Source organism: Haematobia irritans, chromosome 2, assembly GCF_050003625.1.
Source record: "Haematobia irritans isolate KBUSLIRL chromosome 2, ASM5000362v1, whole genome shotgun sequence".
Taxonomy (NCBI): Eukaryota; Metazoa; Arthropoda; class Insecta; order Diptera; family Muscidae; genus Haematobia; species Haematobia irritans.
In genome coordinates, this window is record NC_134398.1 from 141,634,154 (window position 1) to 141,737,030 (window position 102,877).

Genomic DNA, 102,877 nt, shown 5'->3' on the forward strand with positions numbered 1-102,877 from the left:
AGGGTATTAAATTTTCTTGGTTGTAACCAGGGCTGTGGAGTCGGAGTCGGAGTCGGAGTCTTGGAGTCGGAGTCTGAAGATTTGGCTGGAGTCGGAGTCGGAGTCGGAGTCGTAAAAATTTTGCTCGACTCCGACTCCGGCTAAACCAAATTTTTTAAAACACTTCACATTTTTGTAACTAAAAAAGTTTTTACGCAAATTAGTTTCCAATGCGTTATGCATTCGATCAATGTACACCACGATTGGAAATAAAAATCAACTTCCAATTACGGCTATCATTTTATGTTTCCTAGAATGTTAGACTAGCAAATGGGCTGGATCGATCCATTTTAATCCCCATATCAATTTATTTGAAATAATTCGAACAATAATTCGAATTTATTGTTTTTAATTTTATTTTAAGGCTATATAACTACACACATATGACAGAAAAAATTGTCAAATCTGTTTTTTATAGAAAATTTTGTCACTATTGTATTTATATGGAATGTTTTGTCAAAATTTAATTTCTATAAAAATATTATTCGAAATATTATTACTATAGAAAATTTTTTTCCTATAGAAAATTAAGTCAACATTTATTTCTATAGAAAATAAAAAATAAAACAAGTATATACAGCAGTATGTTCGTCCGGGCCAAATCATAAATACCCACCACCATGAATCAAATATACTAATTTCCTTAGAAAATTTCATGGGGGTTTGATGACAGATCAGTTTAACCAGTTCGCATCCCGAACATAAATGCAAAGATTTTACCTATCAGATTCCGGATTTATAAGAACTATTTTTGTTTGAGTTTTAAAGGAATCATAAACATATCCTGTAATTGTGCAAGAAAATTAAGAAAAAATACCTTGATTTGAAATCTAAAATCTATAGTACACCAACTGTTTTATGATTACGAGAAGTAATATCTGGCAAATTTACATTTATGGTAAATGCACCTTCTGTACCCTCAATATCTGAAATCGGTCTATATGGAGGCCTTACCAGCGTTGCAACAACGAATTTTTATTTTGGACCAAATTTTTCCAAAATTCGTACCAGGGGACCAGTTTTCTAATTTAAATTAAAATAATTTAAAAGTTACAATTTTTCTAAAATTTTTCTTCGAAAGAAAATTTTTTCAAAATTTTATTTCTATATAAAATGTTGACCTCATTCTATTTCTATCGAAAATTTTGTCCATGTTTTATTTCTATAGAAAATTTGGTCCAAATTTTATTTCAATAGATTTCATTTTAGCCAAAATTTAATTTCTATAGAAAATGTAGCCAAAGTTTAATTCTATTGAAAATTTAGCCAAAATTTAATTTCTGTAAAAAATTTAGCAAAAATTTTATTTCTATTACATGTTTAGCAGAAATTTGTACAAAATTTTTGCATAATATTGTATCCCAAAATTTTTTAAGAAGCTTATTTCTATACAAAATTTTGTTAAAATTTTATTTCTATGAAAAATTTGTTAAACTTTTATTTCTATGAAAATTTTGTTAAAATTTTATTTCTATAGAAATTTTTGTCCAAATGTTATTTCTGCAGAAAAATTCCATTTGGTCTGACCATCGGACCAACTTCAATAATTTTTTGGGTCTATTTTGGTCAATCGGACTAATGGGGCTACGCCAAAAACATGGAAGGATACGTACAGTATTCAGCACATCTATTGTAGTTCTAGAATATAGACCCCAAAACGGAGGGCCGGTTTATAAGGGGACTATATAAAAAACTGGACCGATACACAATATATTCGGCACACCTCTTAATGGTCCTAGAATACCTCCAGATTTCAAATTTCAGGCAAATTGGATAAAAACTACGGATTGTAGAAGTCCAAGAAGTAAACTCGTAACATCGGTCTAAAAGGGGGCTATATCAAAACTTCCGATAAGTCCGATAGTGACCATCTTCGGCACGCCTTGTAATGGTCCTATAATACCTCTAGATTTCCAACTTCAGTCAAATTGGATAAAAACTACGGATTCTAGAAGCTCAAGAAATAAATTCGGGAGTTCTGTCTATATGGGAGCTATATTAAAACATGGTCCGATAATCACCATTTTCAGCACTCCTCCTTATAGCCCTAGAATACCTCTAGGTTTCCAATTTCTGGCAAATTGGATAAAAACTACGGTTTTTATAAGCCCAAGACCCCAAATCGGGCGATCGGTTGATATGGGAGCTATATCAAAACCTGGACCGATCTAGCTCATCTTCGACATGACAAACTTATTATACCCCTGTCACCATTCTATGGTGGTGGGTATAAAAATATTTTTATGTAGAAAATTTTGTCAAAAATTTATTTCTATAGAAAATTTAGCCAAAATTTTGCTTCTATAGAAAATTGTGCAAAATTTTATTTACACAAAAAATTTTCCAAAATTTCTATTAATAATTTTTTCAAATTTTTTTCCATAGAAAATTGTGCCAAAATTTTGTTACTATAGATTTTTTTATACAAAATTTATACAACATTTTATGTCGATAGAAAATTTAGTCAACATTTTATTTTTATAGAAAATGTAGTCTAAATTTTCTTTCTATAGAAAATTTTGCAGCATTTTATTTCTTTAGAAAATTTTGCAAAATTTTATTTACTACACAAAAAAATTTCCAAAAATTTCTATTGATATTTTTTTCAAAATTTTATTTCTATAGAAAATTTTGTCAAAATTTGTTTACTATAGTCTTTTTATAGAAAATTTGGTAAAAATTTATTTATATAGAAAATTTTCTCAAACATTTATTTATATAGAGAATTTAGTTCAAATTTTGTTTCTATAGAAAATTTTGCAAACTTTTATTTACTACAAAATTTTTCCAAAATTTCTATTTATATCTTTTTTCAAAATTTTATTTCTATAAAACAATTTGTCAAAATTTTATTTATGTAGCAAATTTTCTCAAATTTGTTTCTTACTGATACTCACTGCTAAGTCGAAAACTGGTAAAAGTGACTCAAATTTTGCTATATAAAAAATTATGAATGTTTCCCAAATATTGCACGAGATTTTGTAGAAGTCTAATTTCAGATTTTATCAAAATGTTGATCTAAATACAAAGTTGTGCAGAGTATGTTACAATCGGCCCGCCCGACTTTAGACTTTCTTTGCATTTTTATTTTTTGCTATAATTGTGTTACGTCCCATAACGTTAGATTTAAATTTTAGGTACAGAGATTTTCTAGAAGTATATACAATTTTGTCTAAATCGATTCAGATTCAAATTCATGCATATGGGAATATAACCCTTTATAATAATTTTCGTCCACAAATACATATACTGTCGGTATCTTCTCATATTATGATGGGTATTTATATCATTATTTTATTTATTAAACATTGCCCTAAATTTGAAATAAAGAGTTTAATTGGTATAAATGCGAAATTAAGACCTTTCGTGCACACATAAATAAATACGATACTTTATATCGATCCATATATATACCCCATATATATCCCCTCAATAGAACTACAAATTAGTGGTACTAAAATGAGATTTAGTTATATTACCCGGAGTCGACTCCGGAGTCGGAGTCGGAGTCGAGCTGATGAAAAATGCTGGAGTCGGAGTCGGAGTCGGAGTCGAGCAAAATTGGCTCGACTCCACAGCCCTGGTTGTAACAACGTTTTGCGGAAATCTCAAAATGTGGAGTACAATTTAATTCATTGTTCACACGAGGTAGTTCACCCTTCCTATAAAACAGTTTACTTTTTTTCGGTGTAGATATAGATATAGTCCATTGTCATTAAGGTTGTAAAAGTTGGTACAATTGTACTAAATTTGGAACATTCCACTTGTCAAAAGTACATTTGTACTTAAATGCTATATTTGGTACAATTTGAAATGTTCAGTTTGACTTCAAAAAATCTGGAGTTCGGTGTGTACGACACGCATCGACAAAAATTCTTTGATATCGGCCATCTTATAATAAAAAGTAGAATTTCAAAATATTCAATACATAAAATTTGGACTCTCCTCATAGACAATTTTTCTATATCGTGGATTATCCCACCTCAGTAATGCTAGTGACATTTCTGAGGGTTTCAAAGCTTCTCTAAGTGGTTTCACTGCAATGTGGAACGCCGTTCGGGCTCGGCTATAAAAAGGAGGTCCCTTGTCATTGAGCTTAACATGGAATCGGGCAACACTCAGTGATAAGAGAAAAGTTCACCAATGTGGTATCACAATGGACTGAATAGTCTAAGTGAGCCTAATAAAGGGTGATTTGTTAAGAGCTTGATAACTTTAAAAAAAAAAAAAAACGCATAAAATTTGCAAAATCTCATCGGTTCTTTATTTGAAACGTTAGATTGGTCCATGACATTTACTTTTTGAAGATAATTTCATTTAAATGTTGACCGCGGCTGCGTCTTAGGTGGTCCATTCGGAAAGTCCAATTTTGGGCAACTTTTTCGAGCATTTCGGCCGGAATAGCCCGAATTTCTTCGGAAATGTTGTCTTCCAAAGCTGGAATAGTTGCTGGCTTATTTCTGTAGACTTTAGACTTGACGTAGCCCCACAAAAAATAGTCTAAAGGCGTCAAATCGCATGATCTTGGTGGCCAACTTACCGGTCCATTTCTTGAGATGAATTGTTCTCCGAAGTTTTCCCTCAAAATGGCCATAGAATCGCGAGCTGTGTGGCATGTAGCGCCATCTTGTTGAAACCACATGTCAACCAAGTTCAGTTCTTCCATTTTTGGCAACAAAAAGTTTGTTAGCATCGAACGATAGCGATCGCCATTCACCGTAACGTTGCGTCCAACAGCATCTTTGAAAAAATACGGTCCAATGATTCCACCAGCGTACAAACCACACCAAACAGTGCATTTTTCGGGATGCATGGGCAGTTCTTGAACGGCTTCTGGTTGCTCTTCACTCCAAATGCGGCAATTTTGCTTATTTACGTAGCCATTCAACCAGAAATGAGCCTCATCGCTGAACAAAATTTGTCGATAAAAAAGCGGATTTTCTGCCACTGATTTTGGTAATAAAATTCAATGATTTGCAAGCGTTGCTCGTTAGTAAGTCTATTCATGATGAAATGTCAAAGCATACTGAGCATCTTTCTCTTTGACACCATGTCTGAAATCCCACGTGATCTGTCAAATACTAATGCATGAAAATCCTAACCTCAAAAGAATCACCCTTTACAACGGGCTGCCACCTAACCTAACCTAACTACCCCTCCAAGTCAAGGAATTGTTTTGACTCAATTTCAAATTGCATTTTCCACCAGGTACAAGGGTATGTTCCCTCTTATCAAGCCCATATAGTATAGCAAAGTACATGCGAGGCGACACCCAGTACGAGGTACTCTGATGTTGAAGTTAAAAATGAGCATACCATAAAATAAAAGTCACCTTCGCTACTTTATAAGAAGATTAATGATTATTTTTATTTTTTTGGGTATTCCATTATTTTTGAAATTTGATACATTTTGAAACCACAAAGTATTTTTTTTTTTTTAAATTTAGTCGTCACAATGGACTGATTAGTCTAAGTGAGCCTGAATCAAATCGGGCGGCCACCTAACCTAATGTCGTCATCCATGATTGTGATACCACAGTGGGCACTGAGTGCTGCTCGATTCCACGTTTTTTATAGCCGTGTTCGTACGGCGGTTCATATTCATATTAAAGAAGGTTACGGCACGGTCACACTGGTCAAATATTTAACAAAATCAAAAAAGAATTCCTTGTCCCATTCAAGCTGCAACCATTTTTAAAACATATTGGATATATAATACCACGATAAGAATATTTTCAAAAACGATACCCCGATATTTCGAAAATGGTCCTGCAAAAATGTTTGACAACATTCTTCTTGGTCAAATGTTTGCCTAGTGTGGCCGCACCCTTAGAAATGTCGCCAGCAGTACTGAGAGGGCATAATTCACCGTTGAAAAAGTGGAAGTGAAAATTGGGCATGCTAACCATGCCACCACGGTGGCTACCTTACAGTGTGGCTGATGTGTAATGCTATAATGTAAGGCATTATATATTTTCCTTTTTAATTTTATTGTTTAAAAGGCAAAAATATCGGAAATAGCATCAAATTTAAAAATCAGTTTAGATTTGCTAGCAATGACACGAATTATGACCGACAAAGCCATCACAAGCTAAACGAAATTGGCTTTGCGATATTTTGGCCAATTTCCAGCGAAACGCCGTCTTGAGATGACCGACACTTTCTCCAAAGGAGTCTTATTTGTTACTGAGTGTGATGGTGCTGAGTTCTGTTTTAATGACCATGGCCTGCTGCCGAAAAATTTGTCTGTCCAGGGCTTCAGAACTGGCTATAGGACATATTCAAGATAATATTCGGCATTTATTTTTACCCCACGGTCGATTAATACGAGCGGAGAGCGACCATCGGCCGTTACGGCTGTCCACACCAATACCATCGACGGAGCTTGAGTTCTGGTGACCAATCGAAGGTGTACATTTTCAGCTGATCTCTTTGGCAAGTGAACTCGATCATTTTGTTTGTCTCAATTTTGAAGGGCTTCCCACAGATTCGGTATCTGGTCATTTTTGTGCAAGCGAAGCAATTTCCAGTCTAACTTTTGTTGTGCATCGGTGAGCTTTTGCACCAAAAAAAGTGAACCCATCGTGGAAAATTTTAACTAAAATAGTTTTCTAATTGCAACATGTTACAAATAAGTTAATACTTTTTGTCAAATTGAAGACATTTTTTTAAAAATAATTAATTATTTTAGAAAATTTTAACTAAAATAGTTTTCTAATTGCAACATGTTACAAATAAGTTAATACTTTTTGTCAAATTGAAGAAATTTTTTTAAAAATAATTATTTTTTTCTGTTGTTTAAGAAAATTTCATATGTTGGAAGAAAAAATTGGATTTAAAAATTCTAAAAATATCTTTAGCGCTGTACGAAGTTCGAGACAGGTACAATTTTAGTAAAGTTTACTCATTTGAGAGACTTATGAACTCAATTTAAGCAAACTTCTGCCATTTTAGCCATTATTTTATTTTTTAGTAAAATTGTGCACTATATTTGTATACAACTTTTTTCTTATTTTTGTTCACGTCATTAAAGGTAGCAAAAAATTATTCAAACAAGGAACATTTACTCATATTGTGCAAAATTTAACTAAAATCAACTAATCTTCATGAACTAAAATAAAGTTCAGTTGGCCCTTTTTTCTGGGTGTGCACTTTTTGAAACTTCTGTGGCTTTAGTTGGACTCATTTTCTAAGTACAAAAACTTATCCATGACTTTCAGTATGTTAAGACAAAAATAGCTAGATCAAAAACATTATAGTAAATAATTATAGATCAATAAAAATGTATACCCTGTTCCACAGTGTGGCGCAGGGTATAAATAGCTAAATGAAATTTCTCTATTTATATAAAAAAAACAAGTAAGGAAAGTCTAAAGTCGGTCGGGGCCGACTATATTATACCCTGCACCACTTTGTAGATCTAAATTTTCGATACCATATCACATCCGTTAAATGTGTTGGGTTTAAATATCACCCAATTTGGACTGAATTTGATAGACTTTTACAAAATCTATAGACTCAAAATTTAAGTTGGCTAATGCACTAGGGTGGAACACAATTTTAGTAAAAAACCAGTAAGGAAAGTCTAAAGTCGGGCGGGGCCGACTATATTATACCCTGCACCACTTTGTAGATCTAAATTTTCGATACCATATCACATCCGTCAAATGTGTTGGGGGCTATATATAAAGGTTTGTCCCAAATACATAAATTTAAATATCACTCGATCTGGATGAATTTGATAGACTTCTACAAAATCTATAGACTCAAAATTTAAGTCGGCTAATGCACTAGGGTGGAACACAATGTTAGTAAAAAAACATATATATGGGAGCTATATCTAAATCTGAACCGATTTCAACCAAATTTGGCACGCATAGCTACAATGCTAATTCTACTCCCTGTGCAAAATTTCAACTAAATCGGAGTTAAAAATTGGCCTCTGTGGTCATATGAGTGTAAATCGGGCGAAAGCTTTATATGGGAGATATATCCAAATCTGAACCGATTTCAAGCAAATTTGGCACGCATAGTTACAACGCTAATTCTACTCCCTATGCAAAATTTCAACTAAATCGGAGCAAAAAATTGGCCTCTGTGGGCAAATGAGTGTAAATCGGGCGAAAGCTATATATGGGAGCTATATCTAAATCCGAACCGATTTTGCTGATATTTTGCAAGTTTTTCGAGACTCATAAAATATTCGGATGTACGGAATTTGAGGAAGATCGGTTGATATACACGCCAATTATGACCAGATCGGTGAAAAATATATATGGCAGCTATATCTAAATCTGAACCGATTTTTTCCAAAATCAATAGGGATCGTCTTTGAGCCGAAACAGGACCCTATACCAAATTTTAGGACAATCGGACTAAAACTGCGAGCTGTACTTTGCACACAAAAATACATCAACAGACAGACAGACAGACAGACAGACGGACATCGCTAAATCGACTCAGAATTTAATTCTAAGCCGATCCATATACTAAAAGGTTGGTCTATGATTACTCCTTCTTGGCGTTACATACAAATGCACAAACATATTATACCCTGTACCACAGTAGTGGTGAAGGGTATAAAAATATGGGAAACATTTAAATCTAAAGCAATTTTGAAGAAACTTCGCAAAAGTTTATTTATGATTTATCGCTCGATATATATGTATTAGAAGTTTAGGAAAATTAGAGTCATTTCTATAAATTTTCGACTAAGCAGTGGCGATTTAACAAGGAAAATGTTAGTATTTTGACCTTTTTTGTCGAAATCAGAAAAACATATATATGGGTGCTATATCTAAATCTGAACCGATTTCAATCAAATTTGGCACACATGACTATATTACTTATTGTACAACCAAATTGGGCCAAAACTCTTGCTTCTGGGGCCATATAAGTCCATATCAGGCGAAAGATATATATTGGAGCTATATCTAAATCTGAACCGATTTCAATCAAATTTTGCACATTTGACTATACGACTAATTGTTATGTTTGTACAAAATTTCAAGCAAATCGCTATAAAACTCTGGCTGCTGGGTCCATATTAGTGCATATCGGGCGAAAGATATATATGGAAGCTATATCTAAATCTGAACCGATTTCAATCAAATTTGGCACACATGACTATACTACCAATTGTACTCCTTGTGCAAAATTTCAAGCTAATGGGGATAAAACTCTTGCTTCTGGGGCCATATAAGTCCATATCAGGCGAAAGATATATATTGGAGCTATATCTAAATCTGAACCGATTTCAATCAAATTTTGCACATTTGACTTTACGACTAAGTGTTATGTTTGTACAAAATTTCAAGCAAATCGCTATAAAACTCTGGCTGCTGGGTCCATATTAGTGCATATCGGGCGAAAGATATATATGGAAGCTATATCTAAATCTGAACCGATTTCAATCAAATTTGGCACACATGACTATACTACCAATTGTACTCCTTGTGCAAAATTTCAAGCTAATCGGGATAAAACTCTGGCTTCTGGGTCCATATAAGTCCATATCGGGCGAAAGATATATATGGGAGCTATATCTAAATCTGAATCGATTTCAACCAAATTTGGCACGCATAGCTACAAAGCTAAATCTACTCCCTGTGCAAAATTTCAACCAAATTAGGCCAAAACTCTGGCTTTTAGAACCATATTAGCCCATATCGGGCGAAAGATGTATATGGGAACTATATCTAAATCTGAATCGATTTCAATCAAATTTTGCACACTTGACTATACTACTAATTGTACTCCTATTGCAAAATTTCAACCAAATTCGGCTAAAAATCTGGCTTCTGGGGCCATATAAGTCCATATCGAAAGATATATATGGGAGCTATATCTAAATCTGAACCGATTTCAATCAAATTTTGCACATTTGACTATACGACTAAGTGCTATGTTTGTACAAAATTTCAAGCAAATCGCTATAAAACTCTGGCTGCTGGGTCCATATTAGTGCATATCGGGCGAAAGATATATATGGGAGCTATATCTAAATATGAACCGATTTCTTCCAAAATCAATAGGGTTCTATCCTGACCCAAATTAGGAACATGTGCCAAATTTGAAGGCGATTGGACTTAAATTGTGACCTAGGCTTTGATCACAAAAATGTGTTCACAGACAGACGGACGGACAGACGGACATGGTTATATCGACTCAGGGACCCACCCTGAGCATTATTGCCAAAGACACCATGTGTCTATCTCGTCTCCTTTTGGGTGTTACATACATATGCACTAACTTATAATACCCTGTTCCACAGTGTGGCGCAGGGTATAAAAAATATTGCACACCCAGATCATATTCCTTGATCACCTCAACCATGTTTTAAGAGCAAAATGTTATTTTTGGGTAAGGGAAACTCAATATTATTGTCAATTTTAAAAATAGCAAAATTGAGTAAAATTTAAATTAAAAATTGCAAAATTTCTAGCTAATAGCAATTATACACGTTTTTTTAGCAACTCAACATAATAATAGCTAAATCTAGATATAAAATAGCTAAATTGGCATCACTGCTCGCCACTGTATAACAATAAATTGAACCCTTAAGCAATTCACAATCTTTCCAAAGGAAATCACAACCCATTGTGTGGCGTTTAATGCGCAACACTAAACGACAGTATTCAGTACAATCATCGTTATACTTATGGCGTATTTGTTATTATTGTTGGGGTCTGTATGACCGCATGTGAATGGGTAAGTGAGTGAGTGTGCCTGATGAGCATGTGTGCATGGGGCTTGCTTTCTTATACTTTACGGCAATGTTGCCTCTCATTATCATACATTTCCTCACAACAACAGAGTCCGTGAGAGGAACAATGTTTTCATAACAGTCAGTTAGATTTCGAGTGGCGTTGCAACAAGTTGCAGATGGGAATAACGCGGCGTTGTTTATTGGCATTGGATTAAAAAAATAAAAAAAACAAAACGGCTAAACTGCGGCATGCTTGTTATCTCGAAGTGAAAAGCTGTTCATGTTTGTTTGTGTGGTGAAAAGAAAAGAAAATACAAAATTTCCCCCTAAAGAAAATATTTAGTAAAAAGAAATTATCTTTCTTAAAGAAAAGCACATCGATATAAAAAAGAAAACTAAAAATAGTGGAAACATATAAAAGAAAATGGGGAAAACAAGTGTTTATGTTCAATGAATATAAGGTCACCATCATCAAAGTTTCTTCACAAGCAAAGCATAAGCAGGCCATTGAACTTGAGTGCACAAGGCTAAAGAAGAAATTATTGGATACAGGTTTTCCTCACACTTCCCCATTCACACTGGTGCGTGCAATCGTTGATTACCGCCATAGTCCATAACAAAGAGTTGCACTTTTATTTCTTTTTCGTATTGTTTTGAATGGCCCTTTGGCACAACACGAAAGCCTATTAAAAATAATAACAGACTTTAAATGTAAACAAATAACCGAGTGCTCCATTAAATATCCGAATGTATATCAAATAAAAAGGTAGAACAAAAACACCATCGAATCGTTGAACCAATTGGTGATAAACGTGAGTGCTTGCACTCAAGCAAAAAATTGTTTAAGTGATAAAAAAATTGACATTTTTTAATATACAACAAGTGGGGACCATATATGTAGCTGAAGAATCGGAAAGAGTAAGTACTAAGTGTTTATTATACATTATTCTCTATAGGTTCTTTGGTTTCGTGATATGCCTTAGAAGAGTTTTATTAAAGATTTGGGGGTATGGTTAGACACGAAATAGAATTTTAATTACCATATCGATTTTTGGGTTGAGTTTTATAAAACGATGTCCGAAATAATTGGATGACCCTTAAGATGGGTACTATGTTCGGTTTTCGAGCCGGATATCACCATCCATAATTTAAGAAGATTCGATAACAATTTAATCATCTTCGTATCTATATTTGCATTTCTAATTTAGTGTTTTGGTAAAAAAAGCGAACATAGTAATCACCTTTATTTAAGTAAACGTCCCAGCAAAAAAAAACGTCAACAAAAAAGCAGTGAAAATGTTCTTTTTGGATCCGGAAGAAAAAAGCGAACATAGTACTCACCTTTATTTAAGTAAACTTCCCAGCAAAAACAAGTATGTACGGCCGTAAGTTCGGCCACCATGGATTGCGTAGAAACTTCTTCTAAACACTGCCATCCACAATCGAATTACTTAAGTTGCGGTAACGCTTGCCGATGGCAAGATATCTTAAACCCCCTAACACCGCCTTCTAAACCGTATGTAAGTCCATACGTGGTTATATTTAATCAAAAAAGATCGATCAAATACGTATATAATTCAGTTTGACAAAATTTTCTATAGACATAAAATTTTGACAAAATTTTCTATAGAAATAAAATTTTAACAAAATTTTCTATAGAAATAAAAATTTCACAAAATTTTCTATAGAAAGAAAATTTTGACAAAAGTTTCTAAAGAAATAAAATTTTAACAAACTTTTCTATAGAAATAAAATTTTAACAAAATTTTCTATAGAAATAAAATTTTGACAAAATTTTCTATAGAAATAAAATTTTAACAAAAATTTTCAAATCTGGAGAACGTTTTATATGAGGGCTATATATAATTATGGACCGATGTGGACCAAATTGCATGCATAATTTGTACCATTTTATTTACTATACCCTCCACCATCTAAGCATGTCCGTCCGTCCGTCTGTTGAAATCACGCTAACTTCCGAACGAAACTTGGCATAAGTAGGTGTTATTGATGTAGGTCGAATGGTATTGCAAATGGGCCATATCGGACCACTTTTACGTATAACCCCCATATAAACCGACCCCAAGATTTGGCTTTCGGAGCCTCTTGAGGAGCAAAATTCATGCGATCCGGTTGAAATTTGGTACGTGGTGTTAGTATATGGTCTCTAACAACTATGCATAAATTGGTCCATATCGGTCTATAATTATATATAGCCCCCATATAAACCGATCCTCAGATTGAACCTCCGGAGCCTCTTGGAAGAGCAAAATTCATCCGATCCGGTTGAACTTTGGTACGTGGTGTTAGAATACGGTCTTTAACAACCATGCAAAAATTGGTTCATATCGGTCCATAATTTTATATAGCCCCCATATAAACCGATCCTCAGATTTGACCTCCGGAGCCTCTTGGAGGAGCAAAATTCATCCGATCCGGTTGAAATTTGGTACGTGGTGTTAGTACATGGCTCTAACAAGCATGCAAAAATTGGTCCATGTCTGTCTATAGTTATATATATCCAATCGCCAATCACACAAAAATTGGTACATATTGCCCAAAATAATCTACCAAAATTTTATTTCTATAGAAAGTTTTGTCAAAATTTTATTTCTATAGAAAATTTTGTCAAAATTTTATTTCTATAGAAAATTTTGTCAAAATTTTATATCTATAGAAAATTTTGTCAAAATTTTATTTCAATAGAAAATTTTGTAAAAATTTTATTTTTTATAGAAAATTTTGTCAAACTGAATTATATACGTCGACCTTTTTTTGTTTAATATATACCCCGTATGGACTAAGTTACAATTTAGAAGACGGTGTTAAGAAATTGTAAGATACCTTGCCATTGGCAAGTGTTACCGTAACCCAAGTAATTCGATTGTGAATGACAGTCTTTAGTAGAAGTTTATACGCAATCCATGGTGGAGGGTACATAAAATTCGGCCTGGCCGAACTTACAGCTCTATATACTTGTTTTTATTCTTTTTTTAACCCATTTGAAAAAAATAAGTTCAAATTACCCGTTAAAAATATGAAAACAGCGAGTTATAAAAAATATAATCAAAAGAACTCCCCGTGTAGTTAAACTAAAGAAAATCTTCGGGAGGACATGTTTGGAGGAGCTTTTGAAGCTGGGCCTTTAGAACAACTTCCAAATTTTTTACTGGGGTTTGCATAGATCTCTTGTCCGTCCCATTAATGAGTACGGTTTCCTTGTGTTGTCACCTTCTTTTTACAATGTTGCCATATTGAAAAGATCGATTTAGTACCAAAGAATTTTCTGTTATTCCCTTTACGAGAATTAGGATGGAGTAATGTAAACCTGACGTGCTAGATTAAAACTGATAAATTTGACGATCCTTGAGGAAAGACGCCGCATATTAAATATTTTATTTGTGATGAATATGATTAATGGTCCAATTGACTCAGATTTCAACACGTACGCCTATTAAAAATAATAACATACTTTAAGTGCTCCATTAAATATCCGAATGTATATTAAAAACATAGCCATTAAAGCGTTAATACAATTGGTGCAAAACGTGAGTGTTTTCAGTGAAGCAAAAAATTGGTTAAAACATTAAATTGACATTTTTTTAATATAAAACAAATAAGGAAAGTCTAAAGTCGGGCTGGGCTGAATATGTAATACCCTGCACCACATTGTAGATCTACATTTTCGATACCATCTCAAATTCTTCAAATTTGTTTGGGACCCTACGGGAAACTGGTGCAAATTGCCACTGACGGACCTATCACAGGACTGGTACCGGTGATCCACTTTGTCGCAGTTTTTAAATAGTCATAATTTAATGATTTCCATACTCGCTTGATATAAAAATCTTATTGGATCTACACATTTATTGAAGTAGAATTACCAGAATAACCTATTGATGAACATATTTCAAAAGTTTTTCATTTCTGGTGCGATTCGGATAACCAAACTTAAACAGATTACTAAGAGTTTGTCCGAGACGGGTTCATGAGGACCTGTCTATGGGTGTTACTACTAATGTTCCAGGACGTTTCCTTAGCAACGAGTCCATGACGTGTCCTAAAGTGTAAATTTATTGTTAAAGTGACCGGTTAGCATGCCCGCCTTGCATACACAAGGTCGTGGGTTCGATTCCTGCTACGACCGAACACAAAAAGTCTTTCAGCGGTGGATTATCCCACCTCAGTAATGCTGGTGACATTTCTGAGGGTTGCAAAGCTTCTCTAAATGGTTTCAGTGGAATGTGGAACGCCGTTCGGACTCGGCTATAAAAAGGAGGTCCCTTGTCATTGAGCTTAATATGGAATCGGGCAGCACTCAGTGTAGGGATGCCAGACGTGCTCTTTTAAAGAACACATGTGCTCTTTTTTACAAAATGTGCTCTTAAAACAAGACAGGCCAAAAGAGCACGTAAAAGTGCGCTTTTTATGCATCACAGCAATTATTAATCCAACGCGATTCAATAAATGGTAAAACTAAACTGAAAATACGTAAATGTCGCACAAAGAGATTTTCCTAGCCGTTATTTTCTAATTAAATAGTGTTTTACTTTATATATCAGAGTCGTAGAAGAGCACCCCGATGTTGCTTCGTCACTTTGTGTTCTCTTCTAAATGTAAACAATCTTCTTCAATAACGTTTTTCACAAAAACACCAAAAAATTACTTACAAAGTTTGCAAGAAAATTAGCTTGAGTTGAATTTTATGTTTATGGTATGAACCTTTTTGTTATGTTTAAATGAATTATATTTTTTTTTTTTTTATTTATTTTCATTATGTAATTTGAAGCCACATAGCGGCCAATTTATGTAAATTACAATGGACTACTAAATGGAATTAAAAGTTTTTCTTTTATTTGAAAAAGTGTGCTCTATTTTTTTCGTATGTGCTCTTTTTATAAGCTGGATGTACTCTTTTTGCCTCTTCAAAATCTGGCATCCCTAACTCAGTGATAAGAGAGAAGTTCACCACTGTGGTATCACAATGGACTGAATAGTCTAAGTGAGCCTGATACATCGGGCTGCCACATAACCTAAGCTAACCTAACCTAGTCCTGTACCGGTTCTGTGGTTGATCCATTTCTCGTAGGGGAGTTATATAACAGTTTTTGTGTCCATATTTTATTTAAATCTGAAACGATTTTTAGGCTTCTTAAAAAATCTCTAACTTCAAATTTAAATCGGCTAATGCCCTGGGGCGGAGCAGAATGTTAGTAAACAAATATTCAAATTTAAAGCAATTCTTATTCAATTTCGCAAAAGCATCTTCAAGATTTATCGGTGCATAGATAGTAAAGGTATAAGAAAGTTTTATTCATTTTTACAAGCTTTTGTTTTTTGCAATGGCGATATTATAAGGAAAATGTGGCTATTAAGCCACAGCCAAAAAAAAGCGTCGCCATAAAAGTAGTGAAAATGTTCTTGTTGGATCCGAAAGTAATGCAAAATTGGCGCAGAAGTGATGAATTTAACATAGGCTTGTCATAGGACGGATGTCCACAATTTCAACAGCCGTTGCACTGAATTTGATTCACTTCTTAAGGTGTGATTCGAATTCAGTGTTTTGGATGAACAATTGAATACAATGAACTTCCTATGTAGTTCAAATAAAGAACATCTTTGCGAGGACATTTGTGGAAGTGCTTTTAAGTTGTGCCTTTGGAACAACTTCCATTTTTTTTTGCTGGGTAGTTGCTCAAATTGGAGGAACATATATATGGGCATTTTTCTTAAACTTGAGCCGAATTTGACTAAATGGGTCCTGTACTCTCTGTGAAAAAAATTCTAGTTAATCGGAGTAAAATTATGGCTTCCGGAGCTCATACGAGTCTAAATGAGGTGCACGATATATGTGGGAGGTATATCTAAATTTTAACCGATTTCAATTCAAAATTTGGCATGCATAGTAAGATTATTAATCTACTCCTTGCACTCAAAAAAAAGTTCACCCTCTTTTAAGGATTTTGGTATTGCTTCCGAACCAAAGATGCGGCTTCTTTAAAATAAAGACATTTTTTAGAGACCTATCTGGCTTTAAATCTAGGATCAATAAAATTAAAATTAGGATACAAATCTCATTTATAGAATTGCCATTCTCTTTTTGCGATATATTAATAAAGCTATTCACGTACAAACAAGTGCCAATTAAAATATCCAAATAATAACGGATATGTCAAAGTAAAAACTGTTTTCTTAATTCCAATAATAACTTTAAACCAAAGACTCTAAATCCTCAAAATAAGTTTTAGCCTATATTTGAAGCATTTTTATCTTAAATCTAAAGATTCAATATTTCAGTTTTAGGACGATTTCTTTAAACCAAAAATGTGTTTCTTTACTTTAAGGAAAATTTGCCTTAGTTCAAAGACATACGACTTTAATGGAGGGATGCATATTTACAAAATTTGTGTCCTAAATTTAATGAAAAAATTTTTTGAAGTAAAGATTATAAACTTTATTTAAATTAAAATTTAATTATTTTAACGATAATTGTCCTTAATATTTTGTAAAATTCGCATCCTTAAATATAGGTTGCGTAATCTTTAATATCAAGTAAATATTTTTTTCAGTGTGTGCAAAATGTTACGTAAATCGAAGTGAAACTGCTGCCTCTGTGGTCATATGGATGTAAATCGGGCGAAAGTTATATATGGGAGCTATATCTCAATCTGAATCGATTTCAACCAAATTTGGCACACTTTACTACATTATCAATTGTACCAATTGTGCAATATTTGAAGTAAACTAGGGTAAAACTATGTATTCTGGGGCCATATAAGTGCATACACGCAAAAAAATAATTCTTTCCTCCCAAACGAAATTTTAGACAAACAAAGTTCGTTTCTCATTTGCTTTTCGCTGTAAGGAAGTGTATTTGGAAGAAAAGTATATACTTTTTGTGATAAACGTTTATTCTTTCCCAGGATGTAAAAACAATTTCATAAAGACTAACTCAAAAAAAAAACATTGTTTTCTTGCTAATTGCATTTTCCCCCACATCTTTCTCACATCCACGAGGTTTTTTAGTTCTTAACACCTTTTCCTGTAATACCAACAATGTAGAAGAAATTATACGAATTTATAAATTTTTACCGCGGACCATGCACTTTGTAAGCCAACACACTAACCACTGAGCTATGTAGCTGTTATGGTCATCAATAGATAATTATCCATATAAGTTATATTTATATAGCATAGCTTGCGGCGCCCACGAACCGAATAAACAAAGTTTATTTAACAGAAACAAACATTTAGTTTGGCACCGTGAAGCAGTGGTTGCTACGTCCGACTTACATGCCAAGGGTCGTGGGTTCGATCCCTGCTTCGACCAAAGTTTTTTTTTGTTTTTTTTTTTAGTTTTACATATATTTCAGATATGTTCGGAAGATTCCGAAAAAATGTTCAACATTACATTGTACTATATTAAATTTTGAACTGTAAAATGTGTCTTATTAAAGACCTAAAGACAGAAAAGGACAGTGTTTGATATAAACGAAATGGACTGTGTTGTTGTTTCAAAAATAACTTTTTTTATTGAAAAAATAAAAATTTTGTAACAAACGAATTTTTTTGGTGATAAAAGTTTAAACTTTTCGAAGCAATTCAAACAACTCTAACAAACGCAAAACGTTTTCGGTACACGTTTTCCAAACGTTTTTTTTCTTTGCGTGTATCTGAACCGATTTCTTCCAGAAATCAATAGGGTTCCATTCTGACCCAAAACACATATCCATGCCAAATTTGAAGTCGATTGGACTAAAATTGCGACCTAGGCTAAGATCACAAAAATTTGTTCGCAGACAGACGGGCGGACGGACAGACAGGCGGACATGTCTAGATCGGCTCGGGGGCAGACCTTGAGCATTATTGCCAAAAACACCATATGTTTACTTCTTTTCCTTCTGGGTTTTGCAAACATACACGCAGAGAAGAAACATGATTGCCACAATCATATTCGAAGAGCAAAATAATATGATAGCAGCTATTTTTGCGGCGACCATGTAACATTTTAACCTGCAACCATGTTGGCTCAGTGAACATGGTTCTAAGAAAAATACAATTGTCCTCATCTAAAATGTTATTATATTGATAAAAAGAATTTTGTTTCCATTAAAAGACAATGGTCACGATCTAAAATGTTATGTTATTCGTCAAAAATGTTTTTCTTCTAGTTAAAAGAACATGGTCACAACCTAAAATGTTTTGATTTTTATGAAAAAACTTTTTTCGTCGTCGAAAAAAGGACGCCACTTGAGAAAAGAAAACACAAAATCAACTTTATTTATTTGTTTTTATTTATTTATAAACTAATTCATTGTTTATTTGTATTTATAATGTTGTGCAAGCAAACTTCACATATTTTTACACACTCTAGTTTGGTTCAATTTCAACAATAAGAAATCATTCCATATTTACTTCGTGCCCATCAAATGTACAAACACAGACATCATATAACTGCAAATAAAAATAAATTATACCATATGTCAAAATGCAGAACAAAAACCAGGTACATTTGTTTCAATTACACTTTCCTTTTTTGTATTCACATAAAACCACGTGCCATTTCTGAATAAATAAATTAACACAAAACACAATAATTCCGTATTCTCCGTCCATTCCAAGAAACAATCAACACACGACTGACGCGCAAAATGAAAATCGTGTGTACCTGCTCAATGTTTTTATAAAATTCTTGTCGCTGCAAAAAAATTAAAAAATTAAATGGTCACGAAAACAATGTACATGATCTTTATGGCCATGTAATGCTTGTAGACATATCTATACGTAAACTATAAAAATACTTTTTTCTTTGCAAAAAAGTAAAAAAAAATTGAATGGTCAGGTACATGATTTTCCTGACCATATAATGGTCTCAAATTCTATCATTTAAATAATAGAACATGTTTGCGGCATTTGAGAACCATTTAAATGCTTATTGCCAACATATATTTTTCTCCACTCGAAAATTATTTTTACAAAGACAAAATACATGGTTTTCGCGACAATTAAATACTCTAAATAAGCATTAAATGGATGCGGCAACCATGTCCAAACATGTTTTTTCTGTGCGTGTATGCATTAACTTATAATACCCTGTTCCACAGTGTGACGCAGGCTATAAAAAGTGGGAATCATATATGTAGCTGAAGAATCGGAAAGAGCAAGTCGCTGTCTCTATTGATTCATTGTCTTAGAAGAGGTTTATTATTATTTTTTTGAGTGTGTGTGTGTGTTTTTTTTTTTTTTTTAATTTGCAATTAAGCTTGTGAAGAGAAGTTCTTTGATTCAATCCCCCAAATCATTCAGCAATGAACCACAAATCAAATTCGTTGGCATATATTTTTGCCTAGCGATATGAAAAATAATAATTTTGTGTAGCGATTTGAAATCTTATAAATTGTTTCTTAAGTTCAAGGCCTCATATATTTTGATAGCCACCACCATTGCAGGGATTTTCATCAATATAAGAATATTAGTTTGAACCCTGCAAACATTTTCTATTGAAAATGTATCTAAGTACACAAAAAAAGAAGTAATCTTTTTCATAGGAAGAATGAACTAACTCGTACGAAAAATGAACTAAATTGTACTACAAATTTGGAGATTTCCACAAAGCGTTGTTAAAACCAGGAAAATGTATTGCCCTGCTGTACTTTTTAACTGCACTTAACGAAATTACATCATTATACCCTGCGCCAAACTGTGGAACAGGGTACTTTAAGTTAGTGCATATACGAGACGACGAGATAGACATATGGTGTCTGTGGCAAAAATGCTCAGGGTGGGCTCCTGAGTCGATATAGCCATGTCCGTCTGTCTGTCAACACATTTTTGCAATCAAAGTCTAAGTCGCAGTTTTAGTCCTATCGACTCCAAATTTGGCAGAATTATGTGTTTTGGCTCAGAATAGAACCCTATTGATTTTGGAAGAAATCGGTTCAGATTTAGATATAGCTCCCATATATCTATTTCGCCCGATATGGACTTATATGGCCCCAAAAGCCAGAGTTTTACTCCAATTTGCTTAAAATTTTGCACAAGAAGAACAATTAGTACTATAATCAAGTGTGCCAAATTTTATTGAAATCGATTCAGATTTAGATATAGCTCCCATATATATCTTTCGCCCGATATGGACTAATGCGGTCCTAGAAGCCAGAGTTTTACACCAATTTGGTTAAAATTTTGCACTAGGAGTACAATTAGTAGTGTAGTCAATTTACACTCATATGACCACAGTGGCCTACCTTTTACTCCTATTTAATTGAAATTTTGCACAGGGAGTAGAATTAGCATTGTAGTTTTGCGTGCCAAATTTGGTTGAAATCGGTTCAGATTTAGATATAGCTCCCATATATAGCTTTCACCCGATTTACATTCATATGACCACAGAGGCCAATTTTTAATTCCGATTTAGTTGAAATTTTGCACAGGGAGTAGAATTAGCATTGCTGCTATGCGTCCCAAATTTGGTTAAAATCGGTTCAGATTTAGATATAGCTCCCATATATATGTTTTTTTGATTTCGACAAAATTGGTCAAAATACCAACATTTTCCTTGTAAAATCGCCACTGATTAGTCGAAAAGTTGTAAAAATGACTCTAATTTTCCTAAACTTCTAATACATATATATCGAGCGATAAATCATAAATAAACATTTGCGAAGTTTCCTTAAAATTTCTTCAGATTTAAATGTTTCCCACATTTTTTACTAACATTGTGTTCCACCCTAGTGCATTAGCCGACTTAAATTTTGAGTCTATAGATTTTGTAGAAGTCTATCAAATTCTGTCCAGATCGAGTGATATTTAAATGTATGTATTTGGGACAAACCTTTATATATAGCCCCCAACACATGTGATATGGTATCGAAAATTTAGATCTACAAAGTGGTGCAGGCCCCGCCCGACTTTAGACTTTCCTTACTTGTTTAACATATAACTACAAATCTACTTACCAAATATTTTGAAGCGAACTTTGTGGAAAGTATTTTTGCCGCTAAAATCACGATTTAGCCCATTGTGCATTGGCTTTGTTTCATTTACTTGTTGCGAACAATTCCTCCCTCACCAATTATGAAATATATGAGACACTCTTAGAAATGTTCCAGTTAGTTCTCATAGCAACATACTAACTAAATTTAAATCTTCTCAAACAATAATCACATTTACTATTATACATGTAAGTAACCTACTTAGAATGTGTAAACGAGTACATAAGTACCTAAGTACATCCAGCCGAAAAAAACATAAATTATTAAATTAAATCAATGACCCCAAATGAATGAGATGCATGGGTGTATCATATATATTGTTGTGTTAGTGTTCAGTGCAGCTCCAATTATAGCCCTCCAACAAAGCTATTAGATGTTTCCCCTTTAAATACATACCATAATCAACAACTCACTCTACTATCTGAACATATAACGGTGGGTACCCAAGAAAGAGAGAGATAACGAGAGAGAGAGAGAAACTTATCTCTATACATTCTACATACTATCAATGAGTCTATAAAGTCTCTCCTAATTACAGACATGTCTGCCTGTTGCTCTCCAAACAGTTGTTTATAATCAACTAATGTTGCATAGATATGACAATAAATGCCGGTACCGGTTGAACAATGTACCTTAGGCACACATGCATGCAATTAATAACCATGGCAATTCTTTCCCAGGAATTTATATACAAATTATTTCATTTAATGTTAGTCTAAAACACACTCAACAAAAAGTGAACTCTCTATTTCACTAAAGCCAATTTAACTTTATTTTAGTTCATAGAATTATTATGTTTGAAGAAAGTTTCCTCTACTCTAATAATTTTTTGTGTACGTTAGTTAAATTAACTAAAACCGAGGAAAAAAATGTACACAAATGACGGATAAAGATTAACTAAATTCGTGTCTTCCACAAAATGGTTCAATATTTCTTTAAATTTGTACATTTTACTACAAATGCGTTCATCATGAACTTCCTATGTCACTAAAGACATTCTTGCAATTTTGAACTCCAATTTTTTCCTGCAAACTACAAAATTTTCTATAACAAGTGAAAAAACCTAATTATGTCTAATAAATTTTCTTGAATTTTTCGAAAAATATTTACTTATTTTTATGACATCGGCGTGATGCCAGCGTTTGTTATACTGTTTAGTTAAAATTTTCCCTAAATATTCAAAATTTTCTAAAATTAACCGAAATTTTTCTTCCTGGTGGGTTCACGTTTTTTCAGTGCAGTAATTATTTTTATAGAAAGTTTGTCAGTCATGTTATTTAACCAATAGATATTTGAAAAAATAAAAATTAGCTAATTTAGAATATGGATTTAATAGAACACGTAATTTTAGTACATCCTACACACGCACAGAAAAACCATGTTTGCCGCGTCAATTTAATGCTTATCTAGAGCATGTAATTGCCACGAAAACCATGTATTTTGTCTTTGTTAATATAGTTTTCGAGCGGAGAAAAATGTATGGTGGCAATAAGCATTTGAATGGTTCTCAAATACCGCAAACATGTTCTATCATTTGAATGATAGAATTTGAGACCATTAAATGGTCGGGAAAATCATGTACCTGACCATTCAATTTTTTTACTTTTTTACAGGGAAAAAAGTATTTTTATAGGTTAAGTATAGAGATGTCTAGAACCATTACATGGCCATAAAGACCATTTACATTTTTTTCGTGACCATTTAATTTTTTAACTTTTTTGCAGCGAAAAGAATTTAATAAAAACATTGAGCAGGTATACACGATTTTCATTTTGTGCGTCAGTCGTGTGTTGATTGTATCTTGGAATGGACGGAGAATAGGGATTTACTGTGTTTTGTGTTAATTTATTTATTCAGAAGTGGCACGTGGTTTTATGTGAACACAAAAAAGAAAAGTGTAATTGAAAAAATGTACCTGTTTTTGTTCTGCATTTTGCTATATGGATCATTTATTTTTATTTGCAGTTACCTGATGTCAGCGTTTGTACATTTGATGGGCACGATGTAAATATGGAATAATGACTTATTGTTGAAATTGAAATAAAATAGAGCGTGTAAAAATATATGATGTTTGCTTGAACGGCATTATAAATACGAATAAACAATGAATTAGTTTATAAATAAATAAAAACAAATAAATAAAGTTAAACGTGGCCACTAACAACAATACCAAAATTGGTCCATATCGGTCTATAGTTATATATAGCCGATCTCCAATCATACAAAAATTGGTCCATATCGTTTCAAAATCATGGTTGCCACTCGAGCAAAAATAATCTACCAAAATTTTATTTCTATAGAAAATTTTGTCAAAATTTTATTTCTATAGAAAATTTTGTCAAAATTTTATTCCTATAGAAAATTGTGTCAAAATTTTATTTTTATTGAAAATTTTGTCAAAATTTTATTTCTATAGAAAATTTTCTCAAAATTTCATTTCAATAGAAAATTGTGTCAAAATTTTATTTCTATAGAAAATTTTTATTAAAAGTTTATTTCTATAGAAAATTTTGTTAAAATTTAATTTCTATAAAAAATTTTGTCAAAACTTTATTTCTATAGAAAATTTTGTCAAAATTTTATTTCTATAGAAAATTTTGTCAAAATTGTATTTCTATAGAAATTTTTTCAAACTGAATTATATACGTATTTAATCGATCTTTTTTGATTTAATATATACCATGTATGGACTTACATACAATTAAGAAGGCGGTGTTAGGAGGTTTTAAGATACCTTGCCATCGGCAAGCGTTACCGCAACTTAAGTAATTCGATTGTGGATGGCAGTGTTTAGAAGAAGTTTCTACGCAATCCATGGTGGAGGGTACATAAGCTTCGGCCTGGCCGAACTTACGGCCGTATATACTTGTTTTGTTTTCTTTTCTCAAGTGGCGCCCTTTTTCGACGATGAAAAAAGTTTTTTCATAAAGATCAAAGCATTTTAGGTTGTGACCATGTTCTTTTAACTAGAAGAAAAACATTTTGAATGAATACCAAACATTTTAAATCGTGACCATTGTCTTTTCATTCAAACAAAATTCTTTTTATCAATATAATAACATTTTAGATGAGGACAGTTATATTTTTCTTAGAACCATGTTCACTGAGGCAACATGGTTGTAGGTGAAAATGTTACATGGCCGCCGCAAAAATAGCTCCTATCATATTATTTTGCTCTTCAAATATGATTGTGACAATCATGTTTCTTCTCTGCATGCAAAATTATAGTAATTTTAAATAGGTAACAACTATTAAATGTGGATATCGAATAAGTTATTTGTCCTACTGCCTGATGCAAGAGTATACACAGAGAAGCAATATAATCATCACAAACATTTTTCAATTGTAAGCTGTTACTTTTTCACGGAGAATATATAAGATGTTTGTTGCAACTATGTTATTTTTCTGGAAAGTACTATAAATTTTATAAATCCTAAATAAGAAGTATTCTTTGAAATTATCTTGTAGAAAGACCGAACTGTAGTTGGGGTTTTATAGACCTTTTTGAATGACATAAAACGATGCTTTTTTATTTAATCATTTCAAAGAAGAGTGTAAACCAAAACCTTTTATTTCTACTACAAATAGACAAACCGGGATCGGCTGCAAAAGAGCATTTTAACTGGAACAACCCTTCTCTGATGAATCGAAATTCAATTTGAAAATTTCGGATGGATTCAGTCTTGTACGCAGACCTGATGTTCACGCAGAGAAGAAACATGATTGCCACAATCATATTCGAAGAGCAAAATAATATGATAGCAGCTATTTTTGCGGCGACCATGTAACATTTTAACCTGCAACCATGTTGGCTCAGTGAACATGGTTCTAAGAAAAATACAATTGTCCTCATCTAAAATGTTATTATATTGATAAAAAGAATTTTGTTTCCATTAAAAGACAATGGTCACGATCTAAAATGTTATGTTATTCGTCAAAAATGTTTTTCTTCTAGTTAAAAGAACATGGTCACAACCTAAAATGTTTTGATTTTTATGAAAAAACTTTTTTCGTCGTCGAAAAAAGGACGCCACTTGAGAAAAGAAAACACAAAATCAACTTTATTTATTTGTTTTTATTTATTTATAAACTAATTCATTGTTTATTTGTATTTATAATGTTGTGCAAGCAAACTTCACATATTTTTACACACTCTAGTTTGGTTCAATTTCAACAATAAGAAATCATTCCATATTTACTTCGTGCCCATCAAATGTACAAACACAGACATCATATAACTGCAAATAAAAATAAATTATACCATATGTCAAAATGCAGAACAAAAACCAGGTACATTTGTTTCAATTACACTTTCCTTTTTTGTATTCACATAAAACCACGTGCCATTTCTGAATAAATAAATTAACACAAAACACAATAATTCCGTATTCTCCGTCCATTCCAAGAAACAATCAACACACGACTGACGCGCAAAATGAAAATCGTGTGTACCTGCTCAATGTTTTTATAAAATTCTTGTCGCTGCAAAAAAATTAAAAAATTAAATGGTCACGAAAACAATGTACATGATCTTTATGGCCATGTAATGCTTGTAGACATATCTATACGTAAACTATAAAAATACTTTTTTCTTTGCAAAAAAGTAAAAAAAATTGAATGGTCAGGTACATGATTTTCCTGACCATATAATGGTCTCAAATTCTATCATTTAAATAATAGAACATGTTTGCGGCATTTGAGAACCATTTAAATGCTTATTGCCAACATATATTTTTCTCCACTCGAAAATTATTTTTACAAAGACAAAATACATGGTTTTCGCGACAATTAAATACTCTAAATAAGCATTAAATGGATGCGGCAACCATGTCCAAACATGTTTTTTCTGTGCGTGTTAACGTCTTAATCCTCGTTATGCCAAATGTACAGTAAAACATGGAGGAGAAACGCTTTCCAATACATCGTTAGAGATTCTATTGAATATTATAGATCGTTAATCATAGAATGCATAGAATGCCATAGCCGCAGATATAGTATCTAACCAAATCGAGTCTATGCTGCGCAGAAGTTTTAAAAATAAACGGGTACGCCACAAAATGCTACTACTAGTAATTTTTGTGTATAATTAATAAATTATATGTATTTGTTTTGTCTCATACAAAAATCTATAAATAAGTTAGAAGTTTTAAAGATGCGTATTATGGTATAATACGTATGTCGCAAAAGTCGTAAACCTAAAGTAAGTTTTTTTCGGTTAAAGTGGCAGCCCGATTTAGTTTCAGGCTCACTTAGACTATTCAGTCCATTGTGATACCACATTAACTAAAAGTACCTACTACATATAGGCCTTCTAGTTTTTACCGCTGAACTTTCTCGATTATTTTCTTCTGTTGAACCAACCAGATTGTTCCAAAAACATTAGCAGACTGCTTAAGCTAGCGTTTTCTAGGTCCGCCAGTAATCTAAATCTATATGCCCCTAAAATTCGCTTACGCCTTACACAAAATGCAGGACACTCACACAAGAGGTGTTAAATTGATTCCTTTTCCTCCGCATCATGACAGCTCAAACAGTAGCCATTATATTTCGCGCCTATAGTTTTTGCAAAATCGCCAGACAGACAGCGACCCGTTATAGCATATATCATGAGTGATATCTGACGTCTTGAGAACACTAGCATATCTTGTGGGTGGTTTAACTTTAAATGGGGCCATATTTGCTTGGTGTCGTTACAACCCTTGTAATTCTCCCATCGATCATTTGCCATCATTACAGCCTTCTCACGCAGTAAGAGATTGCAGGTAGCCAGAGGCATATCAACAGATTCTAGTTTCCCTGGAATATGTAAGGTAGTTCTTAGCCTTGCTAACTCTTCCGCTTCGCAGTTTCCCGGTAAGTTCCTATGGCCAGGCACTCATATTAGGTGAATATAGGAGCCACCGTGGTGCAATGGTTAGCATGCCCGCTTTGCATACACAAGGTCGTGGGTTCGATTCCTGCTACGACCGAACACCAAAAAGTTTTTCAGCGGTGGATTATCCCACCTCAGTAATGCTGGTGACATTTCTGAGGGTTTCAAAGCTTCTCTAAGTGGTTTCACTGGAATGTGGAACGCCGTTCGGACTCGGCTATAAAAAGGAGGTCCCTTGTCATTGAGCTTAACATGGAATCGGGCAGCACTCAGTGATAAGAGAGAAGTTCACCACTGTGGTATCACAATGGACTGAATAGTCTAAGTGAGCCTGATACATCAGGCTGCCACATAACCTAACCTAACCTAACCTAGGTGAATATTGTACTGCTCAGGCATCTCGTTGAGAGATTTGCGGCTGTAGATGGCCGTTTTCGAGTTAGGGAACACAGAGTCCAAGGATTTTATTGCAGGTTGACTGTCTGAGTATATATTAATACCAACATTTGTTGGAACATTACTTCTCAGCCAATACGTTACCTATCTTATTGCTAATATTTCACCCTGAAAAACACTACAGTGATTAGGTAATCTTTTCGCTATTCGAAGTTCCAGGTCTTTAGAATATACTATGAAACCCAATTGTCCATCCAATTTGGAGCCTGGGGCCTGTGTGCATCACGCCTCACTGATGGGAATTAGAGTTTCAAACCTCTTGTCGAAAAGTGGTAGAAAACCCAATTTTGAATAAAAGAAATTGTGAATATTTTTAAATTTAATTTACTTTGGCTTGCTGATGAATGTCCATCCAAGCTTTAGTTGCATCAGCGAATGACTAGCTACAATTTTAAAAATTTTAATTAGTATGAAAATCGGCTTTAATAAGCAAAAAGTTCACACATGCAAGACTTAAGTAGTTTTCCTTCCTTCCAGTCTCTGCAGAAATTTGTGAAAGGGTAACTATGAGCGACAGTTTACTACACCATCGAGTAATTCATACACTCAAAAAAAGTGAACCATCTATTATTATTATTATGACAGTTTCCTTTACTCTAATAATTTTTTGCGTACGTTAGTTAAATGAACTAAACGGGAAAAAATTATACACAAATTAAGCATAAAGATTTACTAAATTCGTACTTCTCACAAAATAGTTCATTATTGCTTTAAATTTGTAAATTTTACTACAAATGCGCCCATCTTGAACTGCGTGCCATACGCAATTTTTAACTCCAATCAAACTACAAAATTTCCTTTAACAAGTGAAAAAAAAGAATAATTATGTCTAATAAATACTCTTGAATTTGTCGAAAAATATTTACTTATTTTTTGGAATATTGGGGTGATGTCAGCGTTTGTAATACTGGTTAGTTAAAATTTTCTAAAAATATTCTAAAATTAACCAAAATTTTTCTTCCTGGTTTTTTCACTGTTTTTCGGTGTAGTACTATGCGCAAACTATTCTTCCAACCGAATCTGGGATTGTACTTCTCAGTAATTCTTACAATATTACCAACACGTCTGTTCTTTATCATAAAAATTAACTTGTAGATAAGTTTTCCTTTATTCTTCATATCAAGTTTGTGCGAAATATATTTGCAATAAAACCAAATGCCTGAAAGTTGTTCCTAATAAAATGTATTTGTTCATTTGTAAGTTTTTGTTTTACCATCTTTTTAATGTGCTCAAAAAAATCGAATATAAATCTTGTTCCCGTTTGCAAAAATATAATAGGTCTCAAATTTAATAAATTTTTATAATTATTAAATTAATGACCGCCCATCAAAGCAAGTTTAAACACATTAGACTTGCTTTGATGGCCGGTCATTCAATTGCTCAAATACCTGTTCATATAGGAAATATTGTCAAATGTTTTTGGTTTACAGTAAAACAAATTTTAACAATATTGGCTATTAAGTTAGATTGTATTGCAAATATTGCGGGGAAACTTGTCTGGTATCTTCCTACAATACATCAGAATTGATTTGCATTTGCAATACAGTCATTGACATTCTAAGAATGAGTGATGATGATTGCTTGAGTACACCAGGTATGGAAAATGCAGTACTATAGAACTTTTTCACCATGGTCAGTACCGTAGTACCCCCGCGAATGATTTAGTACCTTTTGTATAGACATTTTTGACCCGATATTGGATTTATGGTACAATAGTTTTGACAAAATATTTTAATATTTTGAGAAAGTCTTTAACCCTTATACTACGTTGGGGTCATTTGATGACCCATATCGTATTTTTCAACACCGCATATCTTACTGTTCGAATATAATTAACAATTTCTATCACTCAGTGCATTAATTGGTAACATTTGCTGAATTCATGCTGAGTAGTAAGAACTTTTAATTACAATCCAAAAGTAAGAAATTCGGTGATGAAAAATACGACCTATTACCCAACCCTTATACCAGGGTTAAGAAACTAATTTGCTAATAGTATTTTACAAATTTGGCAAAACAGACAAGTTCATGCGGAAAGAAAATCTTGATTTTGTAAAAGCCATAGTCAAAAACATAATTTTATTGAATTTCAAGAATGTTTTATTCGAAAAAAGCATGTGTTTCTATATTAAGCTTCCACACGAACACTTCCTAGATGAGAAGTTATCGATCGCGTACTAAAATAATGCGAACCATTAGTCAGTCACGGTCGAAACTTGAGACAAAAATAATCTAGCAACATTTGGAGAAAATCTTACCAAAAACTACCAAAAAACTTGTTTTTTTTTGCAAAAAATTATTTCTTCAGAAAGTTTTGTCAAAATTTTAATTCTACAGAAAATTTTTTCAAAATTTTTTTCTTTTGAAAAATTTTGTCAAAATTTTATTTTATTTTTTATTATTTCTATTGAAAATTTTATCAAAATTTTATTTCTGTAGAAAATTTTGTCAAAATTTTATTTCTTTAGAAAATGTTTTCAAAAATTTATTTTTTTTTATCTACAGAATATTTATGATGTACCATGTAGTACAACTGTTGCAACGGTGATTAAAATAGTCTTTGCAAGCGGATATAAAACTAAAAAAATATTTGAAATTGAGGAGTTAACAAACAAAATTTTATATTCTTTAAAATTCAGTCTAAAAGAGCTCTTGACAATAATCTTCCAATGGATTTTTTGTTGAAATGTAGTGAAAAGTACTTTTTGCTCAAAAAATACCTTTATTGTACTTTAAAAATTGTATTTTCCATCCCTGGAGCACACTAAGCCAAGATATTAAAAAAGGAAAGAGAAAGTGAAATTGGGAGAGAATGAGAGAGAGAGGAATGAAATAAAATAACTATTAGTCCTTGCTTATAAATCAAACAATAAGTCCCAGCAAAAAAATTTGGAAGTTCTTCCAAAGGCACAACTTTAAAAGCACTTCCAGAAGATGCACTCCCAATGATGTTCTTTATTTTAACTACCCAGGAAGTTCTTTTAATTCAATTTTTTATAACTTGGTGTTTTCATACTTTTAACGGGTATTTTTAACTTTTTATACCCACCACCATAGAATGGTGACGGGGGTATAATAAGTTTGTCATTCCGTTTGTAACACATAATATATATTCTTGATCAGGGTAACACGTATATATATTATTGATCAGGGAGAAATTCTAAGACGATATAACGATGTCCGTCTGTCTGTTGTAATCACGCTACAGTCTTCAATAATGAAGCAATCGCGCTGAAAATTTGCACAAACTCGTCTCTTGTCTGCAGGCAGGTCAAGTTCGAAGATGGGCTATATCGGTCCAGGTTTTGATATAGTCCCCATATAAACCGACCTCCCGATTTGGGGTCTTGGGCTTATAGAAATCGTAGTTTTTATCCAATTTGCCTGAAATTTGAAACCTAGATGTATTTTATGACCATAAAGAGGTGTGCCAAAAATGGTGATTACCGGTCCATGTTTTGGTATAGCGCCCATATAGACCGATCTCCCGATTTTACTTCTTGGGCTTCTAGAATCCGAAGTTTTTATCCTATTTGCCTGAAATTGGAAATCTAGAGGTATTTTCGGGTCATAAAGAGGTGTGCCGAAAACGGTGAGTATCGGTCCATAGTTTAGTATAGCCCCCATAAGAACGATCTTCCGATTTAACTCCTTGGGTTTCTAGAAACCGTAGTTTTTATCTGATTTGCCTGAAATTGTAAATATTCTGGTATTTTAGGCTCACAAAAACGTGTATCGGATTAAGTTTTTATCGATCCATTTGGTAATGCCTCCATATAGACCGACTTCACTTCTTGAGGGTGTAGAAGGCGCACTGATCATGAAAATTGCTTGAAACTCAATGTAAAATTTCCAGATTTTACTTCTACAGATTTAAGATTTCAAATCAAGACTTTATTTTATAATTTTCTTGCACACGTACACACAAAACATTTTTTTCTGATTCAATCACGAAATTAATTGATCCAATTAATTTTTTAATTGAAATGTCTTCAATCACGAAAATGATAGTATCAATCACAGTTTTAATTGGGCATAGAAAAAAAAAATCTTGATTAAAAAATTAATTGAATTCATTACCAAATTTCAATTAATTTTTTAATTAATTCAATTAAAAATTTAATTGATGTTGATTGCAAAACTCAATTTATTAATTAAAAAAAGGTAACTATTTTCAATTACCTTTTGAATTGGCTTAGAATTTTTATTTGGATTAACAATTGATTGTTTAAAAAAAAATTTAATTAAAAATGTAAAAAATGTTAATCACTTTTTTAACTGACTTAGTCTTCCGAATTTGATTAAAAGTTTATTGTATCAATTAACTTTTTAATTAAAAATTTTAAAATTTTCAATCATTGACTTAATTAACTTAATATTTCTATCTTGATTAAAAAGTTAATTGTACCAATTAATTTATTAATTGAAAAAATTTTCAACTTCAATTAACTTTTTAATTGGAAATATTTTGGTGATATTTTTTTCTGTGTACAAGAGATGTTAATGATTCCTTTAAAACTCAAACAAAAATGGTTCTTATAAATCCAGAATCTGATATAGTCCTCATAGGTGAAATCTTTAAATTTATCTTCGGGAATATCCTCAAGTCCTCAAGCCCTCCTGAAATTTCAAAGGAAACCCTAATATTTGGTTCTTGGTGGTGGGTATTTAAGATTCGGCCCGGCCGAACTTAGTGCTGTATATGCTTGTTTTATTTCAAATTGGTTAGAAACAGAGTAAGAATTAATAAAATGGTACAAATCATTAATTTTTTTGTCGAAAAAAATGCTAAATTCAATCTGAGAAAATTGTGAATTTTTGAAAATATTTGAGATCTAACGTTTCCGACAAGCATTAGAATCCATTAAAAAATATAAAAATTATTTATTTGACAAAATATCACAGAATTTTTTAATTTACATACAAAACATTGAATTCGGATAACACCTAAAGAAGTGATGCAAATTCAGTGCATCGGCTGTTGAAATGGAGGACTTCCGTCCTATGACAAGCCCATGTTAAATTCATCGCTTCTGCGTCAATTTTGCACCACTTCCGGATCCAAAAAGAACATTTTCATTACTTTTTTGGCGACGCTTTTTTTGCTGGGCTGGCTTAATACCATTTATGAGTACACGTAAGTATAATAAAGGGTAACACATCTTGTTATTAACCCTTAAATGCGCATTGTATCTTTTAAGATGCAACCAGAAAGAAATCTTACTTCTTAAAATTTTGACCGAATTCTATGAAATCAAATTTGTTGCATTTAAAGCATCATAACGCAGTTTCAAAAAATATATTTTTCCAGAAAATCTATAGGCTTCTGTGTAAACTGAAACCAAAATTATAAAGAAATTGAAATTAAATTTTGACCAAAAATTTAAAAGCCTACAAATTGGAGTATAATTAATTTTTACCAGAAATAAAAGGAATATTGGTATAAAATTTGTACTCTGAAAAAACAGGGAACCCACAAGGAAAGAAAAGTTTAGTTAATTTTGGGAAAAAATAGATTAATTTTTAGTGTAAAAATATCTCTATTCTCTAGACTCCACTACAATCAAATTGTTTATTTGTAAACAAACACTTAGTTTAATGTGCACTGTATCTTTTAAGATACACCCACTACTTTTGCAAAAAAAAAAAAAAATAGAAAAAAATTATGTTAGTTTTTGTTCATTATATATATTTTTAGAGGAATCGGTGTTCGTGTGCATTTAAGGGGTAAAGGAAACCAGAATTACTAGAATTGAAGTTAAACAAACATTTCACAAACAAAATATCTTCAAATTTCTCATTCGAAGGGCGAACATGTCAATTAGCATAAACTGATATTAGTGTGTCAACTTTGCGTCTTTTGAGGATTTGATACCCTTTTCCTTTACTCAAATAATTTTTGGTGTACGCTATTTAAATGAACTAAATAGCGGGAAAAAAATTATACACAAATGAATCACAAATATTTACTAAATACCCTACGGGAAATTGGTGCAAGTTGCCACTGACGGACCCATCACAGAACTGGTACCGATGCTCCAGTTAATTTATTGATTTCCGTACTCGATTGATATTAAAATATTTTTGGATCTACACATTTTGTGAAATAAAATTATCAGAATAACCAATGTTCGACATATTTCAAATGTTTTCAAATGTTCGAATGCGATTCGGATGCCCAAACTGAAACAGTGTGGGTCCTGAGGATCTGTCTATGGAGTGCTCCTGCTAAATTGTCCCAGGACGTGTCCTTTGGAATGAGTCCAAGACGTGTCCAAAAGTGTAAATTTACCCCGTCAATGACGAACCCATATTAAAGTGACCGGTCCCTTCCATACATTTTGACCAGAAGTGGGACTGGTCCATACACACCAGGGACTAGTCCTGTACCGGTTCTGCGGTTACTCCATTTCCCGTAGAGTACATTCTTCTCACAAAATAGTTCATTAATACTTTAAATTTGTAATGTGATGTCATCGTTTGTAATACTGTTTAGTTAAAATTTTCTAAAAATTATATTTTTTTCGTGGTGGGTTCAATGTTTTTTTCAGTGTGTCAGAATGGATTCCCTATTTAGATTACTATCGAACATTATACTTTGCACATTTTCAACTCAATTCTGAAAGACCAAAACGCAAACTCTTTGTGGTCATTAAATACTCAAAGTTTTTTCTTCCCTACGCGTATGCATACACCCAAAGAAAAAACTAGATATTATTACAATATTTTTTCGAGCTTATTGGACAGGAAGATTAAGGGAATTGATATTATTAAGTTACTAAAACGCAAATGCCAGATACCCATCTTGCAAGCCTGACTATACATAACTGGTCGGCTGATAAGTCCCCGGTCTAACAAAGAAAAACACATCTTTTGTCAAAATTCGTTTTTATTATTCAACATAGTTCCCTTCAAGAGCGATACAACGATTATAACGACCTTCCAATTTTTTGATACCATTTTGGTAGTACTCCTTCGGTTTTGCCTCAAAATAGGCCTCAGTTTCGGCAATCACCTCTTCATTGCAGCCAAATTTTTTCCCTGCGAGCATCCTTTTGAGGTCTGAAAACAAGAAAAAGTCGCTAGGGACAGATCTGGAGAATACGGTGGGTGGGGAAGCAATTCGAAGCCCAATTCATGAATTTTTGCCATCGCTCTCAATGACTTGTGGCACGGTGCGTTGTCTTGGTGGAACAACACTTTTTTCTTCTTCATATGGGCCCGTTTTGCCGCGATTTCGGCCTTCAAACGCTCCAATAACGCCATATAATAGTCACTGTTGATGGTTTTCCCTTCTCAAGATAATCCATAAAAATTATTCCATGCGCATCACAAAAAACAGAGGTCATTACTTTGCCAGCGGACTTTTGAGTCTTTCCACGCTTCAGAGACGGTTCACCGGTCGTTGTCCACTCAGCCGACTGTCGATTGGACTCAGGAGTGTAGTTATGGAGCCATGTTTCATCCATTGTCACACATCGATGGAAAAACTAATACACCCGAGTTTACAGCTGCAAACTCCGCTCAGAATCATCAACACGTTGTTGTTTTTGGTCAAATGTGAGCTCGCGCGGCACCCATTTTGCACAGAGCTTCCGCATATCCAAATATTGATGAATGATATAACCAACACGTCCTTTGATATCTTTAAGACCTCTGCTATCTCGATCAACTTCATTTTACGGTCATTCAAAATCATTTTGTGGATTTTTTGATGTTTTCGTCGGTAACCACCTCTTTCGGTCGTCCATTGCGTTCACCGTCCTCCGTGCTCATTTCACCACGCTTGAATTTTGCATACCAATCAATTATTGTTGATTTCCCTGGGGCAGAGTCCGGAAACTCATTTGTTTTTGCTTCCACTGTATTTTTTCCCTTCAGAAAACAGTATTTTATCAAAACACGAAATTCCGTTTTTCCCATTTTTTTCACAATAACAAAAGTTGCTTCACAAAAGACGCTCTATCTCACAAACTAATTGACTTACAGACGTCAACGAAGACAGACACGAATCATTTGAAGGTTGGTACTAAATAAAAATAATATGCATTTAATACTAGCGACGCCATCTATGTGTCAGACCGGGAACTTATCAGCCAACCTGTTATATGTTTCAGTGTTGGTCACTACACATTTTCATAGTCTTTAGCGAGATCTGGCCGGGTGAGATGATTTAATATGGGTCTTTTATGTTAATTCCTTGTGAAATTTACATACGAGAATTATTCTTCCCAAATTTAACCATTTTTTCCTTATTTACGACGGGCTTATGATATGCACAGTGGTGGTGAAAATGTCCCTTTGACATAAAGTATTTTCATTGTGAGCAAATAAACCCGAATTCATTACAAACGTTGTAACAATGGTCTCTAATCTCTTTTATTTGCCTCTAAAGAAAATTGTTTAGCGTCAAAAGAAATCTTCGTTTGTCTAAAATTTCGTTCCTCCCAAAAAAAAACTCTTCTTTCAGTGTAGGACTAATCTATGCATTGTTGATATTTGGAAAAACAGATGATGAGTTAGCATTATAAACTATATAATACAAAACTATATTATTATATAATATGCCCAACGTTTCCGCTTTGACCCATACTACTGATATGGGCCTTTTGTTTGTAAATAAGAATATGATTTGAATGTATTGAACTTCATACCAAACCATAGAAACGAAATAGTTTAATTCTACATTTTGATTTTAAGACAAACAAGTATATACGGCTGTAAGTTCGGCCAGGCCGAATCTTATGTACCCTCCACCATGGATTGTGTAGACACTTCTACTAAAGACTGTCATCCACAATCGAATTACTTGGGTTGCGGCCGATGGCAAGGCATCTTAGAACTTTTTAACATCATCTTCCAAATTGTAAGTTAGTCCATGCGGGATATATAGTAGACAAAAGAAAGGTCGATTAAATACGTATATATTCAGTTCTTGATCGATAAATATAGGGAAGAAATAATTACGAACCGATATGAACTTTTGTGCGGTAATTATAGAGCCAGAATTGAAATATGGGGGCCGCTTTATATGGGGGCCATATACAATTATGAACTCGAGTCTACCAAAAATGGCAGATTTTTTACTGTTTGGTAGATTGGTAGAATTCTTGATGTTTTGGAAGATTTTACAACAATGAAATGCTTCATAAATTTTCTATAGAAATAACATTTTGACAAAATTTTCTATGGCAATAAAATTTTGACAAAATTTTCTATAGAAATATAAAATTTTGCAAAAATAAAATTTTGGGAGATTATTTTTGGCTCGAGTGGCAATCGTGATTTTTCTATGATTGGGGATCGCTTTATTTGGCGGCTATATATAATATAGATCGATACACGCAAAAAAATAATTCTTTCCTCCCAAACGAAATTTTAGACAAACAAAGTTCGTTTCTCATTTGCTTTTCGCTGTAAGGAAGCGTATTTTGAAGAAAAGTATATATTTTTGTGATAAACGTTTATTCTTTTCCAGGATGTAAAAACAATTTCATAAAGACAAACTCAAAAAAAAAACATTGTTTTCTTGCTAATTGCATTTTCCCTCACATCTTCTCACATCCACGAGGTTTTTTAGTTCTTAACACCTTTTCATGTAATACCAACTATGTAGAAGAAATTATACGATTTTTAAATTTTTTTATCTTTCGCCTGGACGGAGAATCGAACCGCGGACCATACACTTTGTAAGCCAACACACTAACCACTGAGCTATGTACCTGTTATGGTCATCAATAGATAAATATCCATATAAGTTATATTTATATAGCATAGCTTGCGGCGCCCACAAACCGAATAAACAAAATTTATTTAACAGAAACAAACATTCAGTTTGGCACCGTGGAGCAGTGGTTGCTACGTCCGACTTGCATGCCAAGGGTCGTGGGTTCGATGCCTGCTTCGACCAAAGTTGTTTTTTTTTTTTAATATGTTCCAGATATGTTCGGAAGATTCCGAAATAATGTTCAACATTACATTGCAGTATATTAAATTTTGAACTGTAAAATGTGTCTTATTAAAGACCTAAAGTCAGAAAAGAACAGTGTTTGATATAAACGAAATGGACTGTGTTGTTGTTTCAAAAATAACTTTTTTTATTGAAAAAATAAAAATTTTGTAACAAACGAATTTTTTTGGTGATAAAAGTTTAAAATTTTCGAAGCAATTCAAAAAAAACTCTGACAAAAGAAAAACGTTTTCGGTACACGTTTTCCAAACGTTTTTTTTTCTTTGGGTGTACGGGCCAAAGTTGGCATACACCAGCCAAATGTACCAAATTTCAACCGGATCGGATTCAAGAGGCTATATATAATTATAGACCGATGTAGACCAATTTTTGCATGGTTGCTAGAGACCATATACCAACACCATGTTCCAAATTTCAGCCGGATCTGATGAAATTTGCTTCTCTTAGAGGCTCCGCAAGCCAAATCTGGGGAGTGGTTTATATGGGGGCTATATGTAATTATGGACCGATGTGGACCAATTTTTGCATGGTTGTTAGAGACCATATACCAACAACATGTACCATTATCAGCCGGATCTGATGAAATTTGCTTCTCTTTGAGGCTCCGCAATCCAAATCTGGGAATCGGTTTATATAGGGGCTATATATAATTATTGACCGATGTTCACCAATTTTTGCATGGTTGTTATAGACCATATACCAATACCATTTACTAAGTTTCAACCGGATCGGATGCATTTTGCTCCTCTAAGAAGCTCCGGAGGTCAAATCTGGGGATCGGTTTATATGAGGGCTATATATAATTATGAACCGATGTAGACCAATTTTTTCATGGTTGTTAGAGACCATATACCAACACCATGTACCAAATTTCAGCCGGATCGGATGAAATTTGCTTCTCTTTGGGGCTCCGCAAGACACATCTTGGGATCGGTTTATATGGGGGCTATATATAATTATGAACCGATGTAGACCAATTTTTTCATGGTTGTTAGAGACCATATACCAACACCATGTACCAAATTTCAGCCGGATCGGATGAAATTTGCTTCTCTCGAAATATTGGTTTATATGGGGGCTATATATAGTTATGGACCGATGAGAACCAATTTTTGCATGGTTGTTAGAGAACATATACCCACACCATGTACCAATAATCAGCCGGATCGAATGAAATTTGCTTCTCTTTGAGGCTCCGCAAGCCAAATCTGGGGATTGGTTTATATGGGGGCTATATATAATTATTGACCGATGTGGACCAATTTTTGCATGGTTGTTAGAGACCATATACCAACACCATGTACCAAATTTCAGCCGGATAGGATGAAATTTGCTTCTCTTTGGGGCTCCGCAAGACACATCTTGGGATCGGTTTATATGGGGGCTATATATAATTATGGACCGATGACAACCAATTTTTGCATGGTTGTTAGAGAACATATACCCACACCATGTACCAAATTTCAGCCAGATCGGCTGAAAAAACAACTACTTGTGCCAAGTTTCAAGTCGATAGCTTGTTTCGTTCGGAAGTTAGCGTGATTTCAACAGACGGACGGACATGCTTAGATCGACTCAGAATTTCACCACGACCTAGAATATATATACTTTATGGGGTCTTAGAGCAATATTTCGATGTGTTATAAACGAAATGAGTTAATAGTTAATATACCCCCCATCCTATGGTGGAGGATATAAAAATCGAAATATTGGCCTCAGACCCCATAAAATATGGGAATATATTCTGAACTGTCGTGAAATTTTGAATGGATCGTGCGAGTCTTCCGTCCGTCCGCAAGCATGTGTATGCCTTCTAATAATCATGCAAAATTTGATTTCAATTTAAAACACAAACGATAACCTCGTCAAATAATATAATATTGTTTATATAAAATAAAACTATAAACTATACAATTCAAAACTATATCATTTTGTAATATGCCAACAACACTTCCACTTTCACCTATACTGTTGATATGAGCGCTTTGTTTGGAAATAAAAAATTGATTAGAGTACATTCAACTTTACACCACACATGCAAAAAAATTATTTAGATTTCAATCACGAAAATCGCGGATTCAATTCCTGTTTGATATGTCTTCAATCATGAAAATTATAGTATCAATGATTGAATTGAAAATTGATTGAAAACCAACACGATTTTCAATTAAACATTTTATTGACTTTTGTCACGAAATCAATTAATTTTTTAATTGAATCAATTGAAAAAATTATTTAACTAAAGCAATTCAAAGTTTAATCCAAACAAAATTGATTGATTAAATTTTTTTCAGATGGTAAAAACGTATAATGGAAATCTCAATATATGAAAAGAGCGGAGACACTGCTTCTCTAGAGAAATATGACCATTTTGCTCGAGTGGAAAAATATGGACATGCAGATTTTTATATATGAAAGATAGATCTTTTTGTTCTCAAATCTGGATTCCCATCTTTTTCCATTCGGCCAAACAGGGGACACATTTCTCCCTGTTTCTTATATCCAACATTTCTGCAATTCGGTAGATATTTGGCAAAAGGTTTTTATACCAATCGATATTTATCGTTTCTGTGTACCTATTGTAAAAATTTGGATGTTCTATCTTTAACGATAACCGTGTACAATGTTTTTATCGTGATTTTACATGAACTGATTATTGTTCGCAAACATTTCTTAATCGGCCAATTAATTATTATTGCTGAATGAGTAATTTCATTTCAAATGCACGCAAAAAATTAAATTTTTTTCTAAGCCTACAGTCAATTTCGTTTATAGCAAGCGCTGTAAGTGAGTTTTAAGAACTATAGGGCAATTAAAACAAAACATAAAATTCCAAAAAATTAAAATCTTGAAATCTTTTTTTTTTTTTTTTGAATCGATCCATAGAATTGAGTGTTTGAAAAATATTTCATGCAAATGTTGACGGCGTCTCAAATGATCCTTCCGCTTAGTCCAAATGCTTCAATGTTGTCTTCCAATGAGTCAATTGGCTTCAAATTGTCTGTGCTTTAACAAAACCCCACCAAAAATAGTCTAAAGGCGTTAAATCACCCGATCTAGGTATCATATTGAGCGGTCCGTCTTCATATTGATCGGTAAAAAACCTATCTTTCATTTTGGTTTCTTGAGCGCTTAGATTGGGTTAGGCTAGTCTGGTCTACAATTTTTATCCAGCCTCAAAATTCTCATATGATTAGCAGAATTTACACGCTCACAAAAAATCGCTTCTGTAACATATACTCCCAAACATATTTTGCTTCAAGCATATATATTTTTGGGTATTGCCCAAACATTTATATGTTTGATCTCTTCCAATATGTAATATGTTTGAAAGCATATTGGTCTAAACAATATATGTTTGGGTAGTCTAAGTTCCAAACATTTTGTATTTTTGCATCCAAATTCAATAATGTTGTCTTCCAAAAGACAATATGTTATTATGTGACCATAAAATAAGTTTGGAAGCATTTTGCACCCAAAAATATTATATGCTTAAAAAAATTCTCCCAAACAATATTGTGCTCAAAATTTTATTTATTTATTTATATATTTACAATCATAATGAATTATGAAAATAAACAGGTAATATAGGTGCTAACAACATAGGTTTTCGACCTGAATGCTCAAAATTTTGTTTCTGCCCAATTGTATATTCCCCGAAATCTTACTCACTTCCACGAGATTTTTTAGTTCTTATCACCTTTTTCTCTAATACAAACATTGTAGAAGAAATTATTCAATTTTATGATTTTTTTTATTTTAATTTTACCTTTTGCCGGACGGGGATTCGAACAGCGGACCACACAGTTTGTAAGGATCAAAGAAGTAGCTGATCAATTGCCCAAGGAAAAATAAAATGTTAAATTTGTAATAACAAGCAACAACCACCAACTTAATTCAATATCGCTCCCTGTTAAATAGCGCTCCAAGCTACTAAATACATATATGTTTATAGGCTATTTCTAAATTAATATATGTTTGCATCCAAGCATATTATATTTACAAACATTTTATGTCCCAAACATAATATGTTCTAACATATTAACATATATGTCCCAAACATGTTATGCTAGTTTATGAACATTATATGCTTGCACTCAAAAATATTGTGTTTAAAAATTTGTGTTCCAAATATATAATGTTTATAGCCAAACATATGAAAAACAGTCTTTTTCATCCGTGTAGTTAGGGGTCATGGTTTGGAGAAAAAATTATCAAAAAACTACCAAACAATTCTCATTATTTTATTTTGAAAATTTTTATTTCTGTAGAAAATTTCATCTGATTCATTTCTATAGGGACTTTTGTCAAAATTTTATTTCTATAGAAATTTTTTTTCACATTTTAATTCTATAGAAAATTTTGTCAAAATTTTATTTCTATAGAAAATTTTGTCAAAATTTTATTTCTATAGAAAATTTTGTCAAAATTTTATTTCTATAGAAAAATTTGTCAAAATTTTATTTCTATAGAAAAATTTGTCAAATTTTTATTTCTATAGAAAATTTTGTTAAATTTTATTTCTGTAGAAAATGTTGCCAAAATTTTATTTCTGTGGAAAATTTGGTCAAAATTTTATTTCTATAGAAAATTTTGTCAAAACTATATACGAATTTATTTCGGCATAAGCCGGCTATCATGCAAATCTGAACTGCCTGAATTAATTCTGATAATTGGTTGATAGCTTTGCTGAAAGTAGAGGATGCTGATGAGGAATGTGGTAATTCCGAAACGTGCGTCCATCCAACCATCCTGCAGTCTATAGGGCTTTGCCCAAATAAATTTGACAAACATTCTTTTCCTCTGTTGGTTAAACTACACTTGTAGTTTAGTCAATGCATGGTTTTAAGCTGACATTAAAAAACAACAACAATGCTTAAAGAACAAAAACCAAAACAAAACGAATGAATTTCACCACGACCCAGAATATATGTACTTTATGGAGTCTTAGGGCAATATTTCGATGTGTTACAAACGGAATGACAAAGTTAATATACCCCCATCCTATGGTGGAGGGTATAAAAAAAAAACTTTATTTCTATAGAAAATTTTGTCAAAATTTTATTTCTATAGAAAATGTTGTCAACATATTTATTTATTTATATTTATTAATATATTTATTTGTATTTACTAATATATTTATTTCTATAGAAAATTTTGTCAAAATTTTATTTTTATAGAAAATTTTATTTTTGAAGAAAATTTTGTCAATATTTTATTTCTATAGAACATTTTGTTAAGTTTTATTTCTATAGAAAATTTTGTAAAATTTTATTTTTATAGAAAATGTTGTCAAAATTGTATTTCAATAGAAAATTTTGTTAAAGTTTTATTTCTATAGAAAATTTCATTTTTGAAGAAAATTCTGTCAACATTTTATTTCTATAGAAAATTTTGTTAAAATATTATTTCTATAGAACATTTTTTCAAAATTTTATTTATATAGAAAATTTTGTTAAAGTTTTATTTTTATAGAGAATTCTGTTAAAATTTGTATTTCTTTAGAAAATTTTGTCAAATTATTATTTTTATAGATAATTTTTTCAAAATTTTATTTCTACAGAAATTTTGTTAGAATTTTTTTTCGATAGAAAAATTGTGAATTAGCTTTTATTTGGAGAGGAATATTTTGCGAGAGCAACACCCTCAGAACACATATATGTTTATAGGCAATTTCTAAATTAATATATGTTTGCATCCGCACATATTATGTTATATAAAAAAATGTTACGTCCCAAACATAATATGTTCTACCATATTAACAGGTATGTCGCAAACGTCTTTATGAACATTATATCCTTGCAATTAAAAATAATGTGCTAAAAATTTGAGGTCCAAACATATAATTTTTACACCGAAACATATGAAAACAGTCTTTTTCGTCCGTGTTGGTGTGGTTACACCAACGATTTTAGTATTGGTTCCGAGCCAAAGAAGTGGAGCATTGGAGTAAGTTCTTTTTTAAGACACAATTCTTTTTTGAAATTGAGTTTGCTGTACTTGGACTGTAGGAAACGCATTTTAATTTATTCGTTTTTTCAGCTTATTTCTTCATGTGCTATCAAAGTCATTTAAAAACGAGTGTTAACGAGAACTTAAATTTCCAAATTCAATTGCAATTGGCGTTAAATGTCAAATTTACAGCTCCTTTTCACTAATAACACACTGTTCCACAGTGTGACGCAGGGTATAAAAATTAGGGAAGATCAAAATCTTTGGATCCCAGTAATCTTTTTTTTGAGTGTAGTATTGAATAAAACCCACAATCAAAACAAATCAGAATAATAAATAAAACAAAACAAAAAAAAAACAAATGAATGAATACATAGAACAATTGCAACGGTTCCAGGTCATATCACACATTCAGATATTCATACGTGATTGACTAATGTTTGGCATTTTATTCTATTTGAGTTCAGTTTCATTCCCAGCTATTTGTTTTTTTTTTATTCTTCATACTAAAACAGGACAGTTGCTGCTATCACTTGTCGACAATGAAAGCATTATTCCGCAATGTCATGACAGTCATGCCTGAATACTGAAACAAATCACTCGAAATCCGTGTACCACGGAATATTCCAATTTTGAAATTGAATATTCCATTTCTTTGTAGTAATCACAATTTCGGTGATAAGACAAATTAAAGTATGTTTTGGAAATTGTCAAAGTAAAAACAGTGCCGAAGAAATGTGTGTAAATAAAAATAATATATATTAAAAAATGAAAACTATTGAGGCACGACAGCAGCTCAGATACAATAAAACTAACAACCATATGTTTTTAAATGTTCTAAAGAATAAACTATAAAATGAATAATCTAAATTAAATGGGTAGATATAAATTAAATATAATACTATTAAAAAATATTCATGTAAGGACTGAAAACATTCCGCAAAAAAAGTGTCAACGAAAATTCCATTCTAACCTATACAATATCTCAGCAAACAAAGCGTAGCCAAAAAATAAATGAAAATGTACAATTTGGATCCGGAAGTGGTGCAAAATCTGCCTTATCACCAAGATTGCCACACAATCCAAAAAAAATTACCAAAATTTGAAGAAAATTTTACCAAAAAAACTACAAAAAAAGATCTTATTTTATATATATTTCTATAGAAAATTTTGTCACAATTTTATTTTTTAGCAAAATTTTATTCCTATAGAAAATTTTGTCAACATTTTTTCTATTTCAAATTTTGTCAACTTTTTTTCTATAGAAAATTTTGTCAATTTTGTCGAAATTTTAAAAAAATTTTGTTTTATTTCGATAGAAAATTTTGTCAAAATTTTAATACTAGAGAACATTTTGTCAACATTTTATTCCTAGGGGAAATTTTGTCATATTTTTTATAGAAAATAAAATTTTGCTAAAATTTTATTCCTAGAGAAGATTTTGTCAATTTTTTTTCCATATATTTTATAAATATTTCTAAAGAAAATTTTGTCAAAATTTTAGTTTTTTACCAAAATTGTATTCCTATAGAAAATGTTGCCAACATTTTTTTTATAAAATTTGTCAACTTTTTTTCTATAGACAATTTTGTCAATTTTGTCGAAATTTAAAAAAAAATTGTTTTTGTTTTATTTCGATAGAAAATTTTGTCAAAATTTTAATCCTAGAGAACATTTTGTCAACATTTTATTCACAAGGGAAATTTTGTCATATTTTTTATAGAAAATAAAATTTTGCCAAAATTTTAATCCTAGGGAAGATTTTGTCAATTTTTTTTTCCATAGAACATTTAGTCAATTTTTTATACCCTCTACCATAGGATGGGGGTATACTAATTTTGTCATTCCGTTTGTAACACATCGAAATATTGCTCTAAGACCCCACAAAGTATATATATTCTGGGTAGTGGTGAAATTCTGAGTCGATCTAAGCATGTCCGTCCGTCTGTTGAAATCACGCTAACTCCCGAACGAAACAAGCTATCGACTTGAAACTTGGCACAAGTAGTTGTTATTGATGTAGGTCCGAGGTATTGCAAATGGGCCATATCGGACCACTTTTACGTATAGCCCCCATATACACCGACCCCTATATTTGGCTTGCGGAGCCTCTTGTAGGAGCAAAATTCATTCGATCCGGTTGAAATTTGGTGCGTGGTGTTAATATATGGTCTCTAATAACCATTCAAAAATTGGTCCATATCGGTTCATAATTATATATAGCCCCCATATAAACCGATCCCCAGATTTGGCTTGCGGAGCCTCTTGGAGGAGCAAAATTCATCCGATCCGGTTGAAATTTGGTACGTGGTGTTAGTATATGGTCTCTAACAACCATACAATTTTATTTTTTAGCAAAATTTTATTCCTATAGAAAATTTTGTCAACATTTTTTCTATTTCAAATTTTGTCAACTTTTTTTCTATAGAAAATTTTGTCGAAATTTTAAAAAAAATTTGTTTTATTTCGATAGAAAATTTTGTCAAAATTTTAATACTAGAGAACATTTTGTCAACATTTTATTCCTAGGGGAAATTTTGTCATATTTTTTATAGAAAATAAAATTTTGCGAAAATTTTATTCCTAGAGAAGATTTTGTCAATTTTTTTTCCATATATTTTATATATATTTCTATAGAAAATTTTGTCAAAATTTTAGTTTTTTACCAAAATTGTATTCCTATAGAAAATGTTGCCAACATTTTTTTTATAAAATTTGTCAACTTTTTTTCTATAGACAATTTTGTCAATTTTGTCGAAATTTAAAAAAAAATTGTTTTTGTTTTATTTCGATAGAAAATTTTGTCAAAATTTTAATCCTAGAGAACATTTTGTCAACATTTTATTCACAAGGGAAATTTTGTCATATTTTTTATAGAAAATAAAATTTTGCCAAAATTTTAATCCTAGGGAAGATTTTGTCAATTTTTTTTTCCATAGAACATTTTGTCAATTTTTATACCCTCTACCATAGGATGGGGGTATACTAATTTTGTCATTCCGTTTGTAACACATCGAAATATTGCTCTAAGACCCCACAAAGTATATATATTCTGGGTAGTGGTGAAATTCTGAGTCGATCTAAGCATGTCCGTCCGTCTGTTGAAATCACGCTAACTCCCGAACGAAACAAGCTATCGACTTGAAACTTGGCACAAGTAGTTGTTATTGATGTAGGTCCGAGGTATTGCAAATGGGCCATATCGGACCACTTTTACGTATAGCCCCCATATACACCGACCCCTATATTTGGCTTGCGGAGCCTCTTGTAGGAGCAAAATTCATTCGATCCGGTTGAAATTTGGTGCGTGGTGTTAATATATGGTCTCTAATAACCATTCAAAAATTGGTCCATATCGGTTCATAATTATATATAGCCCCCATATAAACCGATCCCCAGATTTGGCTTGCGGAGCCTCTTGGAGGAGCAAAATTCATCCGATCCGGTTGAAATTTGGTACGTGGTGTTAGTATATGGTCTCTAACAACCATACAAAAATTGGTCCATATCGGTTCATAAGTTTATATAGCCCCCATATAAACCGATCCCTAGATTTGACCTCCGGAGCCTCTTGAAGGAGCAAAATGCATCCGCTCCGGTTGAAATTTGGTACATGGTGTTAGTATATGGTCTCTAACAACCATGCAAAAATTGGTCCATATCAGTACATAATTATATATAGCCCCCATATAAACCGATCCCCAGATTTGCCCTCCAGAGCTTCTTGGAGGAGCAAATTTCATCCGATCCGGTTGAAATTCGGTATGTGGTGTTAGTTATGGTCTCTAATAACCATTCAAAAATTTGTCCATATCGGTTCATAATTATATATAGCCCCCATATAAACCGATCCCCAGATTTGACCTCCGGAGCCTCTTGAAGGAGCAAAATACATCCGATCTGGTTGAAATTTGGTTCGTGGTGTTAGTATATGGTCTCTAACTACCATGCCAAAATTGGTCCATATCAGTCCATAATTATATATAGCCCCCATATAAACCGATCCCCAGATTTGACCTCCGAAGCTTCTTGGAGGAGCAAAATTCATCCGATCCGATTGAAATTTGGTACGTGGTGTTAGTATATGGTCTCTAATAACCATTCAAAAATTGGTCCATATCGGTCAATAGTTATATATAGCCCCCATACAAATCGATACCCAGATTTGACCTCCGGAACCTTTTGTAGGAGCAAAATTCATCCGATTCGGTTGAAATTTGGTACATTGCGCTAACAGCCATGGAAAAATTGGTCCATATCGATCTATAGTTATATATAGCCGATGGCCAATCATTCAAAAATTTGTCTAAATCGCCAAAAATAATCTACCAAAATGTTATTTCTATATGAAATTTTGTCAAAATTATTATTACTGTAGAAAGCTGTGTCAAAATTTTATTTCTACAGAAAATTTTGTCAAAATTTTATTTCTATGGAAAATTTTGTCAAAATTTTATTTCTATGGAAAATTTTGTCAAAATTTTATTTCTATAGGAAATTTTATCAAAATTTTGTTTCTATAGAAAAGTCTTTATTAGAAGTTTCTACGCAACCCAGGGTGGATGGTACATAAGATTCGCCCTGGCCGAACTTACGGCCGTATATACTTGTTTTCTATAAACATTTTTGTCAAAATTTCTTTCAATAGATAATTTTGTCAACATTGTTTTCTATAGAAAATGTTGTCAATATTTTTTATAGAAAATTTTGCCAAAAATTTTTATAGAAAATGTTGCCAAAATTTTATTCCTAGAGAACATTTTGTCAAAATTTTATTTCTAGAGAAAACGTCACAATTTTATTCCAAGAAAATTTTGTCAAAATTTTAATCCTAGAAAATTTTGTCATCATTTTATTTCATTAGAAACTTTTGTCAAAATTGTATTCCTAGAGAAAATTTTGTTAAAATTTGTACTATAGATAATTATGCCAAAATGTTATTTCTATAGAAAATGTGTGAAGTACTTCTTAGGTGGAGAGGAATATTTTGCAAAATCTACCAAAACATCCAGAATTCCACCAGTCTACCACAAACAGTAAAAAATCTACCATTTTCGGTAGAATTGTACCAACTGTTGAAATCGAGACTATCACAGGGTAGAAGTAATCTTTTTAAGCACCCACTATATTGATTTTGCGTTAGTTAATCAATATTTAGGAATTCATTTGAAAAAAATAAGAATATTTAAAAAAAAAAATAAGATTTTTTCTTAAATGTTCAGTTTCCCCATTTATTTAAAGACTCTCATATATTTTTCATTTATATACCCTGCGCCGTAGTGTGGAACAAATTTTTGTGATAAAAGTCGCAGGTTTAGTCCAATCCAATTCAAATTTAGTCCCAGCATGTATTTGTGTCAGAATAGAATCCTATTGATTTTGGAAGAAATCGGTTCAGATTTAGATAAATTAACACCCAAAAAAAAAAAAAATATATATATATATATATATATATATATATATATATATATATATATATATATATATATATATATATATATATATATATATATATATATATATATATAAGCTTCGAAATCTACTAAAAGTGGATTTTAAGTCTCTTTTTTTATAAGGCAAATGGTATATGAAATTTAGTTTAAGCGCATTTTGGAAGTGTAATGTGAATGAAGTATAAGAAAGCATTTATTTAAAACATAATATGATAATGTCATTAAACACAATTATTATGAAATATTTGTGATAAAAAATTCTTAACGGAAAAATCTTCAGAATTACCGTTACATTACATATTCTTTTTGATTTTTTATGTAAGTGCTCGATTATGTGAATAATTATATTAACTACAACTGCCTAAAAATTTGAGAATAACAATCCGAAAATTACCGAGAAGTATTTATTTTTGTCATTACAAGTTAGTCATTATAACTCGCCGCAATGTAATGCAACGTGTAATGACAGATTTACTCCTGGTAATGTCAATTGTAATGAGATGTGGTTACCTAGTTTTTGCTGGGATCTTAAAACTTCCTAACACCGTCTTCTATTCCATACGTGGTATATATTAAACTAAAAAAGGCCGATTAATTTAATTAATTAAAAAAGGCCGAGTAATATAATTAAGTTTGACAAAATTTTTTATAGAAATAAAATTTTGACAAAAGTTTCTATAGAAATAAAATTTTTGCAACATTTTCTATAGAAGTAAAATTTGGACAACATTTTCTATAGAAATAAAATTTTGACAAAATTTTCTATAGAAATAAAATTTTGGTAGATTATTTTTTGCTCGAGTGGCAACCATGATTATGAACCGATATGGACCAATTTTTGTGTGATTGTGGATCGGTTATATATAACTATAGACCGATATGGACCAATTTTGGCATGGTTATTAGCGGCCATATACTAAACCACCTTCCACATTTTAACCGGATCGGATGAATTTTGCTCCTCCAAAAGGCCCCGGAGGACAAATCTGGGGATGGGTATATATAGGGGCTATATATAATTATGGACCGATGTGGACCAATTTTTGCATGGTTGTGAGAGACCATGTACCAAATTTCAATCGGATCGGATGAATTTTGCTCCTCTAAGAGGCTCTGCAAGCCAAATCTGAGCGTCGGTTTTTATAGGGGGGCTATACGTAAAAGTGGACCGATATGGCCCATTTTCAATACCATCAGACCTACATCAATAACAACTACTTGTGCCAAGTTTCAAGTCGATAGCTTGTTTCGTTCGGAAGCTAGCGTGATTTCAACAGACGGACGGACGGACATGCTTAGATCGACTCAGAATTTCAACACGACCCCATCCTATGGTGGAGGGTATAAAAATACATCAACAAACAGACAGGGGACATCGCTAAATCGACTCAGAATTTAATTCTAAGCCGATCGGTATACTTAAAAATCGGTCTATGACCACTATTCTTGGCGTTACATACAAATGCACAAACTTATTATACCCTGTACCACAGTAGTGGTGAAGGGTATAAATATGGGAAACATTTAAATCTGAACCAATTTTGAGCCAACTTCGCAAAAGTGTATTTATGATTTATAGGTCGGTAGATATGTATTAGAAGTATAGGAAAAATGGACTCATTTTCACATGTTTTCGACTTAGCAGTGGCGATTTTAGGAAAATGTGGATATTTAGGCCATTTTTGCCCAAATCGGAAAGACATGTACACATGGAAGTTATATCTAAATCTGAATCGATTTCAACCAAATTTGACATGCATAGTAAAGGTGTGCGCGTGACTGAAATTTCACTCACACTCACGCACATTCACGAATGTTTATTCACGCACGATACGTGTGGTAGCCAATCTCACTTACGCACATTCACGAAATGAAAACCAGTACTCACGCACGCTCACGCACGAACTACTTTTTAAGACTCTCACGCACGATTCACGACAATTCACGTGATACACGACAAATTCTCGAGACTCACGATATTTTCCAAACGGAAATCAGCAATAGTAACAAAATTCAAAAATAGAATATAGTTCGAGAGCTAAATTAATTTCACTTAACGTACGAGTATGAATTAAATATTGATTTTTTTTTCATGAGCGTGATTTTGCAGAAATTTTATTCACGCACACTCACGAACCGATTTTATTTCTCACGCACGCTCACGCACGACATATTCATTTTAATCCCATTCACGAGAGTTCCTTCAAATTTTGTTCACGACTCACGTGATTCACGCGTGAATCATGCGTGTCACGAAAATTTCGTGTCTAGCTTCTGGGGCCATATACGTCCATATCGGGCGAAAGATATATATGGGACCTATATCTATCTAAATCTGAACCGATTTCAATCAATTTGAGCACACTTGAGGATACTAATAATTGTACTCCTTGTGGAAAATTTCAAGCGAATCAGGATAAAACTCTGGCTTCTGGGGCCATAAAAGCCCATATCGGGCGAAAGATATATATGGGAGCTATATCTAAATCCGAACCGATTTCAATCAAATTTAGCATACTTGGCTATAATACCAATTTAACCTTGTGCAAAGTTTCAAGCGAGTCAGGATAAAATTCTGACATATGGGGCCATATAAGTGCATATCGGGTGAAATAGCTATATCTAAATCTGAACCGATTTCAATCAAATTTAGCATACTTGGCTATAATACCAATTTAACTGCTTGTGCAAAATTTCAAGCAAATTAGGGGAAAAACTCTGGCTTTTGGGGCCATATTATTGCATATCGGGTGAAAGATATATATGGGAGCTATATCTAAATCTGAACCGATTTCTTCCAAAATCAATAGGGTTCTATTCTGACCCAAAGTAGAAACTTGCGCCAAATATGAAGTCGATTGGACTAAAACTGCGACCTAGGCTTTGATTACAAAAATGTGTTCACAGACAGACAGACACACGGACGGACATGGCTATATCGACTTAGGGACCGATCCTGAGCCATATTGGCAAAGACACCATGTGTCTATCTCGTCTCCTTCTGCTTGTTGCAAACATATGCACTAACTTATAATACCCTGTTCCACAGTGTGGCTAAGGGTATAAAAAGTAGCCTTAAAGAATAGCTTACATTTTTGATTTCAAAAATTTTTCCATATGGGATGGCGTACCCCTAAATAGGTTTGACACATTATAACAATAATATGCTAGCAACGTATTTATTAATGACATACCGATGGGGCTAAGTAAATCATTATTGTTTTTTTATTGCAAATCTTATAGACATGCTAATTATAGACCAAATACGAATCTGTTAAACTAACAAGAAACAATTACCACACTAATAGATTAATTTACATGCCATTCGTGTTATTTATTGCATTTTACTAATAACTTAATAGTTTTTTTGAGATGAGAGAGATGAGAATTAACAAATGCATTCTAAACAAATGTGTACTATGTTAGAATTTTTGATAAAAGAAAAGAAAATAAAAACTTGTATTTAAATGAAAAAAGTTCCAATTTTTGAATATTTATATTTCAATTTAATATATTTTAATTAAAATAAATATTTTAAATCAATTTAATTAATTATGTTAGAATTTGTGATAAAAGAAAAGCAAAACAAAATCTTGTACGAGGGCGGTTCTGAAACTTCTTAGAATAGTTAGTTTTTCAAAAATATTTTTATTATACCCTAAACCACATAGTGGTTTGGGTATAATAAGTTTGATCGGCCAAAAAATGTGCCTACCAGAAATATTGATTTTAGACCCCATAAAATATATACCGATCGACTCAGAATCACCTCCTGAGTCGATCTAGCGCTTGGTGTCCGTCCGTCCGTCTGTCCATGTATTTGTTGTTCACAGGATTCCGGTCGCAATTATTAACCGATTTTGATGATATTTGGTACAGGGAGTTTTTTGGGCACAAGGACGAACGCTATTGAATTTGGAAGAAATCGGATCAAATTTAGATATAGCTCCCATATATATGTATCGCCCGATTTCGACAAATGGGGTCAAGTTGCGCGTTTTTGCAAACGCATCGTCACCAAATTTGGCAAAAGGTAATCTTCCTTCCATCGCCCTTCAAGTCTGCAAAATTTCATCCAAATCGGTTCAGATTTAGATATAGCTCCCATATATATGTATCGCCCGATTTTCCCAAATTTGGCCATAGAACCCTTATTTATTAACCGATCTTACTAAAAGTTTGCTAGATTCAGTCCTCTATAGTACTAACTATATGTGCAAAATTTCATCGAAATCGGTTCAGATTTAGATATAGCTCCCATATATATGTATCGCCCGATTTTCCCAAATTTGGCCATAAAAACCTTATTTATTAAGCGATCTTACTCAAACTTGGCTTACTCTAATCTTTTATGTTACTGACAATATGTGCAAAAAATAATCGAAATCGGTTCAGATTTAGATATAGCTGCCATATACATGTATCGCCCGATTTTGCCAAATTTGGCTGTAAAACCCTTATTTATCAACCGATAGTGCTCAAAGTGGGCTAAATATAATCTTCTATACCTATAACTGTATGTGCGCAATTTCATTGAAATCGGTTCAGATTTAGATATAGTTCCCATATATATGTATCGCCCGATTTTGCCAAATTTGGCCGTAAAACCCTTATTTATCAACTGATCGTAAACAAGGTTGGCTAAATATAATCTTCTATAGCACTAACTGTATGTGCAAAATTTCATCGAAATCGATTCAAATTATATGTATATGTATATATGTATCGCCCGATTTTGAAAAATTTGCCCCTAATAACCTTATTTTTGACCATAGGGGCCTCATTTATTAACTGATCGTACTCAAATTTTACACAAAGTGACCTTCTGTAGTATCAATCATACCTGCAAAATATTATACAAATTGGTTCAGATTTAGATATAGGTCCCATATATATGCATCGCTCGATTTTGTCATATTTGGCCATAATATTCTTATTTATTAAGCTATGTTATTCAAATTTTGATGTACTAGCTGATCGTATTTATACTTACATGTAGCTCTTACATAAATCTATTGCCCTATTTGAAAAAATTTGGATTTATTACCCACAACTAATTGACCGATTTCCTCTTTTTTTAATAATGGACTCAATATTAGTGGCATACTAACTCTTTTGGTGCAAAATAAACTATAGCTCCTAATATTAGACATTTCTGCTCAGATTGTGACAAGACACCCATAAACATGTACCCCCGTTTATGTTCTCCAAAACCTATACCAATGATACCGCCCAAATGCTTATATTTACTAATTCAGTAGGGGTGGTTTAGGGTATAATATAGTCGGCCCCGCCCGACTTTCTACTTTACTCACTTGTTTTTCAATATAATCTCCTGAAACTTCAATACACTTAGTCCAACGCTTTTCTAGCACGTCTATCCCTTGATTAAAATAGTTTTCCTCAAGGTCTTCAAAATAGTGGTTTACAACTGTAATTGCATCTTCATTTGAGGTAAAACGCTTACCAGCTAGGATTTTTTTTTAGATTTTGGAACAAGTAAAAGTAACTGGGACCTACGTGGTTCATCTTCCATGCTTATACGACCACGTTTAAATTCAGCAACCCAATTTTCTACTGAAAGAGCACTTTCACCTAACACATTCACCATATCATTATGAATTTCTTGTCCCGATAAACTTTTTTATGTAAATATTTAATGACAGCACAAATTTCTAATTTTTCCATAGTAAAAAAATTGCAGATGTGTCTTTTTTGAACACCTGTTTCGATATGAAGGAGTTGCCAGATCGAAACAAAATTTAACATGTGTTCATAACAGAGATGGAAGTTTCCAAAACACTTAACTTTTTTCTGTTTATGCTGCGCTTTTGTGCTAGGCTAAAAAGTTTCCGAACTGCCCTCGTATACTAACACCACGTACCAAATTTCAACCGGATCGGATGAAATTTGCTCCTCCAAGAGGATCCGCAAGCAAAATCTGGGGATCGGTTCATATGGGGGCTATATATAATTATGGACCGATGTGGACCAATTTTTGCATGGGTATTAGAGGTCATATACTAACACCACATACCAAATTTCAACCGGATCGGATGAAATTTGCTCCTCCAAGAGGATCCGCAAGCAAAATCTGGGGGTCGGTTTATATGGGAGCTATACGTAAACGTAGTCCGATATGGCCCATTTGCAAAACCATCCGACCTACATCAATAACAAATACCTGTGCCAAGTTTCACTTCGATAGCTTGTTTCGTTCGGAAGTTAGAGTAATTCCCACAGACGGACGGACAGACATCGACTATATCGACTTAGAATTTCATCACGACCCAGAATATATATCCTTTGTGGGGTTTTAACACCGTTAATACACCCCTCATCCTGTGGTGGAGGGTATAATAAGTCAATTAAAACAAGTATCTACGACCGTAAGTTCGGCCAGGCCGAATCTTATGTACCCTCCACCATGGATTGCGTAGAAACTTCTACGAAAGACTGTCATCCACAAATTTCAACTCACATGGTTGTTAAATATCATATACTACCACCACGTACCAAATTTCAACCAGATCGGATGAATTTTGCTTCTCCAAAAGGCACCGGAGGTCAAATCTGGGGATCGGTTTATATGGGAGCTATATATTGTTATGGACTGATAGGAACCAATTCCCGCATGGTTTTTGGATACCCTATACTAACATCACGTACCAAATTTCAACCGAATGGGAAGAATTTTGCTCTTCCAAGGTGCTCCGGAGGTCAAATCTGGGGATCGGTTTATATGGGACCTATATATAATTATGGACCGATATCGACCAATTTTTGCATGGGTGTTAGAGACCATATACTAACACCATGTACCAAATTTCAGCCGGATCGGATGAAAATTGTTGCTCTTAGAGGCTCTGCAAGCCACATCGGGGGATCGATTTATATGGGGACCAGTTTCTGCATGGTTGTTAGAGACCATTTACTAACATCATGTACCAAATTTCAGCCGGATCGGATGAAATTTGCTTCTCTTAGAGCAATCGCAAGCTAAATTTGGGGGTGCGTTTATATGGGGGCTATACGTAAAAGTGGACCGATATGGCCCATTTGCAATACCATCTGACCTACATCAATAACAACTACTTGTGCCAAGTTTCAAGTCGAAAGCTTGTTTCGTTCGGAAGTTAGCGTGATTTCAACAGACGGACGGACGGACGGACATGCTCAGATCGACTCAGAATTTCACCACGACCCAGAATATATATACTTTATGGGGTCTTAGAGCAATATCTCGATGTGTTACAAACGGAATGACAAAGTTAATATACCCCCATCCTATGGTGGAGGGTATAAAAATAATTAATGCAAAAATAAATAATTAATTGAATCAATTAAAAAACTGATTGAGTTTTCCAAAAGATATCAATTAAATTTTTGATTGAATCAATTAACAAATTAATTGAATTTTGCCACCAACATCAATTAAATTGTTAATGTAATCAATCAAAAAAAACTAATTGAAGCTTTCAAATCATAAAGGGTGGTTAAAATTTCAAGGTCCGATGTTGATTTTGAATAAAACACAAACTATTTAGGAAATTATTGTAATTTTATTTTATTATGATATATTGGTATTACTCAATTATGTATGGAACAAAATATCGGCCAAATGGGCGACGCGACCTCGGTGGCACAAATTTTCGATGACGCTGAGGCATAATGTATATTCTATGCCGTTAATGTGCCGAATTATCTCATCCTTTAGCTCTTAAATTGTTGCTGGCTTATCGACGTACACCTTTTCTTTCAAATAACCCCAAAGAAAAAAGTCCAACGGTGTCAAACCACATGATCTTGGCGGCCAATTGACATCGCCATTACGTGAGATAACACGGCCATTGAATTTGTTGCGCAAAAGAGCCATTGTTTCGTGAAACTCTATTTCACTAAAGCCATATTAACTTTATATTAGTTCATAGACTCATTATGTTTGGAAAAAGTTTATTTTAGTCAAATAATTTTTTACGTATGTTAGTTAAATGAACTAAAAAACGGGAAAAAGTTATACACAAATAAAGCATAAAGATTTCCTAATTTCGTATTTCTTTCAAAATAGTTCATTATTTCTTCAAATTTGTAAATTTTACCAAAAATGTGTCCATCATGAACTTCGTATGTCACTAAAGACATTCTTGCAATTTTGAACTCCAAGATTTCTCTTAAAACTACAAAATTTTCTTTAACTACTGAAAAAAATTAGTTATGTCTAATAAATTTTCTTGAATTTGTCGAAAAATATTTACTTATTTTTGCCATATCGGAGTGATGCCAGCGCTTGTAATACCATTTAGTTAAAATTTTCTAAAAAAGTTCCAAATTTTCTAAAATTAATCGAAAGTTATCTTTCCTGGTGGGTTCACTGTTTTTTCAGTGTAGCTGTGTGGCAAGTGGCACCGTCCTGCTGAAACCACATATCGTCCAAATGCATATCTTCCAATTCAGGCCATAAAAAGTTCGTTATCATCTCACGATAGCGAACACCATTCGCAGTAACTGCCTGACCGGCCTCATTTTGGAAAAAATACGGCCCGATGATGCCGCCAGCCCATAAACCGCACCAAACAGTCACTCTTTGTGGGTGCATTGGTTTTTCCGCAATCACTCTTGGATTCTCATTCGCCAAAATGTGGCAATTCTGTTTATTGACGAATCCACTGAGGTGAAAATGTGCCTCATCACTGAAGATGATTTTCTTTGAAAATTGATCATCCACTGTTGCCATTTCTGGGAACCATTCAGCCCATTCACGACGTCCATGGTTCAAATTGAGTAAGTCTGAAATAGAGAAATGTTAAATAAAATTCGGAAAAAATTGGCATTTAGGTGTGGTTCACATTCAACATCGGCCCTTACAATTTAACCACCCTTTATCATTAGTTTTTTGATTAAATATTTTTTCTACGCCCAATTAAAACTGTGATTGAAAATATCATTTCAAATTTTTTTTGAGTGGAGGAAGGAATTATTTTTGTGTTTTGCATGTATATCTAACCTAAAACTTTTCCAATTAATATCTTAATTGAGTTTTAAAAAATACTCAATTAAAAATTTAATTGATTCAACAAATTTTTTAATTGTAACAAAATCAATCACACAAATTAATAGTATCAATTAATTTTTTAATTGGTTTTCAATTAATTTTTTAATTGATACTATCATTTCTGTGATTGATTACATTTCAATTTCAATCAGAAAAAAATTTTTTGTGTGTACACACAAATTAAATTTCACTATAAATGGGGGGGGGTCAACAATAAAATGTCATTGTTTTCTTCTCATCAAGTACGCAAAGCATTCAACACTGGCATTCATCTTCGACTCGAAATCATTGGCAAAATCGTTAAACATAAAATCTTTGGAATTGTATATGGGTTTTTCATTGTATTCAATAAAATTCCATATATTCTTAACTTTCATTGGATCAAAGTTAGTCACATGAACAAAAAAAGTTACAACTCATCAATTGTGACGAGTGTGAATTTTATTCGAAAATCCAAGGAAATATTCATTTAATTGGCCATGTTTGAATCACATTACAAATCTCCGACTAAATTAAATTTGAAATCATTAATTAGGTGTATAAATTTGAAATGTGATTAGTGTATAAATGACAATAGTTTAAAGAATGTTGCATTCCTTCAAATCATGATCAAAGTGATATTAACTACTATGATCGGCATATCGCGATTAATATGGAATTTCCTTTTTATAGTTTCAACCACAGGATGAGGATTTTATAAGTGTAACATTTTCGTTTTTTGTATACTATTCGAAAAATTAATTTTAGCCTACGTCACAAACTTTTTAGAAACCTTTTTTATCTTATAAAACCGAAATGACCAGGGTCCGACCCCAGCCTTTTTCATAAGCCTCGACTTCGATTCAGAATCGAGTGCCATACCAAATCGAATCGAGAGTCCATACCAAACATGGATAGAAAATTTAAATGTAAACATCGAATTTTTTGTTATCTTACTTTAAACGAAATTATTGTGAAGTGAAAATTATATCCATCTCTACACGCAAAAAAATAATTCTTTCCTCCCAAACGAAATTTTAGACAAACAAAGTTCGTTTTTCATTTGCTTTTCGCTGTAAGGAAGTGTTTTTGGAAGAAAGTATACACTTTTTGTGATAAACGTTTATTCTTTTCCAGGATGTAAAACAATTTCATAAAGACAAACTCAAAAAAAAACATTGTTTTCTTGCTAATTGCATTTTCCCTCACATCTTTCTCACATCCACGAGGTTTTTTAGTTCTTAACACCTTTTCCTGTAATACCAACAATGTAGAAGAAATTATACGATTTTATAATTTTTTTAAAATTATTTACCTTTCGCCTGGACGGAGAATCGAACCACGGACCATGCACTTTGTAAGCCGACACACTAACCACTGAGCTATGTACCTGTTATGGTCATCAATAGATAAATATCCTTATAGGTTATATTTATATAGCATAGCTTGCGGCGCCCACGAACCGAATAAACAAAGTTTATTTAACAGAAACAAACATTTAGTTTGGCACCGTGGAGCAGTGGTTGCTACGTCCGACTTGCATGCCAAGGGTCGTGGGTTCGATCCCTGCTTCGACCAAAGTTTTTTTTTACATATATTCCAGATATGTTCGGAAGATTCCGAAAAAATGTTGAACATTACATTGTAGTATATTAAATTTTGAACTGTAAAATGTGTCTTATTAAAGACCTAAAGTCAGAAAAGAACAGTGTTTGATATAAACGAAATGGACTATGTTGTTGTTTCAAAAATAACTTTTTTTATTGAAAAAATAAAAATTTTGTAACAAACGAATTTTTTTGGTGATTAAAGTTTAAAATTTTCGAAGCAATTCAAAAAACTCTAACAAAAGAAAAACGTTTTCGGTACACGTTTTCCAAACGTTTTTTTTTCTTTGCGTGTAGAAGAGCATTTTTGGATGTATTATTTTGCTTGGAAGTTATAAAGCTCAAACAAATTTTTCTTTCCAGTTATGATACCCCATTTTAAGTTGAATTACTTAACTATAAGGACAAAATGATTTCATTGAAAAGTTTACCGACTTTTGGACAAGGAAAAAAAGTTATATCAGAGAAATGCGTCTTCTATGCTAAGCAAAATTCGCATTCGTATTTGAAGGACATGAAATCTTTCGCCTCAGCACAAAATTTTTTTTTAGTGTAGAAAACATAGAATAATCCCCGTCGTTGAAAGTTGCAGCACAATTACAGTCATACCGTTCATTGGTCGATTGAATAACTCAATGGAATCAAATTTTCGTTAATATTTGTTAAGTTACAAAAATATGAAGTGTTTTTTATAATTTTGGTTTAGCCGGTGTCGGATCACGGTTGTCATAGTTGGTGGTTTTTTACGGTTTGGTAGATTGGTAGAATCCTTCATGTTTTCGTAAACTTTGCAAAATACCAAGATGTGCTTCAATTTTCTATAAAAATAATATTTTGACAAAATTTTCTATAAAAATAAAATTTTGACAAAATTTGCTATAAATATTAAAGTTTCAAAAAATGTTGTATAAAAATAAAGGTTGACAAAATTTTCTATAAAAATAAAATTTTGAAAAACTTTTTTACAGAAACAATATTTTGACAAAATTTTTTTTAGAAATAAAATTTTAAGAAAATTTTCCATGAATATAAAATGTCCAGAAAATTTTCTATAAAAACAAATTTTTTGACAAAATTTTCTATAAAAATAAAATTTTGACAAAATTTTCTATAAAAATAAAATTTTGACAAAATTTTCTATAAAAATAAATTTTTGACAAAATTTTCTATAAAAATAAAATTTTGACATAATTTTCCATAAAAGTAAAATTTTGAGAAAATTTTCTAAAAATTTATAGAAATAAAATTTTAAGAAAATTTTCCATGGAAATAAAATGTTAAGAAAAATTTCTATAAAAATAAAAGTTTGTATAGAAAAAAAAATATTATATAATTTCTTTAAATTAAAACTTCATTAGTTTAACTAAATTTATCTTTAATATTTCCTGTCATCAAAATAAGGTTGCAGAGTCTTTCATATGCGATTAATATGCGGTTTTTTACAAAATGTTCTAAAAACAAGTATATACAGCAGCAAGTTCGGCCGGGCCGAGTCTTAAATACCCACCACCATGAATCAAATATTAGGGTTTCGTTTGAAATTTCAGGGGGGCTTGAGGACTTGAGGACATTTCCCGAAGATAAATTTAAAGATTTCACCTATGAGGACTATATCAGATTCTGGATTTATAAGAACCATTTTTGTTTGAGTTTTAGAGGAATCATCAACATCTCCTGTGAGTGTGCAAGAAACTTATAAAATAATGTCTTGATTTGAAATCATAAATCTGTAGAAGTAAAATCTGGAAATTTTACATTGAGTTTCAAGCAATTTTCATGATCAGTGCGCCTTCTACACCCTCAAGAAGTGAAGTCGGTCTATATGGAGGCATTACCAAATGGGACGATAAAAACTTAATCCGATACACGTTTTTGTGAGCCTAAAATTCCAGAATATTTACAATTTCAGGCAAATCACATAAAAACTACGGTTTCTAGAAACCCAAGGAGTTAAATCGGGAGATCGTTCTTATGGGGGCTATACTAAAATATGGACCGATACTCACCGTTTTCGGCACACCTCTTTATGGCCCGAAAATACCTCTAGATTTCCAATTTCAGGCAAATAGGATAAAAACTTCGGATTCTAGAAGCCCAAGGAGTAAAATCGGGAAAACGGTCTATATGGGGGCTACACCAAAATATGGACCGATACTCACCATTTTCGGCACACCTTTTTATGGTCCTAAAATACCTCTAGATTTCCAATTTCAGACAAATTGGATAAAAACTACGGTTTCTATAAGCCCAAGACCCCAAATCGGGAGATCGCTCTATATGGGGGCTATACCAAAATATGGACGGATACTTACAATTTTTGGCACACGTATTTGTGGTCCTACAATACCTCTAGATTTCAAATTTCAATTAAATTGAATAAAAACTGCGGTTTCTATAAGCCCAAGAAGTAAAATGGGGAGATCGGTCTATATGGGGACTATACCAAAACATGGACCGATACTCACCATTTTTGGCACACCTCTTTATGGTCATAAAATACCTCTAGATTTCAAATTTCAGGCAAATTGGATAAAAACTACGATTTCTGTAAGCCCAATACCCCAAATCGGGAGGTCGGTTTATATGGGGACTATATCAAAACCTGGACCGATATAGCCCATCTTCGAACTTGACCTGCCTGCAGACAAAAGACGAGTTTGTGCAAAATTTCAGCACGATTGCTTCATTATTGAAGACTGTAGCGTGATTACAACAGACAGACAGACAGACAGACGGACAGACGGACATCGTTATATCGTCTTAGAATTTCTCCCTGATCAAGAATATATATACTTTATATAGTCGGAAATCGATATTTCGATGTGTTACAAACGGAATGACAAACTTATTATACCCCCGTCACCATTCTATGGTGGTGGGTATAAAAATAAAATGTTGACAAAACATTCTATAAAAATAAAAGTTTGACAAACTTTTGTATAGAAATAAAATATTGACAAATTTTTCTATAAAAATAAAAATTTGACAAAATTTTCTATAAACATAAAATGTGGACACAAAATTATAAAAATAAAATTTTGACAAAATTTTCTATAAAAATAAAATTTTCACAAAATTTTCTATAAACATGAATTTTTGACAAAATTTTCTATAAAATAAAATTTTGACAAAATTTTCCATAAAAGTAAAATTTTGACAAAATTTTCTAAAAATTTATAGAAATAAAATTTTAAGAAAATTTTCCATGGAAATAAAATGTTAAGAAAATTTATATCTATAGAAAAAAATCCTATATACGTTCCTTAAATTAAAATTTCATTATTTTAATTAAATTTGTCTTTAATATTTCCTGTCATCAAAATAAGGTTGCATAGTATTTCATATGCGATGAATATTATATTCAGTGCATCTTTTTTGACAAAGTTTTCTATAAACATAAAATGTTGACAAAATTTTTTATAGAAAATTTTGACAAAATTTCCTATAGAAATAATTTTCTATAAAAATAAAATTTTGACAAAATTTTGTATAGAAAAAAATATTATACAATTTCTTTAAATTAAAATTTTATTAGTTTAATTAAATTTGTCCTTAATATTTCCTGTCATCAAAATGAGGTTGCATAGTCTTTCATATGCGATCGATATTCTTTTCTTATATATGAAATAAAATATATGAAATAAAATATGAAATAAAATTTTGACAAAATTTCCTATCAAAATAAAATTTTGACAAATTTTTCTATAAACATAAAATGCTGACAAATTTTTTTATAAAAATAAAATGTTGACAAATTTTTCTATAAACGTAAAAGTTTAAAAAATTTTCCATAAAAATAAAATTTTGAAAACATTTTCTATACAAAAATAATATTATATATTTTCTTCAAATTAAAATTTCACTAATTTAATTAAATTTGTCCTTAATATTGCCTGTCATCAAAATTAGGTTGCATAGTCTTTCATATTCGATCAATATTATTTTCAGTGCACGTTACCCTTCTTACCTGTTGTTAAAATCACGTTTGTAAATGAAAATGTTTTGTCTAAAACGAAATTCGCTATGAAATAGATGGGAATTAATTTATTATGAGTTCATATAGCTTTCTATAAATATTAAATTTAGCTGAAAATCAAATTATACGCTGCTTCGTTCCTTATCAGCTTGGCACCCTCCCAAATTAATCACCTCTGACCTATAAGCTTGTAATCACATTTTTCCAGGCGCTGAGTTGTTAATCAGTGCTATAGATATAATCAAATAATTTCATTTCCCATAGAATAAAATGAAACGAATCAATCATAGATTTTCTCAACGCCGCTTTGTATTTTTTTTCCTTTCAGATAATTTCCTATAATTTTACTTTCAAATGATGTTCGAGACAGATGAAAAACGAAAAGTAGAATAGCTGGCAATAAAGCTTCTAAAATTGTTTGGCCGCATATTTTCACAATAATTGTTAAGAAATCTTGGAACGTTGGATGATATTTCAATTCAGTCGCCTTTTGAACTTGCAAGCGAGTGCCACTGGCCAAGACCACAACCGGGCCACCACAGCATCACGTAGCATCGCATATTGCAATTTTTTATCGATTTCAATTCAGTCACAATGGATACTTTAGACACAGGAGGCTGTAGCTTCTCCATGGGCGATAGTTATAAATCGCACAGTGGTACATCACTTAACTATAGTACGGATATCAATGCCATTAGTATTGATTTACCGGCAACATCTGATGATGGCATTTCATCATGTAGTGGTGGTTTAAAATATCTACCACGGTGGCCAGCTGTTAATTTGGAGTTTCGTAATTTGTCATACAGTGTACCAGATGTTGAACGAGGTAAGTATGAAATTTTGAATTTTTGTTACAAAGGTCTGTTTTGAAAAAGGCATTCGCAAAAATTTTACGAATTGGCTTTTCGAAGTGTTCTGTAGAAATAAAATATTGACAAAATTTTCTATAGAAATACAATTTTGATAAAATTTTCTATAGAAATAAAATTTTGACAAAATTTTATATAAAAATAAATTTGACAAATTTTTCTATAAAAATAAAATTTTGGCAAACTTTTCTTTAGAAATAAAATTTCGAAAAGATTTTCTATAAAAATAAAATTTTGACAAAATTTTCTATAGAAATAAATTTTTCTATAGAAATAAAATTTTGACAAAATTTTCTATATAAATAAAATGTTGACAAAATTTTTTATAAAAATAAAATTTGAAAATTTTTCTATATAAATTAAGTTTGACAAATTTTTCTATAGAAATAAAATTTTGACAAAATTTTCTATAGAAATAAAATTCTATAAAAATAACACTTTGGCAAAATTTTCTTTAGAAATAAAATTTTAAAAGACTTTCTATAAAAATAAAATTTTGACAAAATTTTTTTAGAAATAAAATTTTGACAAAATTTTCTATAGAAATAAAATTTGACAATTTTTTTTATAGAAATAAAATTGTTGTTTTTGATCTCAGCTTAAAGCCATGCATTGACTAAAGATGGTTGGATGTACAGCTGTTTCGGAATTACCACATTCCTCATCAGCATCCTCTACTTGCAGCGAAACTATCAACCAATTATCGGAATAAATTCGGGTAATTCACTCAACCCAAAGTGAACTGCACCTGAACCTTCCGAAAAAAGGTTTGATAGTCGGCTACTGCCTAAAAAAATTTGCAAGCATATCTCTTTTCCTTTGCCAAACTCAAATCATCGATTTGTATGTAGTTGGCTGGGTTTGTTTTTGAGCGTGCTTCCTCTATCTTCATTCGTTTTGTTTGTTATTGTTGGCTTCTCTTCAATCGTTACTGTTGTTTTTGATCTCAGCTTAAATATTTCTATAGAAATAAAATTTTGACAAAATTTTCTATAGAAATAAAATTTTGACAAAATTTTCTATAGAAATAAAATTTTGACAAAATTTTCTATATAAATAAAATTTTGACAAAATTTTCTATATAAATAAAATTTTGACAAAATTTTCTATAAAAATGAAATTTTTAAAAAAATTTCTATAGAAAAACAATTTTCTATAGACATAAAATGTTGAAAAAAATTTCTATAGAAATATTGAAATTTTGACAAAATTTTCTATAGACATAAAAATTTGACAAAACTTTCTATAGAACTAAAATTCTGACTAATTGACTAAATTTGCAATAGAAATAACAATTTGACAAAATTTTCTATAGAAACGAATTTTTCTGGCGGATAAGGGTCAATGTAAAACATGATTTTTTTGAAAATTTTCCCCTTTTGCATTGATATTTTTTGAACCACTTAACTTATCACAGATCCAATGATACACGATTATTCGCCATATCAATAACTTTCATTTAACCCGCTAATGCCCAAGCCCGCTTTTAGGCCGAGTTCATGTAATAAGGAAGCTTTCAGTAAAACACACCTTAAGACAACAAAAATGGGCAAAACAAAAAGAAAACTTATTTGAAACTATTCAAGAGGCTTTGCAGCATATGCTGAATTGTACTGTATAAATTTTTCTTGCAAGCAAGAGAACTATACTTTTGTTTCGTCAACATTGAAAATTTAATCCGCTGGCAAAAAAATTGGGGCATTAGAGGGTTAAGTATGAAAAGCGATACAATCGGACATTTCAAATCCCAAGATATAATTTGTTTAGTGAAAAAAGAGCTGTTCCCAAAAAAGTAGGTTCGCTATGGCCTGATTAGATTTAACAAGTATATACAGTAGTAAGTTCGGCCGGGCCGAATCTTAAATACCCACCACCATGAACCAAATATTAGGGGTTCCTTTGAAATTTCAGGAGGGCTTGAGGACTTGAGGACACTTCCCGAAGATAAATTTAAAGATTTCACCTATGAGGACTATATCAGATTCTGGATTTATAAGAACCATTTTTGTTTGAGTTTTAGAGGAATCATTAACATCTCTTGTAAGTGTGCAAGAAAATTATAAAATAACGTTTTGATTTGAAATCTTAAATCTGTAGAAGTAAAATCTGGAAATTTTACATTGAGTTTCAAGCAATTTTCATGATAAGTGCGCTTTCTACACCCTCAAGAAGTGAAGTCGGTCTATATGGAGGCATTACCAAATGGACCGATAAAAACTTAATCCGATACACGTTTTTGTGAGCCTAAAATACCAGAATATTTACAATTTAAGGCAAATCAGATAAAAACTACGGTTTCTAGAAACCCAAGGAGTTAAATCGGGAGATCGTTCTTATGGGGGCTATACTAAAATATGGACCGATACTCACCATTTTCGGCATACCTCTTTATGACCCGAAAATACCTCCAGATTTCCAATTTCAGGCAAATAGGATAAAAACTTCGGATTCTAGAAGCCCAAGAAGTAAAATCGGGAAATCGGTCTATATGGAGGCTATACGAAAATATGGACCGATACTCACCATTTTCGGCACACCTCTTTATGGTCCTAAAATACCTCTAGATTTCCAATTTCAGACAAATTGGATAAAAACTACGGTTTCTATAAGCCCAAACCCCAAATCGGGAGGTCGTTTTATATGGGGACCATACCAAAACATGGACCGATACTCACAATTTTTGGCACACGTATTTGTGGTCCTACAATACCTCTAGATTTCCAATTTCAGGTAAATTGAATAAAAACTGCGGTTTATATAAGCCCAAGAAGTAAAATCGGGAGATAGGTCTATATGGGGGCTATACCAAAATATGGACCGATACTCACAATTTTTGGCACACGTATTTGTGGTCCTACAATACCTCTAGATTTCCAATTTCAGGTAAATTGAATAAAAACTGCGGTTTCTATAAGGCCAAGAAGTAAAATCGGGAGATCGGTCTATATGGGGGCTATACCAAAACATGGACCGATACTCACTATTTTTGGCACACCTCTTTATGGTCATAAAAAAAATCCTCTAGATTTCAAATTTCAGGCAAATTTGATAAAAACTACGATTTCTATAAGCCCAAGACCCCAAATCAGGAGGTCGGTTTGTATGGGGACTATATCAAAACCTGGACCGATATAGCCCATCTTCGAACTTGACCTGCCTGCAGACAAAAGACGAGTTTGTGCAAAATTTCAGCACGATTGCTTCATTATTGAAGACTGTAGCGTGATTACAACAGACAGACAGACAGACAGACAGACGGACAGACGGACATCGTTATATCGTCTTAGAATTTCTCCCTGAGCAAGAATATATATACTTTATATAGTCGGAAATCGATATTTCGATGTGTTACAAACGGAATGACAAACTTATTATACCCCCGTCACCATTCTATGGTGGTGGGTATAAAAACATTGGTTCAATTCAGTGAAATATTTATTTCTTGACTATCTTTATTGACACAACCAAATGTTTAAATTCCTTTAATAACAAATTAAATTCATTAATTTATATTTTGTAATGGTTCACGAATTTTAATAAACTTACTTATTTGGTATCAAAACCATAGACAAATTAAAATTTTATATATTAATACTTAGCGTGTTCTACGCGCAACCAACTTTTTAGAGAAAAAGAATAATTTTCTGTAACATAAGAATGATGTACAAAAGAGAATCGATAAATAAAATCGATAATGTATTCGATAATTATGTGATAAAAATTCGATAGTTTTAGGGTGTGTTACCACTAGCGATGTTTTATAGTTGTGATTGAGATTTGGCGGTAACAAGAGCAAACATTAAAAATAACGAGATATCTCAAAAACTGTTCCATAAATTTTTTCGAATTCAGCAGATCAAAATACATAAAAAAATCACCTCTCATCAAATGTACATTTTCAGTGTAAACTAGTGTATTCAAGCCCACATGCGAAATTTATTTTACAAAAATGTATCATTATCGAACACTCTTCGGTTTTCCCACCGCAAATTAACTTTTTCTACGGTTACTTTTTTGAATCACTGAATCAGAAATATAAAATGTGTCGGAATCGATGACCTGAATCTTTCCCAAACATGATTTGACAAAATTTGGAAAAAAATATAATCGACGTCACATTGATTTTTACACTTCTAATTTAGTGATTCATTAAAATTGCGATATACATGAATCACCATTGTGAAATTTAATAGCAATTGTATGACAATAATATTTATTCCATTACATGTAGATAATTAGGACTTTGAATTGTATGAAAGCCTTCCCTATTGTTCTCTTTCCAGTTGTTCTAATGCATAAAATTACTTTGTTATATTCAAAAATTTTTTTTTGCAATGAAATTATCGCACAGTGGTTCGATATATTAATATAAAATTCAATTTAGTTTAATTATGTACACTGAAAAAAAGTATACTATGTTATTGGAAAAAGGAACTATCTCGTGGGAAAATGTAACTAAATTTTATTCGAAATTTTGAGAATAATTACATTAACGAACAATTTCCTAAAATGCTTGGATTTTTAAATACAATTTACGAAATATATCCTTCTCGAAAAAAGGTAAGTTAATTTTAGCATCAGTTTTACAACTGAACAAAGTCAGTTCTGTGTAGATTTGAATTTATTTTGATTTAATTCAAATTAATTTTAGTTCATTTTATAACCCTCCTCCATATGATGAGGGGTCCGATTTTTTTTTTAACTTACGGGCCACGTTTGTGGAAACCATGGAGTGATTAATCTGTACTTCAGTTTTTGTTCCAGGCTTCCCCTGACCCTACCCTTTAAAAGAGTCCAATTTGTTTTCAAATCGAAGGATATGGTTGAATAAGTTAACGAAAATATGCTTCGGGAGGTTCAGTTTACGACGGTATAATACGTATGTCGCAAAAGTCGTAAACCTAGTGTAGAAACCCTAATTTGGGATTAAAGAAATTGTGAATATTTTTTAATTTAATTTAATTAAGCTCCCCGATAAAAGGTATGGAAAAAAATGCTTTATATTGTATTTATTCAAAACTCTACTAGATTTACGTCTCTCATTCACAACTTCAAACTATTCTTGGTTTTCGTGGGGACTAGCTACTATATTGAAAATTTTTAATTAGTATGGAAATTGGCCATCGACTGCCGCAAATCTCTCAATGAGATGGCTGAGCAGTACAATATTCACCTAATATGGGTGCCTGGCCATAGGAACATACCGGGGAACTGCGAAGCGGATGAGTTGGCAAGGCTAGGGACTACCTTACATATTCCAGGGGAACTAGAATTTGTTGGTATGCCCCTAGCTACCTGCAAGCTCATGTTGCGTGAGAAGGCTGTTATGATGGCAAATGTTCGATGGGAGAATTGCAAGGGTTGTAACGACACCAAGCAAACACGGCCCCATTTCAACTTAAACCGCACACTAGATATGCTAATGTTCTCGAGACGTTAGATATCACTCCTGATATCTGCTATAGGTTAGGTTAGGTTATGTGGCAGCCCGATGTATCAGGCTCACTTAGACTATTCAGTCCATTGTGATACCACAGTGGTGAACTTCTCTCTTATCACTGAGTGCTCCCCGATTCCATGTTAAGCTCAATGACAATATCTGCTATAACGGGTCGCTGCCTGATAGGCGATTTTGCAAAAACTATTGGCGCGAAGTATAATGACTATTGTATGAGCTGTCATGATGCGGAGGAAAAAGAATCAATTAAACACCTCTTGTGTGAGTGTCCTGCATTTTGTGTAAAGCGCAAGCAACTTTTAGGAGCATATAGCTTCAGATTACTGGCGGATCTGGAAAACGTTAACTTAAGCAGTCTGCTAATGTTTTTGGAACAATCTGGTTGGTTCAACAAAGAAAAATAATCAAGAAGGTTCGGCGGCTAAAACTAGAAGTGCCCATATGTAATAGGTACTTTTAGTTAATGTGGTATCACAATGGACTGAATAGTCTAAGTGAGCCTGAATCTTAATCGGTCTGCCACTTTAACCTAACCTATCCTAAGTAGTTTTCCTTCCTTCCAGTTTCTGCAGTAATTTGTAAAATGTTAACCATGAGCGAGTACCGACCGTCACGTTTACTGCACCATCGAGTAGTTTATAGTAATTTTGGCTTCGAGTTGATATAACCATATTTTCAAGTTTTTTAAACTAGTTAATAATTTTATGAACATTCCTGAGAATTGAAACTTCTTCGCATATATCATCATCTTGGTCATTCGTTGCCTATCGGAAGGGTCTGAAGTACTATTTGGAGTTTGCTCCTTTTTCTACATTTACGACGTGTATGTGACGTTTACGACGTTTACAACTTTGCGACAGTCGCAAACCTTAAAAAGTTTGATACAGACCATCTCTGCTATCGACTTGAAACTTGGAAGAAGTAGTTGTTATTGATGTCGGTCTTATGGTATTGCAAATGGGCCATATCGGTCCACTTTTACGTATAGCCCCCATATAAAAGGATCCCCAAATTTGGCTTGCAGACCCTGTAAGAGAAGCAAATTTCATCCGATCCGGCTGAAATTTGGTACATGGTGTTAGTATATGGTCTCTAAGAACCATGCAAAAATTGGTCCGCATCGGTCCATAATTATATATAGCCCCCATATAAACCGATCACCCGATTTGGCTTGCGGAGCCTCTAAGAGAAGCAAATTTTATCCGATCCGGCTGAAGTTTGGTACATAGTGTTAGTATATGGTCTCTAATGGCCATGCAAAAATTGGTCGAAATCGGTCCATAATTATATATAGCCCCATATAAACCGATCACCAGATTTGACCTCCGGAGCCTCTAAGAGAAGCAAATTTCATCCGATCCGGCAGAAAATTGTTACATGGTGTAAGTATATGGTCTCTAATGGCCATGCAAAAATTGGTCGAAATCGGTTCATATTTATATATAGCCCCCATATAAACCGATCACTAGATTTGACCTCCGGAGCCTCTTGGGAGACCAAAATTCATCTGATTCAGTTGAAATTTGGTACGTGGTGCTAATATAAGGCCTCAAACACCCATGCAAAAATTGGTCGAAATCGGTCCATAATTATATATAGCCCCATATAAACCCATCCTGAGATTTGGTTTTGGAGCCTCTTGGAGAAGCAAAATTCATCCGATCCGGTTGACGTACGTGGTGTTAGTATATGATACTTAACAACCATGCCAAAAGTGGTCCATATCAGTCCATAATCATATATAGCCCCCATATAAACCGATCCCGAGATTTGGTTTCGTAGCCTCTTGGAGGAGAAAATTTCATCCGAGTCGGTTGAAATTTGGTACATTGTGCTATTATATGGCCGTTAACAACCATGGCTAACTAGGTCCATATTGGTCTATAGTTGTATATAGCCCTCAGATAAATTTATCCCCAAGCACACAAAAATTGGTCCATATCAAGTTCATAAGAGTAGCCCCCATATAAGCAACCCCCATATTTCAATTATGGCTCTCCACGTACCGTGCAAAAGTCCCTGTCGATTCGTAATTATTTATACTTAACTTTTTAGTATAATATATACCACATATGGATTAACTCACAATTTAGAAAACGATGTTAAGAAGTTTTAAGATAACTTGCCATCGGTAAGTATTACCACAACGCAAGTAATTCGATTGTGGATGGATGACAGTCTTTCGCAGAAGTTTCTACGCAATCCATGGTGGAGGGTACATAAGATTCGGCCTGGGCGAACTTACGGCCGTATACACCTGTTTTAAAGTTACATGTTGCTACATCCGCTAATCGTTGCAAGTCTACGAAAAAATCTGCAAATTCACTGTCTTTTTAAACTTATAACATTCACACATTTTATGCCTACTAATTTATTTTAATGCCATTAATGCCTACTAATTTATTTTAATCATTTTTCCCCTTCCAGGCAAAAAAACAATTTTACACAACATAAGCGGAGAATTTAAATCCCATGAATTAACTGCCATTATGGGTCCTTCGGGAGCTGGCAAAACAACATTACTTAATCTGTTGGCTGGATTTGGGTGAGTGTAATTAAAAGACACTTAAATAATAATGCCAAATTATATAGAAATTAAATACTCTTATATGTAATTTTTTATTGTAGTTAAGAATAAAACTCAAAATTTTCCCAATAATCCAATTTAATGCATTTCATTTTATTATTTTTTTTAAGGATTTCTTCATTTTCTGGTGATATTAACATTAATCGTAATCCCCGCGATGTCCGATTATTTCGCAAAATGTCACGGTATATAATGCAACAGGATATTCTGGATCCATTTTTCACAGTCATGGAAGCTATGATGTTGGCGGCCAATTTGAAATTAGGCAATGAGCTAACTAAACAACAGAAGCTAGAAGTTATTGAGGAAATTCTACATATGCTACGTCTCGAGAAGACAATGAATACACCTACGGAACGTCTATCTGGTGGTGAACGTAAACGATTGTGTATAGCCATGGAATTGGTGAATAATCCACCCGTTTTGTTCCTAGATGAGCCAACAACGTAAGTAGCAATCACGTAGGTTGCCTTTTATATTTAGGGATTGGGCAGTCTACCAACTGAAAGCTTTAGGCTTTTTGTTCTCAGAACGTTGGGTGCCACTGTAGTGCAATGATTAGCATGTCGGCCTTACATACACAGAAAAAAATTTCAGGAAAAATTTTCCAATTAAAATCTTAATTGAGTTTTAAAAAATATTCAATTAAAAATTTAATTGATTCAACAAACTTTTTAATTGAAATAAAAATCAATCACACAAATTAATAGTATCAATTAATTTTTTAATTGGATCAATTATTTTTTAATTGCCTGTCAATTAATTTTTTAATTGATATTATCATTTCTGTGATTGAAGATATTTCTATTAATTGGATCAATTAATTTCGTGATTGAATCAGAATTTTTTTTGTGTGTACACGAGGTCGTGGGTTCTATTCCTTATTCGCCCAAATCCCAACAAAATTTTCAGCGGTGAATTATCCCCTCTCAGTTATGCTGGTGACATTTCTGAATGTTTCAAAGCTTCTCTAAGTGGTTTCCTTGCAATGTGGAAGGTCATTGAGATAAAAATATGTCATTGAGATAAAAATAGAATCGGTCTGAACTCATTGATAGGAGAGAAGTTCACCACTTGTGGTATCACAATGTACTGAATAATCTAAGTAAGCCTAAAATAACCTGTACCACTATACCCAACCTAAGTAATCTATCTCCTTTCAGTAGTACTAAATTTAGGGAATAAAATTCTACACCTTTTATCCTGAAATAAAAAGCTCTCCCTCCAATTGTATTACAAAATAATGTTTATTTATTATAAATTTAAATATCCAAAAAATTTAATATTTTCTCCTTCTTCTCACAGTGGCTTAGATGATCTCTCAAGTTCTCAATGTATTGCACTTCTACGTCGTCTGGCTCATGCCGGACGAACTATTATCTGTTCCATACACACGCCACCTGCCAAACTATTTCAGATGTTCGATAAAGTCTATATCATGGCCGAAGGTCAATGCGTTTACCAGGGTAGCGTGGGGAATATTGTGCCATATCTCAAGCACATTGGACCAACGTGTCCGATTACCTATAATCCAGCCGATTTCAGTAAGTATTATTGAGTGTTGTACTTTAATTAAAAACTGATATTTATAATTGTTTTTAATTTTCATATCGTGCTTAAATTATACATTTCCATATAATTTTAATTGCCTATAATTAGTGTAAATAGAAAAATCTGTAATATTAACTTGTATAGAGTATAGAGATTATTTAGTTTCTTCTTTCTTAAATCGATGGATAGGATTATTGTTTAATTAGCACATGCGTGTCTGTTAATAATGTAAGTGTCAGTAAATTCTAAAGTGCTATTAGACATTTTCTAAACATGCACATTTTATTAAGTTGTCGATATCATTGTTATTTGACTGATAGTCGTTTACACATAGAAAAAATATCAACAAAATATTTCTAATTAAAAAGTTGATTGAAGTTGAAAATGGTTTCAATTAATAAATTAATTGATACAATTAACTTTTTAATCAAGATGGAAACATTAAGTTAATTAAGTCAATGATTGAACATATTAAAATTTTAAATTAAACAATTAATTAATAAAATTGCCATTTAATCAATCTAGAAAGACTAAGTCAATTACCAAAATGTGATGAAAATAATTTTTAAATTTTACACTGAAAAAACAGTGAACCCACCAGGGAGAGAACTTTAAATTAATTTTAGAAAATTTTGAATACTTTTAGAAATTTTTAACTAAACGGTACTACAAGCACTGGCTTAATGCACAAAAATAAGTAAATATTTTTCAACAAATTCAAGAAAATTTATTAGACGTAAATAAATTTTTTCACTTGTTAAAGAAAATTTTGTAGTTTGAAGCAAAAAATTGGAGTTCAAAATTGCAAGAATATTTTTAGTGACATACGAAGTTCATGACGGACGCTTTTGTAGTAAAATTTACATATTTAAAGAAATAATGAACTATTTTGTGAGAAATACGAATTTAGTAAATCTGTATTCTTAATTTGTGTAACGTGTTTTCCCTTTTTTAGTTCATTTATCTAACGTACGCAATAAATTATTGGAGTAAAGGAAAATTTATTTCAAACAATTTTTCAATCAAACTAAGAACAATAAGTCAGTTAAGAAAGTAATTGAAAAGAGTTACGTTTTTAATGAAAACATTAATTTAATTTTGCAATCAATATCAATTAAATTTTTAATTGAATCAACAAAAAAATTATTTGATAGTTGCTAATGAAATCTATTACTTTAATCAAGTATTTTTGCTAATGTCCAATTAAAGCTGTGATTGATACTATCATTTTCGTGATTGAAGACATTTCAATTAAACAATTAATTGGATCCAATTAATTTCGTGATTGAATCAGAAAAAAAAATCTTGTGTGTAATTTTCTATATCGTCGTGACCTTGAAATTCGGTGATATTCTACCTGGATTTCTAGCCCTTCTAGAAATGGTACAAACCAACTAAATTCATATCCAGATTATTTTGGATGTGACATCAGATTCCTAACGATAAAAGAGCTTTAGATATATACGCAGAAAAAAAGTGAACTGTTTTATAGAAAAAAATAAACTAACTCGTGCGTAAATTGAACTAAATTTTACTCCCCATTTTGAGATTTCCATAAAGCGTTGTTAAGGCCAGGAAAATTTAATGTCCTGTTGTAATTTTTATTTGCAATTCAGGAAATTACACCATCTCATAGAAGAATACACGAACTAAAAGCAAAGAAGAAAATCCTTGGCGCCAAGTCATGACAATTTTAAACATATAGTAGTTCATTCGTACTAATTTTGGGAATCGTTGAATTACGATATTGAACTTATGTGTACGGCCATTGAACTTTATACCCACATACCTAAAAAAAGAAAAACCTCATCAGGCTGTGAAAATTTTCGCAAAAAAAATTAACTACAAAGAAATCATTTTTTATATCCTCCACCATAGGATGGGTGGTATATTAACTTTGTCATTCCGTTTGTAACACATCGAAATATTGCTCTAAGACCCCATAAAGTATATATATTCTGGGTCGTGGTGAAATTCTGAGTCGATCTAAGCATGTCCGTGCGTCCGTGCGTCCGTCCGTCCGTCCGTCTGTTGAAATCACGCTAACTTCCGAACGAAACAAGCTATCGACTTCAAAATTGGCACAAGTAGTTGTTATTGATGTAGGTCGGATGGTATTGCAAATGGGCCATATCGGTCCATAATTACATATAGCCCCCATATAAACCGATCGCAAACCAGATTTGGTTTGCGGATCCTCTAAGAGCAGCAAATTTCATCCGATCCGGCTGAAATTTTGTACATGGTATAAGTATATGGTCCCTAACAACCATGCAAAAATTGGTGCATATCGGTCCATAATTATACATAGCCCCCATATAAACCGATCCCCAGATTTGACCTCCGGAGCCTCTTAGAGGAGCAAAATTCATTCGATCCGGTTGAAATTTGCAACGTGGTGTTAGTATATGGCCGCTAATAACCATGCCAAAATTGGTCCATATAGGTCTATAGTTATATATAGCCGATTCACAATCACACAAAAATTGGTCCATATCGGTTCAAATTCATGGTTGCCACTCGAGCCAAAAATAATCTACCAAAATTTTATTTCTATAGAAAATTATGTCAAAATTTTATTTTTATGGAAAATTTTGTCAAATTTTGTTTCTATAGAAAAATTTGGCACAATTTTAATTCAATTGAAAATTTTGTCAAAATTTTAATTCTATAGAGAATGTTGTCAAAATTTTAATTCAATTGAAAATTTTGTCAAAATTTTATTTCTATAGAAAATTTTGACAAAATTTTATTTCTATAGAAAATATTGTTAAAATTTTATTTCTATAGAAAATTTTCTCCAAATTTTACTTCTATAGAAAATGTTGTCAAAATTTTATTTTGTCAAAATTTTATTTCTATTGAAACTTTTATCAAAATTTTATTTTTATAGAAAATTTTGTCAAACTTGATTATATACGTATTTAATCGGCCTTGTTTAGTTTAATATATACCACATATTGACTACCTTGCAATTTAGAAGACGGTGTTGGAAAGTTTTAAGATACCTTGCCATCGGCAAGTGATACCGCAACCCAAGTAATTCGATTGTGGATGATAGTCTTCAGTAGAAGTTTCTACGCAATCCATGGTGGAGGGTACATAAGCTTCGGCCTGGCCGAACTTACGGCAGTATATACTTGTTTTTTTTTTTTTTGTTCAATAAAAATAAGTTAAAATTAGCGTTAGTTTAACAACGGACTTTTCTATTCTGTATGTAAACCATGAATTAGGTTGGTTCTACTAGCAAAGTGCAATGAAATTAATATGACGAGCCTAAAAGTATACTTTAGTTTTTATTAGCCTTATAGATCGTTCAGATGATAGATATTTTATAAAAAAAATCGTCAGAAATTTATACCGCATTCAATTCAATTGAATTAAAAATTTCTAAGCTAAATTTGTTCAAATTTATTATAGAAGTTTGAAATTGTTTGATTGCGGGTGAAAAGTTCAAAGTTTTGGCAAATAAATACGACAATTATTAACACATTTATAGTAATTGGCGGCTAAATTTCAATCGAGATGAGTCGACATATTCGGCGGCAGCGTCGATGGGCACAAAATGGTCGTCGGCGACTGAAATCAGCGGCGCGACTCTACGGCTTCGTTCTTTCTTCACCGTCCAAAAATAACATCGACTTAGAATTAAATTCTGAGTCGATTTAGTCCGTCTTTCGGCATGGGGCCTTACTTCGCTTCAAAGACAATTGCTATTGATTTTGGAAAAAATCGGTTCACATATAGCTGTTATATATAATTATGTGTTCATAAAATAAATAAAAAATATCAGCCACTTATATGGCTCCAGCGGGCCACAGTTTCATATTGGTTTGCTTCAATTTGTGCATAAGGATTGCATTTGATAATGCCGTCAAGTGTGGCAAATTTTGTTGAAATCTTTCACCCGATTTACAATCTACAGTACCCTATCAATGTAACACTGATAACTGGAAAACCAAACGATGAATGTGTATTCCAGGATTGGACAGACAAATTAAGTTCCAAATTAAGTTAAGACAAATAACATTCCTTTGACCATTTCTTTATGAAACCCAGTGTGGACATATCCCTCGAAACACTTGACTCAATATAAGAATCGAACTTCAGTCTGCGATCGAGTAACACACCTAAAAGTTGAACGTGCCCCAATTTGACGTTGTCAATAAATTATTCGGTCAATAAAGCATTGGTCCTGAAGAAGGCAATTTTCTTGCATTTACTAAAGTTGAGGCACATTCCACATCAGTGGACAACCTCCTCTAAATCGCCCTGTAATCGACAAGAATCAACCGTCGCACCAATCGACAAAAATAATTTCACATCATCCGCATACATCAAGATACTTGAATGGTGGATAATCGATGACAAATCGTCAAGATATATAGCAAAAAGTACTGCTCCGATATGTTTTCCCTGAGGAACACCAGATGTAACCGATATGGGGTTGGTCATTAAACATAACGCATTGAAGCATTTCAGACAAGTAAGACGAAATCCAGCATAGTAATGCTGGAGGAAACCCTAGTGCAGATAACTTATACAGCAAGAGACGATGAATAATCTTATAAAAACCTTGACCCTCTAATGCCCCAATTTTTTTCCCAGCTGATTAAATTTTAAATGTTAACGACACAAAAGCAAGAGAAGTAAGCGAGAAAAATTTATACGGTAAAATTCAGCATATGCTGCAAAGCCTCTTGAATAGTTTCAAATAAGTTTTCTTTTTATTTTGTCCATTTTTGTTGTCTTAAGGTATGTTTTACTAAAAGCTTCCTTATTAAATGAAGCCCGTCTAAAGGCGGGCTTGGGCATTAGAGGGTTGAGATGGTATATATAACATCAAGCTGATTACGTCTAGAGAATGAATTATGTATATATGAGATAAATTCAAGAGTCGTTGCCATTGACTTCCCTTCCATTAATTCACGTTGAGACATCGAAAATATTAACTTCAATGAGTGAACGAGTCTATCCGTAACCACTTTCTCAAAAGGCTTTGGAATAGCACTTAGTTTGGCTATCCCTCTATAATTCTCAATCTCCGTCCTATTTCCCTTCTTGTATAAGCGTATAATGTAGCCCTCCTTCCATAATGTAGAAAAACAACCTGATGATAACGAGTAATTAAATATATTCGTGAGAGGAATACACAAAGCGGAGGCACAGTTCCTCCATCCGTACCAGGCAAAGAGCAAAGTGCACAGAACACCTCGTCATATGTCAACCCTATATTGGGAATCGTATCGAATATCCGAATTTTGTAAGGATAATATACATCAACAGACGAATCTTCAATATAGGTCTTCTAGAAAAAAATCAGCAAATAAATTCGAAATCCAATAAACATCCATGCATTGTTTGTCAAAATACATATTTAACTCGTCACATTTCTCATAGAGTTCACAAATATATATCTTGAATTTGCATTAAATTTAAGTTCACACTTTTAAATCTTTCAAACAATCTGTTCTTCCGATTTCACAGACTTCTTAATTCTTTACTAAACCATGGCGGACTGCTTAACGGAAGCAATAATGAACTTCATCGTAGAATGGGGATAAGCAGCTCGAAACAAATCAAACCAAATTAATTTCTGTTGTTGGCCGAAACATACTAATAGTAACCATAAGCGACTAATCGACTTTTAACAAAAAAAAGGCGTGATGTAGAAACGTTTTTTTTTAGCAACTCATGAAAAAGTGGAAAGTTGTGAGAAATAAAGACGAGAAAAGTTTAAAGTGGAGAGTAAAGAAAACGAAATTTCCAAAAGTTGAAAAATTCGAAAAGCTGACTTTTTAATTCTCATTGAGAGGTAAAGAAAATGCAACATGCATTTTCCATGCCTGAGTAACATCTAGCGTCACGAACAAATGACCTCATATATAAAGAATGAATTTTTATTTTGGACCAACATTTTTCCAAAATTGGACCAAAATTCCAACCAGCGGACCATTTTTCCAAACTAATATCATTTAAAATTTTTCCAAAATTTTGCCAAATTTTTATTTTTTTTATTTATTTCTATAGAAAATTTTGTCAAAATTTTATTTCTATAGAAAATTTTGTCAACATTTTATTTCTATAGAAAATTTTGTCAAAATTTTATTTCCATAGAAAATTTTGTCAATATTTTATTTCGACATAAAATGTTGGCAAAATTTTTATTTCGACATAAAATGTTGGCAAAATTTTTATTTCTATAGAAAATTTGGTCACAATTTTACTTCTGTAGAAAATGTCGTCAAAATTTTGTCAAAATGTTATTTCTATAGAACATTTTGTCAAGATTTTATTTCTAAAGAAAATTTTATTGCTATAGAAAAGTTTGTCACAAGTTTACTTCTACAGAAAATGTTGGCAAAATTTTGACAAAATTTTATTTCTGTAGAAAATTTTATCAAAATGATATTTCTGTAGATTTAAAAAAAAATTATTAAAATTTTAATTCATTAGAAATTTCATTTCTATAGAAAATTTTGTCAAAATTTCATTTCTTCAAAAAATTGTCAAAATTTGATTTTTTTAGGAAGTTTGTCAAAATTTCAGTTCTATAGAAAATTTATCCAAAATTTTATTTCTATAGAAAATTTTGTCAATATTTTATTTCTATAGAAAAATTGACAGAAAACTTTGGCAAAATTTTTATTTCTGTAGAAAATTTTGTCACAATTTTACTTCTATAGAAAATGTCGTCAACATTTTATTTTTATAGAAAATTTTGTCAAAATTTTACTTCTATAGAAAATTTTGTCAAAATTTTATTTCCATAGAAAATTTTGTCAAAACATTATTTCTATAGAAAATGTCAAAATTTTATTTTTGTAGATAATTTTGTCAAAATTTTACTTTTATAGAAAATTTTGTCAAAATTTTATTTCCATAGAAAATTTTGTGAAAATTTTACTTTTATAGAAAATTTTGTCAAAATTTTTATTTCCATAGAAAATTTTTTCACAATTTTACTTCTATAGAAAATGTCGTAAATTTTTTTTTTATAGAAAACTTTGTCAAGATTTTATTTCTAAAGAAAATTTTATTTACTTCTATAGAAAATGTCGTCAAAATTTGAGTTCTATTATTTTATTTGTAAAGAAAATTTTATTCACTTCTATAGAAAATGTCGTCAAAATTTGAGTTCTATAGGAAATTTTGACAAAATTTTATTTATGTAGAAAATTTTATCAAAATGTTATTTCTGTAGAAAAATTTATTAAATTTTTTGTTCATTAGAAAGTTTTTTCAAAATTTCATTTCTTCAGGAAATTTTGTCAAAATTTCATTTCTTTAGGAAGTTTTGTCAAAATTTTATTTCTATAGAAAATTTAGCCAACATTTTATTTCTATAGAAAATTTGTCAAACTTTTATTTCTATAGATAGTTATCGCAAAATTTTCTTCCTATAGAAAATTTTTGCATAATTTTGTATCTAAAATTAAACTTAAACTATTTTTTTTTTTTTTTGAGTTTATTTCTTTACAAAATTTTGGGAAAATTTTATTTCTATAGAAAATTTTGACAAAAATGTGATGAAAATTGACCAAAACCAACCAAATTCCCTTTGGTCCGACCATCGGACCAAATTTAAAAATGAATAATTTTTTGGACCAATTTTGATCCGATCGGACAAAAATGGCAACTCTGAAGAGAGTGGAGGTTCATGATTTATAGCAGTGTTGCCAACTCCCCAAGGCCAAAAAGCACGAAAAATATATTATAAATTCTACCATACTACTTCCCAAAATTAAATGCTATACTAAAAAAAAAATCCGAAGATGTATTATAGAACTTTTGTGTATTGAATTTGTAATTTTATGCAGTTATGAACCGCTATTCAAGTATACACCTTGATCAGTTTTTATGCTTTCATCCAATTCATTTTGATCAGTAATATTTTTCAACATTATATTTATTATATATTAATATACGAAGGATTCTATTGCTTCTTTCAGTTGTGCGTGCTTTTGTGAATTAAATAAAAACGTTTTAATGACATCTTTATCAAGTTCAAAAATTCGGCACTCGTCGCTACACTTTTTGACAAATAACAATATTAATTAAAAACAAATCAATACCACCTTCATAACAATCAAATTCTATATTTGGCAATAAAGTTGAGTTTCTTAAGCTGGTGACAGTCTAATCCACATTTTTGTAACAATTTAACTTAATACTGTTCACAATGAAAAAAGCACCAAAGCACTAAATGAAAATGCCAGAAAGCACCAAGTTGGTGCTTTTTTTGAAAAAGCACCAAAAAGGGCAATTTGGTGCTTTTTAGAAATCAAAAAGCACTAAATTTGGTGCTAAAAGCACCAAATTGGCATCACTGATTTATAAGCTCGCTCTCTTTCGTTCCCTCTCTTAGGAGTTCAAAAGTCTAAAATCAAATTTTCGAATTCGAAAATCGACTAATCGAGTTTTCGTTAAAAAAAGTCGCAATGAACTACTTACAGTCATGAAAGTCGAACCAAATCGAACTTTCTTGTTGGTCAAAACCGACTAAGAGTAACCAAAACCGACTATTTCAATTTTAATAAAAAAAAAACAATGCGACTTTTCAATAATACAAGTCGAGAGAATAGGTCTAAATTAAAATAAAAAAATTGACTTTTCCAAATTTTGAAAAATTTATTTTTTTTTAATTTTCACTCTTATAATTTCTAATCTCTTTCTATCTCTCTCTCTCTCGCTGTGTTTAAAATTTCTAAATATACTAAATTTCAAATTAATATATGCATATTTGCACATTTAAGAAATTTAAGAAATTCTTTCTCCTCAAAAAATCAAAAATATATTCTAAAATTATTTGTTGTCCAAAAAAAATGTATATTTATTTATAGATAAATATATGTAGATATATTTTTACAAAATCTCTAACATTTGCCTTTTCCATTTTTTTTGCATAATTTCAGTTATCGAAGTTGCTTGCCGAGAATATGGAGACTATCACAAGGATATGGTTAAGGCAGTGGAAAACGGTAAAGTCTATCGATGGCTACCGGAATATAATTGTAAATCAGAATCGCCTACAAAATCCAATACAACATCAGGAGCATCATCTGGGGCATCATCGATGAATGAATTGGAACAATTCGAAATGGAAATCGATAAGAAGGCCTTAAAATCGAAATGTACATGGTGGATGCAATATAAAATTCTATTGGGACGCATGATAACGAAAATGTGGAGAGAAAAATCCTATATTAAATTACGATTCTATATGAACATCATTTTGGGTTTAATTGTGGGAGGAATATACATTGGAGTTGGTAATGATGCCAGTAAGGCTCTATTCAATTTCGGATTTGCCTTTACAATTGTGATAGCCTATTTGTATTTGCCATTAATGCCTGTGTTGGCACAATGTAAGTAAGGCTAAGAATTTTCATTTAAGAATTTTTGATATTTACTTTTTATTCTACTCTTACAGTTCCCAGTGAAATGAAGCTACTTAAGAGAGAGTATTTCAATCAATGGTATAAGTTGAGCTCATATTACATGGCCATGATTACCTCCAGGTTTCCTTATATGTTCCTATTGGCCCTTATTTACTTAACCATGGTGTATTTGATGTCCAATCAACCATTGGAATTGTTTCGTTTTGCCATGCTTTTTCTGATAGCCATATTAACAGCCCAAATTTCCGATAGTTTGGGTATGTTAATATCTTCCCGCTTAAGTTTGGTGGTGAGTTTAGTAAAGTACAGGATTTTATTTTTCAATTTTTTAATTCAATGTTCTTTCTTTCTTTTAGAATGCCATGTTTGTGGGTCCTGTGGTAGCTGTACCCCTTATCCTTCTAGCTTGCCATGGCATTGGTTATGGTCGTGATATTCCTCCATTTATGCGTTTCATCATGAATTTTAGTTACTTAAGACATAGCATGGAAGGTCTGGTGGAGACTTTATATGGCTTTAATAGGGCCGATACCATATGTCCCTCCACGGAGTTGTTGTGCATTTTCAAAAATGCCAAATTCTTAAGAGAAACATTGGGTTTTGATAATCTCAATTATTGGTATTCAATAAGTATCCTATTTTTTTATTATTTTATTTGTACCTTAATGGCCTATGTACTAATTAAGCAACGTTTGTCGGCATCTAATGGTGCAAGCAATCGTTTATTCCAGTATGTTAATCAGATGTTAGTTAAATATTTAAATTTTACCACTTATAAATACTGAAGAGGTTTCATTAAAGGAATACAGAAGCAAAGATATACAGTAACTCCCCATTAACCCTCTCAAAATTTTCAATAGAAATAAAATTTTGACAATATTTTCTATAGAAATAAAATTTTGACAAAATTTTCTATAGAAATAGAAATTTGACAAAAATTTCTATAGAAATAAAATTTTGACAAAATTTTTTGTGGAAATAAAAATTTTACAGAATTTTCTATAGAAATAAAATTTTGACAACAATTTCTATAGAAATAAAATTTTGACAAAATTTTCCATAGAAATAAAATTTTGACAAAATTTTCTACAAAAATAAAATTTTGACAAAATTTTCTATCAAAATAAAATTTTGTCAAAATTTTCTATAAAAATTAAAATTTTGACAAAATTTTCTATAAAAATAAAATTTTTACAAAATTTTCTATGGAAATAAAATTTTGAGAAAATTTTCTATGGAAATAAAAATGTGACAGAAGTTTCTATAAAAATAAAATTTTGACAAAATTTTCTACAGAAATAAAATTTGGACAAAATTTTCTACAGAAATAAAATTTTGACAAAATTTTCTATAAAAGCAAGATTTGGACAACATTTTCTATAAAAGCACAATTTTGACAAAATTTTCTATAGAAACAAGATTCTGACAAAATTTTCTATAGAAACAAAATTTTCTACAGAAATAAAATTTTGACAAAAATTTCTATAGAAATAAAATTTTGACAAAATTTTCCATAGAAATAAAATTTTGACAAAATTTTCTATGGAAATAAAAATGTAACAGAATTTTCTATAGACATAAAATTTTGACAAAAGTTTCTATAGAAATGAAATTTGACAAAAAAATTATAGAAATAAAATTTTGACAAAAGTTTCCATAGAAATAAAATTTTAACACCCTCAAAATGTTATTTCTATTGAAATAACATTTTGATAAAATTTTCTATTGCAATAAAATGTTGACAAAATTTTCTATGGAAATAAAATTTTGACAATTTTTTTAAATGACATTTTTACAAAATTTTCTGAAGAAATAATATTTTGACAAATATTTCTTTAGGAATAAAATTTGGCAAAATTTTTTATAGAAACAAAATTGTGGCAAGATTTTCTATAGAAATAAAATTTTGAAAAAAATTTCAATGGAAAATTTTTTTGGCAAAATTTTCTATAGAAATACAATTTTTACAAAATCTTCTATAAAAATAAAAATTTGATAAAATTTTCTATAGAAATAAAATTTTGATAAAATTTTCTACAGAAATAAAATTTGACAAAATTTTCTATAAAAATAAAATGTTGACAAAATTTTCTATAGAAATACAATTTTGACAAAATTTTCCATAGAAATAAAATTTAAAAAAAATGTTCTATGGAAATAAAAATTTGACACAATTTTCTATAGAAATACAATTTTGTGACAATATTTTCTACAGAAATAAAATATTGACAACATTTTCTAAAAAAACTTTTTGCAAAATTTTCTATAAAGATAAAATTTTGACAAATTTTTCTATAGAAATAAAATTTTGACAAAATTTTCTATAGAAATAAAATATTGACAAAATTTTCGACAGGAATAAAATTTTGAAAAACATTTTTTAACAACCAAAAAATTTGATCATACACTGCAAAATAAATTAGGGCTTATTTTCATTTTTAATTTAAGAGACCGGGTGAAAATGAACCCTTAGTGATGGAAAAAAATATGAAGGTTTAAGAAAAAAATTAAATATGTTTTAGTTAGCACGAATCTCTTGGGATTAGCGTTAGCCGACTTTGGACTCTGTCCATAAGAGAAAGTTTTAAACCCCAAACGAAGGCCGGCCACTCAAGACACAAACTTGATGCAATTCAATACTATTAAGATAGGTAATTGGGGTTTATTTTCATTTGATATATTGGGTTTAATTTTCATAATGCAAACGGGCCCCAAACAAAAAATGCAATTACTCTCCAAAAAACCATACAAATTTGGTGTTGTTGTTTTCTATGTAAGTTTTTTGGGTTCATTTAGGTTTTGGGGCTAATTTTTATAGGGGCCATATTCTGAGCGCCGATTTTCAATCTTCAGTAACATTTTGTTAAGGCTCATTTTCATGGGGCTCATATTCGTTATGAAGCGTTTGCCCCATATTTGGGGCCCTTTTTATTTTTGGCTTTTGGGGTTCATTTTTCTGGGCCCATTTTCATACTGCCTTTTGCTTCAAATAGTATTTCACTCTCAGTAAATAAATTTTTGGACAATATTATAGAATTTTCATCGCTTTACTTCTGTACACTTCAGTCCTTTATCCTCACTTTGAGTCTATCGTACAATTTAAGAGCATTTTTTATAAAAACAATTTGTATCATTTAAAATTTATTTATATTTCTCTCTTTTTCTATGCCAAAAAAAAACTCGAATTTAATATTTTAAAATAATCTTAAATGTTAAGGGTGATACAAAGCTAATTTGTTTATAATGTAAGTTGACTCTAATTGCCTTAACGTGATATTAGATATAAAATTACTAATATTTTTCTAAGATTTTTTTACAATGAAATGAAACAAATCAATAAATAAGACGAACAAATAATTGTATATAAATAAATATAACAAATTGTTTTTATTTTTAAAAACGTAAAAATGGTTTCAACGAAAACTGCTTTAAATAGATTAAAATTAAATTAAATCGTAGATAACCACGAGGGTTGCGTTTTATATATCGGGATTATATAACAAATATCATCGAAATCATCGAAATTCACTTTATTGTTATTCAAAATATTCCCCACTGCGTTCTCTTGAACCAAGTGTCGAGACACTTTTGCCACTCTGATTAAGGTATCTCCAAAACATGAATTCTCAACGCTTTAACCGCTTCTACAGGTGTCGAAAAACATTGACTTACCATTGCATTGTTACGTACGGGAATAAAAAGAAGTCACTCTTTGCCAAGTCAGGACTAGACAGCGGATGACCCATCAAATCGATGTTTTGAGAAAAATGCAATTGTTCACACAAAAAATTTTTTCTCTGATTCAATCACCAAATTAATTGATCCAATTAATTTTTTAATTGAAATGTCTTCAATCACGAAAATGATAGTATCAATCACAGTTTTAATTGGACATAGAAAAAATTCTTGATTAAAAAATTAATTGATTTTTTCAGCAAAATTCAATTAATTTTTTAATTGATTCAATTAAAAATTTAATTGATGTTGATTGCAAAACGCAATTAACTTATTAATTAAAAAAGGTAACTATTTTTAATTACTTAGTTAGATTGGCTTAGAGTTTTTATTTAGATTAACAAATGATTGTATGAAATACATTTTTAATTAAAAAAGTAAAAAAAAATCAGCACTTTTTTTAACTGAATTAGTCTTCCGAATTTGATTAAAAAGTTAATTGTATCAATTAATTTTTTAATTAAACATTTTAAAAAATTCAATCATTGACTTAATAAACTTAATGTTTCTATCATGATTAAAAAGTTAATTGTATAAATTAATTTATTAATTGAAAAAATTTTCAACTTCAATTAACTTTTTAATTGGAAATATTTTGGTGATATTTTTTTCTGTGTTTGTGACGATGTGTGAGTCATGGTTAGGTTAGTTAACATATAGTGGCAGCCTGATATTGCAGGCTCACATAGACTATTCTGTTCATTGTGATACCAGAGTGGTGAACTTGTCTCTTATCACTGAGTGCTGGCCCATTCTATGTTAAGCTCAACGACAATGTGTGAGTCATGGTGAAGAGTGATCCATCTTTTAGATGCGCCACACTGTGGAACAGGGTATTATAAGTTAGTGCATATGTTTGTAACACCCAAAAGGAGACGAGATAGACACATGGTGTCTTTGGCAATAATGCTCAGGGTGGGTCCCTGAGTCGATATAACCATGTCCGTCCGCACGCTCACAAAAAATCGCTTCTGTAACATATACTCCCAAACATATTTTGCTTCAAGCATATACATTTTTGGGTATTGGCCAAACATTTATATGTTTGATCTCTACCAATATATAATATGTTTGAAAGCATATTGGTCTAAACAATATATGTTTGGGTAGTCTAAGTTCCAAACATTTTGTATTTTTGCATCCAAATTCAATAATGTTGTCTTCCAAAAAACAATATGTTATTATGTGAACATATAATATGTTTGGAAGCATTTTGCACCCAAAAATATTATATGCTTAAAAAAATTCTCCCAAACAATATTGTGCTCAAAATTTTATTTATTTATTTATATATTTACAATCATAATGAATTATGAAAATAAACAGGTAATATAGGTGCTAACAACATAGGTTTTCGACGTGAATGCTCAAAATTTTGTTTCTGCCCAATTGTATATTTCCCCACATCTTTCTCACTTCCACGAGATTTTTTAGTTCTTAGCACCTTTTTCTGTAATACAAACATTGTAGAAGAAATTATTCAATTGTATGATTTTTTTATTTTAATTTTACCTTTTGCCGGACGGGGATTCGAACAGCGGACCACACAATTTGTAAGGATCAAAGAAGTAGCTGATCAATTGCCCAAGGAAAAATAAAATGTTAATTTTGTAATAACAAGCAACAACCACCAACTTAATTCAATATCGCTCCCTGTTAAATAGCGCTCCAAGCTACTAAACACATATCTGTTTATAGGCTATTTCTAAATTAATATATGTTTGCATCCAAGCATATTATATTTAAAAACATTTTATGTCCCAAACATAATATGTTCTAACATATTAACATATATGTCCCAAACATGTTATGCTAGTTTATGAACATTATATGCTTGCACTCAAAAATATTGTGTTTAAAAATTTGTGTTCCAAACATATAATGTTTATAACCAAACATATGAAAAACAGTCTTTTTCATCCGTGCGTACGTCTGTCTGTGAACACATTTTGGTGATCAAAGTCTAGGTCGCAATTTAAGTCCAATCGCCTTCAAATTTGGCACATGTTCCTAATTTGGGTCAGAATAGAACCCTATTGAGTTTGGAAATCGGTTCAGATTTAGATATAGCTCCCATATATATCTTTCGCCCGATATGCACTAATATGGACCCAGCAGCCAGAGTTTTATACCGATTTGCTTGAAATTTTGTACAAACATAACACTTAGTCGTATAGTCAAGTGTGCAAAATTTGATTGAAATCGGCTCAGATTTAGATATAGCTCCCATATATATCTTTCGCCCGATATGGACTTATATGGCCTCAGAAGCCAGATTTTTGGCCGAATTCGGTTTAAATTTTGCACAAGGAGTACAATTGGTAGTATAGTCATGTGTGCCAAATTTGATTGAAATCGGTTCAGATTTAGATATAGCTTCTATATATATTTTTCGCCCGATATGGGCTTATATGGCCCCAGAAGCCAGAGTTTTGGCCCAATTTTGTTGAAATTTTGCACTAGGAGTACAATTAGAAATATAGTCATGTGTGCCAAATTTGATTGAAATCGGTTCAGATTTAGATATAGCTCCCATATATATGTTTTTCTGATTTTGACAAAAATGGTCAAAATACCAACATTTTCCTTGTTAAATCGCCACTGCTTAGTCGAAAAGTTGTAAAAATGACTCTAATTTTCCTAAACTTCTAATACATATATATCGAGCGATAAACCATAAATAAACTTTTGCGAAGTTTCCTTAAAATTCCTTCAGATTTAAATGTTTCCCATATTTTTTTTTTTACTAAAATTGTGTTCCACCCTAGTGCATTAGCCAACTTAAATTTTGAGTCTATAGATTTTGTAAAAGTCTATCAAATTCTGTCCAAATCAAGTGATATTTAAATGTATGTATTTGGGACAAACCTTTATATATAGCACCCAACACATTTGACGGATGTGATATGGTATCGAACATTTAGATCTACAAAGTGGTGCAGGGTATAATACAGTCGGCCCCGCCCGACTTTAGACTTTCCTTACTTGTTTTTTGCTGGGATGTTGATACTGACACCTGAATTCCACTTTATAATTTCTTTCTTTCTCTTTCTTGGCTTTGTTAGGCATGAAGCTTTTTTGTACAAAGAATCATGGGTTCAGTGATGGCTTATAGCAATAGGAGCAATGAATATAGCTTGGATTACCATCCCAGCAAAAAAATTGAGCACTATCTCAGCAGGATTGTAAAGTAGAGAGGCAGTACCAACTGCTTACTAAACAACTGAATCAGCGCTGAATTTGTTGGCGACGACTCGAATTAGAGCAGCTTCTACACAGCGCTGATATAATTACTACTTTCAAACACTGATTTTAAAACATATATTAAGCGCCATTAATTTTTTTTTAATATTTATATTTTTAGTGACAACAAGATGTTTGTTTTTCATCTTCCATGCTTGCAACGTATATCTTTTCCTTGAAGTGTAGAATACTCCCCTTACTAAATCGACAGCCACTTCCGCCATCGATCTGCTTTACATCGAAACTCTGTGGGACTTGCATTAGTTCTATTTTTGAATTAGGGCGGCACTTTGTCATCCACATGATAAAAATAAAGATAAATAACATATATGTTCTGTCTATCTTTCAACAGCAATGAAAACAAAAAATACCTATAATTTATTGAGCCATAATAAACAAAAAATGACAAAGATGATGATTGTTGCAACGAAGAACTTAGTAATAAAATAATGCGACTGTTTAAAAATTAAATATTTAAAAATATTTGAAAATAAATTAAAAGTTTAAATCTTTTAGCATGGAGCATAGAAAATGGGAAAACATAGGATAAAAACGTATTCGAATGATAAGCCACATAAAAATACTAAAAAACTTTCTAATTTAATTACTTGCTCAAATTCAATTTAGTAAATAAGTTCGTTTTAATGTGATTTAAAATAATTTAATTCATAATAACACAATTTACATATTTAACATAACAGTTTGGCTGATAAGTCCCCGGTCTAAAAAAGAAAAACACATTTTTTTCAAAATTCGTTTTTATTATTCAACATAGTTCCCTTCAAGAGCGATACAACGATTATAACGACCTTCCAATTTTTTGATACCATTTTGGTAGTACTCCTTCGGTTTTGCCTCAAAATAGGCCTCAGTTTCGGCGATCACCTTTTCATTGCAGCCAAATTTTTTCCCTGCGAACATCCTTTTGAGGTCTGAGAACAAGAAAAAGTCGCTGGGGGGCAGATCTGGAGAATACGGTGGGTGGGGAAGCAATTCAAAGGCCAATTCATGAATTTTTGCCATCGTTCTCAATGACTTGTGGCACGGTGCGTTGTCTTGGTGGAACAACACTTTTTTCTTCTTCATATGGGGCCGTTTTGCCGCGATTTCGATATTCAAACTCTCCAATAACGCTATATAATAGTCTCTGTTGATGGTTTTCCCCTTCTCAAGATTATCGATAAAAATTATTCCATGCGCATCCCAAAAAACAGAGGCCATTACTTTGCCAGAGGACTTTTGAGTCTTTCCACGCTTCAGAGACGGTTCACCGGTCGCTGTCCACTCAGCCGACTGTCGATTGGACTCAGGAGTGTAGTGATGGAGCCATGTTTCATCCATTGTCACATATCGACGGAAAAACTCGGATGTATTACGAGTTAACAGCTGCAAACACCAGAATCATCAACACGTTGTTGTTTTTGGTCAAATGTGAGCTCGCGCGGTAGCCATTTTGCACAGAGCTTCCGCATATCCAAATATTGATGAATGATATGACCAACACGTTCCTTTGATATCTTTAAGGCCTCTGCTATCTCGATCAACTTCATTTTACGGTCATTCAAAATTATTTTTGTGTATTTTTTTGATGTTTTCGTCGGTATCCACACGCAAAAAAATAATTATTTCCTTCCAAACGAAATTTTAGACAAACAAAGTTCGTTTCTCATTCGCTTTTCGTTGAAAGGAAGTGTATTTGGAAGAAAAGTATATACTTTTTGTGATAAACGTTTATTCTTTTCCAGGATGTAAAAACAATTCCATAAAAACTAACTCAAAACAAGTGTATACGGCCGTAAGTTCGGCCAGGCCGAAGCTTATGTACCCTCCATCATGGATTGCGTAGAAACTTCTTCTAAACACTGTCATCCAGAATCGAATTACTTAAGTTGCGGTAACGCTTGCCGATGGCAAGGTATCTTAAAACCTCCTCACCATCTTCTAAATTGTATGTAAGTCCATACGTGGTATATATTAAATCAAAAAAGATCGATCCAATACGTATATAATTCAGTTTGACAAAGTAGACATAAAATTTTGACAAAATTTTCTACAGAAATAAAATTTTAACAAAATTTTCTATAGAAATAAAATTTTCACAAAATTTTCTATAGAAATAAAAATTTTCACAAAATTTGCTATAGAAAGAACATTTTGACAAAAATTTCTACGGAAATAAAATTTTAACAAAATTTTCTATAGAAATAAACTTTTGACAAAATTTTCTATAGAAATAAAATCTTGGTAGATTATTTTTGGCTCGAGTGGCAACCATGATTATGAACCGAATAAAATTTGAACAAAATTTTCTATAGAAATAAAATTTTGACAAAATTTTCTATAGAAATAAAATTTTGACAATGATGAAAATTTTATTATGAACCGAATAAAAATTTAACAAAATTTTATCCAGAAATAAAATTTTGACAAAATTTTCTATAGAAATAAAATTTTGATAGATTATGTTTGGCTCTAGTGCCAACCATGATTATGAACCGATATGGACCAATTTTTGTGTGATTGGACCCATTTTGGTATGGTTGTTAGAGACCATATAGTAACACCACGTTCCTAATTTGAACCGGATCGGATGAATTTTGCTCCTCCAAGAGGCTCCGGAGGTCAAATCTGGAGAACGTTTTATATGCGGGCTATATATAATTATGGACCGATAAATCTGGGATCGGTTTATATGGGGGCTATATATAATTATGGACCGATGTGGACCAATTTTTGCATGATTGTTAGAGACCATATACCAACACCATGTACCAAATTTCAGCCGGATCGAATGAAATATGCTTCTCTTAGAGGCTCCACAAGCCAAATCTGGGGATCGGTTTATATGGGTGCTATATATAATTATGGACCGATATGGACCAATTTTTGCATGGTTGTTAGAGGCCATATACCAACACCATGTACCAAATTTCAGCCGGATCGGATGAAATTTGCTTCTCTTTTAGGCTCCGCAAGCCAAATCTGGGGATCGGTTTATATGGGGGCTATATATAATTATGGACCGATGTGGACCAATTTTTGCATGGTTGTTAGAGACAATATTCCAACACCATATACCAAATTTCAGCCGGATCGGATGAAATATGCTTCTGTTAGAAGCTCCACAAGCCAAATCTGAGGGTCCCTTTATATGGGGGCTATACGTAAAAGTGGACCGATATGGCCCATTTTCAATACCATCCGACCTACATCGATAACAACTACTTGTGCCAAGTTTCAAGTCGATAGCTTTTTTCGTTCGGAAGTTAGCGTGATTTCAACAGACGGACGGACGGACGGACATGCTTAGATCGACTCAGAATTTCACCACGACCCAGAATATATATACTTTATGGGGTCTTAGAGCAATATTTCGATGTGTTACAAACGGAATGACAAAGTTAATATACCCCCATCCTATGATGGAGGGTATAAAAAATGTTTTTTCTGGCTATTTGCATTTTCCCTCACATCTTTCTCACTTCCACGAAGTTTTTTAGTTCTTAGCATCTTTTTCTGTAACACAAACAATGTAGAAGAAATTATACGATTTTATAAATTTAAATTTTTTTTTTTACCTTTCGCCTGGACGGAGAATCGAACCGCGGACCATGCAAATTGTAAGACACTATCCACTGAGCCATGTAGCCGTTATTGTCATCAATAGACAATTACCCATATAAGTTATATTTATATAGCATAGCTTGCGGCGCCCACGAGCCGATTAAACAAAGTTTATTTAACAGAAAAATACAATTAGTTGGGCACCTTGGAGCATTGGTTGCTACGTCCGACTTGCATTCCTAGGGTCGTGGTTTTGATCCCTGCTTCGACCAAAGTTTTTTTTTTTAACATATATTCCAGATATGGTCGGAAGGTTCCGAAAAAAATGTTCAACATTACATTCTACTATATTAAATTTTTACTATGAACTGTAAAATGTGTCTTATTAAAGACCTAAATTTAGAAAAGAACAGTGTGTGATATAAACGAAATGGACTGTGTTGTTGGTTCAAAAATAACTTTTTTTATTGAAAAAATAAAAATTTTATAACAAACGATTTTTTGGGTGATAAAAGTGTATACTTTTCGAAGCAATTCAAAAAAACTCTAACAAAAGAAAAACGTTTTCGGTACACGTTTTCCAAACGTTTTTTTCTTTGCGTGCACCTCTTTTGGGCGTCCACTCCGTTCACCGTCCTCCGTGCTCATTTCACCACGCTTCAATTTTGCATACCAATCAATTATTGTTGATTTCCCTGGGGCAGAGTGCGGAAACTCATTATCAAGCCAAGTTTTTGCTTCCACCGTATTTTTTCCCTTCAGAAAACAGTATTTTATCAAAACACGAAATTCCTTTTTTTCCATTTTTTTTTTCACAATAACAAAAGTTGCTTCACAAAAGACGCTCTATCTCACAAACTAATTGACTTACAGACGTCAAATTTTGACACGAATCATTTGAAGGTTAGGTTAGGTGGCAACCCGATGTATCAGGCTCACTTGGACTATTCAGTCCATTGTGATACCACATTGGTGAACTTCTCTCTTATCACTGAGTGCTGCCCGATTTCATGTTAAGCTCAATGACAAGGGACCTCCTTTTTATAGCCGAGTCCGAACGGCGTTCCACATTGCAGTGAAACCACTTAGAAGGTTGGTAATACATAATAAAAATAATATGCATTTTATGCTAGCGACGCCATCTATGTGTCAGACCGACGACTTATCAGCCAACCTGTTAGTTTCAATTCAATTCAAATTAATGCAATATATGCAATAATAGCTTACATTGAAAACTCTTAGTCGTAGCGGGTTACTTGATAATATATAGAGATTCAGCGGGGTCCAATGACATATATTCTCCTAAGCAGATCAGTTCAACCAGTACGCTTCTCGAAGATAAATTTAAAAATTCTACCTACGAAGACTAAAACAGATTCTGGATTTATAACAACCGTTTTTGTTTGAGTTTGAGAGGAATCCTAAACAACTTGTGTACATGTGCAAGAAAATCATGATTTGATCTAAATCTAAAATCTTTATATTTTACCCCCATTATTCAAATGATTAGAAGAAGTAAAATCTGAAAGTTTTACATTCAGTTTCAAGCAATTTTCTTTACCTTCAAGAAGTGAAATCGGTCTATATGGAGGCCTTACCAAAAACTACGGTTTATATAAGCCTACACAGAAAAAAATTTCCGTAGTTAAACTAAGGCTAAATTTAACTTATTTTTATTGGGAAAAAATTATTTCCTTGTAGTTAGATTTTTTTATTTTTATCGAAATTTTTCACAGTTTAATGAAATCTTACTTTTTTTAAGTATGTCTCAAAAATTTTATGAACTAAACGTGAGTAGAAAGTTCAATGACCGTACACATAAGTTCAATATGAACTAAAACAAATGAAAATTTTCGTACGATTCCCAAAAATAGTAAGAATGAACTACTGTATGGTTAAAATGGTCATGATTTGGCGCCAATGAATTTCTTCTTTACTTTTAGTTCATTTTTTTCTTCTATGAGATGATGTAATTTCGTGAACTGCAGTTAAAAAGTACAACAGGACATTAACATTTCCTGGTTTTAACAACGCTTTGTGGAAATTTCAAAATGTGGAGTAAAATTTAGTTCAATTTTCGTGCGTGGTAGTCCATTCTTCCTATAAAACAGTTCACTTTTTTCGGTGCAAAGAGTTAAATCGTGAGATCAGTCTTTATGGGTGCAATGCTGAAAATATGCACTGATACACACCAAATTCAGCACTCCTAATTGTGCATCTGATAAACCTACATAAGGGGGAAATATAATACACAATATATTCGGAACACCTATTTATGGTCCTAAACAACTTCTAGATTTCAAATTTCAAGGAAAGCGGATAAAAACTATGGTTTCTAGAAGACCAAGAAGTAAAATCGGGAGATCGGTCTATATTGGGGCTATACCATAACATGGATCGATAGGCACCATTTTCCGCACACATATTTGTGGTCATAACTTACCTCTAAATTTCCAATTTCAGGGAAAACGGATAAGAACTACGGTATCTAGAATCCCAAGAAGTAAAACCGGGAGATTGGTATATATGGGGGCTATACCAAAACATGTACCGATACACCGCATTTTCGGCACACCTATTTGTGGTCATAAAATACCTCTAGATTTCAAACTTCAGGAAAATCGCATAGAAAATTCAGTTTCTAGAAGACCAAGAAGTAAAAAACGGGAAATCGGTCTATATGGGGGCTATACCAAAACATGGACCGATAGGCACAATTTTCGACACCCATATTGGTGGCCCTAAAATACCTCTAGACTTAAATTTTCAGGTAAATTGGATTGAAAATAGGGTTTCTAGGAGCCACCGTGGTGCAATGGTTAGCGTGCCCGCCTTGCATACACAAGGTCGTGGGTTCGATTCCTGCTTCGACCGAACACCAAAAAGTTTTTCAGCGGTGGATTATCCCACTTCAGTAGTGCTGGTGGCATTTCTGAGGATTTCAAAGCTTCTCTAAGTGGTTTCACTGCAATGTGGAACGCCGTTCGGACTCGGCTATAAAAAGGAGGTCCCTTATCATTGAGCTTAACATGGAATCGGGCAGCACTCATTGATAAGAGAGAAGATCACCAATGTGGTATCACAATGGACTGAATAGTCTAAGTGAGCCTGATACATCGGTCTGCCACTAAACCTAACCTAACCTAACCTAGAAGCCCAAGAAATATAATCGGAAGATCGGTCTATATGGGGCCTATACCCAAAACATGGACCGATCCCAGCAAAAAAATGGAGCACTATTTCAGCAGGATTGTAAGGGAAAGAGACAGTACCAACTGCTTATAAAACAACCGAATCAGCGCTGATTTTTGTGGGCGATGTCCTGATATAGAGCAGCTTCTACATAGCGCTGATATAATTGCTCATTTCAATAGCAATATTGTTCAGAAGTGTTATATAATTTTGAGTTTCCTATTTTATAGCATTGTTGGTATGAAGGAAAACAGCACTACCTTTCATGCATCTATACTGCATGAATTGGTTGCAATAACGTAAACGAATGGTCATAAACTAGTTTGATCTCGTTTACGTTATTCATGCAGTGTGGATGCACTGCCTACTTTATTGTTTACCAAAAAGTGCAACTAAACTCTTACTGCTGAAGTAAGAGTCCCATAAACCGCACCAAACAGTCACTCTTTGTGGGTGCATTGGTTTTTCGACAATCACTCTTGGATTCTCATTCGCCCAAATGCGGCAATTCTGTTTATTTACGAATCCATTGAGGTGAAAATGTGCCTCATCACTGAAGATGATTTTCTTCGAAAATTGATCATCCACTGTTGCCATTTCTTGGAACCATTTAACACGTTGTTGGATTGTGTATCTCTCCATGGTTCTAATTGAGTAAGTCTGAAATAGAGAAATGTCAAATAAAATTCGGAAAATACTTGGCGTTTAGGTGTGGTTCACATTCAATATCGGCCCTTACAGCAGTAAGAGTTTAGTTGCGCTTTTTGGCATACAATAATGTAGGCGGTGCATCCACACTGCATGAATCGGTGGCAATAACGTAAACGAGTAATCAAACAAGTTTATGATCATTCGTTTACGTTATTGCAACCAATTCATGCAGTATAGATGCATGAAAAGTAGTGCTGTTTTCCTTCACGCCAACAATGCTATACTCAAGATTATATATCACTTCTGAGCAATATTTGTATTAAAATGAGCAATTATATCAGCGCTATGTAGAAGCTGCTCTAAATCGGGACATCACCCACAAAAATCAGCACTGATTCGGGTGTTTTGTAAGCAGTTGGTACTGCTTCTCTCCCTTACAATCCTGCTGAAATAGTGCTCCATTTTTTGCTGGGACATATTTGCGGTCATAAAATACTTCTAGATTTCCAAATTCAGAGAAATCGGATTGAAAATACGGTTTCCAGAAGCCCAAGAAGTAAAATCGGGAGATCGGTCTACGTGGGAGCTATTTATGGTCATAAAATACTTGTAGATTTGAAATTTCAGGCAAATCGGATAGAAAAACAGTTTCTAGAAGCTGAAACCCCCAAATATGGGAGTCGGTTTATATGGGGGCTATATCAAAACCTGGACCGATATAGCCCAACTTCGAACTTGACCTGCCTGTAAACAAAAACAAGTAAGTAAAGTAGAAAGTCGAGCGGGGCCGACTATATCATACCCTAAACCACCATTACAGAATTAGTAATCATAAGCTTTTGTGGGGTAACATATAGGTCTGGAAGATAAACCGCAGTTGCATATTTAAGAAAATTAAGAGGTACAAGTCTATGGGTGCTTTGTGTCAATCTGACTATTGTTCATAGTCAATGTTGCCAGGGAAAATGTTCGGTTTACCCTACAAGGACAAAAAAAGTTCCCTACTTTTCCATACATTTCCAAACAATTTTTCGTTAAATTTAAAAAAAATTAACAAACCAAACATGGTTCTAAGTACTTTATTATCTTAAAACATGAATATGCAACGTATATAACTTAGAATATAAATTTGTATTACTACCACGGTTGTCACAGTTGGCTGTGTTGATATTGCGCCTACGGAGTTAGTATGCCACTAATATAGAGCCCATTATTAAAAAAGAGGAAATCGTTAAATTAGTGTGGGTAATAAATACAAATTTGTAAAAATCGAGCAATATTCTTATGTAAGAGATACAAGTACGTATAAGTATGATCGGCTAGTACATCAAAATTTGAAATTTGAGTAACATTGGTTAATAAATAAGAGTACTATGGCCAAATTTGGGAAAATCGAGCGATACATATATATGGAAGCTATATCTAAATCTAAACCAATATACATAATATTTTGCGGGTTTAATTAATACCACAAAAGGTTACGTTGTGCAAGATTTGAGTAAGATCAGTTAAGAAATGAATTTGTAAAAATCGGGTGATACATATATAGGAGCTATATCTACATCTGAACCGATTTCGATGAAATTTTGCACATATAGTTAGTACTATAGATGACTGGATCTAGCCAACTTTTAGTAAGATCGGTTAATAAATAAGGGTTCTGTGGCCAAATTTGGGAAAATCGGGCTATACATATATATGGGAACTATATCTAAATCTGAACCGATTTCGATGATTTTTAGCACATATAGTTAGTGCTATAGAAGATTATATTTAGCCAACCTTTAGTAAGATCGGTTGATAAATAAGGGTTTTATGACCAAATTTAGGAAAATCGGGCGGTACATATATATGGGAGCTATAGTTAAATCTGAACCGATTTCGATGATTTTTTGCACATATAGTTAGTGCTATAGAAGATTATATTTAGCCAACTTTGAGTAAGATCGGTTGATAAATAAAGGGTTTGTGGCCAAATTTGGGAAAATCGGGCGATACATATATATGAGAGCTATATCTAAATCTGAACCGATTTGAATGAAATTTTGCAGACTTGAAGGGCGATGGAAAAGATTACCTTTTGCCAAATTTGGTGACGATCCGTTTGAAAAAAAGCGCAACGTGACCCCATTTGTCGAAATCGGGCGATACATATATATGGGAGCTATATCTAAATTTGATCCGATTTCTTCCAAATTCAATAGCGTTCGTCCTTGTGCCCAAAAAACTCCCTGTACCAAATTTCATCAAAATGGGTTAATAATTGCGACCGGAATCCTGTGAACAACAAATACATGGACAGACGGACGGACGGACACCAAGCGCTAGATCGACTCAGGAGGTGATTCTGAGTCGATCGGTATATATTTTATGGGGTCTAAAATCAATATTTCTGGTAGGCACATTTTTTGGCCGATCAAACTTATAAAAAACGTATCTGTGTCAAATTGCGGGACGAAAGCGCCATTATTGAAAGCTCTAGCGTGACAGACAGACGGACATGCCCAGCAAAAAAATTTTGAAGTTCTTCCAAAGGCACAACTTTGAAAGCACTTCCAGAAGATGCACTCCCAATGATGTTCTTTATTTTAACTACCCAGGAAGTTATTTTAATTACATTTTTTTACAACTTGTTATACCCTCCACCATAGGATGGGGGGTATATTAACTTTGTCATTCCGTTTGTAACACATCGAAATATTGCTCTAAGACCCCATAAAGTATATATATTCTGGGTCGTGGTGAAATTGTGAGTCGATCTGAGCATGTCCGTCCGTCCGTCCGTCTGTTGAAATCACGCTAACTTCCGAACGAAACAAGCTATCGACTTGAAACTTGGCACAAGTAGTTGTTATTGATGTAGGTCGGATGGTATTGCAAATGGGCCATATCGGTCCACTTTTACGTGTAGCCCCCATATAAACGGACCCCCAAATTTGGCTTGCGAGGCCTCTAAGAGAAGCAAATTTCATCCGATCCGGCTGAAATTTGGTACAGGGTGTTAGTATATGGTCTCTAACAACCATGCAAAAATTGGTCCACATCGGTCGATAATTATATATAGCCCCCATATAAACCGATCCCCCGATTTGGCTTGGGACGCCTCTAAGAGAAGCAAATTCCTTACGATCCGGCTGAAATTTGGTACATGGTGTTAGTATATGGTCTTTAACAACCATGCATAAATTGGTCCATATCGGTCCATAATTATATATAGCCCCCATATAAACCGATCCCCCGATTTGGCTTGCGAGGCCTCTAAGAGAAGCAAATTTCATCCGCTCCGGCTAAAATTTGGTACATGGTGTTAGTATATGGTCTCCAACAACCATGCATAAATTGGTCCAAATCGGTCCATAATTATATATAGCCCCCATATAAACCGATCCCCAGATTTGGCTTGCGAAGCCTCTAAGAGAAGAAAATTTCACATGATCCGGCTGAAATTTGGTACATGGTGTTAGTATATGGTCTCCAACAACCATGCATAAATTGGTCCAAATCGGTCCATAATTATATATAGCCCCCATATAAACCGATCCCCAGATTTGGCTTGCGAAGCCTCTAAGAGAAGAAAATTTCACATGATCCGGCTGAAATTTGGTACGTGGTGTTAGTATATGGTCTCTAACCACTATGCAAAAATTGGTCGAAATCGGTCCATAATTATATATAGCCCCCATATAAAATGATCCCCAGATTTGACCTCCGGAGCCCCTTGGAAGAGCAAAATTCATCGGATTCGGTTGAAATTTGGTACGTGATGTTAGTATATGGTATCCAACAACCATGCATGAATTGGTTCATATCAGTCCATAATTATATATAGCCCCCATATAAACCGATCCCCAGATTTGACCTCCGGAGCCCCTTGGAAGAGCAAAATTCTCCCAATCCGGTTGAAATTTGGTACGTTTAAACCAATCCCCAGATTTGACCTCCGGAGCTCTTAGAGGACCAAAATTCATCGGATCCGGTTAAGATTTGGTACGTGGAGAAATTTTGTACATTGTGCAGTATATGGCCGCTAACAACCATGCCAAAATTGGTCCATATCCGTCTGTAGTTATATAAGCCGATCCCCAAAAGTAATCTAACAAAATTTTATTTCTATAGAAAATTTTGTCAAAATTTTATTACTATCGAAAATTTTGTCAACATTTTATTTCGATAGAAAATTTTGTTAAAATTTTATTTCTATAGAAAATTTTGTCAAAATTTTATTACTATAGAAATTTTTGTCAAAATTTTATTTCTATACAAAATTATGTAAAAATTTTATTTCTATAGAAAATTTTGTCAAAATTTTATTTCTATAGAAAATTTTGTCAACATTTTATTTCTATAGAAAATTTTGTCAAACTGAATTATATAGTATTTAATCGACCTTTTTTGTTTAATATATACTCCGTATGGACTAACTTACAATTGAGTAGACGGTGTTAAGAAGTTTTAAGAAACCTTGCCATCGCAAGTGTTACCGCAACCCAAGTAATTCGATTGTGGATGGCAGTCTTTAGTACAAGTTTCAATGTAATCCATGGTGGAGGGTACATAAGATTCGGC

General features: G+C 32.5%; 1 protein-coding gene across 7 annotated transcripts; it reads left to right on the top strand.

Annotated features, from left to right (window-relative positions):
• Positions 1 to 10,890: 10,890 nt before the first annotated feature.
• LOC142226367 (ATP-binding cassette subfamily G member 4) lies at positions 10,891 to 84,742 on the top strand. 7 transcript variants are annotated; one of them, XM_075296348.1, is made up of 9 exons: positions 10,891 to 11,088; positions 11,429 to 11,664; positions 64,386 to 64,886; positions 72,815 to 72,932; positions 73,085 to 73,420; positions 74,280 to 74,518; positions 83,441 to 83,893; positions 83,959 to 84,215; positions 84,283 to 84,742. In XM_075296348.1, the coding sequence occupies exons 3-9, from the start codon at positions 64,652 to 64,654 to the stop codon at positions 84,709 to 84,711; spliced, it is 2,067 nt and encodes a 688-aa protein (XP_075152463.1). In that variant the 5' UTR covers positions 10,891 to 11,088; positions 11,429 to 11,664; positions 64,386 to 64,651; the 3' UTR covers positions 84,712 to 84,742. The 7 variants fall into 7 exon arrangements, with proteins under 7 accessions (XP_075152463.1, XP_075152461.1, XP_075152464.1 ...); XM_075296349.1 differs by having other exon boundaries at positions 10,894 to 11,041; XM_075296346.1 differs by having other exon boundaries at positions 10,891 to 11,664.
• The last annotated feature ends 18,135 nt before the right edge of the window (positions 84,743 to 102,877 follow it).

Bases quoted from the DNA above. Each gene is read 5' to 3' on its own strand.
- LOC142226367 (XM_075296346.1), top strand. From the start codon at position 64,652: ATGGATACTTTAGACACAGGAGGCTGTAGCTTCTCCATGGGCGATAGT. The intron at 64,887-72,814 runs GTAAGTATGAAA...TTCCCCTTCCAG, and splicing joins TGTACCAGATGTTGAACGAG to GCAAAAAAACAATTTTACAC. The intron at 74,519-83,440 runs GTAAGTATTATT...GCATAATTTCAG, and splicing joins CTATAATCCAGCCGATTTCA to TTATCGAAGTTGCTTGCCGA.